The sequence below is a fragment of the Meriones unguiculatus genome, chromosome 19 (assembly GCF_030254825.1).
Source record: "Meriones unguiculatus strain TT.TT164.6M chromosome 19, Bangor_MerUng_6.1, whole genome shotgun sequence".
In the NCBI taxonomy this organism is placed as follows: Eukaryota; Metazoa; Chordata; class Mammalia; order Rodentia; family Muridae; genus Meriones; species Meriones unguiculatus.
Window position 1 is genome coordinate 12,719,996 of NC_083366.1, and position 144,179 is coordinate 12,864,174.

Here is a 144,179-nt window from a genome sequence, read left to right on the forward strand (position 1 = left end):
CATATTGTTCTATTCTAGGACTTTAAACCAAGACATATATGGACACTATCTTTGGCCTTGGGAAGGTGCTAGTCAGTGGTCTGAGTTGTCATGGCAGCACACATGCTTATTTGACATGCCTAAATTATGGGATATCAACCAAAAGACACCATCATAGATATTCAGGTTCTGGCTTTCTTTACAGGACCATTTGGACTTTCTGTCCATCTATAAAAACAGATAATTAAGATTGAATATAAAAATCAAATATATGTATACAAATACATGAATATTTACTTATTAATTTGCATGAGTAGATAACATACAATGGGAGGCACATACATACATAATGGAAGGCACTGTGTAATGGATATGTTTAGGCAATCCCTAATTTAATAGATACTCTTAATAGTTTTTCACAAAAGCATCTACTGATAACACAAACTCATGCCTCTTCCCTTGGGAAGATGCAGTTTCACAGGAATGGTCTAAACACAGCAATAGCAAGCTAGAAAAGGCAAAAGCAGGGCCTAGGAGATAGCTCACTGGGTTTAGTGCTTATTAGTAATCATTAGCTCAGATCTCCTAAACCATGCAAAAGATGCACATGGTGGCCCACCTGTGATCTTGGCACAAAGCACGAAGAGGCAAGAAATCCCCTAAATCAGCTGGATAGCTATGTTAGCCAAACTAGCTCCGAGTCAGTAAAAAACCCTAACTCAATTACATAAGTAAGGAACTGCAAAGAAAGACATGTCAACCTCTGGCATCCACATACATACACTCACAGGTACATGTGAACCTGTACATGCATGTGTGCCCATACATGAAAAAAATGTACACACAAATGCACATATACCACACACAGATACATATGTAAAAACGGGCTGAAATGGCTGGGGCCGTTTGCATGTCAGACAAGTCTCATTCTGGACACCCAAACTGCAGAGATGTTGTTAGAAGGGTTTGAGTGAGAACTACCGTCTTCTGTGGATTATGAGAAACGGAAGGATTCTATTGGACTCTTGAGCTAAAATGCAAAAAAAAAACACAAAACAACAAAGAAAAACGCAAAATTGTAATTTAGAGATGATTCTATGGACTTTTCTCTTAATCTAGAGCCTAAAATAATGTTATTCATTAATTTGCTAATTAAGTAATAAACTGCTTGACTATTTTCAACGGCAAGCATCAAGTAGTTATATCTTGTTCCCACCTCATTCTGCATCTTATTACAAATCTGAAATACCTTGACAATTTATGTTTTAGGATTAAGGCTTAAAGGTAGATCACTTGTATATAGCTGAGAACTCTCCCTACATTAGAAAAAACTGTCATGTCTAGCTGGCACATGGATACTCCAAAGCACCTTATTCGTTCACAGGTCATGTTGTTTACATATGGCCATTCATTGTTGTAAGGTTATACTCATGAGGGTGTAAAACTGAGTACAACCCCATTGCAATTCACACCTTCCTGGGATGAGTACTCTTAGGACCAGATTCTAGACTATCAGCTGCTCTTGTCATGACACAGCTCTGTTGAGTGTCTTCTATGACCTCTCCTTTCAAAATCAAAACATCCTGGATTATTAAACAGAACAATAAGACCACTACAATCTTCATCACTACCTTCCCACCAGACCAGTCTGTAGCTGCACAAGTTTGTCCCTGTGGAATCTTTCCTTCTTGATAGTCAGCTAATTTCACTTTCTTGAATCGACTCATTGTCTTTGGATGACTGCATTCATGTGACCTTAAAAGGGCATATTAGTTGCTTTTGAATTGCTGAAATCAAGATACCTGAGATTAACCTAAGGGAAAGAGTTATTCACTTTGGATCTTGGTTTCAGCAGAGAATAGCAGAAAAGGCATGGCAGAACAGCTCTGTTCATAGCAGTAAAAATGTACAACAGGAGCTGTTCGTATCTCATTGATCTAGGAGACAGAACACAGGGAAATATTGTGTTGGCTTTACCCTCTTGCCACCTTTATTATTTCTGGGTGCCTAAGCCCTGGATGGGGCCACCTAAGTTCTGGGCTGGTCTTCTCACTCAGCTAATTCTTTCTGAAAACACAACCAGACATGTTCCTTACCATATTCCTGGAGATTCCAAATCTAGCCAAGATGACAATGAAGATCAGCAATCACAGAAGAATGGGTCAAATCTCATCCTTGGTAATGTACCCTTCATTCTTTATCAGCAGGATGATAGGGATCAAACCCTATAGTCATGGGCAAGCATAAAAATCATATTCACGCTGGAGATTGCATCCTTTTACTGATAGTTAGGATCTGAGACTAGTTGTGTTATAGGCAAGTCTTTTGTAATGAGCTGGTTGCTACTTCCAGCCACCTATTCTCTAATTTGGTCACAACTGATCTGTCAAACTACTTTCTCAACTCATTTTCCTGTGTATTAAAAATTCTCAAGGCGATGATATATGGTGCTGCCTTAGAAGTCCTTCAAAGTGATTGATTGTTTGGCTAATGTACAAGATGGCACATCTCCTCATTTGAGAATGATCATAAACAAGAGTAGTTCCTAAATAACTACTTCAATAATTTTAAAGTAGGATCATGGCTTTAAAGGCTTCAGGGAAGGCCTTTGTACAGGATAAAAGTGAGTACATCGTCCTTAATCCTCCATCTGAAATCTGTAATGAGTTCAAATAACCTTGATGTGAAACTTCCTTTTTCTTATGTTGGAGAAGCCATCCTCATTTTGAGTTTTGTCTTACTTTATCTTAGATGATAGAAGATGGCTCATGGAAACTCCGCTGGAGAACCTTCACATTCTTTCTGGTTTTAAGTCTAGAACACCAATTGCCTATCATATGCCTTAAGTTGCTCTTAAATTCCACCCTATACCATGTGTTCCACCATCCAACTTACAGATGCTTGCGTTGCTGCATAACCCTACAACACAGTATGCAAACTGGTGTTTGTTGAGCTCTCACAAACTGGGCACCATTGTGATAATCTCTATTCATTCTCCAATATTTACAAATCTGTGATTTAGATATTCGTGTCATTCATGTTTTATGTAAAAAGAAGCTGAAGCTCAGAGCCACTAAAACAACCTTTACAGCCACATAACAAAGACTTCTGGGGTCCAAATTAAGAAGCATGCAATTCTCAAACCATAAGGATATACTGTTCTCTCATATATTTTCAAACAGACACTTTAAAGCTAGAAACTTAATATTTTTTTCAATCAAAGAGAGCATATGTTGTGAAACACAATTTGTAGACTCAAGTATTCAAGGTAAATAGCTGATCTAGTCCCAATTAAAAAAAATTAAAAAAAACTAGTTAGTATGCCTGCTTTTCTAGCTTTGACTTATTAATTTGATTTTTTTCTTATTATAAGAAATACTATTTCTTGGCAAGTATTTCTAGATTTGGAAGTCACTATCATGACTAACTAGTTGCTTGCCTGTAAGAGCCCAGGCAAGGGCCTTGCTGCCCGTGGGTGCTCCCTAAAGATTAATGCATGGCCCTGGATGTCTGTGTGGTGTCTTGCACTTAGATCTGCCCAGCTTTTCTGAAGCAGCACAGATGGAGCGGGAAAATGAAAATCACAGATCACCACCCCACCATGACCATGGGGCTCTGAATTGGTCCATGTCAGCCAAAGCATCTCAAAGGCTCAAATGCAGTGGTGGGGATGCCATGCTTTCTCTCTCTCTCTTCAGAAACAGTTGAGGGATGCTGCGAAATGAGACTCCTTTGCCATTTCCAAGACTAATATCAAAAATGAGAGAAAACTTGCTTCTTTGATGAGCACTAAGGAAAACTGAATATTTTTTAATTGACACATTTTCTATTATTATATACATATAAAGAGAATGAGTAATAAACCATATCAGATGGTTTATTCAAACTGTCAGAACAAGGGATGAAGCATGAGTAACTCTCCAGGGAAGCATCTGTGAACTGGAGCAGTAGAAAAGATAGTGAGCAGCCATACGTTAGTTTACTACCAAGTTATCTCTGAAAATCTTGAGGAAACAAAACCAATCCCCCCCTCCATCATGAATGATGGGGCATTTATTTCTTGAAGAGAGGAAGGAGGGCAATAACTCCAACTTACTTCACAAAAAAGACAAATTCTCATGTGTGTACTCACAAATGAGCCTTTGAGAAAGTCTGGAGTCAGCCTTGGAGATCTGCAAAGGGCGTTGTCATTCTGAACAAGCAGTAATGGTCATCTGAAACCTCAGCAGACATCTAGGATGTCAGTGCACTTGCCTGCAGTATCGAACTTTGCATTGTCATAAGAAGAAGTTGGTGAGAAAAAGCCCCCATTTATTGCCCTTTCAGGCTGGGTAGATGCACTAGTATTTTGGAGAATTTAACTCAGCAAGCTCACCGATGGCCCTGATTCTTTGCACAGCTCTGGGTCTTCCCGTTGTATAAGCAAGGTGAAGACCTATTTCTCAGGGCTGATCTTGTCTAATATTTCAGATTCTTATTGAAGGATTCTGTCATAAAATGAGTATCTCTAATGGGAAAAAGCTCTTTGTGTTCTGGAGTTTCGATGAACATTTATTTATCACTATTTTTTTTGAAAACTCTTTTTTATTTCCTCCCATCAGACTCCTCTTAGCAATGAGAAGGCTTTTATGAATTGAGATGTCTTGGAACATGAGAGAAGGGTCTGTTTTATTAGGACATTTCCTTCCATTGTGGGCATCACAGATTACCATTTTCTCACCCCAGAGAAAAAGATCTTTGAGAAACAGCCCAGAAGATGTGTTATGAGGACAGGTGCTTGCATTATGGTCTGGAGAGATTGTTCTCTGTGTCTGTTACTTAAAAAATACAGAAAACAGGTAGCTCACACAAACGAACATTTACAGAACATATATATCAACGGTATTGATGCAGATTCATAAAAATCTTTACCCTAAAATAGAAGTTAAGGTTTTGAGAGTTGGACCGGCTGTTCCTCATTACCAGGAGCTAGAGCCCTATCAGCACCCAGGCTGGTGGTGACAGAACAGGGGCAGCTATACTATGGGAAAGTTAGCCCAGTCCCTTAGTGTTGACTCCCTCAGAAAGACCTCAGGAGCCGCTGACTTTCCTCTTGAAGGAATCAAGGAATCTGTTTGTATGTCTGCTCACTTGACCTTACTTTGTTTTGAATTAGAGAAAAAGGGACTTAACTGCTGGGGTGGGAGACAGTGAGGAAGGGCTGCAGAATCTTGAAGGAGATGCCATGCTGTGGAGCCTATAGGTGAGACCAGCATCTGCTGACAGTCACCCAGGATGCATTACTTGCTTATCGTATTACTATTTGTTCCTGCTTCTCATTTCAGATTCTCACCCTGTTGTAACTGTGTTCCCTGCCATCATTCCGCACTGACAAGTAAATGTCATCCATGCTTGATTGGCATCTATTGCACCAGAATGTAGAAGTATGAATTAGAAATCGATTCTACTTATGCATTTAAAACCATTCGTATGTGTCAAATGTAGCCATTGGTGAGATAATTCTCCTAATACTCTGGTAGCCTTCTACTGAGATTCTAAATTCAGCTGGTCTCTTCTTCCAGCTCTTCCATTGTTAGGGGTGGTGGCTTTTCTTTGTCATGATTTCCCCGTCCCCCCCACCCCGTGCCCATCTGGGAATGCTGCTATGGCACCTACAGAACTCTGTGTCTTTGTGAAACCCAGCACTTTTGCAAACATCACTTGCTCTGTTGTGAGATCTTCGAAGACACTCTGACAGGTGATGCCTTCTCCTCAATGTTGTACCTTTAAGCAAATGCAATCTCCAGTCCGATGGCGGTATCTCCTGAAGGGCCGCCGCGATTGGAAGCGTGGAAGTTGAATGATGCTCTCACCCTTGTGTAGCACTTACAGAAAGAACCAGCCCTCTTCCTTTCGGGGGTGGACAAGTTCATTTAAACCAAGAAATGTCCTTTGGTTTTTAAATACACCTCACTGTTCTCAGGATAGCATCTTATTTCATTTAGGAGGCTGTGGAAGCAAATGCTGAGGTTAAAAAAAAATGCACATCTACTGTCTGGAAAATTGGAGAGGGGCCTCCTTATGTTAAAAGTGGCATTTTGAAAAACACCTGAAGAACTGATTGTGGATGAGCCAGGAGAGAAATGTTGTCACCAAACCTCCCTCCTTTCAACCTTCACTTCCACCTCCAACAAGAGCTGTTGGCACCAGGGAGGTAGATTTAGGTGTGACCCCTGAGTCCCGAGAGCTGCCGCGCAGCTGTCTCCCTCCCCTAGCACGTCCAGCTCGGGCGCTGCCATCCTCTGGGTTAGACAAGGGAGTATTCAGGATTTCGCTGTTCATCCCTTGCGAGGGGGGGGTGCGGGGGGAGAGAGGCCGAAAAAAAAAATCCCACATTGTCAGAGTAATGCCAAACTCCGTGTGAGTGGGATGAGCAGAGCAGATGCTGCAGAGAGGTGCCAAAGCGGCTCCCCTTCCTCTGTGCCTTGGGTTCCTATAAATTGCTCCGGCGCGCGTTTGTCAGCCTCCTCTTCTCCTGGCAGGTGGTACCCAGGCAGAATCCTGCGTTCAGCCTCTCTCGTTCGGCTCTCGCCGCCGCCGGCTAGCTCCTCTCTCTGGTCCTGAGCCTCCCTGAGCCGCGGATCCTGCGAACCGCCGCCGCTCCGCGCATCTCGGGAGCGCCGGACCCGAGCTCCCGTAGCCCACCGCGGGGCTTCGGGGTAAGCTTTTATTGGACTTGTCGTAGCTGCAGAGGAGGAAGCAAAAGAACGAAAAGCAAAAAAAGGCAAGGGACAGGCGAGCACAACCAGCGAAAGAAAAGAAGCAAGAAGCAAGGGGGAGGACAAAAGAGCAACTTCAGACGGAAAGTTGATGTGAACTGGCGCAGTCTGCAAAAAAGGAAAAAGTCGATCGCGGGCGGCGGCGGCATAAAAGTGCGAGCCGCCCCGGGCGAGCGCAGGAGGCAGCCGCGGGCTCTGCCCTCCGGGTGGCCGCGCCGGCACCCGCCGCAGCCACAGGTGCGAAGGGCTTGGCAGGAGGCGAGAGGGCGCCCTGAGCACCCCACCCCCAGCCCCCACCCTCGCTTGGGACTTCAGCTCAAGTCACTTGGTGCCCCAGCTCCCTCCCTAGCCGCCACCTCAGCGGGGGGAGCAGGAGCCGGCGAAGAGCGGCCGGCGCGCGCCCGCCCAAGGGAGTTGGGGTTCGAAAGGGGATTGTTTTCGGCTCTGAGGAGGTCCCCGCCCAACCTTCAAAATTTTGTCCAAAAGCAGACAAGAGGATCGGCCCGCGCTGAGCCGGCTCGTGGGCAGCAGGAGGCGCCTGATCGCTGCCGGGGCGCTGGGGGTGGTGATGGTGCTTCTGCTGGTCATCCTCATCCCGGTGCTGGTGAGCTCGGCCGGCACGTCGGCGCACTACGAGATGCTGGGCACCTGCCGCATGGTCTGCGACCCCTACGGGGGCACCAAGGCCCCCAGCACCGCCGCCACCCCGGACCGCGGCCTCATGCAGTCCCTGCCCACCTTCATCCAGGGTCCCAAGGGCGAGGCCGGCAGGCCGGGGAAGGCAGGCCCGCGAGGGCCCCCGGGAGAGCCGGGACCACCGGGCCCCGTGGGGCCCCCGGGTGAGAAGGGCGAACCGGGCCGCCAAGGCCTGCCGGGCCCGCCCGGCGCGCCCGGCCTGAATGCGGCCGGGGCCATCAGCGCGGCCACCTACAGCACGGTGCCCAAGATCGCCTTCTACGCCGGCCTCAAACGGCAGCACGAAGGCTACGAGGTGCTCAAGTTCGACGACGTGGTAACCAACCTCGGGAACCACTACGATCCCACCACGGGCAAGTTCACCTGCTCCATCCCCGGCATCTACTTCTTCACCTACCACGTCCTGATGCGCGGAGGGGACGGCACCAGCATGTGGGCAGATCTCTGCAAAAACAACCAGGTGAGCGCGGGCCGGCGGCGGGGAGGGCGGGGAGCGAGTGCGGGAAGGTGCTGGCGAGAGGGAGGAGACCCCGGAAATGAGGGTGGGAGCCGGCGGGGAAGGGCGCGGCAAGCCGCTCCGGGGCGACGGGGACGCTGTACATGCAGGGGAGGTGGGGGTCCCAAGCGGAGGAGGGCTCCCCGCAGTCCGGGAAGTAGTTCTAGGGTGTCAGACCCGTGCTCGGGGCGTGCACTCGTGAGCATGACCCTCCAGAGGTGAGAAACTGATGTCTTAGCCCCGGGGACAACTCGTGGACTAATGGAGTCCTGGAGCAGGGCAGGATCCCTGGCCCGTGGCATCCTCAGCAGTTTAGAAGGCTGCAGGAGCCCGAAATGGGCGTGTCAAGGCTTCAGACTCAGAGAAGATAGACCAGGACTCCGGGGATAAAGGAAGGACCCCCAGGAGTGAGTCTCAGACAGGGCGATCCCGGGCTCAGAAGCACTCTCCCGCGCGCGCGTAATGGCATGGCCCTTGAGAGGTCTTGGGTGGTGAAATTCAGAGTCACTTTACACTCCTGTAAGTTTCCAAAGGGAAATGAAAAAGTTGGGTTTATGCTGTAAAAGTACAGCAGCTCGCACCCAAACACGGAAATCCCCACGCCACGGTGGTTTGGAGTAGGAAAATGCACAAGGGGGTGGTCGGGAAGATGGCCTATCAGAGCTCAGCCCTTTCACCACCTCCAGGGCACCGCGGTACAGGCTCTTCCTAACCCTAGCCTTTTTGATCACAGCTGCCTTGCCTTGGCTTGGCTGCAAAATTTCCTCAGAGGAGCTCCCAACCAGCACCTGCTCTTCAGAGCTGGTAGGTAGTGCCGCAGGGGCCACTGGTCAGCACTGTCGGCCAAGGCTGCTTTGGCTTTGTTGCAGTCAGGTCAGTGCAAAGCCGAAGCATCTATGATCCTTTAGTCACAGGGGAAAAATACATTTCCAACCACCTAAAAGTGTAATGGGACCCTGGCGAGACCTTTGGGCTTGTAGCCTGCTGTGCTGTTCTGAGCCCTAAACTTTTCTTACTGACTGATAGGAAGAAAGACCCTGCCTGCAACCTTCAAGATTCCTCATTTCATGCAGCAGTTTTGACTAAGCAAAGGATGGTTTGCTCCAGGTCTTTGTTCCTGTGGAAACTCAGGTCTTAGCTAAACCCTGATTTTCTTTCTACAGTGCACCTTTAGGGCTGTTCTCTTCTTTTCCCTTTCTTTCTTTCTTTTTCTTTCTTTCTTTCTTTCTTTCTTTCTTTCTTTCTTTCTTTCTTTCTTTCTTTCTTCTTTTCTTTCTTTCTTCTTTTCTTTCTTTCTTCTGCCTCTCTCTCTCTCTCTCTCTCTCTCTCTCTTTCTTTCCCCCTCCCAATTTAGTGTCAGAATTCTTTCACAGGTAGAAGAGGGATGTCCTAAAGGCATGATGCACTTTTAAAAAGTCCCTTGCTGCTTCTTCTTTTTTTTCTACAAATCCCTTCAAGAACCTCCAGGACACTAGGAATGAGAAAAGGAAACATGGCCACCAGGAGGCACTGACAGGATTGTTTGTCACAGTTATTTTGCATGAAAATAATATTAAGAGAAATAAAAATTCTTCCTGGAATAGTGGGCTAGGTAGTTGCAGGTATGTGGCTACAAGGGGCATGGCTCAATATGCTAAAATAGAGGGGCTGTGCCTGGGTGACCAAAGGATTTGTGAACAGCCCCAAACAGCCCCAACAAGGCACCTCTTTATTTATACATTGTGTCTCTGTGACTCAAAGGTTATGTCTGTAAACACTACTATACTAAAGAGATATTTACAAAAATGTCTATTTCATCAACAAATATAGAATGGTAATTGTAAAAATATCTGGAGATTGCAAATGCAGGAAGCAGCTCAGCTGTTGAAGTAGCTCAGAGGTTGGTGGTCAGGTGGCAAAGCCTGTGCATATCCCAGTGAGTAGAAGAAAAGCATTTGGTACACAAGTTCTAAAATTAAAATGTTCATGTGTACTGCTTTTTAAACCCTTTCACTGGGGCAGATGCTGCTTCTTGTATCACTAGAGTATACAGAGTCTATGGGGATCAGGAAAGTAAGTGGGTGACACACTTGTAAAGTTCTTCACTGGCTGCTTTTCAAGTGGCTGCTTCAAAAAGTAGGTAACAAGTAATTCAGGAAAATATATGAACAGTGGTAAAAAACATCCTTCTGAGTTCAGTGTTCATCATCTTAGAAAATGACTATTGCAATATTACAGCTGAGGAGTTTTGTCTTTAGAATAGAAGAGTTTTGTAAAGTCTGGCTACAGCCCAGTGCCAAGTGGGAAATCTTGTAAAAATCTCTTTTTTATTAATTTTAAAATAAATACTTTATTCTTGATATTCAATTATAGTCTGAATGGTTGTTTCTTAGAGTCACAATTCCCCCTCTGAGATGACCTAATTTGTTTTTATAAGACAGAAATGCAGAGATCTATGTCAGAGTGAAGCTCTATGGATTAGGTGGATTTGAGAAGCACAGAAATTAAACAACAAGGGAAGAATGCAATTTTTCGCAGTAGGAGGGAACAGTGCCTCTGCATCAAAACCACATGAAGGCTATCTTATTTAGACTTTGTGCCAAATGTAAGGCCACAGATGGAACCATCAAAGGCCAATAAATTAACCTGATCTACCACTTAACCTTTTGTTTATGGTTCCACGGGAGTACAATGAAAATGAAATTACCAGAACATCAGCAGCAGTTAATTAAATTAGCAAATGCTGCTGTGAATATTTCATATAAGGATAATTCCTCAATAATAAGACAATGCTAAAACTATACTGCCTATTATATTCTTACAAACTTATTGTTCTCTATAAAGGACCACAGTTCTCAAAATCCCCATGAAATCATTAGCCTATACTTAATCATATCATTTGTTGAAAGCCCATCACAGTGCATATTAAAGGTAAAAATGGGGCTCAAATAGCTTTATATAGATACAGGAAAAATTCCTAATGCTTGTATACTTGTAGTTGAAAACCTGAAAAAATAGTTTCTGACCAGTTACTATACTGTCATTGTAGTAAGCCACCATAATAAAAACTAAATTGCCAGAAAATTAGTCATATAAAATAATTAGGGATAAGCTTTTCACTTACAGAAATTTATTAGTTATGGTAGCAATGGCCATAAACTACATGGGAACAAGTGAATACTGTGTGGTTTTATATTCATTTATCAGAGTGATGATGTGCCGTGCCAAATTAGTTCTCTCTCTAAAAGCAGAGAAATGCATACTAAAGACAAAGCAGAAAAATATATAGTTAACACACTAAGAAAAGATATTAAAGTGAATTTAGGCAGAAATAGGAATATTGGACCGAGAAAAAGATGCATTATACTCCCTGACATAATGCTGAAATCAGTGCACATTTAGGAATCTGAAAATAGCCCTCAGGGTGAACACATTACCTTCCTCAATAGTTTGATGGCTTCAAGGAAGAATTGCTGAAGTCAGTGGGATAGATATGAGAGCTTGAAATTCCAAGTCCCATTATACTCTTAGAGTGTGATGGGTAGACAGGCATATTGATACCATGGACACTGGCAGATGGTGGGCATTTAATTGGGAAAGTCCTGTACTACTGCATAGGTTAAAATGTTAGGAAATTGCTTTTTATTATAAAGCCCTCACACTGGTTTTATTCAACAAAGGAAATAAAAAGTGCTAAGGACAAGCTTCTAGTGTGTGGAATCACATTAATGCATTAGCAGGTTTCTGTGGTTTTACTTACTGAATTAAAAATGGTTAACACTTGGTTTTGTGGTTATGTTCTATAGAACAAAAACTGCATTGTATATTTTCAAAGGATTACAGTCTCTAAATCAAAGATTTCAATGAGCCTGGGTCCTAAAGGTTTCATGTAGAAAACAATGAAAATGGACAACATTCAAAGAACATATAAAAAATACCCCAAATGCTGAATATACTGTATTCTCTTTAATCAACATGATTAATCAATATGATTAATCAACATATTGCTCATATAGATGACTGTTAGTTTGTATTTTAATATTTCACATCCATTAAAAAATCCACATGTTCTAAAAGTCAAGCTTTAATGATAATATTCTCACTGTGTAGATTTTCTTCACTGAGAATTAATAACTAGATGAATGAAGGAAGGAAAGCCTTCAGCTTCTCCAAATTGAAGATTAATTCCTAGGAAATATTATGAAGTCCAACCGCATCATTATGTAACAGCTAAAATGGATCACCTCACTAGTGTATACATTTGAAGCAAAGCTTTTGAGTATAATCACAAAGCATATTGGTTTCGTGATATTAATGCCAGTTAGCATAGTGATAAGCAATTCTAAATCCTTTAAGCCCTTCTCTCCTTTTGCTATATGACACCCAGAAAGAAAAAAAAATGTTAAAATACTACTCAGATTACATTCCAAGTTCAGTGGTGTCAAAGAGCCTTCTCCTTTTATGACATTTCAGCATTAATGTGAGAACATATCTTCCCATGAAAATTTAATTTGAAAACCCATCATTTACATCTTGAAAGACATGCATGGAAATTCTTGACTTATGTCTCATTTCTTTCATTTTGCCAAGTGATAAAACCAGGCATATTATACCCCAAGTCATACATTATTGCATAGTGCAGGTTTACAAAACCACTAAATCATTTGCTATGTTATTCAGGGAAATATCATTATAGTGGAGCCGAAACAAGCCACAGCATAGAAGATGTGTTACTGAAATAAATCACACACAAGCCTGCCTTTTGAAAGATTATTCTATAGCAGAATCAAAACATGTCTAAATGAGGCTGAAGCCTGGTTTGAGGAGGGAGTATGACAGAGTGTCCATATGACATGATATGATAGGCAATTTGACTGTTTGCAAATGTTGATCAACTCACTAATGAGGCGAAGGCAGAACATAAGCAGATTATAGTCTGCTCTGGTCCTCAAAGCCAGACACACTGACAATCACATAAACAGGAAGAGCTATTCAACAGTACCACCCAGAAATCCTAGGAAATTGAGCGATCTCAGGTCACAAATTTAATTCCTTCTATAGCTTTTGTATCTGGTGAAATTAAATTGTTGATTTAAAGGCACATATAACTAAATGACAAGAGGGCACAGAAAAGTAAAAGGAAGTTTGGAAATGTGGGAGATATAAACAAAGATGTTTAAATGAGTTAAGCTGCTTCAGAAGTAGCCTGGATAAAAGGGGCTTTGCTTATATCAGATTTCCAAAGCTCTAAACCCAAAAGCTTTCTTTATTTTCCCTTCTATGTAGAAGCAGAAGGGTATTTCCCTGGGTCTTTTGACACTTGAGACATCAAATTTCTAATAATTATGATGAGCCATTGAAGTACATAGTTAGTTGGAATGTTGCTATTTGTCTTAAATTAAAATGCAAAACAATACTGCCATTTCCATTTCAAAATGTATCTGGATATGGAGATTCAAAGAATCAGAAAAAGCAGCAATCGAAGAGGAAATTAGATTGGCATGCTTTATTTACAAGGATAGAAAAGATTGCTGCAATGTCCCTTATTAAAGCAACATTTTTCTGTTTTATCTAGTAACATAGTTGGAATTGTTACAGAAATTCCTTCTATAGCCGGGACCAAAGGCAACATCAGTGTGCTACATTCTATGCTATGGCGGCAAGTCTGCAAAAGGCGTAACTTAAGGATTCTCTTTTACAACCTCTGATTCTTGTCTGTTTCACATAGGTGCGTGCTAGTGCAATTGCCCAAGATGCTGATCAGAATTACGACTATGCCAGTAACAGTGTGGTCCTTCACCTGGAACCAGGAGATGAAGTCTATATCAAATTAGATGGTGGGAAAGCACATGGAGGAAACAACAACAAATACAGCACGTTCTCCGGGTTTATTATTTATGCTGACTGATAACTGCAGAAACTGAGCTTGCTATGCTGAGTTTGAACGCTGGACTCGTGTGGCTAACGTCAGTGAATCAAGGATCCCGGGGTGCTCATTGCAGGGCATCTCAGCTGTATAAATGTGGGGAGATCAAATGCTACCTGACTCACATCTGTACCACTCAGACACATTATGTAAAAAAAAAAAAAAAAAAAAGTATTTAACGCAAGATAAGCAGATGTGTGATCCACTACCGCCAAAGCAAATACTCCTTATTGTTAGTGTCCATGTGAATGAAGTCCTATATAGACCACAAATTTTTATAGAAAAATCTAAGACACTGAATTATTTCTTCGATATCTATGATACTTTGGTGTACTGTGATCTTGCTGCTTTTATCCATGTGTCAGCTTTGGTTCTTGTGAGTTTAGCTGCTTATTAAGATACTTGGAGTCTATTTGTAGTGTGGGGAGGAGTCATTTTGCCCTGCAGGAGAAGGTCTAACTGAAGTAATGCTGCTTGTCCCCAAAGATATTGTTTGCCTTGTACTCTTGTTAACTTTAGAGCTAGACCTGGGAATGAGTCAACTTCAAGCCTTAACCTGAAATTTTCTGGATTTGTGGGATTTCCCAAGCCTGTGATCATTTTCACATTTTTTTTCTTTTCACGTGAATTTTCTTTTCTCTCTTTTCTGGTGATAGTCTTTGAACAAATAGAGATTGAACTTGTATCATAGGATCACCCTCTAAGTGTGAAAATGTGTAATTATGGATGGTATTTAGAAACCCCCCCACGTGTCCTTTTCGTCAACAGACTCACTTGAACAGCCAGAAAAAGTTACTCATTGGAAAAAAGTCAGATGGAGGTTTTGCCTTCCTCAAAACAAAAGATTGTTCATAACCTGAGGCACAAAAGTTTGATTCGAGCTAATGCATGCGTCGCCAAGGGGACACTAAGTAAGGCCTTCAAACAGATATCACAAATCTGTGTCCTGTGGTTATTTCGAAATTAACAGTTTCACATAGAACCAATGACAACAAAGTGTATATATTTTATATAAATATCTGCCCCACACTTATTTATATACATATATGTTAGATGAAATATTATATATACATGGTTTCAGGCCACTGGGCACAGTGGCTCTATAGCTCAAAAAACTAATTTAAAAACTATATATGTGTACACACAGAACCACGCACAAATTATTTGACTTATTTTAGATTTAAATATATTTTAGATGATACAAATATATAGAGTAGGAAAATAATAAAAGTTACTTCTCTTTAAGAGTCATCCAGAAAATGAAATCTCAGTAGGTTCAAATGCCCTATGTTCCCCATGTGTGAGTTAGTTGGGCCCATGGTTACTGCAGTCCATATGCAATCAATGCTTTAACTCCATTCTCTGGGAGACCACAGGACTTCAGGAAGGGAGCAGTTCTCCTTCACAGTGTTTATGAAACATGCCCATTTGAATAGTCAAGTCTTTCTTTTCTTTTGATAGTATAGTGCAAATCCATGCTCTCTAGTGAAAGCACACTGCCAAAAGCCTCCTCTTTAGTGAAAAGAGCGAAATGCATGCGAATATGTCCTACCAGCACACAAGTTCTCCTCTTACAATGAAAAATCTGTTCCCCTTTCAGTTGCCTTTAAACAAACACTCTTTGACAAGTAGATTTCAAAACCAGAGATTTTAAAAATCTGCTTGCTTTCCTGGGGAAGGACATTTGCATTTTTCCCTCTAAAGGAGTTGGGTTTGTTCTTTTGGCTCATTTTACTTTAGTACTTTTTGTTCTAATATACAGAGAGCTTGATCAGCTATGATCAACTGAAATAGCTTTAGTTTAGCAAGCTTTGACTTTCCAAGAGTTATGCATGGTGTTCCCACCTAAGGGTGGTGTGTGCCGTGTTGGAATGCCTTGGTCTGAGTAACTGTCATGATTTACATGATAAAAACACTTAGATCATGCAGTGAGAGTGGTGACTAATTCAGTTTGGCTCTTCTAATACGTAAGGTAACTCACAAATGAATTGCCACAGTTTTAATTTCTATTTAACAGCATATATTTATCAAAGATGGATTGGCAGCAAGGGATTAGGGATTTGTCTTAGGTACCAAATCACATAGTGAGGATTCAAAGGATCAACTTATAAGCAACACTGTACATCAATTAAGTGTTTTAACTAACATTTTGAAAAGGCTTTATTAGCACAGAACGTCATGGCTGGATCTCTTCTAAAGAGTTGTGTTTACAAACAGAATGTCATTTTCAATAGACCTGACCTTTTCTTTAGATAAATAAGCATTATTTTCTCTGTCTAGGCCTAAGGAAAAAAGAAATAAAAGGTAAATGAAATAAAGAGACTATATATAAGGCAAGATTTCTTTTTCTTTGCATTATAACATGAATTAATTAAATTGTGGCCTTTGTTATTATAACTGTAATGATTCATTAAACTATATTATGTAATATATTTTTCCTTTTATGATTGTGTTTTGTAATTCACTATTGCTATGGGTTCTTAGACAGACTTTGCAAAAACATAACACAACAGCAAAAATGAAGACCAGAAAGCCAACATCAGCAAAACCGATTTATTATAACTTTACACAGATAGGTGGAAACCACATACTTAATCTTCCAAAATATTTTTGTTATTGTGAACTGGTAATCTTATTGCAGTCTCCTTTGGGAAAAAAAAGTCTCAAAATTTAACTTCCCTTGTTGCAAAAGTGATTTTAAAATGCCACATTATTCATTAAGCATTAATTAAAGAACAGCAGGATAATTAGTAGGATCATCAATATTACAAGAAACATTAGAGTGCTCCAGAAGGGGGCAACTTAGCTAGGAACACTTTAATTTTTTTCAAGTAGTACAGATATGAGGAGGGGGGAAAAGACATCCAAAATGACTCTTAGGGGATATAGCTTTAAATTATTGTTTGGAAACACACTCTTCTATGTTTATTTTATTAAGGAAAGACAATAGGACTCACTTGAGCCTAGGGGCCCCCACTAGAGATTTCCCTGAGATAGTTATCTGGCTTTTCATAGGAGGGAAGTGATCAGTCATTGGTCCTGTGTAGCTTGGATTAATGCCCCCAATAGACTTGAAATCACCAAATATTCTTGGCAAATTTTCTCCTCTGGGTCTGGGTTCATGAACAGCCATCTTATTTAAAAGTCAGCCATTGCTTAGGGTTTTCTATGAGTATCTTATCAAGTACCCTCTCCGTTATACCTCTCAGGAGCATCTTAGGAACAATGTTGGTGAGTATATGCGAATAGCCATGACCTCCATACTTCATCAATCGGTGCTTCGTGTGTATGTCATGTGCCATGAGAATCCGATCTTCATAGCCCTCATCCACCAGGAAACGGACCCTGTAGAAAAGTATTAACTCATTATGTGCCAGAAGTTAATTGCTGGTGCTGCCTTTTACTCCTGAACATACTGCCTTTTCCTGTGGCATCTGTCCCAGGCTATTCCAAATGTACACTGTGGTGTGGAAATGCAGGTGTTACTTCATGCTAGAATGAATGAGATCCTCACTTTGTGCACACAGAAATTCCAACCCAGTCATAGGTTTGACAGTATCTGGCAATGCTGTGTTAAGGACAGCTTCCAGAGCTTAGGCTATTTGAATGAATGGCCACCATAGCTGTTCACTGATAATTTCGTTTGTCACTCCTCTTTAAAAAGGCTTTTGTTAGACTTAATTTTGAAATGACACTTTTTCTCTCTCTAAAGTCAATGGGAATTTGTGGTTAAAATATAGAAACAAAAGGAATCTTCATTTGAATAAAACACTTCAAGTAAAATCAGCTGGTTTTCAAGGGCAGGGCATGTGCATGGCATTATACAGTCAATGAAGATGGGCGGAAAAGTCCTCTGTATTCGAGCCATCTGTCCCTCTGAAGTCTACAGGAATTTCGACTTAGTAGTAGTTTCTGAGCAATAGATGAAACTGACCAAAAGTTTTTAGTCTATCTTCCTTGTCAACAAGGCTGCTAAAATAGCAAGCTGTTCCTTTAAATCCATAGTCAGTTGACTAAAAGACAGCTTCCTGGCTGTAAAAAAAATGTAATCCTCTTTGCCTAGTTAAGAGCTGTAATCTGCAGCATGAGTCACCTCATGACAGCCACCATCTGTATGTGTCTGCACTCTGGGCAGTGTCTGTCCCTGACCACAGTGGGCCTTTGATGTCAGAGATGCAACTTGCAAACAATGGCTTTTCTTTGGGATGCTTGTACAGTCTTGTGAGTATCAAGAGTACCAAAATGATGTAGGTGGATGGCTCATGCTCTTCCTCTGGGGGTTGACTATTTATCTGAAAGGTTCTTCTTTTGTTTAATAGGTAGATCAGAACATTTCTTTGAATTCTCAGGCAAAGATCATATTTAGTAACTACTGTAGCACTCATAGGACGCTACACACAAAAAATACAAGGCACAAAAGCGTGCCCTCTGAGAACCTTAAAATAAGTCACAATTAAATACCAGACTGATTTGAAGGTCAAAGGAATGTAAGTGCCAGAGAGAAGAGCCTGTCTGGGTGCTTGGTAAAGAAAGCAGCATCCAGCAGGCACACAAGGATGCCATGCCTGCTTTACAGCTGCATGGCACCCCCAACCTCATTTATGCCACTGAGGTTATCTGGCTTGTTAAAACTGGTCCAGAAGTCCTGATCTGTAGTTACTTTTGAACAAACTGTAATTCAGGAGATTAGCTAAGAGTGTTATACAACCATTTAGCATACAAAGGGAAAAGCCTGACAGAGTAGTGTGTGAAGCTGAGCCTCAGAATGATACTGATCAGAATGTAAAGTTACAGTAAGGGGAGCTTTTGGGATGCGCTTGCTGCCTGCTTGATTTTCCAGAGCAGGTCCCAAGGTCTTTCACCTTTCCTTACTGTCTGAGTACTGTGCTGCAGATGTAGCTCAGCAAACAGGGAGCACTCAGGCCTAGTGTACTGTAGGCCCAGCCTCAGTCTTCAGCACTGCCTAAGAAAGAGCAGTGGAGGCACACAAGTCTAATGTAATCCCACTCCAGAGGCTGAGGTCGGAGGATCTGGAGCAAAGGGGGACTTCAGGCTCCACCTTGTCCTCAGGCCACTCTGGGCCTACCTGGGCTACTTCAGATTTTTTTTTTTTCAAAACAATAAAAGAAAAGCTGGGTCATTCTTCTTCAAGCTCAGGATGTAGCTCAGTGGTAGAGCGGTTGCTTCTCTGAAAATTTTGATGTATCATTATTGCCATGACATACATACAAACAAATCCCTATAACACACCTCTGTCCCACCTTGTAACACAATGTTCTTAAATTGGAAAGTCATAGGAAAGAATAGGATAGATAGAAAGGTTGTAATTCAAAATGAGAATCCTATAAAATTGTAACACTACCCCAGAAAAGAAGAAGAGAAACTTGGAGTCCTTCTCTCTCTATTTTGGCTAAACTATGAATAAATTCATTTCCTGGGGCGGGGGAGGGCGGGAACAAGGAACTCTTAGACATCACCATGCAGTGAGGGCTCCAGAACTGTGCTATCTCCTGAGCTCAGCAATGTTCTAGCTCTGGAGACATCATCAGATGCTGGCCATGATTGGACATGCCTGCCCCAAGAGTTCGTCTCTCACGGTATGCTCACGGTATGGCACCATGCAGAAGAACAGGAGTTACAAAGAAGCCGCCAGAAGGGAGGAACCACTACAGATGACAAGACAAAAAACCACAGTAATTACAGCAATACAAATGAGTTCATGGTTTGCAAACAAATATTAGAGAGCGACTACAAAGTGTGAAAAGGCAGAGATATAATAAGATTTGAGAAATGGAGCATAAGATTGAAAACAGGTGTTAGACACAGAATTTCTGGTGCTGAGAACCAGAGGTAGGCAGAAGCTGTGTCTCTGTTCCTGCACGCGGGAGGCTGCACATTCCATAGCCGAGAAAAACTGTCGATGAACTGTGCAAAGCAAGTGCTCAACTTACAGGGACAGTGGGGGTTGGGAAGACCGCATGACTCCAAAGGCCCTTCAGTTGTTATCACTAGCTAGGTACAGTGAACAAATGCAGAGTCTTGATCCACAGACAAGTAAGCAAGAAATACACATGCACACACACAGCTTATACAGATATTTTTATATTAACACACATATATATTATTCAACATTTAATACATAAAGAATGCTTACATTTGGCACAATAAGAGATAACTTAAACAAGTTTTGTTCCTGAATTAATAGCCCAAAGAAAGACTAACTGGGAAGCCATCAACCATTTTCCCATTACCCTAGAGGCTTGGGAGCCTCACAGAAGGCATACTGGGCAGGAGACACACTGAGCTTTAGGAATGAAAAGCAGATCTGGAGGGGAAACTTCTCATTTCCAAACTGATTTTTAAAATATTGAGGATTTATTGAAGATCTATTTGGAAAACAATTGTGTGTGTGTGCCTGTGTGTGGATTTAGGCACAACTCATGCTTGCAGGGGCTTGTGGAGGCAAAAGAAGGCATCAGATCCCCTGGAACTGTAGTTATAGGTGGTTGTGAGTCCCTGAAGAGGGTGCTGGGGATCAAACCCAGAACTCTATATCAGGAGCACTGTTAACTGCCAAGCCATTGCTCTAGCCCAGTGTTTTGTTTTGCTTGTTGTAAGATAATGACTTTCTACAGCACATTATTTTAAAATCCAAGTTTTTGGACAAAGAAGGTTCACCTTGGAGTATGGCACAAGTTGGTAGGGCCTTAAGTAAACCTGTTTGTCCATACTAATTGTGTTCCTGATCACAGAAATTAAAATCATGAAACAAAATAAAAGAAACAACAGAGTCTGGGGAGATGGCCCAGCAGGCAGAGTGCTCAGATCTTCAACAGCCACATAAAGCAGGTAGGCAGCTATGGTGGCCCACTTGGAATGCCAGCCTTGGAAGGCAGAGGGAGGGGATCCCTGGAGCAAGCTGGCTAGCCAGACTAACTGAATCAGCAAGCTCTGCGATCAGCAAGAGACCTGCTCAGTGGAGAGCTATGAGGAAGATACTCATCCTACAGGCCAGGCATACACAAAGGGAACAAAAGGAGGAAATGAATTCTGCTTGCCAAAGAACTAGTTCAAGTACCAAAACCAAGAAAGACAGCTTTGTTGGCCAGGTGGAAGTAGTTTGCTTATATGGAATAATCTTCACTTTACACAACGAATTCCACCTAACGACGCTGAAGTGCAAGCAGATGCTACTGAGGTCACTGTAGACAAATGCCAATACATGGTAGTCTAGGGAAGCACAGAGAGATGAAGGTCGCCTTCCCGAGGATCAATCTTGAGCATGAATGACACAAACATGGGCTTGGGGTGTTCCCCGCAGCCCCACAGAGTGCATGTTCAGCTGCTGACACTGTCTCGGCTTGTGGGCACTGCTCCTCAAGTCTAGTTTTGCTTACTCCCATCCCACAACTTTTCTACTCAGATCCCATCTTTTTGTCCTTGCTATCACAGGCTCTCTGTCCCTGAAATCTTAATCTCCGGTTTCCCATACTGGTCTTATCACCTCTTTGCACTGTTTCCATTCGCCCCGCTCTACCATGTATACATACCCACTTCTTTAAAGTCACCAGCTTAACTTTTCTGTTATGATCTTCTTAAATATGTGAATGTTTCTTCAAATGTCTTACCTCCAGCTTTGACTCTCTGACCCTCATTCACTCCTTCCTCTGTTCTCCTGACTATCAATTGTATCTTTCCAATAAAAGTCCCAATCCTAAAGTTTCTTTGGTGTTCACATTTAGAGCATCTATCCACATTGCTTCACTGACACTATTAGCAATATTAAAAACATCTTTTAGTAAAACAGCCAGTAGACCTTGGGCACTGGTGCCAAGCATCAGATGGGTCTCAGAGATATGTGCCCAGCCCAGCAGCCATTCCTATTCTCAACGAGACCTGGCCTTGAATCTATTCCTTCTTTCTTGAGAAGTAATCATGTCTGCCTTGCAGAAGACTGGAAAGCACAAAGGTATACAGCCTCAGTTCTTGATCTTGTTAAGATGTTTATCTGCATCAACCTTGTCTGCTCCCATTTCTCCCAATGAAGGGAGAACTACTCTCAACTTTCTTTTTTTTAATTTTTTTTTAATATTAGTTACAGTTCCTTAACTTTGTATCCCTGCTGTATCCTGTTCCCTCTTTCCCTCCCAATACCACCCTCCCACCCTCATCTCCTCCCTGCCCCTTTCCAAGTCCACTGATAGGGGAGAACCTCCTCCCCTTTTATCTGATACTGTCAACTTACTTTCTAATCACTCCCCAAATCCTACCTATTTATCTCCTTAGGAGGCTGGATCAATATTATATTTCCAGTATTTTTGAGTGAACATTCATTTAACATTTCCATATTCGGTACCATACATTCATGTAAAAACTCTGCATATTGTATTTTATATCAATTCTATATCAATCTCTTAGAATTACCTTTATTTCTTGGGTCCATTCTCTCTGTCTCTGTCCCTCCCAACTTCTGATCGTTGCTTCATAAACTGTACAACTTTGGGAAAAGCTTCTCTGGATCACCTGTTTTCTTCCAGCATTGGCCCCACTTCCCTTTCCCTCCACTGATACGGCTGTGTGAGACACAACCTTCACATTCTCTGCTCTCTTCCTGAGCTCCTTCTCACTCCTCAAGCCTTGCACTGAGACCACACCTGCTGACAATGAAAGTCTCCTAACGTGAGATCCAGTGGTTGTCCTTCAGCCTTGATCCTTCCTGATAGCTGCTGCATAATGTAGGTGTTCAAGCCTTTGGCTTCAAGCCTGTCTTCTTACTGAGATCCATTAAATGTCTCCAATGGTATCAGCTTGAAAACATTTCTACCTGTCTATAAGATGCTGTTATTGACTCCATCTAGTCATTATCTATGCTCCCAGGTCTCTGTCCTCTTTCTTCTCTCAATGACCTTATCTATTCCCAATATTTGAACCATCTCATATAAACTGATTATGTTCCATTTTCTCTGAACTTCACACCCCAATGTTAGTTATTATATTAGGAATAACAATACTTATATACTCCTAAAATAAAGTCTTCTTCACTAATCTCAGGTATATTTTTCTTCTCAGATTTCCTATCTTGGTTTATTTAATCTTCAGTCTTCATGTCACCCTGTGACCAAGAACAAACAATGTGGCCATCTTTGACTCCATCAAAGAGTAATGCTGCCATGATTTACTTTATCACTCATTAGACAATTTGGAGAGGTTTTGATGAATGGTGTTTACATGTGGCATTTTATTATTTAAGTTGTAATTTAATGGATACAGTTAATAAAGCATTTTAAATATTAGTTGTAGAAAATCTTGGCTTTAGTGTGATCAACCCAAGGAAGGAAGAGTTGATTTCACTAAGGGTAAAAGGGGAAAATGGCTTTCATTCTGTTCTTGTCATGGCAAAGGTAGGATATTATCTGTTTCTTGTCAGCTGTCCATCTGCTCTGAACTTCTAAGGCTCTTCTAGCTTTAGCTTACTTATTATGATTCATTTTGTTCTTGAAATAATATATAGAGATTTTCTTCCTGGAACAGCTCAGATATATTTTTCTCTTGCCAAGGCTGCTTCAGCCTGCTTACTATTTTCCAAATCTTTGCTAATACTCACCCAGATATGACAAGCCAAAAGGACTGGCAGAAGAGAATGTGGTGAAAGACTCAGAATATTTACCTTCTAATTCTTTTGTTATCATCAGGCATATCAATATCTGGGCTGAATTGGTAATTAAGGATCTCCGTACCAAAGAGATCATATTCCAAGTAGCAGCCAAGTTGAGCAAACTCCAGTAGCTCCTTCTTATTAAATATAGACCTAGAGACAATAAGACAGACATATTGCTGTTATTAAAAGCATATTCTCTACATGTGTGCTGTGGAGTTTTATATATATACAAACTTTAGGGACTGGAGAGATGACTCAGTGGGTATCAGAAGCACTTGCGACCAAGTTTGATGACCTGAGTTCCATTCCCAGGATGCACATGGTTTAAGAAAAGAGCTGATTTCCACCAGGTGCCCTCTGAACTCTATTTGTACTCCAAGGAATGAGCATGCCCACACAGATACACAAACTAAATAAATAAATAAACCTATGGGTTGACCCTTATTATGTTCAGTTCATTACCATAAACATGGAATCCTACCTAGCCAAAAAAAGTTACCACTCTCAAGTCCTTAGAAATTCTACACTAAACTAATTTTTTGCTATTATCCAAGCAGAATTTTATAACTCTCCTACAGAATGGTTTTTAGAAAATGTTCCATATTCTTCTAAAAAATTTTTACTAGCATGTATTTTTATTCTGTAGGACTGCTATGAGCTATGGAAGCTATCACAGGTGTTTGGTATCAGGTCTCCCCAGACCAGTTAATACCAATCTGACCAAAACGGGAAGCTGCTGATGCATGGTGGCAGGACAGTGATTTTTCTGGAGAAATGGTCCTGAAATTAACTTCAAGGCCTCTGTGAGTATCATTCCATCGTTTTTTGAAGGGGTGATAGCCATAAAATCAATATGTTTAGGGGGCTGGGAAGATGAATCAGTCTGTGAAGTGCTTGCAACAGGAGGACGAGCACTTGGGTTCAGATCCCCAGCAGCACAGAAGGCCAAGTGCACATGTAGTGTGTCTGTAATCCCAGAACCTGGGCAGAGTGGGAAAACAGCAACAGTGGATCTTGGTGACTAGTCTGCTTACCTGAATGGATGTGGTCCAGTTCCAATAAAAAACCGTGTCTCAAAAAATAAGATGGATGTTACTTTTTCCCACTTTTTAACTCCACAAGGAGAGCAACAGAACCAGAAAATTTGAACACAGGGGTCTTCCCAGAGACTCATACTCCAACCAAGTACCATGCATAGAGATAACCTAGAACCCCTGCACAGATGTAGCCCATGGCAGTTCAGTGTCCAAGTGGGTTTCATAGTAATGGGAACAGGGACTGCCTCTGACATGATTTGATTGGCCTGCTCTTTAATCACCTCCCCCTGAGGGGGGAGCAGCCTTACCAGGCCACAGAAGATGACAATGCAGCCACTCCTGATGAGATCTGATAGACTAAGATCAGAAGGAAGGAGAGGAGGACCTCCCCAATCAGTGGACTTGGGGAGGGGCATGCGTGAAGAAGGGGGAGGGAGGGTGGGATTAGGAGGGGAGGAGGGAGGGGCTTATGAGGGATACAAAATGAATAAAGCATAATTAATAAAAGTTAAAAAATAATATGGAAAGCAATTGGGAAAAACACTGAGCTTCAGCCTCTGGCCTCCACATACACACGTCCATACATGCACTTGCACACACATGCGCACACAGTCATACGAACTTATACATACACCACACAACTATATTTGTTTGTGTTCTTTTATGATTAAGTTTAAAATAAAATTTGTTGTTAGTTATCAATATCTTATCAAATTAAAAGTCTTTCTATTTTAGGATACAACCACGTAAATAAAGAAAAAGGAGAAAATAAAGGCAAAGAATACAGACAGGGATTCGGACAGAGTAAAAGATATCTCAAGAAGTTTGGATTATAACAGCTAAAAATGGGATGCATTATATTACTCCCAAATAACTTTGTAGACATTCAATCACATGGAGAAATAGGAAAGAATAAATACATCCTGCCATAATACAGGGTGGAAAGTAATACAGGGAGAGAGACTATTAGGCAGGAAAAAGCCTAAAGAAAGGAAGAGATTGCTCAGGGCCCAAAACTGGCCTGCAGAAGAAATAAAAATGCACGATTATCTTTACCTTGTAGGTTCTTATGCATGCTGATGGTTTACCACTTTGGCAACTTCAGGACCCAAGGATCGGTGCATGACTGTATGCCTATGAATCTGCTGCTAAGCAATCAGAGGTATTTTCAAAGACTTTCTCCCAAACAATGGGACAACCAATTAAGCTTCCATGTGCCATGGGAGCAGGAGGTACTTGCTTCCTAAGATGCTTCTAGGGCATAGGCCTGACTGCTAGCATGGGGCAGGCTGGCTCCTTTCCCTTCCTTTCACCAGGTTCACACAACTGGAGCCCACCGCATGGGTTTAAAATGTGAGCCCCCACTGTGCTTAGGGCCATTAACACCACACCTTTCCCATCCCCTTACCATGGGGACAAGCTGGTGCTTCCCAAATCGCTAAGCTAGAAGAATACAGGCTTTTCTACAGTGGACGTATTCTGTTTGTCCCAAAGAACCATGCTTAAAAACAAAACATACACAACTAAAATAACACAAGGGAGAAGAAATTAAGTTTGGTATTCTCTCTTTTGAGTTGAATTTGCATTGTTAATTATGCAGTGTGGACAAGCTAGTGCATGGGTTGGCCAGAGGAAGAGGGAGGCATCCGCAGGTCAGATCAGACCTTAGTTTCTGTTCCTAGTACTCTCCCCGCCCCCCCCCCCCCTGCTTTTCTTGTGGCCTCAATGCCCTGAAACAAAGTTTTCTACACTGTAAGTGATGTCTTAAGGCGTACGCATAAACAACAACAATGAAAAACATAGTAAGTTATAAAGGTACAGGAAAATCTTTAGTCTTAGTTCCAACTGAAGTAAAAAAGTAGGGGCTGGGGAAGTAGCTCAGGTAGGGAAAGTGTTTGCTTAGCAAGCATGAGGCCCTGGGGCTGATCTCCAGCACCACATCAAACGCCATGCATCATGGCAGATGCTGGTAATCCAGTGCTAAGGGGGTGGATGAAGACAGACGTCTGGAGCTTGCCATTCAGCTAACCAAAGTCACAGTGAGACACATGTTCCAAAAAGCAAGGTGAACAGCCCCTGAGGAACAACACATAAGACTGACTTCTGGCCTCCACAGGCATGAACACACATGTAGACGATTACCCACATGTGTACTCTCCAGTACTTGTGCTGTTTTATAATCTCATTTAATGTTTTCCAAAATCCTACCAGTTCTTGATTTCACTGATGAACTGGAAAGGTGAAATCAAGGTAATGTGGTAAACTCAACTTAAAGTTGGAAGCCCTATGTTCATATACAATGCATACATATTCTGGTATCTAAGATGGCCACAGCTGACTTTATAAGCAGAGTCATTTTCTCCATCTTTAGAAACCTCCACAAGAACATTCAGATCTTACAGATATAAAGCTACTGTGTACAAGAGTCAAAACTCTGTCTTGCCTTGCACCTGGATGTTGCATATGCGTTTGATTGTATGTTGTTTGTGTATTTATTTATACTTTGATTCATACCAACTTCTCATGCTGTGGAAGTGATTTGTGTTGAACACAAACTATACATAAGAGAAATAGGTGGCTGAATGAATAAAAAGAAATAATTTAGATCTTTCTTATTCAGTGATTGGCTCTTCTTTTTTAGAAATCTATCAGAGCAACAGGAATTAATCTCCAATAAATAGTTTCTAAATCTTAACAACTTTGTGTAAAATGAATAAACTTGTTTCATTGTGAAAAAAAAGTTGGAAGCCATTCTCTTAGCTATCACACTGTACATCTTGTCCCATTGCTAATTATTTCACTCAATGAAAAACCTGAACTATATGGACTGATGCACATAGTATATGTCATTTTCCAGCTTGACATCTGATTCCTTCCCATACTATCCTGAAACTATGAGAGGAACAATGTGAACCAAAGAGGAGTGCGTAGGGAAAATCCAGAAAAGATTAGTTTGTGGAGTGCTTTAATTCCTGGGTGGGAATATAATTAATATGGTAAGTATAATGGGTAATATTAAGACTTTCCAGTTATTTTAGAGAAAATGAATGACATGCTCAGGGGAGGAAACAGAACAACTTTTGCCATGTCCCTTTCTTTGCATAAGTCTGGCATTGCTCTATGCTCCTTCTAAACGGTAAGGAGCACAAAGGCATCTTTCTTCACCTGGTCAGACAAGATGGCTGCCTGTGATCTACCACACGTATTGGCTGCCCCTCACAACCTTCTCTACCACAATTAACGTTAACTAGTTAATCTGCTATTTGATTCGAGGGCATGCTCCCCAAAGGTTCATGTGTTGGGGCTTCACCTCTGGTTTGTGCACTATTAGTAGGTAGAAGCCTAGAGAAGCAGACCACAGCAGGAGGCCTTCCCATCACAGACTGTCTTCTATTCCTTGTGGGGATGCTCTTGAAAAGAGTATATTGAGTTGTCAGTCCCTTCTTCTTCCTCTCCTACCGTGATCTTGGGTTTACAATCTTTGTCTTTCTAAGTGCTCCTACCATGGCATTCAGTATTCACAGAAGAGGAGATCAAGATAATATTTCCTCCTGATCATGGAATCTACATCCATAACTAAGATGCAAATTCTCCATTTTTTTTCTCTCTTCTTTTTAAAAATTTTCTTTTTTGAGACAGTGTCTTACTATGTAGCTCTGGCTCTCCTGGAGCTCAGTTCAGGCTAGCCTTGAACTCACAGAGATCTGCCTGCCTCTGCCTCCTGAGTACTGGGATTAAAGGTGTGCTACTACATCTGCCTAATCTAATTCTTTATAATTTGATTCTTTTCACATTCTTGCTGTCTGACTGCCATCACAAAATGAAGCAGAAAGAAAAAGATAAAAGTCTAGGGACAAGATATAGCCATTAGGAGATGTCCTAGCAATGTATCTCTTCCCACCAGGTACCACTTTCTGTCAGTTCATTCAACTGTGAACTTATCAATAGACTATGGATGAAGTTATTCTCCTGCTGACTCTATTCCTTTCCAACATCTCCAGCAGCTGGTGATCAAGACTTCAAAACATGAACCCTCTTAGAGAAACCCAAACAATAACATAGGCATTTATATATATAAATGTATATAATACACATATCTCCATTTTACAGATGGAAAAGGCAAATCTCAGGAGAGAAATACCCAGCTCTCACTGGTGTTGTGCAGAATCCAAGACTGCTCAGTGTTCAGGAGCCATGGCCTATCAGCCTCATCCATTCTGAGAACTCTGTTCACCAGAGAAGCTCTGTCAATGCCTTTGACTCTTAATGTGAAGATAAAGAGGCTCCTTGGCATTGACATCTAAAAGACTCACCCACCCACTGCTCCTTGAACATCACTTACCCATGAGAATCTGGTACTCAGTTGGATGGCTTCCAAAGACTGAAGTTGTGCTACCTCAGTTTTGTTTACACAAATGGTTTTCCTTTCACTTGGAGAAGGGTCAATCCCAAATGTCAATATGGTTTCTTGGAAAAATGGACTCTGCTTGAAGACTGTCGGGTGAGATCGCATCTCCTGCAGCCATCATTGACTGCAGAGGACAGCTTATAGAAGTGGAGGTGCTAACCCCAGCTGGGCCTCCTGATTCCACATCTTATATCCACGAATAACTCTATTCTTTTCTATTCTAATAATCTCAATATTTTAAGATAAGGGTTTAAATTTTTTCTTCTTTGTCCCAACTATGATATATAATAGAGCTTCTGGGTTTCCAATACGGCTTCATGGGTAAAGGCACTTGTCACCAAACCTGACAATCTGAATTCAATTCCATGTTGTAACTATGACCTCTTTGCACATATCATGGCATAGCAGATCTCCACACACACATACACACACACCTACACACACTAATATTTTCACAAATGTAATAAAATTGTTAAAAGGGCTCTTGAATTCAATAGTGAAGACAGTCTCATCTTTTGATAAATGAAACAACTTCCATGACATTTATGACGTATCTTGGGAATTGCAGCATGATGATCAGAATTTTTCAGTCAAGTATTGGTTTTTGTTACTCCTATGATATAATTTCATGTGCTGCACACTTACAACTTTTGCTCTTCAGCTAGTAAATTGATACTATATTACAAAAACATATCTATAGAAGGAACAGACATAAATTTAATAAAAACATATATTAAATAAAAAAATTGTCTCTTAAGAAGTAGCATCTGAAGTGATTTGTCTTCTTCAGAACATACTTACAATTTACCTAGTGTTTCAAGGCTGTAGCAACCATGTAGTGAACACTAATTCTGTTTTTCTTTTGTTCCCTTCATATTCTAGTCTTTGTCGTGTCCTGAGGGAATTTAATTTAATGTCAAAATTTACCCTGAATGAGGGTAGGGATGTCTGTATGAAATAGTAATTTGGGCAAAGTGTTGGGGATTTTTGTCTAGAAGAACTAAAGGCCAGCGAAAAGACTGATTCATGGGCATCGGCAAGATCACAACAGCACCTACTATTTGTCTGGAGCTTCCCAGGTCACAGAAGTCCCAAACACACTGTCATTTCACAATCCAAGTATGCTTTGTGAGTTAGTTTAACAAACATTTACTGCCAACTGTCTTGCAATACTCTTTATGTTGGGAATACAAATATGAATAAAAACCTTCAGCTGTTATCCAAAGTAACTTAAAGTCTGTGGAAGGAGACAGGTGTTTTAAATTAATAATTATAATTAAATGTTCCACAGTTTCTATAGTACAAATCAATACAAGGTATTATGAGAGAAGAGTGAACAAAAGGATTCACTTGATATGAGTCTTGAAGTATCCCATTTATATAACATTTGGTGGAGTTCAGGTGTTGTGTAAGAGATGCATAATCCAGAGGACTCAAGGAACCTACTGCTCTTGAATGTAAGTCAATAGCTTATCATAGGTGAAGTACATGAGAGAGAAACATCTGACCATCCATCCACTCACCCCCCCATCCATCCATCCATCCATCCACCCACCCATCCATCCACCAACCTATCCATTCATCCATCTACCCACCCATCCATCCAATATCTATCTATCCATCTACCCATCTACCCAGTAAAACAGTCTTTCATCTGTCCAATTAGTAAGAAATTGTTGGCCTCCTATTAGCATAACTCATAAGCTGGAAAACAAAGACAAATATCACACAGCCCTGTCCTTTGGGAAATTTAGTATCTATGAAGAAAAAGAGACACCTAAGCAAGTAATTATTTTACAGAAAAGTATCATGATAACAGTACTTCTAAGAATGAGGTCAGCAAATGGAAAAGAGCAAAAAGGCTTCTCGACTGGAACAAGACGTTACAGTAGACTGTCAGTTCGTGTGAGAGTCTGGAGGCACAGGACACCTGACACCGTTCTGGAGAATTAGGGGAGCTCATGTAGAGCAAGAGGTGGGCAACAGAGGACATGGTGTATGGGTTGTGTCTGAGCAGAGGGTACTCATGGAAGGGTTTTAAATCAGAGGACAGCAACACAGTCAGATTTGGATTTTGGAAGATGCATCTAGTTGAGACCATATTCAGGAGGGAGGCTAGAGGATCGAGTCCTTTTGGGAGACTCACTGTGGCTCAGGTGGCAAAAGAAGGCCTGACAAATTCAGGCTGCAAGCGAGGAGTGAACAAGAAGAGCCATTCTTGGAGAGCTTCGTGAGGTGGGTGGGAGGTAGCACGCTGGACTCCAAAGGGAGAAACACTGCCGCTAGTGTTCAGAGTGGTCGGAGTAAAGACAGTAGCAGGCAACAGGAATGAACCATGGGGGCCCTCGGGATGGTTGACAGTGATGGCAGATGTACTCAGGGCGGCTAATTAGCTGAATTAAGTGATTCCCAGAACACGGGAGGAGCAGGCTTTGCAGCACACAGGACACTGAAGATATAATTCTGCCACATGAAAATGTCATTACACAGAGTATGGCTCCTGCAAAGCATAGGCAAGCCTGGGCTCTCAGTAACTAGTCCAGTGCTCTCGCCTACTCAGCAGGCATTCAGATCCATGGGTTCCTGAGCCTAGAGACTGGGAACCCTCAAGAGAACGCTGTCTTGCTCATGCCAGCACAAGAGAAAGTAAAGACTGCATTTCCAAGAAAACATATACCCTTGAGCAAGTAAAAACCTAAAAGTTGGCACACACATGCAAAGATAGACATTCACATATACAGACAAGTTATTACAAACTGAATTTTGATGAATTCCCACTATAAAAACTAATTATCAAAAAAGTAATTCGTTTATTGCCCTGACACCTTGAATTTTAAAGCTTAAAACCAAGGAATATTTATACATATAGAGTACGTGGAATATTTAATTATTCTGTAAAAAATTCTAGTAGCTACTTTAAATTACCAAATTCAACTAGAAATATTCATTTAATAACATAACATGAATTTTTATATTTATGATATTTTAAACAAATATATAACTTATTATAATCCAATGTTAATATTCCAATAAATTAATACTGGGGCCAGGCCTGGTAGCTCATGTCTATAACTTCAGAGCGTTGAAGGATGAAGGCAGGAGAATCAAGACTATAAGGCCATTCTGGGCTACAGGGTTGATTTCAGGCGACTTTGGGTTGGCTACAATGTGAGATCTGTTTCAAAAAAATGAAAAAAAAATTCTGCTTAAAATAATTTTCAACCACTGTCCGCACGTATGTTCTATGCTGTTAAGGACAGGCTTACCTCAAAGAAAAGTCTGAAAGGCGTTTCATTTTGGGCAAGGTTCTGGGGACTGAACCCAGGGCCTCACAGGGGTCTGTGTTCTACAGCTGCCACCACTGTGATAGTGGATACTAGATGATGAATTTTAATTAATTAAAAGTAAATGTCAAAAATATGAGGAGCAAATACTGCCAACAGATTTTAAGATAAATTCCTATTCGCATTAAATGTTCACCAAGAATTTGAGTTTCATTTCAACTTATCACTTAGAATGGTCCATTAGATTAACATATTAGTTTATGGTTGTGCTTGAAGATGTTTAAAATAGCAAGGTACATGTTTTTGTGAGATTCTTTTTGGCATCTTAATATGGGCCAGCATTTTCAACGTTAGTGATGAGCTGGAATAAAGGCCAACTGTCTACACTTTAATAAGTATCTTCCACACTTCCCAGTTCTGACTGGCCACGTCCCCTATTTGATGACGTCATAGGAAGACATGATGGCACACTTAAATGTTGTGACTTGAGGTTTCAGTAAAAGGAACAGGGAAGGAAAAGAGCCTTGCTTAGATGAGATTGAAGCTAGACGGCGGCTTCACACTGCAAAGTGCAATCAAAACTTTACTTTAAAAACAACTCACAGTTAACAGACCCCAGGAAGAGCTTCTGACCATGAACTTCCCAGCTGCCACACAGCTCAAAAGAGGCTGTGTTTTTCATGCTCAGCAGGACATGGTTAAAGGGATGATGGTGTTGAGGAGAGTGAAGATAAATCTCGTAGACACAGCAATCCCATTTGTTAAAATGTCACCTTTTGTGTGAATGGTGTCAGAGTCATGACAAATTGCTTCAGGGGAAAAAAATAGTAGAGGAAGGTTTGGATGGGTAGAATGGACGAGCATGCAGCCAGGGCGCCTTTTGCCCTGATATTGGCAGATCTACAGACAGCAATTTAGAATACTCGAAAATATCAAATACCATTGTAATGTAATTGCACTTTACTGGACAAAATTTGTCCATAGAAGTTGAACTGCCTTTCAGTTTGTGAAAGGCGTGGCTGGGTTTCTTTCCTTCTCTCCTCTGGGTACCTTTTAAGTAGGCTCTACCTTGGAAGGAAATCTATGCCAAGCAATAGAAAGATGTTTGCATGGCACTTTTAGGGTTAAAAATGTTTTTCTTGTCTGGGGAGATGCCTCAGTGAGAAAGCACATTTGCTGTGCAAGGAAGAGGACCTGAGTTCAAATCCCCAGCGCCCATGTCAAAAGCTAGGCGTGGCAACACACTTATGTCCCTGGTGTGTGGGAGAGCAGACAGGATTGCTGAGATCCCCTAACCACCGTCTTAGGACCATCCTGCCTCAAGGGGTATAGTCCTCCACGCACACATGGGTGTCTGCACACACAGAGATAATGTCTCTTAGTCCCTTTGACACATGAATGAACAGTTTTGGAGGCTTAAATAACTTATTGAAAGTTACCCAGCAAGGGAATGGAACATGAAACCAGAGAACCCAATTTCATTTCCTCTCTCCAGTATCCAGCCTGCGCTGCATTAATGAATCTGTAGTCACTGCCATCACATAATTTTAACTTAAAATATATTCAAGGCCTGTATCAGTGAGGAATCTATGAAAACATATATTTAAATTGTACTACTGGAATCCACGTGTACACAAAAGCAGCAGAGATGCCATGTTAGAAAACACCTAGTTTGTCACGTATGTAATATACATACACATATTACACAATGAAAACAGAGGACACCTTAGCGAGCAGTAGTCATTATAGGAAAGAAAGTGTGACTGGTAATTATTTTCTATTAAAAATTCCCATGTGCCCATCCTTTGTTGCTTGTACCGATTTATTACTCTGGTTGGATCCAAGTCAAATTGACTGACACTGGTTTTCCCGTATGTTAGATAAATGACACACATGCTATACAATGCACACTCATTCTTCCCGATGCACTTTATAAACTGTTAAGAAACGGAGCTGTGTTATAGGATTCTAAACACTGCATACAACTCTAGGTGCACAGTGCTCCGATTATTTTTTTAAGGAATGCTGATGTAGTATTTAGCAATACAAAGATGTTTTGTTCAATTTCCACTTGGTAGACATTTGCTTGGAACTGTTTCTGAATGGCTTCAAATCAATTCATTAGAATTTATAGAAATTAAAATTGTGCAGCTCCACAGATCTTGCAGAATTATGTTTTAGTACTCTTTCAAAGAAAATCAAGGTTAAAAGTCACCATAATTATAATTAAATAATCACTTTGAAAGAATTGCAGCCCAATGTTTGATATATACATATGGTAATTAGCCACTCCAATATTTGTTGAATGAATGAAGCGATATTCCACTCTTTTCATTTAATTAACAGCACGGGAAAAAAAAGTGTCAGCTTTGTATCCTTCCAAGAGTTCAGCCAATTTGGCATGTGTGATCAAAGGCAAAGAGAACAAAATGGTTTTTGGCCCATTCCTGTGTTTTTCGTTCTGGTCTTTCAGATACCCTTGGGTCAGATTCCTTTACCTTCCCCAGGGAGCCGTTTTCAAAGGGAGTGATGTGCTCTCTTCCTACACTTAATTATCTTGCCCCTCATCAGACCCTGGGTGTCCATCAAAACTCTCTGGCTTGTTAAATAGATATCTAAGGGGATAAAAGATTTAGGTACAGCACCTGCCTGTCACCCTCCAGGAAGCTCAAAATTGGAATTGGTGAATAGTTCCTAAATATTTGTTATTTGGACCACTTTTATTTTATTTGTTTCCCACTGAGCTTTCTCTGGTAAAGAAATAACTTTATTGTACTTGCATGGTTTCAGCGACTCTAACATGGCATTAATGGCAAGGCCTGCTTGAAATCGGATGACAGAAAGAATAGCTGCAATTGGAGGCAGCAAGTCTTTAAAGCACTCAGAAGCCATGTTAGGCCCACCCCAAGGTGGTGGTGCCGATTGCCACCACATAGAAACTTGGTCTTAAGAGTTTTAAGAGGTGGTAAAATTACTATAAATGTTAAACGGTGCAAATCCTTTCCCATTCAAAGTCTAAACGAGAACACAAAGGCTGCTGTTATTTTCTAATGCGTGTTGACTTTGGGTGGCTATCACAGCCGCCCTTTGACGTCCCACAGGGTCAAATTCACAGCAGTCTGCCTGCTCTTCAACAGGCTCATGCGCCTTAAAGGAACCAGATGGCGAGGGGAGGGCTTGGAACACAGCAGCTTTATCTTATCAGGCTGTCGCCTGTTCAATGACCTTAAGCTAGTAACCAGTGGTCACATGACAACTGTGTGGTCTGGCGGTCTTCAAGGAGATGGTCATCCCTTAAGTCTTTCCTTTCAGAATCCCAACTGCCCCCTTTGTATGACTGTATAACAGGTTCTTCTTGTTGCAGTGTGGTGTGTGTGTGCTTGCCTGCCTGTCTGCCTGTCTCTCCATCCTCCTGTCTATCTGAGTAAAGTAAATCCTAATCGATTTCATAAACCTTCAGAAATATTTAACTGCTTCCATGGGGTTGTGAGCACACTAAACTATTTCTATATTTGTAGTCTACGCAGTGAAATCCTCATTTGACTTTACAGGTCGTCGAGGCTGAAGATCAGTCTGCTCACTTCAGAGCCCTTGTGTGATGAACTGAGTCAGAAGGCATGGCGGCCACCCTAAGCCAGTGCTTTCTGAACTTAACAGAGCACAGCTTCTATTGTACGCCCAGAAACATGGTGGGAGAAATGAAATGGTGTTACATTTGATTTGGGCGGTTTTAGAGCCTATGTTCAGGGAAGGCTCTGCTTTGTATGTGTTTCCCATTGTCTCCAGGCTATTTTGTGAGTTGTCACCATTACAAAGAGCTGAAGCCCCTGCTCTTTCAGTGCAGATCAGAGTGTATGCACTGCCCAGCAGAGCTCATACAGCCTGTGGAAAGCTGACCTAGTCAAACTCCAGCCTTGCCACTGGTCTGCTCTGAACAGTCACTTTAAATAGCTACCACTTCCTACATCTGCCTCCTGATTTCTTTCTTTCTTTCTTTCTTTCTTTCTTTCTTTCTTTCTTTCTTTCTTTCTTTCTTTCTTATTTTTTTCTGATACCTTATTTGGTTTGTTTTCAAAAGCCATTTTCCCTGGTTGCTTTTCCATAGAAATATTTCCATTGAGAAGCACTGGCTTCCCAAATGATCCACACCATGGGTGCAGAGTGGGTGACTGTTCAGCAATTGCCTCAGGATATTCGAGAATGCTCAGGGCGTGGGTGATGCCCGATCAACAGTTCCATTGGATCCTGAGCCATCTAAGAGGGAAATACTGAACTCATAGCCAATGGAAACCAGGTAATACATCTTATCATTTAGTAAAAAGTATATAAGGTATATGTGTGTATATGATGTATATATAGTGAAAACATATGTGTGTACCACTAGGAAATAAATACCAGTACTTTTTATATTGTTTGATATTTATAAGCCAGGAAATATTGTTGTGGTAATTCACAGATTTTTTCACAATTTACAATGAAAACTTATTTTCTATTTGTGCCAAGCATAATTTTCCTAACTTAATGTCTAAGTGTGGGATAGTACGATTCTGCTTTATGGAACATCTTGATCCAGTTTCAAGCCGTGTGGCAGACTAAACGTTCACAGAAAACCTTTCCAACAGAGACCATGTAAAACACTGAATAAAACTGAAGAGAAAAAATGTCTCAAGTTTGGTTGGGGCTGCTGGCAGAGACGAGACTTTTTCAGGTGCAGAAGCAACAAGGATGGTGAGAAAATGAACAGAAACGGCAGTCAAAGAAAGCAGTGTGTGACAGGCTTGAGAGCGAAGGAGACAGGGGTTGGGACTGAATGGGGAGGGAGAACAGTCCGGAGACACACAGGAAGCAGCCTCATTACCCAAAACTACATCCACCAGTGTCCAGGAACATAGAGGAAGGTTGAGGTGAAGAGTTCTCCGGGGTATATACTTGCCTCTAGTTCAACTGACGAAGCAGGGAAAGATGGGAGAGACATCTCGAGAATCTATGACCACAGCTTTGTCTGTAACAAGTGCAAGGTGAGATCTCTAGTGTCTGTGTGACTTTTGATGGGCTCTCCTGTCAAAAATGTAAACAGTCACGGAAAGCTGTGTGTTTCCACTCATTTGAACTGTTTGGTGTTCATATTCACGGTGAGGGAAAGTAGAATGGCCCCCACTCCAGTTTGGAGGAGAATGTGTCCTGAACTGGCTGCTTCAAATATTTAAGATGATAAATTCTGTGTTATGGGTATTCTATCATAATAAATGAAAAGTTAGTATCTTTACATTTAATTTAAAGTAGAATCAAGTAGACAGTGGCACCTAACTCCCTATCAGAAACAAGCAAAGCAAGCAAGCAAACAACAATAGCAAACAAACAAACAAACCCCAGCAAAACCAAAAAAGGGTTCAAGAATAGATGTGCATATCTGCAGTCTAATGTTTGGAAGGCTGAGGTGGAAGGGTCTGGAATTCTTAGGTCAGTCTGAGCTACATAGTGAGACTGTCTCAAAAACAAACAATCAAATAAATAAATAAATAAATAAATACTCATACTTAAAGGAGAGGAAAAACAATTCACCTGTCATAATAATTTCCAAGAAATGTGACATAGCTCACAGTAAAACATTCTAAAACACATGGAAACACGTCCATCTAGAGTGCATCAATAGCAAACTCCATCAATAAAAAGACAATGAATTGTGCTTATCACTTACAGTATAAATATTGTGTGCCTACTTTTTTTGGTGAGACAGTATCTTACTATGTAGCCCTAGATGGCCTGGAACTTGTTATGTAGACCAGGCTGATGATAAACACAGGGAAAGCCCCTTCTTCTGCTAGGATTCAAGGTGCACATCACTGTATCTGGCTTTATGCTTTTTTTCTTTACAAAAAAAAACACAAAAAAATGTGTTGAAGGAAATAAAAATTCTTAAATTTTATCACACAGATTTTAAAAGTAATGCGGTAGAAACTAATAAGAACACTTGACGTTAATGAAAACAAAATACAGAAAGATTCTGCCAGGAAGATGATAGTAAGTAGAAAGATAAAACTGAAGGAATCACAGCTCAAAGATAAAAGTGGATAAACTATGAGAGAGATGGTGAGTGACAGGAAGCACAGGTGGGGAGGTCCTGCAGACACTGGACTGAGCCATGGACAATACACATGAAGATAATGGAGAGATAATGGAGGAACGTTTCAGAAGTAATGGAAGATACATCTTAAACCAGGAATCTCAAGGACTTTTAAGTACACAATAAAAAAGAAAGCATTGAGTCAGGTTACAGCAAAATGCAGAATACTGAAAACAATGGCCCTAAAAGAGTTTAGCAAACAAACAAACAAATTAAAAAAAAAGACCAAGTATTCCAAGGAAAACAGCTAGTTTTAGCTGATTTATCAATAACACTGTATGATGGTTGAAAGTGGAAGATCACAGAAGGGCCTTAGGAAGGTACCTTGCAAATAGTCTCTTTTAAAAATGATTGATTCTATCATATGATCCATAAACAATAACAGAATAAGGATATTTTCAGAAAACAAAAGTTAACATTACAACACAGACATTTAGCACTGGAGGGATGGGTATGATCAAGTTGTGTCATAGATAGGTATGAAATTTTCAAAGAAGAAATAAAATTATTTACAAAGAGAAAGAATTATATTATAAATCTTGTAATCAAACACAGTTAATCTAAAGGATTAGAATTTACCATTAGCAACATTGTTACATGTTTGTATATCAGCAATAGCCAAGCAGGTAACAATGTTACAAACATGTTACATGTTTGTGTATTAAATGTTCGTATATTAGCAGTTGTCAAGCCTCTAATAAGACATATAGTGGGTTGTGTGACACACTCTAAAATCACATGTCTGTGTTTTAGCCCTAGGAATCTCTTAAAGTGACCTCACTCAAGAAAGGTTATATAGATATCCTTAAGGACCTTTACATAAAGTCATTCTATTACATGGGTGGGTCGTAAATTCAATAGCTAATGTCCTTATAGATGAAAGAGAGACAGAGAAACTCAAGGCCATGGGAAGCAGGGGCAGAAACTAGCCACACGGCCACAGGCTGAGGAACACTAATGTTGTCAGACAATGCAATAAGCAAGGTAAGGATTCTCCCTACAGCTCTGAGACCCCACACACACTTTGTTTTCAGACTTTCACCCTCAGAACCATTAGGGAATAGATTTCCGTCGTTTTAAGTTGCTTGGTGTGTTCCAATTGTTATAGCAACCAGAAATACTAATATGCTACAATGGAGATACCGTATTTATCATTATTTTAATAATTTCAGTTTCCAAAGTTCAGGTGTTGCAAACCAAAAACAAGTGGCAGAAACATAAGCACCTACACTTTTTGCTTCCTTTCAGGGTGAAATCATTTGTTTTCTCTGTATTTATATTTGTAGAGGCAGTCATGGCCCAATTGTTGCAAATACTCAACAAGTAGAGTTGGCTTGCCCAAGATGTAAGACAAAAAAAAAAAAAAAACCGGAGCAGAAAACAGTAGCTGTGCTGAAGAGCTATGGAGGATTAAGAAAGTACCTTTATGAAATGTCTCGAATAGAATGCAGCACACGAGAGGGATAACTGCTGCACTCACTGACTGTGTTTTCTGTTCGTCACAAGACTTTAAGTAGTGCCTTCCAGGAACGGTGGGTCTATGGTGGCAGAGTGTGTGATAACGGCATGCGGCCCCATGTCCAGTGCTCGGCGGCCACTCACTTCCCTGTGCGCTTAGCATGACATTCCCTCCCCACCCGTGCTTTTCCCAGCTGGTATAGCTTCCCACCTGCTTACACAGTGACCCACTTACCTGTCCAGGTGGGACATGACTGTTTTGGAGATGTCTGCGCCTGCTTCCTGCAATATACGGATGATCTGAAACGGTGCACATGGGCTCCGTCCAGGATGGATGATTACAGGACAGCCAAGCTGAGCCTGGGCATGAGCTGTGGCCTGGAGGACCTTTCTCTCACTGTCAGTCAAAGGCCAGGAGCACCCAATCTCTCCAATAACTCCACACTTGATACAGGTTCCATCAGCTCCATGGAGAACTTCATTAATAAGGACATCTGTAAGCTAAGGAGGAAAGACAATGTGTCTATTCTATAGATTATAAAATGCATCCAGGCAGACTAATACTATCCACAGGAATTTATTTAGGAATACATTCTTTTAAAACTGTGTTCAGAGCTAGGCAGGGAGGAGAGATCCTCACAACCATGAAGACCCAAGTTTCATCCCCAGAACTCACAGGAGAATGTTGGGCGTGGTGGTTTGTACCTGTGACCCCAGCACTTGGGAGACAGAGATAGATGGATCCCAGGGCCTCCCTGGCCAGCTGGTCTGGCATAATATCAGCAATCAGGTTCCAGCCAAAGAGAGACCCTGTCTCAAAGGAGATGTACAGTTTTCCCAAGGGTGAATCCTGCAGCTGTCACACATGCCCCCTGCCATGCACCTGCACATATGTATTAACAGTGCGCGCATGCGCACGTACACACATATACACACACACACACATACACACACACACACACACACACACAACTCAACATTCATATTGGCTAACGAACACAGCATTGAATCTTCTGACTAATTGCAAATTCAACAAGTTTTTCTAAGTATCTTATTGAGACTGAGAAACTCATAGCTTGAAAATGCTGCAGGGACAAAGAGAAAGACTGTACATTCAGATTAAAAAAAAGATCTTTATTTTAATCTGGGAATAGTAGCTATGGATGCTATTGAATCCATCAACTGTATCAGGTAATTCCTTAATCTCTCTCCTTCATTCAGCCTAGAAAATTCACAACACAACACACAATATCTACATTACTTGCTCATTTGTACAGGAACATCTGACAAGTAAATAATTTTTATCATTAGCTCAGTCTTCCATTAAGATAAATGTACATATTGAAAAGCTTACTGGAATATAATGCAGATGAAAATTTTAAAACAAGTCATTTTAATACTAACAGATATTTCACCGAGAGTTTTCCTGACACCCTGTACCTGTGAAACAAGTTTATGGGAAATACATAAGAACACATATGAAAACGCACGTAAACCGACACACATGTTTAACAAGAGAACACACATGTGTAACATGTGCCCCGCAACTTTTTTGTGTCCTCGAAAGCTTTGCTTCCTCCTGCCCATTCTCACTTAATGACACAGACCTTCCCCAACTCCGTTCTGTCTTGTAATAAGAGAAGAAGCTGTATTTGCAAATGTCCCAAGTCTGCCTGCCACTTCTCTCCCTACTGTGAATTTTCATTGCTGGTGATTATAAAATCCAAGGGGAGAGCAGAAGCAGCTTATGATGAGGAAACGAGGTTTAGAAACAGACTGAAGCAGAACCACTGAGCTCTGATAGGTTTGTGGAAACTAAGCAGTAACACATCCGAATTGTCAGTGACCAGTGCGTTGAGAGCTCCCTCCCTCAAGGCTTGAAAGATGCAGAAGCTGACTAATCTGGGTCCCAGTTGGCAGCTGTCTTCGTGAGCTAGCTCTTTTGTTTTTGTCACCTATCCAGCTACTTCTGAACCAATCCCATTTTAGGCTGTCCTGAATCTGAATACAACAAACAACATCATGTTTTTACCTGCTCCACCGACATGGCCCTGGTCTCTGCAGAGTGCGTTGCATCAACATAAAAGCCAGCTCCAGCTATGATATGGACTCCAGTCTGCTCTGCCAGCCACTTCAGTGTGTGCAGGGACCTGCTGAGCCCAGTGGTCGTGTTCTCCACCAAGGCTCCTCCTCCCTGAGCCTTGAAATACAACAGTTCTTCCTTTATGGCTTCTACCTCCTGATTCAACTGGAGGTTTTCTCGATGAGAATAAGGATTCTGGTGAATCCAAAATAAATTTTTCATCGTGATGGGTTCTCTAGAGGTAGCTTCATGGCATGGAGAAGGTGGGAAGTAAAAACTGTCAAAGGTCATTGTCAAATGCTCATGGGTCAGCGTGCGTCCCAGTTTGCTTGGTTCCACAGGGCCCAAAACAGTTTGTACTTTCCCACTTAAGGAAGACATTCCTGAGAGTGTCACAGGGATTTGCTCTAAGGAGGGAAAAGGGAAAGGGAATTAGAAAATTTAACGCAAACATGCCGTCTGTCTGTAGAGGGCGGGGTTGGGAACATGCCTGCCTAGAGAATCAATGAAACTAGAGATATGACCTCATTTATCATCTGCCCCTAAGTGGGATGTGTGGATAAGATGTCCCAAGTCACTTCCACAGGATCAATTTCAACCTTATTTATTGGGAAAATTTCTTCATATTCCATTCACATTTATATTTCACTTATTTCTGTCTCAGAGCTATGCTTTAACGATACTTCAAAAAAAATTTAAAAATTCTTTTGCATAATTGATAGCTTCCATTTAAGCCAGTCACGATTAAATATTATTTCATCACTTTTTACCCAAATCCAGAGGCTTCTATTCATGGTGCTACGGATTTGCTACCGTAGTGCATGAACTTCTGTGAAAGGCCTGCTGTGTCAGAAGCACAACACGAGATCTCTAACCTGTATGGCTCCATAGAGGATGGCCCCAAAAATAACTGGAGGAAGAAGAAATGCGTAACCAGGTTTATTAACGTCAAAAGTAAGAAGAAACGAATCCCTTCATGGGTTGATCATACATTGCACACAGAAAGTGACCCTTCAGTATACAAAAGCAACACTTCCTTGTTACAATGAGACTGATGATAGTGCTATCTGTGTTGCTTGGAGGCTAAGTGTCGACAGGGTACAACCCAGAATCACTTCGGAAAGGAGTCTCAGTGAGGGAATGTCTGCCCTGGGTTAGTCTGTGGCTAGATCTGTAGGTAGTTATCTTCATTACACTAACTGACATGGGAACACCCAACCTGTTACAGGTGGTACCATTCATCCCTAGGCAGGGGGCCCTGGACTCTCTCAGAGTGGAGAAACTGAGCTGTGCACATGCATGCAACCGATGTTTGAGTCCATTTCTCTTTTCTCTTGACTGTGGGTGATGTGACCAGCTGTCTCAGCTCCTGCCTCTGTGACGCTTTAGCGACAGATGAACTGTCAGGAGCTAACATGAACCTCTCCTCCACAAGTTGCTCTGTGTCAGGGTATTTTATCACAGCAGCAGAAATGAACCTAGAACACTGTTGCAACAGAAAGCAGCCACTGTCTCTAAAAAGCAAAGACCTGTGTTAGCCCCGACATAGTTTCCTTTTGGGCACAGATTACGTATCCGCCCAAGTTTCTCTCTGTGACAGCAAGGACTCCAGTTCAAGCACATCTGTGTTTAAAGTGCACCTCTGACAGAAGGGACTGAGGGAAGAAGATGACACTGAATGTGGGGAATAGACAACCCGCAGCTGGCAGCTCTGGCGCTCTGCCAGAAATGAAGCTCCTTCCAGAGGACCAGAGAGACATGTTCTCAGGACTAGAAGGACGGAGAACCAAGTAGCTTTTAAAGCTTTCGAGTGTTTCTACTGCGGACATTCTAAACTTAGCTTCTCTCGTGTCTTGGAAGCCTTCTCTGTGTGCAGGGATAGTGCATAAATGTGAGCCTGTGCTTGTGGAGGCCGAGGTCAACCTCAGGTGTCATTCTTCTGAAGCCGTTCACCAAAGCTGTTGGTGCTGTTTTGAGTTTTGTTGCTTTGTGTGTGTGTGTGTGTGTGTTACTGTTTTGGTTTTGGTTTGGTTTGAGACAAAACCTTTCCCTGGTCTGGAGCTCACAGAGAAAACTAGCTAGCCAGCTGCAGGGCTCTACCTGAGACTAATCCTGACAGTGGGATTACTAGCACCTACTAACTTGCCTCGCTATTTCGTGTGGGCTCTGGGGACGGAGCTCAGGTCTTCATGTCTCAAGGAAAGTGCCTTACCAACTGAAACATCATCTTCTTTCATTCTATGATTATCTGAGCATCCCATTTTTCATAAGTAAATACACATTGCCTAGGAATCAACCTGAGCAGGAATGTGATAAAAATACTCTCCATAAAAATAATGGTAAAAGCCAGGCACGGTAGTGCATGCTTGTAATCCCAGTACTCAGTGAAGCAGAGGCAGGTATATCTCTGTGAGTTCGAGGCCAGCCTGGTCTACAGAACAAATCCAGGATAGCCATGGCTACACAGAGAAATCCTGTCTCAGAAAATAAACAAACAGAACATGGAGGAAAGTGGCACACAGCCTCTAGTCAACAAAGAGTAGAATTACTATGTACTTTGACTGGATCACTTCTTTTTGCAGAAGAAAGGCTGTGGGTCTGGATGGGGGAGGGAGATGAACCGAGAGTAGCTGGGGGAGGGGAACCATAATCAATATATTCTATGAAAAAATATTTTTCAAAAACAGAAAAACAACTGTAAAAAAGTGCCTTGGAAAACAAAAATATGTCATGGGCACAGTACAGAAAACAAAGTCAGAGGGCAGGGGAAAAGGCTACAAATTATAGGTCAGTTTTTATCCAGCCACTTCAATGTTTGGGATAATTTGCTGAGAGTCATAAGTGGCTGATTTATACTTTTCACAGAGAACTTTGGGGTTATGACCAATGTGGCTACCGAACTGCATTTGACAATGCTCTTGTGCAAGCCACACTTTCAACATTAGACTGTATCTATACAGGCCATGAGGAACAAAATTGCTTCTGCTCAGAGGATCACCATACAATTGCCAGTGCCTGAACAGGCAGTATTTTTCATTGATGATCTCTCCGTTCGGAAGAGAGGAGGTGCATTGAAGGTGGTATGGTTATAGACTGGAATGTACTATTTGGCGCTTTATTCTTTGCTACTAAAAATAAACAGTATGTAGTTACACCTTTGGCTGATGAGATCACAGTACCATTAATAATAGAGCCGGTCCTCCACATGGGTTACTTTCCTGTTTCCTTCCTTCTGCCTGAGAGCATTACATGTGTAATGCTTTATCACCACATCTACTAGAAAAGTTCCAAGCTACACACTTAAATTGATGTGTATTTGAAAGAGTAACATGGTATGTTTCGAGCTTACAAACTGTGAGTCTTTGTGAAAAAAAATGATTTAAGAAATGTCATCCCTTCTGGGAGGTTCCTCTAATGCTCTCAAACAGAGCTGGCTGGCTCTTCTGTGCTCACATACAATGTAACACATACCCAGAGGATGAGAAAAGATTAAGGAACAAAATGCTTTAAGGGAGAATGCATCTTTGAATGCAGCAAGACACAGAAGTAGAATTCCTGGTCCCAGCGTGACTAGGGAGCCCTTTTCTGCCTGTGTTCTGTCCGGAAGTCCCTCTCAGTACATGGACAGAGGGCTCTCATGATCCTTCACCATAAGGACAAGCGCTTGCCAAGCCAGGGATGGCAAACAGAGGATGAGTGGCAGTGCACCTCTGTCCAGAGGTGAATGGCCAAAAACAAAAAAAGGAGGCTTCCAGCTTTCTCCAGAGCTTCCCACAGAAAGTTCAGCATTAGACACAACCTGCACTGAAAAAGGACAGCTGGAGCTCTAAACACATTTGACAAAAGCTGTGTTCCACATCAGCTGTGAAATCTGAACCACATGTGAAAGGATAGCCTGCAATTACTATAATAGCCCAGCCAGAGACAACAGCCTACGGTAGCTCATCTTCAGCATGGAGATCCAGAATCATGGAAGGGACAGGCTTCCAGGCATGTGTCTGAAGTATCACCTAGATTAGGTTAAGTGAGGTGAGACCATGCCCAGTCGTGGGCAGAAACATTCCATGGGCAAGGATACCAGGCGAAAACTAGCTCAGCTCCAGCATTCATTTCTGTCTGTTTCTCAGTTGCTCTTGTTGCATTCTTTGCCAAAGCAACAAGACAAACAAAATTAATACATAATCCTTTTTAAAAACGTGTTTTCATTCTATGAGGCCAGGTCTACGCTAGCGTGAACTCCCGGTGATCCTCCTGCCTTGGACTCCTAAGTCCCAGAAATAGAGGTATGAGCCACTATGTCTGCCAACCCTTCTAGTCTCGCTGGGCCTAGAATAAAAAGCGAGCAGAGTAAATAAATGAAAATAAGAGAGTAAGAGAACAAACGGAACAACACTGCTGTGTGACACAGCTCAAAACTGGAGACAGTAAGTGGGACTTGGTTATTTACAAATATATGCATATATTAGTTTTTATAAGATTTATAAAACATTTGCTTGATGACTGAAGATCTAATGGGGAGGAAGAAGTCTGGATAGTACTATGGTTTTCATTCAGTTTCCCAGGGGGTTTGACAGCTATTTTGGTCTGTTTACCTAAATTGAATATCCTTTGCAGTAACTCTGATGGCCAACGTATCAACCTAACTGGACTGCAATGCACTTAGGATATCGGTAAATCACACAACTGGGTGTGTCTGAGAGAAAGTTTCCAGAGATTACTAGATTGCAATGGCTGACCCAGTGAACACAGTGATACCAAAATCACAGCATTTCAGGGAGTTGGTAGAGGCGGGGGCCAACATGGAAGAAATGGGTTACTAGAAGCCAAAGCTTATCCTGTCCCCTCCTAACAACTCTTTCTCTCGGCTTCCAGGCCACAGTAAGACGAACAGTCTCCCCTTCCCTTTTCCCTCAGCCACGGTGATCCCCACTACCTTGGAGCCAAGTCGACAGTGCCCTGGGCTTTGTGGGTTGACCTCTCTGAAACAATGAATCACAAACAAATGCTTCCCCGTCCAGGTGATTTCTCTCATATTTTACCTCACTGGTGAGAGAAGTAACTGACAGAGTTGCCTCCACATTTTAGAGGAGAGAGGTCCTCTAGAAGTCTGGCTACTCTGTGACCAGGTGGGAACTCCTCAACTCACAGCCACTGCAGGCTGTCCGCATGGTGCTTTGCCCTGTTTCTGACACCAGGGTGCTAGCCCTAGAGCAGATGGAAGCCATCAGTACTTTAGCTCAGATATAATGGTCACATTGGCAAGCTGACTTTTTTACTGGAATAATTTAAAATTCCCTACCCCGACTTTTCCCACAACAGTGAAAGGTCCAGCACCTTTTATGAAACACTCTGCTGAATTTCACTCATTTTCCTTCATGAATAAACCCTTACTGATGAGGGAAAAGAGATAGAGCCAAGGCCATGTCCCTGGAGAGACCTGTAGGTTATTGCTATAGTGCAGGAAAAAAAAAAAAAAATCAGATGGTGGCTTGGTCTGAAATGGCACCAGTTGAGATGGCAAAAAAGCAAAAAAGCAGATGGAACTTTTTAACTGGACATTCTGGCACTAAAAAAAAATACCCTGCAAATAAATGGCCCAAATATATCAACATTTCTATTTTTTATGTGTTACATCACAGTACAGCAGTTTTCTATAAACACCGCACTTAAAGCTGACATCTGATTTGTGATAAAAATATTTTAACAACTATATAATATGTTTTTAAGCTTGTTTGAATACTTCCATCATGTACAGGTTCAAGTCTGTGACATGTCTTCTCTCACACAGCGAGGATGTGGCTGCTGGAGAACGGCGGCCTCGGAAGAGCATCTTGCACACAAGTAACACGATTCCTCTATACCAGGCATGCTCAAAATACCGCAAGAGCTAGCAGGCACTGTGATGCAAGCTTGCAGTCTCAGCGACTCAAGAGACTGAGGCAAGAGGATCCTAAGCTCCAGGCCTGCCTGCCTGGGCTGCAGTGTGAGCTAAAAGCCAGCTTGCTAAGTGTGACTGTGTCTCAAACTAACAACCAAACAGAGCTAGAGAGGTATCTCAATGGTAGAGCACTTGCTTAACATGCATAAGGATGAGGCCAGGGCATCATTTCCTGTACAGAGGTGCAGGAGAGAGGAAGAGAGGGAAAGAGATGTTATCAAACACACAAGTGCAAAAATGGAAGCCACTACATTCTTCAAACTGTGAGATAAATAGAAAAAAGTGGCTCAGAGCAAAAATGAACATCTCATGAAACAACTGGAAAAATTATTTCACTCACAAGCTTATTTTTGTTATTTTAGACTAAAAGACTTGACAGACAATGTGGAAATGTTATGAAAGCTGGAGACCATATCAGCGTGCATGGCTGAGGAGATGGTTGGGGGCTTCGCTGACTCTAGGTCCATCAAAATGGGCCACCTGGTCAACTCTTCATATCACACATTCTGTGACTGTATGTCACTTGTTGATTTTGTCACTGCCTTATTGTAACTGCCTTGTTGATGTTGTTAGCTTGCTGTTTAGTGAAACAACTGAAAATACTCTTGTTATGAGGAAAATAAGGTAAAAAGGAGGGAAGTAGTAGGGAGGCAATGGAAAAAGGAGAGAAGGAAGGGGGAAGAAATGGTATCTTAAGTCAAAATGAAATAAGCCTTATACCAGTGACATCCTAGAGCCTGGGGAGTATAATAGTCTGTCAAAACATTGTCTGGCAGGTTCATCCTATGTCCTTTCTTTCCGAAGGCTCCAACCTGGATACTGGAAGAATACTTGGGGAAATGTTTTGATTTCAATACCAAGGATAGTCCTGGAATCAAGATATACATCTGTCACCACATGGGCCAGTTACAACTTCATTCTTGTTGTGGAGCATGTTTCTTACTGGGAATTCAGGGTTTAGTTCAGTAGTAGAATGTTTACTCATCAAGCAGAAAGCCATAAGGCTTTAGTGTAGTTCCGTATCACTCTCTCTCTCTTTCTTTCTCTCTATCTCTCTCTCTCTCCCTCTCTCTCTCTCTCACAAACACCCACATGGAAAAAAGAAAAAAGAAGGAAGGAAGGAAGGAAGGAAGGAAGGAAGGAAGGAAGGAAGGAAGGAAGGAAGGAAGGAAGGGAAAGGAAAAAAGTAAAGAAAAAGAGCCTGTACTCTTAGCACTTGGGGAAGCAGAGGCAGGCACATCTCTGTGAGTTAGAGGCCAACCTGATCTACAAAATGAGTCTAGGACAGCCAAACGCTATACAGAGAAAACTTGTGTCAAAAAACAAAAGCAAAGCAACAACAAAACAAAACAAAAACAAACAAAAAAAAAAGAAAGAAGGAAGGAAGAAAATCTGTGCATTGAATTTAGTCCTCAGAATGTCACAGAAGTGTCTTTTGCAGCATCAGAAGTTGTGATACTTTGAGTAAATGTTAATGCTGGTTCTGAACTGTACTTAATCACTAAAGAATTTAAGTGTTTACATTTAATTCCTAGAAAATCACAAATTAGTGTCTGAAATTTGTAAGATATCTGCATTTCTTTCTCACTTTTTTTTTTTTGTTCTTCTTTCTTTCGTTTTACAAGACAGGATCCTAGCAGCCCAAGCTGGCTTGGAACTCACTATGAAGCCTAAGGTGATCTTGAACTCATGGAGATCTTCCTGTCTCAGTGTCCCAAGTGCTAGGATTACAGAAACGAGGCAGTACCTCCAAAATCTTCACACAAATTTCTTTAGAAATCTATCCTTGAAGGAATGAATGAAGCTGGAAGACTAGCAGGTTTCAGTCTATAGTTCTTGGCTGTTCCACTAAATAAAGGCATCACTTTGGGAGAGTGGCATAACTACTCTCAATCTGTTTTTCCAACTGTGAAAAATGAATTTTCAATGCAGTCCAAGCTTCAGGCTCTATTCTTTAAGGAAAATACTTTAAGATATATGTATTTACACACACACACACACACACACACACACACACACACACAGACAGAGACAGAGACAGAGACAGAGAGGAGAGAGAGTGTGTGTGTGTATGTAGGAGGATGGATTTCAGCTTCAGGCCCTTCAACATTTGAGAGAACTTTAGGAGAATGGGTCCTACCTCTGACATTTCTTCTCTGTGTTCTCGAAGAAAGCGTAAAAGCTTCTGATGAGTTCGTTTCCTTGCTTGAAAACTCATTCTCCTGAACTATGGCATAAGATCAAAAGGAAAAGACAAGCCAGAGAATACCCAAAAGCACTATTTAAATTATAAAGCACCATCGATATGTTTGGAATTATTACAAAATTTGAAATATTTCCTAAATATTTTCTTAGTATCTACAGCCAAATGGACCTGAACTTATTCTTTTTAAAAACTAACAATAGGGGGCTGAAGTTTATGAATCAAACCAAGGCTCTAATTTGCTTATAAATGAATTCCTGCACTTGAGACCCAGGATTGTTAAAAGTAGATTGACTACTTCGATTGACATCAGAGCTCATTAGGTTTTTGGAAATGCCCACCAAAGTGATTACAGCTGCAGGAGGTCCTCATTAGCTATGGGGAACAGCAACGAGAATGCCTTTTAAAATGAATGTGCATACTACAGCGTGTTAGTCTCCACAGATGGCCGTCAGTGAGTGTGCCTCCCAACGGCACCACTCCTGTGCAGCGCCCCTGCCACCCTGAGATGGCCTGCCGCTCACTGTAACCAAAACAATATGGTGGAAGTGATGGACTGACAGGATGGCAATCTGAAACCAAAATCTTCAGAAGCAGCCTCTTTCTTTGCGTTTTGTTATCTTGTAAGAAGTCTGTTTATGTTTGCATGTGAAGGGGGAATCCTGGGAGTGCTGCAGAGAGGAGGTTCCCATGCCCCTGTGAACTCAGCCTCGTTGGAGGTACCAGACAGTTGCATGACCAACGTGGATGCTTTTGTCCTACAAAGGTCCCGGATGACTGCAACTCCAGCTCCAAATGACTCAGCAGAGCACAGTAAACCTAGAGAGTTGTGGGGTATTAGAAAATAGCTATTGTTTGAAGCCTCTGCTTTAAGCTAGAGCTGTAGACTGAACTGTGAATTGTTCCCCAGGCCAAATTGATAAGTTGGAGTCCTCATCACTAGCTGTGGTATTACGATATGGTGAGGTTTGAAGAAGCAATCACATTTTTAAATGGTATCAGATACATAGTTTGCAAATACTTTCTCCTATTTTGAAAGTTTTCATTATGCTGATAGTTTCTTTTGCTATGATAAAAGCTTTTTAGCTGCATGTCATCTCACTTGTGAATTTCTGCTTTTGCTCTGTGCTTTTAGAATGTAATAATAATAATAAAAAATGTTCTCCTGTTTCAGGGTACTGAGGAAGCTCCCTTGTATTTTCTTTCAGTAATTTTAGGTCTTTACATCTCAAGTTGCTTTCTGAACATGGGGAAAGAGAGATCCACTCTGACTCCTCTATATTTGAGTGTCTGATTTTCACAGCACCACTGACTGAGGACTGTCCCTGCCCCAGTGCACATCCTTAGCAGCCTTGTTGAAGCTGAGCTGGCTGTGGGCACGTGGGTGTCCTTCCCGGCAGGCTCTCCGTGCGCGCTGATCTACGTGTGTGCTGTTATGCAAGGATACGCCACTGTAATTACTGTAGTCTGTACTGGATTAAGCCTCCTGTAGTGCCTCCTACTGTGTTCTGTTTTGCTCCGGATTGTTTGGGTTATTGTTCTTTTTGAAGAATTGTCCTTTTCTTTCTTTCTTTCTTTCTTTCTTTCTTTCTTTCTTTCTTTCTTTCTTCCTTCCTTCCTTCCTTCCTTCCTTCCTTTCTTTCTTTCTTTCTTTCTTTTTTAGCTCTGTGTAAAAAGACATGGATATTTTGAAAGGGAATGCACTGGGTGGACATACCATTTTGAGAAGTATGGACATATAAAAATATTGCTATAGTTTTTAAAAGAAATGCTATATTAACAACTTCCAAGGGGGCTACAATGTAACGCAGCGTCTTTTCTATTAGTAGCTGACCAAATGCTCCATTGATGGATAAGTAGGGCATTGACATGGGACTGATGTCACCAGATAATACTCCAAAACATGGTGGAAGAAAAGGTCGTGCAATTTCAGTTTAGTGGGAACATTCGAAAGAATAAAGGACAGACAAGTGAGAAGGCTCAGTGAGTGAAGACGATTGTTGCCAAGCCTCCTGGCCTGAGCTGATCCGTGGGACTTGTAAGGTACAATGAACAGCAGATTTCTAGAAGCTGTCCTGTGACTTTGGCTTGTGCATTGTGATGCCTATACACACTGCAAATAAATAAAACATATTGCTTAAGGTATACAGTTATTTAGAAGTCCATCATTTAAAGACCTTAACTTACATCTGCACCAGCAGTACCAAATGACTGTCAGGGATTTTCATGGATGGAAATCTTGTTTCAGGCATCAGAGAAAAGCTTTACATTTCAATGGTAACTTAGTCCTTGACAGTTGGCAAAAGTACTGACATTGTAGGGTTTCTTCAAAAGAGAAATTCCCTTGGAGGTCCGTTACAACAAATCTGCCATTTCGGTGAGTAGTTTATAAAAATTAATGCCACCACAATGAAGGTAGAAATGCCACAGTCCCTCTCTCTGCAGTAATGCTCAGAGGTAAAGTTTTCCTTAGATTTAAAGAAAAACACTTTGGCATTATTCACAGACTGAAATATGCTACCTCAATGCTAGGAATCTGCTTTAAGGAGAAGTTTAGGCACATGTAAAAAAAAAACATCAATATAGAAAGATTTTATTATGTTGTTATCTAGAATAGCACCAAGTTTCAGGGGTTGGAGAGATGGCACAGCGGTTAAGCGCAGTTTCCAGCGCCAGCCTACAGAGACTCACAGCTGCTTGTAACTTCCAGCTGTCTTCTGGTCTACCCAGGCATTGTATGAACATTATACACATATATCCAGGTACACACACACACACACACACACACAATAAAAATAAACATATTTTGTAAAAACAACAAAAATACCTTAGAAGAGAATGGTGAAATACTTATCGACACCTATATAAACAGTGAAAAATACTTAAAGAGTATTTTTACATATCTGTTTGCGTGTGAGTGTGTGTTTGTGTGTATGTGTCTGTGTGGGCACAAGTGTGTGAGCGCACACACCCGTGATATGTGCGTGTATATGTGCAGGCTCAAAGCTGCTGTCAGGAACCACTCTCCATTACTCTGCTACCTTATTTACTAAGACAAGGGCTTCAATCACACCCAGAGCTCACAGCGAGGACACAAGCTGACTCCCTCCACCTCTGTCTTCTGAGGCTGCCATGCCCACCCAGCATTTACACAGGTCTGGAGATCTGAATTCCACCCCTCATGCTTGTATAGCCAGTGCTTTAACCAATGAGCTGTCTCCACAGCCCGCACTTTCAAAGACTGTTCAATGACCTAGGAAGACGCTCATACTGTAATATATTAAAAAGCAAAACAAACTATACTAAGTGTGATAAATGTATGTGCAGCATATATATTTGCACAAGAGCTTAAAACTAGACATATTGAAATATTATGTTTATTGTAGGCTGGTAGAATATGCCAAGATAGTTCATATTTTTCTTATTACAACAATATTTCCCTAGCTCGTTTATGTTTAATTTTTTTATATTCATAATCGGTAAAAGAAAAAAGTGCAAAAAAGATCAACACCTAAAATAAAATCACATTGTAAAAATCAGTTTGATTCCTCTAACTTAAGCACCAAAAGCCGACAAAGATTATGTTCTCAAGAACCATTCTTTTCTGATGTTTGGTATTGTCTCTTATGTAATATTTCAGATCAAATCTCTATCTTTCCAGTGGCTTGGTTCAGTCTGATTAAATCCTGTGGTTTCATTGAGTATTCAGTAGGCTGACCTTGAAGTCACCTTGACATGAAAGTCCGGGACTCAGGATGGAAATTCTGGAGCCTGACCAAAAAAATTGGAAAAGATTCTATGCTTTGAATCCTTCTTTCTTTCTTTCTAAAGGACAAATAAGAAAAAATAATTTTATTGGTTATGAAAACTAGCTTTAGCTTGTTACACACACACTTTAATCAATTTCTGTCTCTAGTGCAGACCACCATCACTTTTCTGAGGATATATTTTAATCATCACAGTGTTTTGTTTTGTTTTGTTTTGTTTTGTTTTCTTATATCACAATCAACTCAGCCAAGAGTCAAGATTCTACTTGAATCCCCTCCTGTGTCAGGCTAAGAGTAGAAGTAGGAGCTCTCAAACATTTTTAAACAAAATTGTTATAAAAGAGCAAGTGTAAGTGAAAAGGAGAAATCAAACAAAAGAAATTGCAAGTTAAGACAAACCACATAATGACAGAACCAATGAGAGAGCAGCCTTTCCTAAGGATGCGGGGTCGGCAGCTCAGCAGAAAAGCAAAGAGATGATATAAAAACAGTTACTACAGATTTGATAAATTTATTTAGCATCTATTACGTGCTATTCTAGTCAGAGAATGGGAGATTTGACAAAATGCAAGAGGGGCGCCTCACCTGTCAGAGGCTCAGACAATAATAGTGTCTTATCCACTTTCTCTTCCATATTAACAGAGTTCCGTCCACATGCCAAATGTGCACAAGTCTGTACCTCTCATCTTAAACGTTTGCAAAAGCTTCTGGGTTGATGAGGAAACTGAAGCCAAAGAAATTTAAGGACTCTGCTAAGGGGCTGGCAAGCTGGATTACAGCATACTTTGAAGCATGTCACTATTAATGATGAAGAGCAGTTCACAGCAAGTTTGCTCTGAGTAACCAAGGGAGGCTAGCCTATGAGGAACACAGTCGCAGCCATACTGAAGGATCTCTCTGTGCCAAATGCAGCACACAGTCACTTAGACGGGACATCAGATTTTGTTCCAAAACAGTCAACACGTCTACATTTTCTCTGATACTGCAGCTACAATTCGTCCTTTCCTCCTAACTTGCTGCCACCATCCTAGTGGGAGCCACCATTATCTCACATCATACACGGACTAAGGCAAGAGCTTATAATGGCTTTCCCATATTTGCAACCCATCTTGCCAAGCTTTCTGGAATGCAGGCACAAACTGTTCTCTGTCTGAGCTCTCCTAACTTTAAAAATATGTCTTTCAAAATAGACTTACCTGTCCCTCATCTTTCTGTGTGTGTGTGCGTGCACACATGAGCACACTATATTAAAGCAATTGCAAAAAAAAAAAAAAAAAAAAGGCCAGAAGAGGTCATCAGATCCCCTAGACAGTTGTGATGCTTAATATAGGTGCTGGGAATTGACTTTGGTTCTCTGGTGCTCCTAACCAAAGTCCATCTCTCCAATTCCCAGATAAATCTTAACCTACAGTTTGACAGTTTTGGAAGATCATCCCCACCTCCACCCCATACCTATTCTCTGCTCCCCATCCCTAAATTCCTTCTGCTCTTGTCTGGATTCCACAAGTTCTTACCTGGCTCAGGTTTTATTGAACGGTTTTAGATGCTAGGGTAGCACCTTGACAATGTACTTTTGTTTTATTTCTTTATTAGACTTTAACCTCTGCAGGTAAGTCTATATCTTATCTGTCCTCAGCTCTCGTCAGTGTCTGGCACATAGGAGCAATTTTTATCTATATGCTTTTGTTATAGACCAAGCTGTAGTCTATAAATGACTTACATAAAGAAAACATAATGAAGAAAGGAAATTTTAGTAAAGCAAAAACAAGACAATTATAAATAGACATAGGCTTAGGATCAGAAAAGAATATTTTAAGCTGATTTAGGTGGCTGTGCTCATAGTCCTAACACTTGGGATGGTGAGGAAAGAGGATTGTATTGAGTTTGTGGCCAGCCTTGGCAGTCTGAGCTCTACCTAGAGCAGAGACCCTATCTCAAAGCAAAACAAGACAAAACAAAACAGAAGCACTAACTAAGCAAAAACTCTAACATGGATAGCCCACGGACATTAAAAACTGTTACTAAAAGGTTATGCTTTTTTTCTAGAATGAGTGTCTAATATAATTATGACAGTAGAGAATTCTCAGGTAACAGATTCTTTTTGTTGAGAATTATACCATTTTCCTAAATCATAACGTTGAAAATTACTTAAAAGCATGGAAAATGTTTTCTTTCAGTTCCTGGGTGACAGATTTTAAAACCATGTTTGTTTCTTCAATTTGCCTGTATCTTCACACTCTAGGCTCTTGGAAGACAGTGAACACAACTTTCTAGCTTATTCTGCTTTGCCCCACACAATACTATATAGGGATACATGACTTTTGTACACTTAAAAATAACAGTAAGTGACTTCATCTCAAGTAACTCAGTGGAAATCAACTGGAAGGCAGAAAAGCACAAAAACCCAAGTAAAGTGACAGCGGTGGTGCCTGGCCAGAGCGATGATTTCACAAGAACATGGGACAGTGACTTTTATGTTTCATGTGTGCATGTGGGTGGGGGTGGGAATGTGCACAGGTTGATGCTGCTGACCTTTTGCCATCACTTTGCAATTTAGCTTTTGAGACAGGGTCTCTCCCTGAAGCTGAGGCTTACTGATTAGGCCCATTTGGCTGTCCAGTAAGCTTCGGTAAAGATCTGTCTGTCTCAATCCACCCTGTACTATGATTACATGTCTGTGCTACCATGCCTGGAAGCTTCATGTGGGTGTTTAGATTTGAACTTGGGACCTTGTTTTTACTGACTGAGTCATCTCCCAAATGCCCCTAGATTCATGTTTTTGAATGTATTGAGCCTAGACCACCCACACTTTTATCCTTTTAAGGCAGTTTAATTTTGAAAGTCTTCTTTGAATCACAGATTCAATCGCACCTCTGTGTATTAAAAGATACTCCCTAAGAACTCTTCCCACATCCTTTAATTTGAAGATGAGATTAAAAAGGCTTGAGATTTGCTACTCTGTTTAGCTAATGTAGAGTTCAACAGAGAACCAGTGGCAGCTGCATGGTTTTAGATAGTCAGGCTGAGCCTGTTTGGTGAAAAAAAAGAAAACAACAGCGCAGTTAGAGGAAAGTTCTAAGAGACACAGCAGGGAGCATCAGAGACCTCGCCAGCCTTCTGCCAGCCTTTGTCCTCTCGATCTGTTAGCGTGGCTGCTTCCCACCTGGACAACTGTGTGACAAACATCACGACATGGCTGATGAAAGGGAGAGTGAGACTTGAGCCAGCCTTACTTTGGTAACTACTAGTAGTCCCTTTCTGCTCTTGTAGCTGCAGGTACCAGCGCTGAATTATGACTGCAACTGACTACTAATAAGCAAAGAATATGCAAATAAGCACTCAATAAGCAAAGAACTGGTCTTTAGTCCTGCATTTCCCACCCTTCAGTTCCATTCCAGTGGAATGTATTTTAGGCATATGTTCTCTTTTGTACTGTGTTGTCTTTGTAGGCTTACCATGAGACTTCGCTAATCTGAAGACAGTAGGAAATCTTGCTATAATTTATAACAGCTACCTTGACACCTAAGTTCAGAGAATCTAGAAAGACAACTTGAGGAAGCCAAGATTTCCAGGCACTAACATTTTTTTTTACATGGATACACTTAAACTCAATGGAGCAGTTGTTTGCTGAGGCTCTCTCATGACTAATGAAGATATTAAGGAACACGAAAATGAAACGGGGATAACATTGCCACTACGAAGCCACAGAACCTATGACAAAGTCCTGTCACGTGGTGAAAACCAAAGAGAAGTTAGTTGATTGCTTATATTAATAAGACATTCTTAAAATGATGCAGTATGGTGATGTCAGGAAAAAGATATAGGGCAAATTCCCTGTTGGGCATATGGAGACAATCACCAACATGAGGGGCACTAAGAAGGCTTCCTGGAGTAGGAGAAGAAGCCTGGCATGAGCAAGAAAACGCATATTAGAACTTGCAAGCAGCCTGGAAATCCTCATGCATAGGCTGCATGACTGGTTCATTATGAAAAAAACTGACACACGGGCCTGGCCGAAGATGAGCCCTGCGTTAGCATGGTAATCTAATGGGAAGTAAAGGGTACGGACTGCATGCTGGAGAGAGGAAGGCAGCAGTGACAAGTTAGGAAAGGAAACTAAAGGATTTGCCTTGTACCTCAGGAATAACATTTCAGGGTACATGCCAGCTTGGACAGGCACCCTCTTTTTTTTTTCCTGTAATATGGAAGTGTTGAAATGATTATCATATGAGAACAAACTGTTAAGTCTTGAAAGCTGATTCAAACAAGCATTACTTGGATACTTAACTGATCTTTGAAATATGTCACTTAGTGATGATAAAAGTTAAATCATTTAGAATGGCCAGAAGGTTCCCAGTAGTTCAACTCTGAACTCTTAAAGGCCAGTCACTGTACAAATGAATGTATTTTCGTAAAACTGTATATTAGAGCTCTCTATATAGCTAGTTTCATTGCCTTCAAGAGATTACTGAGCATCAAAACAGTTATTTACATAATAATTTCAGGTGGTTCCCTGAAGAGCTTAAGGCACTCTGCACACTTTAATTAAGTCTCCTAATGTACAGGACAAGCAGGCAAGGGATGAAGGTGAGTCATGGAAGTGGACCCAACAGTGGAAGACTGGACCACAGAATGTGCTTTGAGATGAAATCCACTTATTATTACTCCCATTTCAGCAATGAGGAAATGGAGTTCCTGTTCAAACAAGGGTGAGAAGCTGCAGTCCATTTTCACTAAAGGCAGAACACTTCACTGTGGGCTCTGGAAGCATCCCCAGGGAGACCTTCAAAAATAGTATCACCAGCATGACTTGTGAGGTTTGTCTCCTGAGAGTCGACCAACACTTATTAATAAAGACCCAAAATGTGAGCCAAAGAAAATATACATCATTTTGTTCTTGAAAAAAAGACACAGGACATGAATCCCAACATGTCGCTCACAACCTATCAGCTTTGGTTAACTGCTTATGGGAAGTGTCCTAAGTATCCCCTTTCACTGTGACAAAATAACAGACACAAGGGATTACAGGAGTGGAAATTCATTCTGACCCCTGATTTCAGAGGACTCCTGCCAGGGTTTCTTGGTCCCGTGTGCTTGGGTAGATCATCATGATGGCAGAAGCACGTGGCAGAGAGTGTTCTTCAGCAGACTGCATTAAAGCAGGTGGGAGCATGATGAGGCAGAGCAAACTGTAACTTCAAGCTGTTTCTTCCCAGCAGGTTTCATGGCCTACATTTTACTGCCACCCCTTAGCACCATTATAGTATGAATCCAGCAAGGGATTAACCTACTCACTATTTCAAAGCCCTTAAATGTACCATCTCCTTAAGGGCTCACACAGACACTCCAACAGTGTGCTCTACCCATCACCTATACGATCCTTAATCTAGTCAAGATGTTGACCAAGATGAACCAAGCTCAAGTAGCTTCTGTGACTTCATTTGTCTAGAGAAGCTCTTACCCTCCCTCTATCTCATCTAAATTTCATCTCCCGAGAGATGAGTGGGTACTCCGAAGTCATAAGGGGTGTATTAGGAGTAGGGTTGATTATATTGCAGATACAGTACAGATTATAGGACTAGACATTCAAAAGACTATGGCATGGTTTGGCTATGGTTTAAATAGATACTTCTAGGGTTCATGGATTGGGAGCCTGGTCCTCCTTATGGCAATGTGAGATGTAGTGTGGCCATTAAAAGCCTAGTGAAAATAATTGGCTCATTGTGGATACTGCCCTTGGGAGTAAGTGAGTTCTCTTGGAATCTAGGTTAGTTTGTATATGGTGGTTGTGTCAATGACTAAGCCTGGCTCCTTCCTAGTCTCTCTGGAATTCTCTATCACTAGGGATCTTTCCCTGTTACAATGATGCCATGATGCCATCCATGATGATGTGACAGTCATGAGGACCCACACCCAAACCAAACGGATACTGATATCATACTACTGGGCCTCTAAACTACAAGGTCTGTAGATTTATTTTCTGTATAATTCATCCACTTTCAGACTTTTTGCTATAGCAACAGAAAAATGGATTATTGCAGACTAGAAAACTGAACATGTCCTTATTTTTACTTCTTCCCCTGCTATACCGGTGTAGACCCTAACTCAGGTTCTGAAGAGCAAACTTATGTGCAACTGTCAGGCACAACCTTGTTAAATCAATTCAACGTCTTATAAAGAAAATTAAGAACCCTCCCTGCTTTATCAGACCCAGAGTATTCACTCAGTCCAATGCTCCCCTAATGTCCCAAGAGAAGATTGTGGTTTTCAGGGAAATAGAGAGCTCAGTTAAAAAAAAAGAAGAAGAAGAAAAATCAGAAGAAGACAAATGCTTTTATTTAGTGAATAGATACACAGATATATTCACATATACTATCAAGGTCTTTAAAAGAAACAGAGATACAAGCAATGAAACTCTATGGCAACATTTTTACATCAAATGGACACAGCATCCTAGAGAATGACTGGCTTCTACTGAATTATCACAACAATGAAACTGTAAAATACAAAACTTGGTTAGGAATTTGTGGAACCACAGGCTTAAGCAAACTTTGTTGAGAAGTGCTATTAATAGGTTTAGGAAAAACATCACTGACAGAATCTGCTCCGACGAGAATGGAGTGTCTCATACAGGAACAGATTTGGGGGAAAGACTAGTATTTGATGTACTGAAAGGGTTTGTTTTATCAAGAGAGAGAAAGAAAAGGAATGGGGTTGGATGGATGGAGAGGTGGAAGAAACCTGGGAGGAGTTGGGTGAAGAGAAACCACATCAGAGTATATGGAATAAAAACAATTTCAATTTCAAAAGGGAAAGTAAAAGCGAGGTAACAACAGCTTGTTTCTCCTCATGAAGGGTGATTTACTGCAAGGTGTCAAGGGCAGATCTGTAGTAACCAGTATGCCACGGAGACATAAGCTTCTATCATTGAAGTGGATGGAAAAACGCTCCTAAGGAATTTTCAGTTCTCTACAGAAAAAGCCTTACATAACTGGAAAAAGTTCCCAGCGTCAAATAAAAGCAAATATGTAAATATAAGAGAACTTAATCATCTATATGTATTCCCCATAAACATAAAAGACACCATGTCTCCTAGAAAGGTTTCTCTAGTGGATGGCCCAGCAGTTAAGAATGCTTCCTGAAAAACCAGAGAAAACCAGAGTTTGGGTCCCAGCACCTGAGTCTGGTGGCTTCACCTGTAACTTCAGTTCAGGGGATCTAACACCCTCTTCTGGCCTCCCTGGGCACTGTATGAATATGGCATGTGTACACACACACACACACACACACACACACACACAGGAATCTTTAAAAGAAAGGTTTGTTGTGCAAAATATTTTATTTTGTGGGTCTCTATTACTGCTTCCTAAGATATTGCAGACTCATGTATTTATTTATTATTATTACTAAACACAACTATTTAGCTATATTCTTTTTTTTCCTTTGAAATCTATAGTGCTTTATTCTCCCTATCATCTCACTTGTTTGTCAAGCATGTTTCTTTCCTTTTTTTCTTTTACACTTTATTCACTTTGTATCCCCCCATAAGCCCCTCCCTCCTCCCCTCCCGATCCTACCCTCCTTCTCCCTTCTTCATGCATGCCCCTCCCCAAATCCACTGATAGGGGAGTCCTCCTCTCCTTCCTTCTGATCTTAGTCTATCAGATCACATCCGGAGTGGCTGCATTGTAATCTTCTGTGGCCTGGTAAGACTGCTCTCCACTCAGGGAGAGGTGATCAAAGAGCAGGCCTATCAGATTGTGTCGGAGGCAGTCCCTGTTCCCATTACTATGTAACCCACTTAGACACTAAACTGCCATGGATTACATCTGCACAGGGGTTCTAGGTTATCTCCATGCCTGGTACTTGGTTGGAGTATGGGTCTCTGGGAAGACCCCTGTATTCAAATTTTCTAGTTCTGTTGTTCTCCTTGTGGGGTTCCTGTCCTCTTCATAACCTACTATTTCCCACTTCTGACATAAGATTCCATATACTCTGCCCAACAGTTGGCCATAAAGTCTCAGAGTCTGCTTTGATATTCTGCAGGGCAGAGTCTTTCAGAGGCCCTCTGTGGCAGGTTCCTAGGTTGTTTCCTGCTTTCTTCTTATGTCCATCCTCTTTGCCTTTAGCTCTATTCTTAAACAATTGTTAAACTCATGGTGAAGTGCTGTCTCTTGAAAATAGAATAATAAACTGCTGCTGAGCAATACGGTATTGCGCTGGTTTGGGAGGGAGGAAGAAAGAAATGTATGAAGGCCTAATACTAATGTAAATTTGGTAATGCAAGATTAGCCCTTCCTCCTTATATCCGTGCATCTTATTTTGCAGTGTATAGTGTATATAAAAGACAGACGAGTCCAAGTATGCAGCACCCAGTCTTCCTAGACGAAGAGGCTGCTGGTGTGGGACAAAGTAGAGTTAGTGAAAAGACATGTTTTTAAATTGTGTTAAAGTTTGTAGGAAAAAAAAAGCACTTAGGAAGTGAAATTGTTAATATTCCCAGAAAAACATGAACTACGTAACCTGACCCCTGGGTTGAGGGAAATGAAAGAAGGTCTAAGACCAGAGCGTTGCTACTTAGAAGCAGTTTCTGACTAAGCTTTTGTCTTGTGTGCAGTTTATCCACTGCACTGTACATATACCGAGGAAACATGCCTGTTAGAAGCATGTAGTCCTTACATTTTTAAGTACATAATAGACTTCGGTAATGTATGGCTTTAATTCTAAGCTGAGGCAGGCGGATCTGAGTTCCAGGCCAGCCAGGGCTACATAGGCTTTGTCTCAAAGCAGTGAGAAAATGTGGAGAATGGACTGGTAGGGCGGCTCAGATGTGAAGGCGCTTGCCACCAAGCTGGTGACCTGAGTTTGATCTCCAGGATATAATGATGGGAGAAAACTGATCCACAAATCTTTTAGCTTAAACAATTGTTAAACAGAAAGTTCCTTTAATTATAGCTTAAAATACACTTTGTCAAAATTACCAAAATACCGAAGGATTATAATTTTAATCTCTTTTTTGGGATTTGATTAATGTCTGTAACTTTAAGAATTTTACTAAGTTTCTTGAATAAAAAAAAAATAAAGTCATTTTAAGTCAAATCACAAATCCGCTGCCAAAACATGTCAGAGGCTGAAATGCCATCCAAGCAAAGTATGGTTTTGAATTTAGATCAATGACTTTAAAGTAACAAAAATATTGGATATTTTTATTAAATATTAAAAAGTGTGTTTACAATGATCATGTTTAAATTTCAATCAAAGTTAAATGTTATATGCCAAGAGTTTAAGCTGAAAGGGACTATATGTTTGTGTTGCAGATGTGAAAACTGAATTCTTGTTCTTTCAAGGGTCCACTAATCTATACCAGAGCTGAATCTCTCAACCTCGCAGCCTCAGGATCTTTTTATTAAGTCCTGGGAACATATGTTGTGACCATCATAATGAGTTCCCACGATCTTCTTTAACATGCAATTGCTACTCCAAAGCAAATATCATTTATTGTTCTAGAAACACTGCTACAACATCCAATCCCAGCTGCACGGCTCTCGGGGTGCCATGAAGCAGTCACTGGATTGCAGTGTTTTCCTTTTCCTAATTATAAAAACAAGGACTTTAGCAATTTAGACCCACCTATTTAATTTGGTTGTTGCAAGAAGCAATAATAAAAATAACCCTAAAGCATACAGCATAGCTAAATGCAAACTAAATGCTTAATAACAAACACCCTTCTCAACTATATTTAAACTAGGAGGCAATAACCAGTTGGACTCATAATGAGGCATGAGTAGCGAGGAGCCTCTCCTTGTCCTTGCAACACCGAAGCGAGACGTTAGGGCTGCGAATCTAAGACGCTCTGGAGCTCCTAAATGTTTCTCCTTTTCCATAATCCAGTTTTGTGTTTACCTAAGCCATGTAACAATTATGGCTTGAGGCCAAATTAGAAGTCAGCCTCTTCACTTCTACCATAGATTCCTAAGCCAGAGGCAGTGCTAAATAAGTGCCTTTGTTGTTGCGGATACACCCTGAAGAATCCGCCCTGTCCCTCTCGTAACAGAGAAGAAGCGTCGCCAAGAATCGTTCACTAATAGTAAAAGATGGCTTCCCAGGTGACATGCGAAATTGTCTAGCTTGAGCTGACCTTTAAAAAAACAAGCAAAAAACCCCTTATCGACTAGATTCTCTTGGATAAGAAATAGATTCCACAACAGGAAAAGGTGGGAAGAATCGATACTTTGAAAAGTGTTATAAATGCAAAATTTTCAACAAAGGTGAATATATTAGGCACAGAAAACCAGATTGTGAGGGAAGGGCATGTCTAGCATGTGAAAATCCCTGCGTTCAATCTTCAGCAAATCTCTAGGGATAAAAGAAAAAAAAAAGATTAAGCAGTTTAAAAAAACAAAAAACAACAAAAAACCTTCCTTTTCTCCTTTGTTCTTATCTGTTTCAAACACGGATTACTTTGTGGCTGGAGATGTCCTACCTACCATGCAAGACATCTGGATTCAATTCCCAGGACTAAAAAACAAGTGAGTGCATATAAACAAACAAACAAACAAACACGGATTACTTTTGAGTTCACGAACACATGCATATATGCACACATGCAATTTTTTGTAAAAAAATAATTTGCTACAGTCTCTCCTGCTTGGCAAAGTATGATATCCACAGGAGAAATGAAACGGGAGAGTTAGGAATGTGAGTTGGTGGCAGTGACAGCATGGGGACTGGGGCCAGTATTCTGGATTCTTGGTCCCAGTTCTTGACCGTGCTTTCTGAAAGAAGCCAGTCCACGCAGTTAGTGCTAAACAGCAGTGCTGAAAATGGCTTCTAACCATTTTTCTAAGCTTACAATCAACACTTGTTTTTTTTTTAAACCTGAAGTTTTCCTTTCTGAATTGTATGTCTCCATCTCAAATTTAAACAAGCATTGCTCTCAGTGTTTAATTACAATTTAATGGAAATAGTACTTGCATTCCAATTAGCTTTTAGTTTTCACATCACGAATGTGCATCCAAGTTATTGTGTCATTATAATCTCATGTTATAATGGCTTCATAATGCAAGTCCCTGCAGGGTTGAATTAGTAGTTTCCTATGGTAATCGGCCATCACTATAATATCATAATCACATAAGCACAGGCCCCGCATGCTCCGCTGCAATCATTCTGACATTGTGAGAGCATTTTAATAGTATTAGCATAGATTCTCTAGAGAAATCATCTCATTGTCACTGCATTGTCACACAAGATTAATTGTGATGGAGCCGAGTCATGGTGATATAAGAGCTGGAAAAGGGAAGCGTGACACCCAGCATCATGGAGTCCACCTTCTCCAAAAGGCAGTGCATTCTGCAACAGGTCATGAGACAAGCCTTGACTAACTAGTTGTCTCTTCCTAAGATGTTAAAGTTCGGGTTTGCTTGTGAGGCCTCAAGCAACAGTAACAAACTGGGTCAGTACCTTTCTATATATGAGGAGTTTGCAGTTTAAGCAGGTTTGCAGAGAATGCTGCAAACTCGTGAGAAATAACGTACTCTGGAGTAGTTGGCCATACCTAGGGGCTGAGATGTACAGAAGAATGTATTGTTGTTGCTTACAACATTGAGGATGGAGCCAGCACTATGCTACACCTCCAACTAGAAAGAATGGCTAATAACTAGGAAAAGAGTTGAGTGTGACAAGGATAACCATTGTGGCAAAAACAGAATGTGTTTTATGAACATCTGGATGGTCTCTTGTATTCATTCATTCACTCATCCTGGGAAGAGAAAAAAATTCTAGCAGAGCCCAGAGCCCCAGTGCACGTAAGCACAGGCCAGAAGCAGTGCTGTGGGCGGAAGGCTCAGGCTGGAGGTACACCCCCACATTTAACAATATGGAAAGGGGCTTAGGACCTTTAAGAGTGGGGGTCTTGGGGGAGTGACTGGGTCAGGTGGCTGAGCTGAGGGGATGGATTGCAACTCCCTGGGGTAGGTTAGTTTCTAAGAGAATGGGTTGTTTAAAGGGGGTGAGCTAGGGCTGGAGAGATGGCTCAATGGTGAATACTCACTAGTCTTACAGAGGGCTCAGGTTTGGTTCCCAGCACCCACATGGAAGCCCACAACTGACAGTGATTCCTATTTCAAGAGTCTCTAATGCCCTCTACTAATCCCTCCTTCATTCTTTACTTTTCTAATACACACACACACACACACACACACACACACACACACACACACACCTGGGAAAACAGCCAGGCCCTCTCTAGACTGTGCACCTATGCTATTTGGGATTTCTAGTTACCAGGCCAAATAAATGATTTTATCTTTATCTTCCTTCAGTGTTTTCCATGCAGAGAATGGAAGCTGCATTGTTCTGGACTGCTAAGCGAAGAAAGAACAGAGCTTTCCTCATGTAGCTTCAGATCAAGCACCAGGAAAAATAAAGTCTCATGGAGAAAAATGCTGCCCATCCCCCCACTAGTCTCCTTGGTTTCCATAGTTGAAACCACAGTGCAAAATTACTGTCATTGTGTCAATGACAAATGGCACACATATCAGGGACTGGCAGGATATTGTGTTCATTGGAGGGGCCTCTAATCTCCTAGTATTCTCGGGGGATCCCATAGGAGAATTGCAAACAGATTCTCATAACTCATGAAGAATCTTCCCTGCTAGATGTGGAAGTGAGAACGACGTCACAGCAGCACTTAGCACCATGCCTGGCCCAAAGCAGGCATTCTATAAATGTTTATGGATGGATGAATACATTAACTCGACTGGAAAGAGAGTGTGGCTTTCAGAGCCGCTGTGGGTCTGAAAACACAGGGAACAGATTTGAGATCTGTAGTCTCTGGTGACATTAACAGTATGAGTTACCAACTGGCAGTGCTTCTCAGATTATTGCTTGTCTTCTTGGTCCTGGAACAGTAAAGCATTCTGAGGGATGGTGGTGGCAGCATTCTGAGGGACAGTGGTGGCTAATCTTCCCTTTCTGGGACTGTGTACACCCGGAAGACCTCAGAATTACTCCAAGGCTCTAGTTTCCAAAAAAAAGCAATAACGCTTTTTTAATTGGAACACAGAAAGGATAAAGCTATATTCTCTAAGTACTCAAAGCTACTTTTACCAACAAGCTGTGGAGCAATATAAACCGATTACATAAACAGAATTAGCTGTCCTCCCTTTGAAGTTATTTTTAACTTCATAGGTAAAGTCTTTTTAGCCCTTGCCACTCCAGTTTGCTTTGGGTCTTGTTTAGGCTTCCTATGAAATTAAATCTCATTTCCTGGCTTATTCTTTCCACTAAATTCATCTCATGAATTTCCCATGATGTACTGGTTTAAAAATGTGCTTTTATCACACTTGGCGATCAGTTTTTATCATTTTCTCTGTTACTAGATATGACCACAGGTTAACAAATCAATAATTTTGGGGACTAGTGAGATGGCTAAGTAGGTAAAGGTGCTTGCCACCCAGCCTGAGGACCTGAATTTGACTCCCAGGATGACGGGGCAGAACTAGCTGTTGAATCCTGTTCTCTGATATCCATATGCAAGTCATGTCATGGTTACACCCAGATATACATACATAAGAAATAAATAAGTGTAACAAGAATTTAGGATTTTTTTTAAAACCATGTATATTTGATATAAGAATAGAAATCATATTTATACATGTATCTTGCCATTTAAAAAAATATTAGATTCTTCTCTCTTATTCAAGAATCCTGAAAGAAATAGAAATAATTCCTGTTTTTTTTTCTTTTCTTTTCTTTTTTTTTTTTTAGGTAAATTTCCCAATTCAATGTTGTAGTATATAACACATATTAAAGGATAGTTATAAAGTATTTTGAATGTTGCCAAAAGCTACTTTCAACTTACTATACTTAATCAATGTTTTAGTTAGGGTTTCCATCCCTGTGATGAAATACCATGACCAAAGCAACTTGGGGAGGAAAGAGTTTATTTGGCTTGCTCTTCCACATCTCTGTTCATCATCAAAGGAGGTCAGGACAGATACTCAAAACAGGGAAGAAACCTGGAGGCGGGAACTGATGCAGAGGCCATGGAGGGGTGCTGCTTACTGGCTTATTCCTCATAGCTTGCTCAGCCTGCTCTTACAGAACCCAGGACCATAAGCCCATGGATGGCACCGTCCACAATGCATCCATCACTAATTAAGAAAATTTCGGACAGGCATCCCTACATCCCTATCTTGTTGGAAACATTTTCTTTTCTTTTCTTTTCTTTTCTTTTCTTTTCTTTTCTTTTCTTTTCTTTTCTTTTCTTTTCTTTTCTTTTCTTTTCTTTTCTTTTTTCTTTTCTTTTCTTTTCTTTTCTTTTCTTTCCTTTTATTTTATTTTATTTTATTTTATTTGAGGCTCCCTCCTCTCCAGTGCCTCTAGTTTGAGTCAAGTTGAAATAAAACTAGTCAGCAAAACCAATCAATATGGGAAAATGGACAGATTGGAAAAATGATGGTTTTTCTGAATACATCACAATTTTCTCAAGAGGAATAAAAGCTAGAACTTTACCAACACCATAAATATTACAAAGGACGTTACTGTGCTTAAACCTTGCCCTTGGGCAAACAAATCTATGGTTCTCAGTTTCCTCACTAACAAACTGTAAAAGTTAAACGGGTGATCCCTAAAGTGTCTTCCAGGTCCAAGTTCTAGGGTGGCTTCTGAAGAGGTGGTATGTATGTGGCTTCTACAGTGTCTCAGCAAAAGCTCAATATTTGGATGTTATGAGAATGGCAATTGGTGTGGTGGCCCACGCTTTTAATCCCAGCATTCAGGAGGCGGGGAAGCCTACAGATTTCTGAATTTGAAGTCATCCTGATTCATACAGAGTTTTAGGTGTGTCGCTTATGTAGTGAGGAGAGAGAGAGAGGAGAGAGAGAGACAATGAATAGACATACATGAAGCACACAACTGACACCTTCTCTACAAAGACTATGAAGCTGCTGATGCCTTTCCCTAAAATTCTCCTTTTACAGTATGTAGTTTCTTTCAAGGTACTATAAACCACACATTACTAATAACAGATGAATGAAATCAAATGGCTTTACAAACCAGAAATTACAGACTGTTAAGTATTTGTTATCCTTTCTGCTGCTCATAAGAGGAAACAGAAGTACAGCATACATGATGACGGCCTCATTAGCCCTCAAATAAGAAATTCCAATGACGAAATTCAACACTATTATTTCCCAAGTGACTGAGAAAGTGATCCATGATCTACCTACATACATGTATATGTACATACAGTCTAACAGCAATTTCTAATCATTATAGTAGAAACACAGAAGCTATTCTGAAGAGATGGTGCCAATCAAACAACCAATAAATGTTTTATTATTTACTGGACAGTGATGTACAGTTTTAAAAAATCAATACAGTAATCCACTTGGGTATTGTTAATGTTTTATGAATGTTTGACATAATTCTCCTTGCGGGTTTGAATTGATATAACATGGTTATTTTAAAATGTTTCAATCAAGTGTTTATTTTATTCTGTTCCAGAATAATATATAATAAACACATTTGTGTTGCAATTATATATATAAATATATTACCTATATATATATATATATATATAGGTAATCCTGAAGTTGAAAAGTGAATTGGCTGAAGATAGCATATGGGAATAACAAATTCTCTTGAAGATTATTGGACAACAACCCAAGTTTCATTTCACAAACTTACATTGTTTGTGAGAACTAAAAGACTGTCAACATGGCTACAACATCTTATAGGGTTCCTTCTCAAGCTTGTTTCAGAAGTAACTACTAACATAGCCCTCACTTATCAGAAATATAATCTTGACTTTTAGCTAGGCTGAGAAATTATCCAATTTCAACTCTCAGATCTGTTTATTGATCCTATAATTGTGGACATTATTTTAAATGATGGTTGTTTAAAGACATAAATATGATATATGGTTTAAAGAATATGGATTAAGACATTATTGTCAGACAGAGTACAGTTACTTATTAAGCCTTGTAATATTTATAGACAAAAACTCCAAAGTTTTGTCCATCATTCACTGTACAGAAACAACATGTAAGAATTCTTCACAATGTCTGCGGGTGGGAGTCTAGCACGGCGGTAGCCAGAGTCCTGGACTTGATCCCCAGCATTAAAAAGAAAATCAAACAAAACACAAAAGTGCTGTGAAGCTATTGCATTAAAAACAATAAATAATATAAATGTATTTTGGCTAGTGTGCTACAAAGAAAACTGTAATAAAATGGAAACATTCTTACACACGCACACCTTACAATGCCATTATATTGTATTGTATTTTTCAATAATACATTGCAAAATTCTATATATTCTTTAACCATACTATAGAAAGAACAAGAGGTAGCATAGCCTCATGAAGATCCCTACTACAACAAAATTGAGGATGTTCTTATATATGGCACAAGTCTAACAAGAGAAATTTCATAAACCAACAGAAATCCATACTTCAAGAAGAGCAATTTACAGCTGGAACTGTTACTCTGAGATATTTTCCTCTGTCTACCCCAAATACACTTATAAACAAGAAGTGAAAAGATCCTGTTGAGAAGAAATGAGAGAGGAAGATGGGCAACACTGAGCAAAAGGGCCTTCCCCTTCCGCCTCATCACCTCCACACCAATATCACAGCAGAGTCTCAGTGCTGTCAGTATTTGACATAGAAAATACTATGCTACTAAAGAACTGAGTTGCTACAAGATATCTAATACAGAGGAGAAAGAAGACCATCCTTGAAAATGTGCTTGACTGAGTAATAATGAATCAAGTTCGGAGCAGCACGGAAATCAATGGAAACCTACAAACCTACATCAGGCATGAGAAATGTGAGTCTAGTGAGGGCCCGCGGAGTTTCTAGCCTTCCTTGTGGGAAAACTCGGACACACTGTCAATGATAGAAGGGAACTGCGCTCCAGAAAACGAGCCCTCTGCAGAACGCCTCTTGCCGAATTTGAGCCCCTAAGACTGTTCTTGCTACAGCAGAGAGCAGTTTTCAGACTCAGCGTTGGGCAGGATGTTCAACGGTTAGTGTGGTGGTGAATGACCAGGCTCCCACATGAAGGACCGAAGCAAACTAGACTCTAGGAAGCTAGTAGGAAGTACAGAATTGTGGAAGTAACAGACACAGCATATGCTAGCAAATAAACAGATGCATTTAGCTAGGAAAGGCAGTCTCGGAGCCTTCTAGCATAAGGGCTTCAGCAGAACTTTCCGGGTGGAGCAACCCATAGTTTGTATTCAGTACAATCTTGCCACCTGACCAGAGGCAAAGAAAAGGGGGAGGAGCCTATCCTGGCTTCTGGTTGAGACTACAGTCGGTTTCTATTGGAGACAACATGCCAGTATACACTTGAAGCATTTGGTCACCTTGAGTCTCCGTCTAGAAGCGGGGGGGGGGGGGGGGGGGGTTATGCTGATAGCTGATATGCTGGTGTTCAGTCTGCCCACTCCTTTTCCTCTTCTTAGCCAGTCCAGGGCGCCAGCCCTGAGACGGGAATGCCCACACTCACAGTGGGTCCTCCTCATTTACACCTCTTCAGAAATTCCCTCAGAGAAAAACCTACATGTGTGTCTACTAGCTCATCCCAAATTCAACCAGGTTGAAAATGAAAATTGACAATCACAGAACTAAAACCTCTCTTCTTACCTAAGAATTATCTAACATATGTGTCATCTCATTCAGGCTTGTAAGCATCACATCTTGTATTGTCAGAGCCCTACAGATATCATCCGTTTCCTCTTTTTGTTTTTGTATTTATTTACTTATTTACTTTTGGCACAACCTGGCCTAAAACTTACTATGCAGTCAACAACACATTTTGATTATAGAAAATTCTTGTATATAAAATGCTTGCAAATTACTAAGGAAATATTTGAATGGTTACAGTTCAGATAATAAGGCATAAAGTTGACTGTGTATATATTAAGCTGCCTAATAAATTCTGCCTAATTCACTGAGTGATGCTGCTTCACTTTCACTTTTTTAATGTTAGGTCACAGGCATAAAGTTTCTTTTCAAATAATATTCAAGAGAAGTTCTTGAATAAAGAAGACTCCAGGGACTTGCATTCATCACTTAGCAGCTCACATTTGATAAAGAAAATTACTCCAAAAGTGGCCATTCAAGAAACCATTACCATAGTACACTGGAATTATGCTGTCCCTGGCTAGCCACACATTTGAATTTGTAACCCACAGTGCCTCAGAACAAGGCTGCTTGGCCAAAGGGTCTTATGAAGGAATTTTGTTAAAAAGGAATTTTGTTAAATGAGGTTGCCAAGGTAGCGCTTACCCAACTGGACTGGGTGTTTCCGTAAGAAGAGGAGATTAGAACAGACACACAAAGGGGGAGGGGGCAAAGTACAGACAGAGGAAAAAGATGGCCATCTGCCAGCCAAACAGTGGGGTCTCGGGAGAAAACAACCCGGCTGTCCCTTGGATCTTGAATTCCCAATCTCTTGACTGTGATAGGAAACCATTTCTGTTATTAAGCCACACCATTTGTGGTGTTTTGTTATGGTAGACCAAAGAAACAAATGTAGTCCAGTAATGGGGGCCATCTGATCTAAGCTACAGAAATGCCCGTTAACTATAGCCCCGGGTTCAGGGTACTATAAACAGAGTGATGAATCTCTAAGAAAAGGCCAGACATGCGTCCTTCAGCCTAACACAGTGTGACAGGTGTTGATGATTTCAGGTGACTGCTGACAGCATGGTCTTAGACAATGAAACCAGGAGGCTACTGAGAAAGGTAAACAGACATCATGCATGGTGTCTAGCAGTGGTATGATGGGGACTAGTGCTGACCTGAGGTGGGGACCATAGGCTTCCAGAGGACAAGACTGGATTTAACCTTTCAGATATGTGAATTGTGTCATGGACAGGACTTGTAGCAGGGGTAAGCAAAAGATGGGTTTGAGAGTTCATGAAAATGTTTAGAATATTTTAAAGATCAATATATGCATAGTTTGGTTAATGGTCAGCCACAGCAGAGTAGAAATCTTAGTTGATTCTCAATAATACTGACGATTTTGTGAAGGCATGGGCTTTTAATTACACAAAAGAGCATGAAATTAACAATAATATTTACCAATATTCTATTCAAAATGCTCCTCAAACACCAAATAATTACCCAATTAAGCCACTGTAGGATAAGCTGTTCTTACTGCAGAGTTAGTGAAAAAGACTAATAATTATTATTTTAACAGTTTCTGTGAAGACAGTGTTTGCTGTGTAAAACTAAGCACACCTCACACTATCTTAATAAGGAGGGAGAAGAAGAACAAAAGGCTGGTTATCTACATCAACTCTGTAGAAAACAGAGTTGCCTCAGAACTAAGAGCCATGGCCTGCAAGCAGAGAATTTAATATGGAAAGCAGAGATCAAAATTGGCAGAAGACTACTTATGAATATTGTCAATACTGACTAATATCATGCACTGACAATAGAGAATCTTTGGTCATGCCCTGAACAACACAATCCATCATACCAGTGCTTGGGGCAGTCACGTCCAAGCAATTTATCATCATCATATCACTCGGTTGAGTACAAGAAGGGGGGAATGTTGATGTTTGACCTCCAGGGAGGCTGGATTTATAGCTGGCGCCCCTCAGAATGCAGCCCAGCTCTGCCCAAAGCTAAATGTTCTTGCTTCACTTCTGTTTAAGTCACAATCAAGAGACCACAATGTCTACAGGATTCAGGGAGCAAAGCCCAGATCTGATGCTCTCATATCCAAGTAAGATAGTCAGAAAATCATACTTTAAATGCCCTTTAAAGCTGAATGAAAAAAAATATTAGTCAATGGTAAGTATACATGATTCATTTCAAATGTCCTTTGGTGACAAATCAGTTTTGAAAATGCATCCACTGATAACTGCATTTGGGAAGAAATGTTTCTTCACAACTCATCCATGATCATTCTTCCATATTGGAAAACTTGGCAGCATGCTAAACATTATAGACACACACACACATATATATATATATATATATATATTTCCCCAAATAAAAATGGGAGCCTTGACTTCCACCCTTTCTGAGTATTGAGTCTGTACGTCTTTTTACTTCAACCCTTGCTGTGCTTGCAGGATATAACTAAGCATCTAAATGGTCTTCTCTCCAGTTTTGGCTAAAATCGTGAAGCTGACCAGGGTACTGTGGGAACCAGTGCACCTGTCAGCCCCACAACAACGAATGAACATCAGTCATAAGAAAAGTCTCGTACAGCCAGCCCCTTCCACGAGGCTCTCTGGGTATCTGGTAAATTAGAGACAGAAATGGGGCTCAGAGCTCCTAGAGTCTGCAAGGCCAGACTGTCTAGATGAGGATGCACCAGCAAATTCTCCAACCTCAGAGACTAAAGGCAACAAAAGTGAATTTCTAGGCAATTTCAAGTAGCTAACATTATGTGATAGTTCACGTTAATTGTCAACTTGACAAGAATCTAGAATTGCTTAGAAGAGAAGGCTCCATGTACACTTGTGATTAATTATCTTGATTTAATTAGTTATTGGCCATACCTGTATGGGAGATTATTTTAATCCCATTTCCGTGGCTGGGATGCGGCCTGAGTACTAGCATTCATGAGGTTCTGTTTCCTGACTGTGCTTACAGTGTGACCAGCTGCTCCAAGCTCCTGCTTCTATGACTTCCTCACCATGATACAAAGTATCCTAAAGCATGAGCAGAAAGAGAAAGTCAAAAAGGAAGCCAAAAGCCTTCCTTAAATTGGTTTTTTCCAAGGTGTCTCATCACAACAATAAAATTAAGTAATTCTTAGAGGGTAACATGGAGCTCAATTCATCTCTTTCCTCTTAATCTTGCTCTGTGAGGGTTTTCCCAGAGAGGAGTGACGGATGGAAAAGCCTTCCCTGAGTGTAGGCAGCAAAATCTCATGAGTTAGGGCCCTAGAATGGATAAAAGGAAGAAAGGGGAAGGCCAGCTGAACACCAACATTCATTTCTTCTTCCTGATGGTGACCACAACATGACCAGTTACTCCATGTTCCTACTGCAATGCCTTCTCTGTGGTGACAGACTGCACCCTTAAACTGTGAGCCAAAAAAAAAAAAAAAGTCTCAACTTTAAATGCTTCTTGTCAGGTATTTGATCAGAGAGACAAGAAAACAATAAAACCTACACATTCCAGGCTTAATACAAAACCACAGAACTTCTCCTCTATCTTTTCCCCAAATGGTCCTGCTTTTCCAGTCATTATTGGCCTGGACTGTTAGGAAACATGCACCTGATCCCAACATGGACATCTACTCAGTTTTCAAGGTAGTAAACTGAGACTCGTCTTTGATTTTCCCCCTTTACTTCCACAACCACATCAATAACAAGTTCAGTGAAATCAAGATTTAAAGTACTCAACAAATGTACTCATTCAGTAAATCCTTAAGAACCCAATTTGCATTTGCCCTGAGGAAATAGCAGTTAAGGCAACAACAATAAAGGCACCTGGCTAGCTGTGGTGACACAGACCTGAAATCCCAACACACAGAAAACTCAGGAAGGAGACTCAAGACGTGGTGAAGTACCAAACATCAGGGGCTCTCTCACACATACTTCAGTTCTCAAGAACAAGACATTTGGTAAAGAGGGCCTAAATAACAAGATTATAAATAAAAATAGTGTGCTATATGGGAATTAGTAATACGGAGGGAAAGAAAAAATGAATACTAAGTCGAATGAGGGCACTGAAGGGTTATCGTAAGCAAACATCAGGAAGTTGTATTTTTATGTGACTTTGACAACTTTGCTTTCTCGGCCTCCACTGCCACTGACTTCACCAGACCCATCCTCAGTTTGTATTTGGAGTTCATCACACCCACCTTCATGTCACTCCCCTGTGATGTGAAGCACACTGAAAGCCACAGTTCTTTTCAAATGGCATAAATCCCTACAAACACTGTTCCCACCCAGATCCCCAACTTCATCTGGAAATAGACACTGAACCCTTCCAGAAGTTCCTAGAAAACATCAAATTCTTCCATGCCTCCCAGCCCTTGTAGGTTCCAGAAAAAGCCCTTCTTATCTTCTCATATCATCCATCACCAAATCCAAAGTACACCCTCTCCATTGCTATCCACCCCAGCCCCCTACTTACAGGCTCTATCTACATATTCATCTGTTTGTTGGCTCCTTCACTCCCAAAAAGAATATGAACGCAAGAATCTGGTGTCTCAATTTGTCCTTTCTTGTTATAGTCTCTCTGTGTATTCGGGCACAGAGTACATATTTATTGATTGAATAGAGTAACCCTTCCTGGCCATCCTGTAATTTCAACACCAGATATGACCAAAATATCATTAACTAAAAGCAGTATCTTACTTTAATAAATCCATAGATTATTAGGTTGAGTAGAGAGACCAATGGTCTATGTGCCTAGGAAAGACAAGCAACTTGTACAAAGTTCTGTGACTACAGAGCTGGAACCAGACAGACTCATCATACGTCCAAGTTCCTCAAACCAGCAGCCACAACCTCTCTCTTTAAAATAGTGTGCCTCTGAGTTTCAGCTCTAGTCTCTTTTAAATTTTCTATTTTGTAACAGGGTCTTACTCTGTAGCTCAGGCTGGATTGGGACTTGAAATCCTCTTGCCCTAACATCCTTAGTAGCTGGTGCAAGTGTACCAAGGCAGGCCACCAGAGGTGATTCTTTTGCTGTATCTCACTGATATCATGGTGTATGTGTTGGAGGTGAGACAGGCCTATAATTTATGAAGTAGAGATAGTCTAAGGGAAAATACAATCATGGGCTTTGGAGTCAGAAAAACAGAACAACCCATCCCCCAATGCCTTCCAGCAGTGTGGCTTGAAGGTTCTCTACCTGAGCTTGCTCATCCAAGACACTATGACACTACCTGGCAACTGTGTGTGTGACAGATTAGAGTACAGAGTTCAGGCTCCATCCGGCAGCTGACTTTCACTAAACGTCAAACAGCAAGTACTTGGACATCCCTAGGATTCAGAGTCCAGGAACAGAAACAAAATCCTTTATTCCAAAACTGCATATAAACTTTGATAACTCTAGAGTAACATCCAGCCTCCACAAATGAAAACTTAATTTATTACAGTGTGCACTGTGGCTGGATTTTCTTCCTTCCTTCCTTCCTTCCTTCCTTCCTTCCTTCCTTCCTTCCTTCCATCCATCCCTTCCTTTTTCTTTCTTAGTTTGACGGGAGTTGGTTATTATAGAATGGCACCCGGCCTCAAGGATAACTGCCGAACATACATTTATCTATTTAAACAAAAAGAAATGGGCCAAGTGGGTGACTAGTCTTGGGACTCTTCCTACTCCTTCCCTGTGGCAATGAATGCAGGGTCCTTCAGGACGAAAATTAAACGATTGTCAGTCTCCCCAATGTCCGCAGAGCTTTGAAGATGTCCTCCCTGGCAGATATCACTATACCCAAGGCACCTTTTCAGCCACCACTCAGTGTCAAGGCTGCACAAACTTTGCTCAGAGATCTAAGGAGACGCACTTAACTGTTGGAATAGAGCCATGAAAAGTAAAGGCTCCGGGCTGAGGCTTCTGATGTCAAAGCTAGTTAAAAACAAACAAACAAAAAACAAAAAACCCGAGCTGGGTACAGAGGCCTCTACCTTCCATCCTTCCATTTCCCCTCTCTCCCACGCACCGCTGTCCCAACAGGTCCCTAGGGCTCTGTAGTCAAACAGAGCAGAGCAAGTAAAGCACGGGGACGCAGCCAGGGTCGTGAGCTTTCAAGTCAGACTTTCGGAGACTTGAATCTCAGATCTCTGCGAGCCCAGCCAGCTCCCCAAAGGCCAGAGCTCCAGAAGCCAGGCAACCTCTCGGTAACCTTCGGAAAAATGCAGTGGGGCCACCGTGCAGCGTTCCCTTGCGCAGGAGGAGCCCGGAGTCACAGGCCTAGATCCCCCACCTTTCCTACCGGGCCCACAGCTCCTTCACCAGCTCCCAGGCTTTCTTCCTCCTGCCTTGCGCCGCCTTCTCCCCTGACTTGAGCTATTTCTGCTTCCCCCTCCGTTTCAGTTGTCTTCCCCCGCCCTCCCACCCCCAACCCGCCTCCTAGCCCCACTTCCGACCCTCCCACATTGGCTTTTTCTGTAGCCTTTCCCCTAAGTCACGCCCCACCCCGGCCCAGAGCCTCTCCTATGGAGCCTAGGCTAGTCCTGAGACCACGCCCATTAGGTTTCTGCTCAGCAAGTCAGGCTTATAGGTCCGGGCTGGGCTCCCACCAGCTAAAGAGCCTACTCTTACTCTTGTGCAAGCCACAGGGTTGCCGCTAAGGAGTGTCTCTCAGAGGCTAGGCTAGGAGCCCACCCACTCTGCATCCTAATTGCCCCATTTCTCTTTGGCCCAGCTGATGTGAGATCCTTAAGGGGAAAGGAAGCTGCAGGATTTTCCCCAGGCCTCAGTTCTCTATAAAACATCCTGGAAAGACCGACTCCTTGAGTCATAATTTTATGTGTGCTGAAATCGAGCCTATTAGAGCACTGGCAATTTGATATCACGCTGCGTTTTGGATCCCTACACTTAACACAGAGAGCTCTGATTTTGTATTCCTTGCTGCGTTTTTTTGTTTGTTTTTTATCTTTGTTTTTGTTTTCCTGGACTTGCTTGCTGCATGTAAACTTAAAGTGCTGTGGTAGAACAGTTGAGGCAGCCCTGGTACTTGATGTCAGTAAAAAGGTCTTAGTAAATACGCAAAGTCTGCAGAACAAGGTGCTAGGAGCCGCTGCCTCAATACAGTGCAATACCTTTCTGCACTGAACTACCAGTTCATTTTCATCTGAAATCTGAGGAAAAGAGGAAGGCCTTAGAGCACTCATTTCTGAGGAACTCAGAAGTTTGGTGCTAACAATTGATGGCTGATGAAGGCAGTTCTGTTCTGCTTTAAAGGCAGTGTGTTTTGTGCTTAATTTTTAAAATGGTTTTTACTTGTTTAAAATTTGTTGCATTTTATTTATTTATTTATTTATTTATTTGTGTGTGTGTGTGAAAACGATTTTCTTTTTTTCCTTTTTGTCTTTGTTAATTTTCTTTCTTTTTTAATTAAAATTTTATTTTTTATATTATTTATTTATTTATTCTCTTTTTATCCCACCTGCAGCCCCTTCCCTCACTCACTCCCCACTCCCAATCCCACCCTCCCTTCCTCATCTCCTCCTATTCTCCTCTCCAAGTCTATTGATAGTCCATCTGACCCTAGTCTATCAGGTCTCATCAGGCCTGGCTGCATTGTCCTCCTCTGTGGCCTGGCAAGGCTTCTCCCCACTCAGGGAAGAGAGGAGGGAGAAGTGGTGGCCACTGAGTTCTTGTCAGAGACAGTCTCTGTTCCCCTTACTAGGGGAACCTCTTAGATACTGAGCTACCATGGCCTACATCTGTGCAGGAGTTCTAGGTTATCTCCATGCATGGTCCTTGGTTGGAGTATCAGTCCCAGAAAAGACTCCTGTGCCCAGATGTTTTGGTTCTGTTGATCTCCTTGTGGAGCTCCTGTCCTCTGCAGGTCTCCCCCTTCTTTTATAAGATTCCCTGCACTCTGCCCAAAGTTTGGTTATGAGTTTCAGCATCTACTTTGATACACTGCTGGAGTCTTTCAGAGGCCCTCTGTGGTAGGCTCCTGTCCTGTCCTGTTCCCTGTTTTCTCCTTCTTCCAGTATCCATCGGGGAAAACTATTTTCACCAGATTTCCTTTCACTATATGGATCCTGGGATGAAATTCACGTCACCTGACTGGGCAAGTCACCTCTATCTGCTAAGTCATTTTGCAGGCCCTTGTACTCAATTTTTAAACAACGTATATATGACCTATTTTAAAAATCTGATTACACACAAGAAAAGAGACTTAGAATATGTTCTTCAAGTTCAAGGCCAGGACTAAAATCCAGTTTAGTTTTTATCAACCATGCTATCATATCTTCTTAGGTGCCCCTGATTGGAGGGCAGAAAATAAGGTTATTCAAGTCAGAAGGCAAGAAAGAAGAAAATGTTACACAAACTCTCTTTTCTTTCCTCATTTACTTTTCTTTTTAAGCAGTGTTACAGTTTGAGAAGCCCTTGAGAAAGGGGTTAGTAAGGGACAGATATCAAGAACAATGTGGCCGGGTTAATCCTAGAAAGACAAATGAGAATAAATGTAGGGCCTCGAAATAAGAGACAAAAATAAATGTAGAAGTTAGGAAGTGCAGAATACCCACCTATGAGTTAGTCTCTGCCATGAGTACTGGGAGACTTGAATATTGCTGGCATGAGTGGGGCTCCCACTGTGACTGTATAATGAATAGATGGATTGAGGGAGGCTTCTGGAGTGATTTCAGTGCTGGCTACCACTTTTCATTGCTTGCACTGTAACCACGAAGCCATACTAGTGTGTACCTGACAATGGCTGTTAAAGAGAGGCCTAAGAGTCCATTATTTATAATATTATGTATTTTAGCATTCATGCTGCCAGAGATGAAATTATGCGCAAGGTTCATGTTAAAAACTGACTTCAGGTTTTCTTTGTGGAAGTTACTAAATTCTCTGATGCCCACATTAAACCCATTGGGCAGTATTCATGATAGATTTCACATGAGGACTCCTCTGTGGCTTTTACCTTAAAAAGACAGTGTTAAAGAAAAATGGCCATAAGACTCTATTTGTCTTGGAGGGAAACAGAAATTTCAAATTAATATGTAAAATATTTATCTGTATTTAAATACTTCCCCAGCAAAAGCAAGACCATGGACAGCAGTGAAACACTTCAACAGGTTGTGTCTGGCTTTATATGGTATCTTGTTGCATCTTTGTTTATTTTTCTTTTTTTTAATTTTTTTATTTAACTTTTATTAATTACACTTTATTCCTTTTGTATCCCCCCATAAGCCCCTCCCTCCTCCCCTCCCAGTCCCACCCTCCCCCCCTTTCTGCATGCATGCCTCTCCCCAAGTCCACTGATAGGGGAGGTCCTCCTCTCCTTCTTTCTGATTTTTTTTTTTTTTTTTGTTCTTCTCAATGCAGTTTATTCAGGAACCTTGAACAATCTTCTGACCCTGGGGAAAGCCAGCATCTTAAATAGCCTCTGGGTAGCCAACCCCAGCGTGCCTCATGGGCAATGCAGATAGGTCCACATACACGGAAGGAAGCCAGATCCTCAGCCTTAGCCAAATATGGAATTGTTCGTGACAGAGAGCACTCACCATAGGAAAGGTGGAAGGCGGAAACCAGCTCCATCTTTAAGGCGTGGCATTACACAGCTCTCTACAGTTCCCCCTTTTTGTTTTAGACGCATCAGGCAAGAGTAGAGGTCTGATCTCTGATATTAGAAATAAATTGAGACTTTGTACCGATGTTCATTTAGGTGTCATCCACCCAAAGAGCATCAGACCTGTCCAATACCTTTCTCAGAGGCGGGACCTGGGGCATCAACCCGCATGCAATCAGACATGCTTTTCTCTGGGTCGAAAGCGGCTGACCCTGAGTGCAGTGCTTAGCCTCACATCCTGAGCGTAACATTTTAGCTTTTTATGATAGCCAACCATGCTTGGGGAGACTGTCCTGCTTCAATGGCTGTAAACGGCCTGAACGATCATGGCTGCATTACGCTGTGAGACTCTAATCTTGTGGATACACCACAGGCAAACCAAGGAGACCAACACCAGAAGGCCTGCTAACGCTCCCATGCCCGCCCATTCCTTCAGATGATTCATGGCTGCAGCAATCCATGATGATAATCCTGTGGCTAGTCCTGCGTCCACTCTGGTAGAATCTGCCATAACAATGGCCACTCCCAGCTGCTCCATCATAGTATCGAATTCTTCAGTCCAATTACCTAAAATATAGCTAGACAATGCAGCCACTTTTGATGTGAACTGATGGACTAAGATCAGAAAGGAGAGGAGAACCTCCCCTATCAGTGGACTTGGGGAGTGGCATGCATGTAGAAAGGAGAGGGAGGGTGGGATCGGGAGGGGAGGAGGGAGGGGCTTATGGGGGGATGCAGAATGAATAAAGTGTAATTGATGAAAAATTAAAAAAAAGAAAAGATAATTTAAGAACCTTAAATGACTTTCAAAAGTGGAGGAAAACATGGAGTTAGTCAATTTACATGGAGCACGTCTCGCCCCTGGGGGCAATGGTCTCCTGAACCTACCCAGACCTCGGACACCACCACTGCTAGTTCTAGAACTGATGCAGGATGTTCCAACGAGGGGGTTAAGGCTTCTCATAATATTTCCTATAAGCCCACACCTGTTTGTTTATATCCCCCATTTTTATTCATTGTTAGCCAGATAGAGCCAAGTAATTGTGGTAATGATACTTGCTTTTTTGCCCAATGCCAGAATGCTAGTGAATTTAGGTATGCCCTGGTTACTCACATGCCTCGTTGGGTGCCTGTGCCCATTGATGCCCCTCACACTATGACTCTCTTCAGACAGAAAAGGGATCTTGGAATTACAGCCGCCATTGTTACTGCCATCTCATTGGCGGCTGTTGGAGCTACCACCGCGGCATTAGCCATGAGTCATACTATGCAGACTGCTCAGACCCTAAATAATCTTTTAGCCAATGTAGCTCATGCCTTAGATGTACAAAAAGAAATTAATGCTCAACTAAAAGGAGGCTTGATGGTGTTCAATCAGAGGATTGACCTCCTGCAGGAGCAAATTGATACCCTATGGCAAATCGCTCAACTTGGCTGTCAATGGAAGTAATCTTGTTGCATCTTATAAGTGATTTTTACGCTATTGCTAGTTAATTAACAAGTACCATTGAACTTCAAAAATAAGTAAAATGGAGGCTGGAGAGATGGCTCACTTATTGCTATGCAGAGGACCCCAGTTCAGGTTTCAGGACCCATGTTGGGCAACTCACAACCCCCTCTATCTCCAGTGCCAGAGGCTTCAACATCATCCTCTGGTTTCTGCAGGAACTCATGTACAAACCCATACACAGACATATACATGTAACTAAAAGTAACAAATATTTATTTATTATGATTTCACATGTAATTATTGTATTTACATTATTTCTCCTCGCTTGTCCTCCCTACAGCCTCCCCCGTGTATTTCCCCTTTTCTTCTCAAATTCATGGCTTTTGTTTCTTTAATTATGTTTGTCACAGACACACATAAATTTATAGACACAACCTGTTGAGTTCACTTAGTGTCACTCGTGTGTATATGTGTTTAGGGATGACCACTTAGGTTGCATCACTGTTGGGGAGCTCCTACCTGGAAAAAGACCCCGCTCTTCCTCTCTCAGCATCCATTAATTGTCTGTAACACTTCCTCTGTGGGTGGAGCCTTGTGAGCTTTCTCTCACCAATGTTGGCATGCCAGTTGGTACCCTCATTTTCAGGTCTTGTTTAGGCAGCCATGTTGTTGAAATTTCATGGGTGCAACTTTCCTGTCATGTGTAGAAGACATTATGTCTCATACCTTTTTAGAAAATATAAAACTAAGGGACAGAGCCTTTTTGCTGACCTCAGAATCTATTAGCTTTGTGTATAACATAACAAGAACGACAGGAAAGGAAGAGCTGTGATGGTTAACACTAAACCTGGCATCAAGCTTATGCTCCACTTCACTGTTTAGTCTCTGTCCTGCTCCCCACCCCCCAGGAACTTTGCTTGGGAATATTTTTGAATCCTTGGGTAACAATGGTCATGATCAAATACTGAAGTTGAACATCTCGTTATTAAGGATCCAAAGATTTCTGAATCAACCTCCCAGTTAAGGATTTAGTTCAAACACATTCTCATTTCTGCAGCATTTGCTTTCCACTCTTACAGGGTCTTTGATTTTCAGCAGTACCTGTACTCAGAGAGGCTAAATTGGCAGAGAGAGGATAAAAATCAAGCCCAGACCTCCATAGCCCCTTGCTGTTTGGGTTAAAATGCAAGAAATACCCAGGTTTTTCACAATCCTAGGTGAGTCATTTTAAATATGTACACAAACAGTTTATAGAAACACTCTAGAAGACAAAACCTAGAGAAATTCAGAGAAACATCCATTTGGTAACTATGAGAACACAACCAATGCCATCAGTGCTGTAAATGCTGCTACCCCAGGCTTAACTGTTAATTAGACGTTAGCATTAACAGGAGACTTGAGAAGTTAATAGTTTCAGTTTTGATCAGAGTGTAGAGAACCATTCCTATCATTTCTAGGACTAGAGACCAGTGCATAAAAGGACCAGACCCAAACGCTCAGCATGTCATTTTCCTGTTAAATTCCTATCTTTTATATAACCTCCCCCAAAGTAACTATATTCAACATATTTTATCTTCCTGTTTAACAATGAAGGAAGGCTTGTGTGTACAGGCCCTGAATTTAATCACTAGCCCTTCAAATAATAAGAATCATAATAATGAAATAAAGGGGAAATCATTTTGGCTATTAAAAATTAAATTGAAAACATATAATCTTCAAGTTGAGTGAAAGTTTTACTGAGCAGATGTCTATAGGTAATTATATAATCTTTCTTAGGGATCAGTGACCAGGCACATCAATCTTGGCTGTAATTCCAGCACTCAGGAGGCAGAGGCAGGGAGAATCACAAGTGATTTTGAGGTAAACCAGAGCTGCCTTTGAAAATCAAACCACACCTTGTTGTGAAAAAGCTTCTCAAAAAAGAAAGAAAAGAAGCAAAATTGCCATATGATCCAGCAATTTCTCTTTTTGGTCTATAGATTTACTGGCTGGTTTTGTGCATTAACTTGACACAAACTAGAGTCATCAGAGAGGACTGGCCTCCGTTGAGGAAATGCCCCCATGAAATCCAGACGTAAGGCATTTTCTCAATTGACGATCAATAGGGCAGGGCCTAGCCTATGGTGGGTGGTCCCATCCCCGGGCTGGAGGTCTGGGTTCTGTAAGAGAACAGGCTGAGCAAGCCAGGAGGAGCAAGCCAGTAAGCAACACTCCTCTATGGCCTTTGCATCAGCTCCTGCCTCCAGATTCCTGCCCTGTTTGAGTTCCTGTTTTGACCTCTTTACCAACAAACAGTGCTGTGGAAATGTAAGCCAAATAAACCCTTTTCTCCCCAACTTGCTTTCTGGTCAAGGTGTTTCATCATAGAAATTCTAACTAAGACAATATTCAAGAGGTGAAATAGGGCCTGACCCAGATATTTATACATTTGTGTTCATAGCATAATTTTCCACAATCTCTAAAAGAAGAAAGTAACTGTACTGTCCACTGACAAGTGGACAGATAAGCAAACTGGTGTGTGCACATAGTAGATAGCAAACTATTGTGTACACATAGTGGAATATTATTTACCCTTAGATTAAACCTTGAACCATAAGATATTATTCAAGATGAAATAAACTAGACTCACAGAAACAGATGTATTATTTTTCATGCTTGATTTACACGGAATAGGAACAGAAGGTTGGATGCTTGCTGCAAGGTGATAGGAGAAAAGGAACAGGGGAGAAGAAATTACTTACTGGGTGTAGAATTTCAGTTTGGACAATGAGAAACTTAGAGAGATGAATAATGATGATAACTGCTCAGAAACATGAATATTCTTAACAACACTGAACTATACACTTTAAAAAGCTGAAATGTTAAAATGTCATTTTGTTTTAGCAAGAATATTTGACCTTCAACAGCTGTTTGCAGATAACCCATAAAAGCATGAATTGGAATATCTCCCTCTCTTGTCCCTCTACTGTTGTCCAATGGAAGGTCTTCCTTTGGGGTGGAAAGATAGTTCAGCTTGGAGCATGCAGTGTTTTTATAAAAGACCTGAGTTCTGTACCCAGCATGCACACGGAAGCTTATAACTCTCTTCCAGGGGACTTGATGCCCTTTTCTGGTCTCTGAGGGCAATGTATGCTTCTGATATACATAAATACACATAGGCAGACACTTATACACATAAAAAATTTTAAATATTTATTTTCAGGATCATAATTTTGTTTCCTTATTTATGGTCTTATTATTTTAAAATATGTTTGTTAATTAAATTAAATGAATATGGATTACTTTTGGTCTGAAAACTCTTTTTGGAGTTTCTATGAATGATGCAGTTTTATTAGGTGACTGCATGACCCACTACCCATTTCCCCCTTTTCCTTACATTTAGGTACTCCATTGTAACTAAGTCTGTATTGCTTACTTAGTCAGGATTATTAAGAGTAATAATGGGATATAAGAAAATTAACTGTAGCTAAAATAACTGAAGAGTTTATTCTGATTTACAGGGTAGAAAAAAGGGGAGAGTCAGAACCTCTCATTTGGAAAGAATCTCATGGAAAGTTCTCCTTCTTCTTTTCTTCTTTCTTTCTCTTGTGTGCTAGCCAGAGCCTCTATGTTTGGACTTTTCCATCTTTTTGCAAATGCTTTCCTCCCACCTTTCAGCTGCTTGTCTGCCATGTGGCTAACCTCTAGGTTAGCTCAAACAGCTGGACCTTTTTCTCTCTCCATCTTCCTCCTCCAGGCAGCTTCAGAGATTTATCACTTGTCTGTCCTGGGGTTTTTCCTTCAAATTTTAATAAAATTGTCTTATAATTTTCTTTTGAATCTTTTCTTAATTTTCTTTATTAATGAGATTAAAACCCCCAATTTCCCCCATAATGTGTTTTAACTCTTCTGGGACTCTCCAAAATTCCTGATAATATTATAAAATGGAAGTACTGTTAATTCTTTTGGGACAATTTCTGGTTGTCTCTAAGATACATTCTTCTTTTCTATTATAATGGTAATACAATGGTGCTCATGGTCACTCCATTAAAGATTCCATTTCCCAGCCTTTGTATAGTTAGGCTTGACCATGTCACATAAAGAGGAAGATTTAATATGTGCTCCAGCTCATGGAGATGATGAGAACCTCAGAAGCTGCCTTGGGGCCATAGAGAAACTTTGCGTGTTGAAGATGGACAAGACCTTGTACCTTTAGAGATTGTAGTGTGAATTAAACAATAAACTGTGTGCAAGCAACTTGTCTGGAATCTTCAGAATCATACCCTGAAGTTTGGTGGATGGACACAGTAATTACAGTTTAAATTTTGAGAAGTTGGAATGATCAAGCAGAGTTGCATAAGCAATGCCATGCAAGTAGCAGCAGACAGAAGCCCAGGGTCTAAAGGGTCATGACACCTAGACCAGGCACAAAGAAAAGTACAGATTCTGGACCAAGAGTGCAGGAGAAAAGATTTAGGAATATTGGCCAACACAGTTTCAATGCAGTGGCATCTACATAATAACAATAATAGCAACAAAAATAACTATTATGTATTTGCTGTCTGTGTGCCACTCTCTACCCTTAAAACCATAGCCTTTGTGGGTGTGGTACAAATACTATTTTAAAAAGACTCATATTTTACAGATTCTCAAGAATGTGTGTGTGTGTGTGTGTGTGTGTGTCTGTGTGTGTCTGTGTGTGTGCGTGTGTGCTTAAAATCCCATAATTAAATTGAGGTTCAAATCTAGGATTTGTTGAAGCTACAATTAAAACCCAGAGAGCTAGTCAGCAATTCCAGTGATGAGCACAGCAGAGGGCTCAATAAAAGTATGTTATTACTTAGACAAGGAGAGACTATCTGATAGAGAAGACCAGAAACAAGTAAGAGTTAACGAGACACAGCGAGTGGGGGATGTGCAGAGCAAGCAGGGGGAGAAGGTGAGGAGGTGGGAGAGGTCCACCAGTGAGCAAGGCTGACTCACATTAAAGAAGTGAGCAGTCAAGTAGCCAAGCAGTTTAGAATCCCAAGTATTCTTCTTCCTCTTCAGTAGTGTAGAGAAGAATCTGGAGGCTTCAAAAGCAAAGATGCTGGAAAGGCAAGCTAACACTTTCCTTGATTGTCCCTGAATTGGTCATTTTTAGAGCCAGAAGACAGAAAAAAAATTAGTATCTGGTCTCATGGCAGTAGGCAAAGGGCATCTCTTGGATTTAAAACAAAACAAAACAAACAACAACAACAAAACAAAAACAGCTGCCAAGAAACAAGCAAACTCTACAGGGCTTTCAGCTCAAGGAGCCTAGAGTCTCAGGGAAAGATCTTGACCTGGGAGAAACAGTGACCTCAGAAGTCACTTTGTAATTAAGAGTGAACTTAGCATGCCAGGAACCAGAGTGCTAGGAAAACTGGAAGATTGTAACATTATTTTTCTGAAGGTTCTTCAAACAGATCTTTCCCTATTGTGATAGTTACATAGTAATTTAATATGAGGATGGTTTGGAAATTTTCATAAAATTCTTATTTTAACATAAAACATATAAATATGTGAATGCTTTGACAGTCAACCATATCTGAATATGAGACATCCTGTTTTTTAAATGATGCAGAAGAATATACCAAAAATCTAGTAAATGCATTGTAAAGCCCAGTAATAACATGAAATGAAACTTCTGCTAATTTTCCTGATACCATTGATGTCCTTGGCCTGACTTCTTTTGTTTTCAACCCCCATCCTACTCTACCTGCCATAGGAGGTGATAACTCTCTTGAACTTGTGCTAATTGTTTTATTTTATTTTTTATAATGTTTGGAGACATCTCTTTATTCCTGTCACCTTGTGCTTGTAGGGTCCCAGGTAGGAGAAAAAATTGCCAGTAAAAACCAAACTAGTAGCATGACACCCAGTGTATATTCTTCAGCACCATCTTGCTCATACTTAACTTCTCTTTAAAATCAGCTAATGGGGCTAGGGAGATTACTCAGGGGGTAAGATTGGTTGGCCTGTCAGTATAGGGACCTGGCTTGACATTGTCAGGTGTGCCCAGGAAACACGCTCTATGAGCCCTCCACTGTGAGAGACACAGACAGGAGGATTTGGGGTCTGCTAACCACTAGCTGTCATAGTCTGGTTTCTATCACTGTAGTAAAAATCATAGCTAAAATTAGCTTGGGGAGGGGGTTTGTTTTATCTTGCAGCTTACACTCCATTGTGAAGGGAAGGCAGGGCAGGAATTCAAGGCAGGAACCTGGAGGCAGGGTCTAAAGCAGAGGCTGTGGAGGAACACTGCTCACTGGCTTGCTCCTCCTGGCTTGTTCAGTTTGCTTTCTTATATACCCTAGGGACCCCTGCCTAGTGATGGCCTTACCATAAGATGGGCCCATCCACATCAACCCTCAATCCAGAAAATGCCCCGCAGGCTAATCTGATTCCAACTTTTTTTTTTCAGTTGGGGTTCCTTCTTCTCAAATGACTTTATTTTAGGTCAAGCTGAGAACAAACAAACAACAACAAAACTTAAACACTATACCAACCTACTTGCAAGATCAGTAAGAGACCCTATCTCTAGAGAGCAATTAAAAGGGTCATTAAGCCAGATACCTGTCCTCTGGTCTTCTAAGTGCACAGATGCTCGTGTGTGTGTGTGTGTGTGTGTGTGTGTGTGTGTGTGTGTGTGTGTGCTTCACTCACATACACAACAGCTAAGGTTAATATTTTTCATACACATAAAAAATAAGGCAGAGATGAGGTTGTCACTTGGCCTTTAGGACTTATTAAGCCCGAGCAATGTGAGGAATGTCAGGAGAACCGGGTCCTCCTCCGTCTGAGTAGGCCTTGAGTTCTCCCAAGGAAAAGTGTTGACCTCAGTCACAAGTACTAGAGACCTGATGGAGCCAATTAAATTCCATGATAAGAAGCCAATTACATTTCATTTGACTTTGTCAGACAGTGAAATGGGAATGAAGTTGATAAAGGGACCACTAAGGAAGTTCTGGCTTTGTCTCCCTCTCCTAATTAAGTGATATATAGTCACTCGTAAGTGGTTATTAGACAGATAATTTTGGATAAACATACTAAAATCTATACTCCTAAAGAAGCTAAACAAGAAAGACTCTGGGGAAGACATTCAGTACTCATTCAGAAGGGCAAATGCAATAGACATCGGAAGCAGGAGAAGACAGGGAACAGGACAAGAGCCTATCGCAGATAGCCTCTGAAAGACTCTACCGATGGAGGTATCAAAGCAGAGGCTGAGACTCATAGCCAAACTTTGGGCAGAGTTTAGGGAATCTAATGAAAGAACAGGAAGATAGAAAGACCTGGAGGGTACAGGAGCTCCACAAGGAGAGCATTAGAACAAAAAATATTGGGCCCTTGGGGCCCTGCAGAGAATGATACTCCAACCAAGAACCATGCATGGAGAGGACCTAAAACCCCTGCTCAGAGGAAGCCCATAGACTCAGTCCCCAAGTGGGTTCCCCAGTAAAGGGAGCAGGGGCTGTCTCTGACATGAACTCAGTGGCTGGTTCTCTGATCACTTCCCCCTGGGTGGTGCAGCCTTATCATGGCACAGAGGAAGACAATGCAGCCAATCCTGATGAGACCTGATAGGCTAAGGTCAGATATAAGGGGAGGAGGACCTCTTCTATCAGTGGACTAGGGGAGGGGCATAGGAGGAGAAGAGGGAGGAAAGGAGGGATTGGGAAGAGGTGAGGGAGGGAGCCACAGCTGGGATACAAAGTGAGTAAATTGTAATAAATAATTAATAAAAGGTTTAAAAGAGTAAATAAAGACAATGTTAAATAACTCGTTTACTGTTCTGAATGGATCAGGGTTTTAACATCTAGGGTCTGAAAGCCATGTCTACTCTGATTTTGCAGCTGAATATGGCACATCTTTGTTTGCCTCTGACTGTGTGTTCTAGATTCAGACCCCCGGTACGAACACTGGCAGAGTTCTCAGAGTGAAGGTGATGGTGACTGCTCTGTGTCGGCTCCCACAGGACATGCTGTGCTTTGTGCTGAAGCAGTCATGTGCTAGACAGTCGCCAGCACAGACCTCGAGCTGACAGGCAGGATGCACAGAAGTTTCTTTGCCTTGCTTAAGCTAAGCATAGGCTCCTGCTTCTTGCTGCATGGAGACCTTACATGTCTGTTCATTGCTCATGCCTGACCTTGTGGTCATACCAGCCCTGAGAAATTCTTGTTTTAGATTCATGATCCTCAGAAGACCTTATCTAGAGATGCCTTCCTCACCAGCAGGGGCAAAGACAGGAAGGCAAAAGGGACAGAAGGTTGAAAACACAACATTTGGGGTGAACAGGGCTTATTAGGAAGGGCAAGCTTCTTCTACTCCCATCATTAACTGGAGTAATAAAGACACTACCCACTTCCTGAACACCGGGCAACTTCAGTATTTTACCATGGTAAGATTTCACAAAGACCCCTCAGAAAAAGGGTTATTGCTCCTTTTGGCGAGGGTAGACTGTTGGAAATGGTCATTTCCCCAAGTTTTCTTTCTTTTTATTTTTTCTTACTTGCCTTCTTTCCTCTTTCAGACAACAGGACAAGCTGACTTTTCAGCATAAAAAAGATGTCTGTCAGCACCCGGAGAACATGGAGTAAGTGTAAAAGGACAGCAGCTGTGTCAGCCTGTGCTTAAACCCAAGCCCAGACACCAGCAGCTTCAGTAAGTTTAAAAAGAGAGAGAGAGAGTAAAGCTGCAAGCTGTCATGTTAATTAACACTTGATAAGGTACAAATATTTTAGCACATCATCCAAGGGGCAGATTGTGCCTTTTGACAGGTAGTAGAAACTTCTTGTGAAAATATTTCACTGAATGTGAGTGTTAGGGTGGAAAACATGACTGTAGGTGGGAAGAAGGAAAACAAAACAAAAATTTGATTAAAGTGAGAGCCATTGGCCCTTCAGTCAGAAAGGGATGCGATTCCAAGCCGTACAGCTACGTAAGAGCCTTCGCTGGATCACGGGGCCGACACGACGCACCGCGTGTCTAAGCAAACCCGTCACCACTCCAACTATGGTGAGAGAGGATGCTTGGAGTGTTCTTAGCGTCAAGTGAACCCCTAAGTGCTTAAAACCAACACATCTGATTTCAAAATCACAGCGGGGTTTGTACATGCGCATTCAGTCCTGGCTGAAGCTTTCAGTAACATTATTAATACTGAACATCCTCTTCTGGGTTCCCCATGTATGTGCAAGAGGGTGCACACCCAAGGATGTACACACACGCAGCACACAAATGTGTGCACACACTCACCCACTCACACACATTTGGAGAGTCCTGGTGTGTTGAGTGTTAAATACGGTATTCTTCAGCATCTCCACTATTTCACTCCTTGAAATTACGCTCACTCATATTTGACTTAATAAAAAAAAATATTTTTATGGAACTCTCCATGAATTAGTGAGGGCTTTAAGGGCTCGCTGAAATAACAATTAGTGGATTTCTTTTCCTGGCTAGGCTGTTCACAGGAAAAAGATTTTCACGAACAAAAATTACCTTTACTGCCTCTCGCTTTTCATGCTCTTCACCTCCATTTTAGATTTTTGGTGACATTCAAGCACTCTCTTGGTAATCTCTATTATATGCTTTCTCCTCACTGTAAGACTTATTTTAAATTTTAAAAATGACGTATATGGGTGGTTTGCCTACAGGTCTGTCTGTGCACCTAACAGGTATTGGGTTCCCTGCCACTATAGTTGCAGGTGGTTGTGAGCCACCATAAGGCTCCTGGACACTGAACCAGGTCCTCTGGAAAGGCGGCCAGCTCCTCATACTGAGCCATTACTCCAGCCCCGCTGTGAGATGCCCTGTAACTTACTGAATAGTGCTGCTCTTGTGCTCACTTGTCCAACTTTGCTCTTTGCCAGTCCTCTGCACATCCATGTGCCCTTCAATGTTCATTCAGACCCAAACAAACAAACAAACAAACAGAAAACCCTGTTGCTTCAGTTTATGTTCTTTAAAGCAAGTTATTTTGATAAAAAGAAAGAAAGGAAGAGGAAGAAAATCCACACTCACATACTCATGCACAGTCATGAACTTGCTCTGTGACATTTGCACCTGCTCCCCTCCATGATCACACATACTCTTATGCCAGGATATTTGCAATTTTTAATGCTATGAATATTTGCATTCCAGCATTGAAAGTTTCTTCACAATGTAACCAAACAGATATACTGATGGGCATTTTTAGATGTGTTAGGACACAAGAGACTCTTTTGAGAGATTTAGTCCTTTTATAAAAGAAAACACAGACTTCTAGCTCACCCCTTTGCACCATTTGAAGACACAGTCAGTGTCATGCACAAGCATCCACCAGCTAGGGAGTTCAAACACATGAACCTTTGAGAAGCACTTCAGATGAAAACTACAAAAAAGAAAAGAAAGGAAAAGAAAAAAGTAGATGCCTTTCACAAAGGTACTCATTAATAAGGATTGAAATAAACAGGGTTCTCTCCCTAACCAGAAGTTTATTTTTAACAATTACCAAGGATGTTCAGAAGGACTTTGTGCCTGCTGGTGGAGGATTATCCAGAGGAATAATATCCCTTAAGAAGAAGGTGCCAAATTTCCAAACCTTCGCTTCTAGAACGCCGAGTCCATAGTGCTCTTTAACTAACTGTGCTATCCTCAGTCATTTAGAAATATACTTTTGATGGATTGTGAAGTGGGACAGAAACAGCCATGGAATGAAGGGTTTTTACAGGAACACTGAAAATCCCATGGGAAATTCTTTTCATCTATCTAAAACTATTCAGGAGAAAGAGAAATTTTCTAGCTATTCTGAGCTTTAACCTAAGTAATGCTGTCATTAAGCCTTACAAATTAGGTTAGGCCTGTTTGTCGCGCCCGTGTTGTCCAAGGATGGTTAAGGGACTTGTCTGTGTGAACTGTAATGAATCTAAGCAGCAAAGCATCCATTAACATTGATAAACATCCAGGGTGACTAGTCAGGAGAACAGAGGACGAAGACAATAGAGAAGCAGAGGGAAACCACTCAGTGGCAGGAATGCAGCACCTGTTTGGAGCAGGCACCCCTGCCAGGGATGCTTTTGAGACAAGATGCCTTCCTATCTCTGAGGCTCTTAAACCTAGGCTGAAGGAAGTCCGGGTCCTGTTTTTTAAAAGGACATACATGCACATTGGGACACTTTTGATATTTGGCATCTGGCACCTACTGCTGGCGTAGTGTGATATAATCCTAAGCATCTGTTTCAGAGACAAACACATTCAAACCCCAGAAAAACAGCTCTCCATCTCTCTTGCTCTGTGTATTTGAAAAAAAAAAAAAAAAAAAAAAAAAAAAAAAGGTGACAAGAGCTAATGCTCTGAGTATCTGTTGGAAGCATCCTTGCCAACCCAAGAGATGGACAGTGCTTCCAAGCACAGAATTTTAGCAGCAACCGGATAAATAAAAAGAGAAAAATTGACTTTATTTATCCATCTCAGATATTATCCATCAATGTTTTTTTTTGTTTGTTTTTGTTTGTTTTTTTTTTCACAGAGAAATTGGCTTTGTATCCTGACTTTCCTCGTCAGTGCTGAGCATGCCTTTTGATGCTTGGCTTTGTATCCTGACTTTAAAGGGTCTGCACTATGTGGCTTCATATGATATTTGCTAGAGTAGGATATGAAAATATGGAAAATTTTGTTTTATGAATTCATTGTTTTTGTGTTTTTATATGTATCGTTCTACTTAGTAGTTATTGCTTCTAGAGTCTGGATGTTCTTATTCCTTCCAATTCCAATCAAGATTTTATATACTGGCAGACAAATGATGCATATTAGCAATGCCTAGCTGCAAGGGAGGCTTTAAAGTTAAGTATTTGGAATTTTAACTTCAGGATTAAGAGGTAGACTTTGATTTACACCAATATCTAGTGGCTGAATATTGCCCAAATGTAAGAAAAAGTCTAGCTGCTGGGTAGCCAAAAACAAGTCAAAGTAAGATCACAAGACAATTCTTCTGTAGTCATCTACATTTTGGTTTTTAAATATAATCGTGAGTTATTGTGAGCTATTGGTTTGTACTTGAATTATTTTCTTCTAACACTCTCATCACAAGACTTGAGTTTGTTACCTTTGAAAGCTCAATATTTTACATTCTGTGATGCTTTTGTTATTTTCTATCCTCTGTACATTTGTTGGTCATATCATTTCCTTGTTGTTTAGGGGGTAAAAATTTCTTACTATTTTGTTAAGACTTTTTAGTTTATTACTATGTGTGTGTGTTAATGTGTAAGTCTGTGTGGATATACGCACATAAGGGCAGGCTCCCACGGAGGACAGAAGAGTTGGGCCCCCCTGGAGCTGGTGGTTATGAACTACCAGATGGAGATTCTAGGAACAAATTTGGGTCCTGCGAGAGAGGTGCAAGTACTCTTAGCCCCCGAGCCATCTCTCTACTCCCTTCTTTTCAAAATTCTTTTATTTTCCTTTCCCCTTTTCACTCCCACTTCTATCTTGCTCTTTCACCCCTACTCTCCCTGGTCCTCTCTCTAGCCTTTACTTTCTCTCCTCTTTATTTATTTGTTGAGACAAGCTCTAATTTTGAATTCATTATGTAGATCAGGCTGCTTCCGAGCTCTCATTATTCCTTCCTCAGTTTTAAAAGTGCCCGAATACAAGCAGGTACAAGAATACTTTGAAATTTTTAAAATTAAAACCCTACTAATGGCTTCTAAGACTAGTCTTGGGCACCAGTCTCCCAACACAATGTACAAGGTCTTTTTATTTTCTGTTCGTTTTCCCCAAGGAGGTGACTGAATGACCAGTTCCTCTCGTTCACATAGTTGTTAAAGGGGTGGATGCTAGATTACTTCTCAGGAGGTCTGGTTTCCAACTCTGCATTTCTAGGAGATTCTTGAATAAACCTAGGCTGGAGAGATCTACTTTTTCTTTCTTTACCTTGCTTTTACAACTAGTTTCTTTCAGAGAAAATAGGAGAGAGCAAGCATTGGAAATCTACAACTATGAGAATAAATTAGCTAATTAAAAGAATAAAAATTTACCATGCAATAAAGATTCTTGTGGGTTTTTCCCCCTAAGACTTGGGACCTGTAGCAACTTTGAAGTGAGCTAGACATGCTGCTCTCTAAGTCGTTTTGGAGAAATAAAGAAGGTTCCAGAGAGTGTGAGAGTGTGAGCGCTTTTTTCCCTCGAGGCCCTGTGAAATGGAGGCTTGACTTGCTTACCACACACATGGTAAGCAAGTGAACAAAACTATCTCCATATTCCCGTTCAATACTGATAATCAACACCTCATTGGGTTTCCTAGTGGGAGCATGAAATGAAATCACAAGCTAAAGTAAAAACAAATGAAGTTAGGGATTTTCTAGACAACAATGAAGATATAGCCAATCTCTCTTATTCAAAATATACTTTTTTAAATAAATTTGTCTTTTCAAATAAAATACACTATTTTTATTATTTTGAGAATTTCAGACATGCATAAAGTGTTTTTGATCATATCATCCCCTATTCCTCCCTCTCACTCCTCTGAGATGAACACTCCCTCCCAGCTTCATGTGTTCTTTCTTTTCGTTATTTTATTTTATTTTATTTTAATCACAGGTCATTCACTTGTATCCCAGCCATAGCACCCTTCCTCCTTCCCTCCCATTCCTACCCTCATTTCCTTATCTCTTCCCTGCCCTCTTCCAAGTCCACTGATGGGGAGGTCCTCCTCCCCTTCCATCTGACCCTAGCCTATCAGGTATCTTCAGGACTGGCTGCAATGTGCTTATCTGTGGCCTAGCAAGGCTGCTCCTCCCTCAGGGGGAGGGGGAGAGCAATGAGCCAGTCACTGAGTTCATGTCAGAAATAATCCTTGTCCTCCATACTAGGGAACCTACTTGGATACTGAGCTACCATGGGCTACATCAGAGCAGGAGTTTTAGATTATAACCATACATGGTCATTTGTTGGAGAAAAAGTCTCATAGAAGATCCCTGTGCCCTGATATATTTGGACCTTGTGGACTCCTGTTCCCTCTAGGTCATACTAACTCCCCCTTCTTTCTTATGATTCCCTGTACTCTGCTGAAGGTTTGGTTATTAGTTATTAGTTTGGTTAGCATCTGCTTTGATACAATGCTAGGTAGAGTCTTTCAGATGCCCTCTGTGGTAGGCTCCTGTCCTGTTACTTGTTTTCTCCTACTTCCAATATCGATCCCCTTTGTCTTTCTAGGTAAGGACTGATCACCTTACCCCTGGTCCTCTATATTGTTTATCATCTTTAGGTGTACAGATTTTAGTATGTTTAGCCTATCTTATAGGTTGAATACTCATTTATAAGTGAGTATATTCCATGTATATACCATGTGTGTCTTTCTGCTCCTGTGATACCTTACTCAGGATGATCTTTTCTAGATCCCACCATTTACCTGCAAATTTCATGATTTCCTTGTTTTTAATTGCTGAGTAGTATTCCATTATATAAAAATACCACAATTTCTGTATCCTTTCCTCCATTGATGGACATCTGGGTTGTTTCCAGGTCTGGCTATTACAAATAAAGCTGTTACACACATGGTTGAGCAAATGTCCTTGTTGTGTACTTGAGCATCTTTTGGATATATGCCTAGGAGTGGTGTAGCTGGATCTTGAGCAAGCACTATTCCTAATTGTCTGAGAAAGCTCCAGATTGATTTCCAAAGTGGTTGTACAAGTTTACATTCCCACCAGCAATGGAGGAGGGTTCCCCTTTCTCCACAACCTCTCCAGCATGTGTTGTTACTTGAGTTTTGATCTTAGCCATTCTGATGGGTATAAGGTGAAATCTCAGAGTCATTTTGATTTGTATCTCTCTGATGGCTAAGGATGTTGAGCATCTCTTTAGGTGTTTCTCTGCCACTCTATATTCTTTTACAGAGAATTCTCTGTTTATCTTTGTACCCCATTTTTAAATTGGATTAATTACATTTTAACTTCTTTAGTTCTTTATATATAACGGGTATCAACCCTCTGTCAGATGTAGGGTTGGTGAAGATCCTTTCCCAGTCTATAAGCCGTCGTTTTGTTCTGACAACAGTGTCCTTTTCTTTGTAGAAGCTTTTCGGTTTCCTAAGGTCCCATTTATTGATTGTTGATCTTAGACCCTGTGCTGATGGTGTTCTATTCAGGAAGTTGTCTCCTGTGCCAAAGAGTTTTAGGTTCTTCCCCACTTTTTCTTCTAACTGATTTAGTGTGTCTGGTTTTATATTGAGGTCTTTAATCCACTTGGAGTTTAGTTTTGTGTGTGGTGATGAATATGGATCTATTTTCGTTTTTCTGTAGGTAGACATCCAGTTGGACCGACACCATTTGTTGAAGATGCTGTCTTTCTCCATTGAATGGTTTTGGCTTCTTTGTCAAAAAGTCAAGTATTCATAGGTGTGTAGCTTTATTTCTGGGTCTTCTATTCGGTTCCATTGATCCACCTTTCTGTTTCTATGCCAATACCATGCAGTTTTTATTGCTATTGCTCTGTAGTACAGCTTAAGATCAGGGATGGAGATACCTCTAGAAGATCTGTTGTTGTATAGGATAGTTTTGGAAATTCTGGGTTTTTTCTTTCTCCATATGAAGTTGAGAATTTTTCTTTCAAGGTCTGCAAAGAATTGTGTTGGTATTTTGATGGAATTTGCATTGAATGGCAGGATGGCCATTTTCACTGTTAATCCTACCGATCCATGAGCATGGGAGATCTTTCCATCTTCTGATGTCTTCTTCAATCTCTTTCTTCAGAGACTTGAAGTTTTTTTCAAACAGGTCTTTCACCTCTTGGTTAGAGTCACCCCAAGGTATTTTATGTTGTTTGTAGCTATTGTGAAAGTTGTTGTTTCCCTGATTTCTTTCTCGGCTCTTTTGTCTTGGGTATACAGGAGAGCTTCTGATTTTTTTTTGAGTTAATTTTGTATCCTGCCACTTTACTGAAGGTGTTTATCAGCTGAAGGAGTTCTCTTGTTGAGTTTTTGGGGTCACTCATGTATACTATAATATCACCTGCAAATAATGAAACTTTGACTTCTTCCTTTCCGATTTCTATTCCCTTGATCTCCCTTACTTGTCTTATTGCTCTAGCTAGGACCTCAAGTACTATGTTGAAGAGATATAGCTTGTCCCTGATTTCAGTGGGATTGACTTAAGTTTCTCTCCTTTGAGTTTGATGTTGGCTATAGGCTTACTGTATATTGCCTTTACTATGTATATGTATGTTCCTTGTGTCCCTGATCTCTCCAAGACTTTAAACATGAATGGGTGTTGGATTTTGTCAAATGCTTTTTCAGCATCTAAGGAGATGATCATATGGTTTTTCTCCTTCAGTTTGTTTATGTGGTGGATTGCATTGATGGATTTCCATATATTGAACCACACTTGCATGCCTGGGATGAAGCCTACTTGGTCATGGTGGATGATATCTTTTATGTGTTCTTGGATTCGGTTTGCAAGTATTTTATTGAGTATCTTTGCATCAATGTTCATAAGAGAGATAGGTCTGAAGTTCTCTTTTTTTGTTGGATCTTTGTGTGGTTTAGGTATCAAGGTGACTGTGGCTTCATAGAATGAATTTGGTAATGTTCCTTCTGTTTCTATTTTGTGGAATAATTTGGAGAGAATTGGAGTTAGCACTTCTTTGAAGGTCTGGTAGAATTCTGCACTGAAACCATCTGGCCCTGGGCTTTTTTGGAAGAAAGGCTGTTGATGGCTGCTTCAATTTCCTTGGGGGATATAGGGCTTTTCAATCTTTTTACCTGGTCTTGACTTAATTTTGGTAGATGGAATCTATCAAGAAAATTGTCCATTTCTTTTAGTTTTTCAAACTTTGTGGTATATAGGCTTTTGTAGTACGACCTAATGATTGTTTGGATTTCCTCATTGTCTATAGTTATGTCCCCCTTTTCATTTCTGATTTGCTGATTTGGATAGTTTCTCTCTGCCTTTTAGTTAGTTTGGCTAAGGGTTTGTCTATCTTGTTAATTTTCTCAAAGAACCAGCTCTTGGTTTCATTGATTCTTTGAATTGTTTTATTTGCTTCTAATTGGTTGATTTCAGCACTAAGTTTGATTATTTCCAGCTGTCTGCTCCTCTTGGGTGTTTCTGCTTCTTTTTTTCCTAGGGCTTTCAGTTGTGCCATTAAGTTGTTTCTATGAGATGTTACAAATTTCTTCTTGAAGGCACTTAGTGCTATGAGTTTTCCTATAAGTACTGCTTTCATTGTGTCCCATAAATTTGGGTATGTTGTGCTTCATTTTCATTGAATTCTAGGAAGTCTTTAATTTCTTTCTTTATTTCATCCTTAACCCTGCTGTCATTGAGAAGTAAGTTGTTAAGTTTCCATGTGCATGTTGGCTTTTTGTTATTTCCATTGTTGTTGAGGTCTGGCTTTAGTCCATGGTGGTCAGATAGTATACAGGGGATTATTTCAATCTTCTTGTATCTGTTGTGGCTTGCTTTGTGACCAACTATATTGTCTATTTTGGAGAACGTTCCATGAGGTGCTGAAAAAAATGTAGGCTCTTTTGAGTTTGGGTGAAAAGTCCTGTAGACATCTACTATGTACATTTGAATTAGGATGTTTGTAAGTTCCTTTATTTCCCTGTTTGGCTTCTGTCTAGATTTTCTGTCCCTTGGTGATAGTGGGGTGTTGAAGTCTCCCACTATGTAGGTTTTGGAGTCAATGTGTGATTTAAGCTTTAATAATGTTTCATTTACGAATGTAGGTGCTCTTGTATTTGGGGCATAGATGTTCAGAATTGTGATGTCTTCTTGGTGGATTTTTCCTTTGATGAGAAAGTAATGCCCCTCTATGTCTTTTTTGATTAGTTTTGGTTGAAAGAGTATTTTATTAGATATTAGGATAGCCACTCCTGCTTGTCTTTTGGGTCCATTTGCTTGAAAAACTGTTTTCCAGCCTTTTTCTCTGAGGTTGTGTTTATCTTTGTTGCGTAGGTGTGTTTCTTGGATGCAGTAGAATGTTGGATCCTGTTTCTGCACCCATTCTGTTAGTCTGTGTTTTTTTTATTGGAGAGTTGAGTCCATTGATGTTGATAGATAATAGTGACCATTAAATGTTATTTCCTATTATTGTGGAGTTGGTGGTGTTACTGTGATTCATTGCTTGTTTTCTTTTGATTTTTGTTGGGAAATTATCTATAACCTATGTTTTCTTGAGTGCAGTTGTTTTTGTTGGATTGGAATTTTCCTTCTAGTATCTTCTGTAGGGCTGGTTTGCTGTTCAAATATTGCTTAAATTTAGTTTTGTCGTGGAATATATTTTTTCTCCATCTATGTTGATTGAAAGCTTTGCTGGGTATAGTAGTCTAGGTTGGCATCTTTGGTCCTTTAGAGTCTAAATGATATCTCCCCAGGCCCTTCTGGCTTTCATAGTTTCTGATGAGAAGTCCAGTGTGATTCTTATAGGTCTACCTTTATAGGTTACTTGGCCTTTTTCCCTTGCTGCTTTTAGTGTCTTTTCTTTGTTCTGTAGATTGTTTTGACTATGATGTGGCATGAGGAGTTTCTTTTCTGGTCTAATCTATTTGGTGTTCTGTAGGCCTCTTGTACATTTGTGGACATCTCTTTCTTTAGGTTGGGAAAATTTTCTTCTATGATTTTCTTGAAAATATTTTCTGGACCTTGGAGCCTGGAATTTTCTTTCATCAATTCCTATTATTCTTAGATTTTGCCTTTTCATGGCGTCCTTGATTTCTTGTATGTTTTGTGTTTGGTATTTTTCCGATTTTACTTTTTCTTTGAGAGAGTATCAATTTCCTCTTGCCCCTTTTCCATCACTCATTTCCTGCTCTCTAGCTCCTCCCCTCTTTCTTTTCCTCTGGTTCCTCCCAGCTCAGCATTGTATCTAGTTGCTTTATTTTGGCCTGTTTATACAAGAGTTGAGACAGGATGTTTAGAATGAGTATCACAATACAATAACTGGATTGAAACTAATGAGTGTGTGTGTGGGGGGAGAAATCAGCATTTGAATGAACAAGGGTAAGGTGTATACATTTTACAAGAACATTATACCAACAGTTGGGAAAATTTTCTTCTATTATTTTCTTTAAGATATTTTCTGGATCTTGGAGCCTGGAATCCTCTTCTTCATTAATTCCTATTATTTCTTAGATTTTGCTTTTTCATGGTGTCCTTGATTTCTTGGATGTTTTATGTTTAGGATTTTTCTGATTTTACTTTTTCTTTAAGAGAAGTATCAATTTCTGTGAGTATATCTTCAGCACCAGAGATTCTCTCTTCCATCTCTTGTATTCTATTAGTGATGCTTACCTTTGTGGTTCCTTCTCTTTCCTCTAAGTTCTCCAGCTCCAGGGTTTTCTCAGTTTGTGTTTTCTTTATTGATTCTAATTCTGTTTTCATGCAAAATTTCCTTCATCTATTTGAATGTGAATTCCTGTGTCTCCAACATGGTCTCTATTTTTTTGCTTGTTTCCTCTCTATGTGCCACTACTTGTGCCTCCAATTGTTTGGCTATATTTGCCTGTGTTTCTTTGAGAGCTTCGTTCATTTCCTTTTTCTTTGCCTTTACTTGGGAGGCCAATACTTTGAGAGATTTGTTTGTTTCCTCTTTAACTGTTTGTATCTGTATGGCTGTTTCTCTGAGAGATTTGTTTGTTTCCTCTTTATGTGCCTCTAATAACTGGATAAGCATAGCTAAAGTCATTTTCTTGTTTTTCCGATGAGTGGGAGTATCCATTAATTTGGGGATTGCTGGTGAAGCCATTATGTCTTGATTTATGTTGGATGTGTTCTTTTGCTGTCCCCTGGCCATTTGTTTATCTGTAACATTCACTGTTTGTTCATGGATTCTACAGACCAGACTGGTCTTTCTCCAGTGTCTGGAGAATTCTTCAAGAAAATGAGAGAGGTCCAGTGGTTTCAGCATGTGTGTTGGTGTTTTAGCTGTACCTGTGGGAGAAAAGTCTGCAGGCACAGAAGGGCTAAGGCAGGGTAGCGTGTGAGTACATGGAAGTGTGCCCTGAGAGAAAGGGTGTTAGAGAATGTAGAGGCCTTCAGCATGAGAGAGGGGTGCCTTGCAGGCTCTTGGTGGGGCAGGAGCTCAGTGGCAGGGTGCTCGGCTGGGTGGGAGCTCCTCAGACATGTGCTCCACTGGATGGTGTTCAGTGGACAGCTACAGCTGCCCGCCAGCCATGAGCCAGAAGCCCTGCCTCTATTGTCTTGGTCCCCAGGCAGTGAGTTTTGTGCTCAGCTCACTGGCGCTGTTTGTAGGCTCCCCTGAGGAGGAGGGAGACCCAAACAAGGAAGTGCCCCTCTCTGTTCTCAGAGAGGACCGGGCCTGATCTGAATCTATAAGTGTTCTCCATTTCTGTGGTGTCCCCTCTCTTTCAGAAAGCCAAAATGTCTAAATTCTGGCTTCAATTGCCCCTCCACTCACCAATTTTGGACTTTCAGATCCTCTGCTCTCCAAAATGCACTGTGCTGACCGCCGCCATCTTGGGTTGCCATGTTCTTTCTTTATATATCCCACTGATTGCAATTAATTGTTCTTTCTTAAAATAGAAATGTAACAACACAGGCTAGAAAGATGACTCGCTATGAAAAGCACTGGCTGTGATGTCCAAAGACTTGAGTTCAAAACCTAGAACCCACATAAAGTTTCAAGAAGACACATACACAAACACATGTGTTTAAAACAGTAAACACACTACATAACAGTGATGAAGAAAAAAACTATACACATCATAGTTGATGCATGTCAGGAAACATGCTATTATGAAATAGGAAACAGAACTACTATGAAATAGTATTTGTGAAAGAAAATCAAATTGCAGAAGAATTCAAATAGTGGTTCCATTGATAACAACTGAAATATGCACCATTACATGCACCAAACTACAGGAAAAATCAAGAGAATAATGACCAACATTCAGGGCAGTGCTTTCTTCTGTGGAGGAGAAGTGTGCTATTTTGCAGTTATCTTCAGTGGTACCCAAAACTCTTTTGTATCCTGGATGGTGGATACAAGGTTTACAATCTTCTTGTAATTTATTATATCATAGATGTGTTATAAATATTCCTTCACTTTCATTCAGTTTTTTGTGTATATCCATACACTTAGTGTTGGTGTGCACACATGTGCATTGGGTGTGTGGAGGTCAGACGTTGACCTTGGGGTGTGTATGGGGATGTGGGAACCTTTCCTCAATTACCATCCACATTTATTTTACTGTCTTTTGTTTTTTTGACAAAGTCTCATGTAGTCCAGGCTGACCTCAAGCTCATTATGTAGCTGAAGTTGGCTCTGAAATTCAGATAATCTTGCTCTGTCTTCCAAATGTTCGGGTTATAGGTCTAGTGCTCAGAACCTTTCTTTTTGAATCTGAAGTTGATCAGTTCAGCTAGACTAGTTGGCCAATGACCTTAAGGAATCCATTTGTGCCTCCCTCCTCAGCACTCTGCTTACAGGCACATGTTGCCACGGCTGATTCTGTAAGGATTTTGGAGCTCCAAGCTCAGGCCTTCATGCTTTCATAGCAAGTCCCTTACTGACCCAGCCATCTCCCCAGACCTTTATTGAGTCTTTAACAGATGCTTCATGAGAAACATGAAGAGAAACTCCTACTTTAGTAGTTTTTCCTTTACAAAACAAAACAACATGAACAGGCAAAGGTAAGAGAATATCTTCAAATATGCACTGAATACCTTTCCTAAAGCAAACCAGAATTGTGTAAAAACCAGTTGTGGAAGGCACGCACCCATGGAAATAATGAGTGTTAGTGCTGGATTGTCACAGTGCCATTTTTAAGAACTATTAGTTCCTGTATTTGAATGACACAAATTCTTTTATAATATTAGAAACAAAGGCTCATTTGTTCTCCTTTCTCTGATCATGAATTCAATTGTTCAGTTAAAAAAAATAATTTCCTGGGTTAGTGCACGGTAGTGAATGGCTGTTATCCTGGCATTCAAGAGGTGGAGACAGGACGATGCAAATCTGAGGCCAGTTGTAGGCTAGATAACAAGTTTAAGGCCAGTCACTCAGTGTTTTATAACATGACTTTATTTCAAAAGTCCAAAGGCTAGGACGTAGCTCAGTGGCAGAGCACCTGCTTAAACAGATATGGCCTTGAATTCAATCTTTAGTGTTAAAAAATAATGAAACCATTATCTACATGCTGCTTTGTGAAAACTTTTTCAAAAGAACTCCAGATGGTGTAAAAATTGAGCCTGGCTTTCATGGTGACAGTGTCGAAACTGGCAGTCTCCTGCCAGTGGCTTGGTAGTTTTGAGGTTTTATAAAATGATTCCTATACTGAAGTTGGCCAGTCAGTGAAGCCCATGGGAGAAAAAATTCCAGGAATGTGGGGAAATCAACATTTAAAAACAAATAACCCAACCTGGGGCAGAATGCAGGGAATCATATGAAAGAAGGGGGAGTTAGTAAGACCTGGAGAGGATAGGAGCTCCACAAGGACCAAAATTTCTGAGACTGATTCTCCAACCAAGGACCATGCATGGATATAACCTAGAATCCCTGCTCATACATAGCCCATGGCAGCTCAGTATCCAAGTGGGTACCCTAGTAAGGGGAACAGGGATTATCTCTGACATAAACTCAGTGGCAGGCTCTTTGACCCCCTCTTCCCCCAAAGGAGGAGCAGCCTTGCTAGTCCACAGAGTTGGACATTGCAACCAGTCCTGAAGAGACCTGATAAACTAGTGTCAGATGGAAGGGGAGGAAGACCTCCCCTATCAGTGGACCTAGAGAGGGGCAGGAAGGAGATGAGGGAGGGTTGAATTGGGAGGGAATGAGGGAGAGGGCTACAGCTGGGATACAAAGTAAATAAACTGTAATTAATATAAAAATTTTAATAAAAAAAAGCAAATAAAGTCGTGATCACTGGGATTTTTAGAAGTTGCACATCTTGCTCTGACTCTAAGGGGATTCACCATTAACAATGGTACCATGCTTGCTCGTATACACACATACAAAAACTCTCTTCTTCACCAAAGCTCTTCCATGGTTGACAGTCTGGGGTCACACAACTCTGCGTATGTGGCATGACCAAGTTCCTTTGTTACACATAAAACTTCTCCAAGATTTTGTAAAGTAAATGAATTTCATATCTCATACAAGTATATAAAAAAGGAAATTAACCTCCCTAAAATTCAGTATTTAACACTAATAATTAAAAGTACAACACTGAAATAGAAATCATTTATTTGGTTTTGGGACGCGCACTATAAACTTTGGACTGTGTCTTACTTCTGAGTGTTACAGAAACGCCTTTAAAACACAAGTGCATCATGGCTACGTGTCCTAGAAAATGCAAATAAAACCATATCCTTCATTATGTCTTGTTACTATGGAGCAGTTACAGTTTGTTTTTAAATCGATTCTTTATTTTTATTTTAAATTATTATTTTTTATTAATTACAGTTTATTCACTTTGTATCCCAGCTGTACCCTTCATCTTCCCCTCCCAATCCCACCTTCCCTCTTCCCTACCTGTATCCTTCTCCCAGTCCACTGATAGGGGAGGTCTTCCTCCCCTTCCCTCTGATCCTAGTCTATCAAGTCTCATCAGGAGTGGCTGCATTGTCTTCCTCTGTGGCCTGGTAAGGCTGCTCCCCCCCTCAGGGGGGAGGTGATCAAAGAGCAGGCCAATAATGTCAGAGACAGTCCCTGTTCCCATTACTAGGGAACCCACTTGGATACTGAACTGCCATAGGCAACATCTGTGCAGGGGTTCCAGGCTATCTCCATGACTGGTCCTTGGCTGGAGTATCAGTCTCAGAAAAGATCCCTGTGCCCAGACTTTTTGGATCTGTTGCTCTCCTTGTGGAGCTTCTGTCTTCTCCAGCTCTTATTATCTCCCACTTCTTTCAAAAGATTCCCTTCACCCTGCCCAGAGTTTGGCTATGAGTCTCAGCATCTTCAGTATTTACAGTTTTTATTTGTGCCGTAATCTGTTTTCAAAAATGGAATAGACAATTCAGCAAAAATGAAAATTATAATTCTGAACAGTTAAAGAAAGGGTGGCATTTGAAAACTGAAGGCATAGGACTTCTCTATTGAGATGAAAAGTACATTGAGCCATTTGCCATATTTTTATAGGGACAAGATCTCTTTTGTAGGTGTTTGCAAACAGAGTGACACAAGTAGATGTTAATGTACGTGACACCTAAAAATGAAAATATTTATCTATTTATATGTGGGAAACATAAAGAGATGCAGAGGACAGGAGTGAGAAAGAGCTATGTCCAGAGTACTAACCAGAAAAGCACCAGCAGAGGAAGTCACTGCCAGATAACGATTTGCTGAAACTGAGACAAAAGTGAGGAAGCCCTTATGACTAGAGAAGAATAATACTGCCAGGTAAGAGCCAAGCCTCATGCCAAGGCAAATCAAAGAGCTCAGCAGCCAACATGATGCAAAGCAGCCAACAGTTCTCACACTAACCCATTCTGAAGCTTGGAGAAACTGTTTATGTGAGCATGCAGACTCCCAGAGAAAGATCCTATTAAGTCAAACTAAATTGTACCAAGTGCCTTAAAGAGATGCCTGTCTGCTTTAATTTTTCCAACTCTCCTCATGGAAGCTTGGTCTAATAGCACTTGTACAGGGCTATTAGAGATGCACAGGAGAGAAAAATGCACTTGCCAGCTACTTTATAATTTTGATGCCATACAATAATATTTTTCATGACCACTGTGACAGTAAAAGCATATATTGGCCTACTACCTCAAGCCTCAGTTAAATAACAAATTTTATACTTACACTGTGTTTAAAGGGCATGCTGTCTAGGGTGCTTATCAAAATTTACCTTCCTACTTTAAGTGGGCTATTGTAGACATAAAGAATCTCACTCTGTAAATAAAATTAACAATACTATGCATAGCTTGGAAAATCTAATTATTTAAACTAGTTGGGTTCCTAACATTTCTTCTCCTTTAACGATAGAGGCCTTCCATGTAGTGAAAATATTTTTCCAAGCATCTTTTTCTTTTCATGTGCTACAATAATGAGTGTAACAGAAAGGTCAGATTTCATCAATAGTATGTTTTGATTCTGAAATGTTGAGCCAATCAGTAAAACAATGAACAGGTAAAATCTAATGGAAATGGAGAGCTCTTTTACAAACAGATAAACAATTAAAAATTAGCAAGAAAATCAATGACCTAAAAATAGTTGGCCAGGGAAATACAATGAAACAGGGTTGATTATCAATTTACTTCTTGATTAATTTGCAGTATGTTGTCTTAACTACAGAGCCATATCTTCAACCCTCACTGTACTCTTTAAGCTGCCTGCAGATACCCAGGTAGTCTGAGCACACTTGTGTTCTGTGTAACTTTCCTGACCAGTCCTTACTTCTTAGTGTGATGATCTGATTCTTATTCTAGTTCACCAAATACTCTCAAAACAGACCTTCTTTTTAACCTTAAATTGTAGGCAACATGCTCTAGTTTTTCATGAGATTAGTCTCTCTTGACCTCAGTGAATTAGCAATATTGCCTTAGTGTAATTATGTTTATTCTATCTAAAATATCCTATAGACTTAAAAATTTTGAGTAAAGGTGAAGCTGGAGAGATGGATCAGCAAGTAATAGCACCTGTCACTACTAGAGGACCTGAGTTTGATTCTCAGTGCTCATGTCTGGCAGTACTCAACCGCTTGTCCCTCCAGTTTCAGGGGATCCAACACCCCCTGCCCTCTGCATATGCCTGTACACATACATACGCACACCATTTCCCATTTCCTGGCACACACACTAATACCATTGAGTTAGGCTTCAACTTGTGGATTTTGGGAGGGACACCAAAGCTCAGACAATGGTGTTGGAGTTGTCAGCCATATGCTTAAGAAAACAGAAGTGATTTGTACAAGGATCATCGAAGAGGACACAATGACCAGAGTCACTAGCCGGGGAGAGGGTGGGTTGGCCTGCCAGAAGTCAAGTCATGAGATACTAGAAAAGTTGGTGGTGTTGCCAGCAAAGCAGAGAGCAGTTTGATGCTCAGTGGAAAGTGTGTGTGTGTGGGGGGGGGGGGCTTGGTGATTCACAACTGGGGTTGATTTTTCATATCCCTTTCCCTGGAAACAGTTGACAAGTTAGAGACATCTTTATGACATCTTTATCGTAATGTGTGTGGGAAGTGACATCAAGTTGCTAGCTGGTAAGGCTTTGGAAATGGCTATGAACACCCCACTATGTGTATGGCTATGAACACCCCACTATGTGCAAAGATAGTTCCTCCTCTCAACAAGGCACCATCAAATCCCAAACATCAATTGTGATGTGTTTCAGATCCTCTGGTCAAGGGCAACACCAAGTTATGAAGTGAGAGTCAGTTGGCCCATTTCACTACATTGATATTTCATTGTGGGATCGGGAACTTTATTTTTATAGATTCTTAACAAGTGTGTGTGAGAGAAAGAAAGGGAGAGAGAAAATAGAAAGAAAGAAAGAATATGTATGTATGAAGGTATGTGTGTGTGAAACTGGGTATGTGTAAGAGTGTATGTGTGTGTGCATGAAGTTGTGTGCTTGTGTCTGTGTACATATGCTATAGTACTCCAGTGAGTGTGTGGAGTTCACCAGACAATTCTGTAGAGTCCATTCTCTTTCCACCTTCCTCTAGGCTTTGGCAGCAAGCGCTTCACTGAGCCTTCACTCATCCCCCACTAAAGTATTTTTAATGGGTTACATACTTTGACGCAAATACAACAGTTTCCAGCTTATTCATTTTTGATGGGTCGACAGCTAATTAAGTGATAGACCTGGGCTTCTCAGTAGTCTGCCCTCCCTCAGTCTTCCCTGACTTGGCTATAACTAACTACCCACTTAAGATAGCCAGTTACTTTCCGAGAGAGTAGCATCTTCACACTTTATGGGTTTTTACTTAAACAGGGGCCTTATGAAAACAGCGACAACCACCTTGCAATCTCTAGAAGCGCTTTTGTGTTCTGTCAGATCCCATAAAAACCTAGGGTGCTATCGGACCTTCTGACAGAGACGACTCACAGTGAGGTATCACGGTGGCCCATCTCAGCATGAGGACAGCTGCGCTCCACTCTCTGGAGGCTTCTTTTCAAAGCACCACAATGAGATCATTCCTTTTGCCTCCAAGATGGAATCTCAGCTCTGGTGCGGCATTAGCAGCTCATATATTCATCAGGCATTTTTTTCTGCTTTGGAAGATAAGGTTTCTTCTGTGTCGGGTGTGAAAAGGGGCTTTAGCGCTATCTCTCTGGCTTATTCTCCTGCGTCTTTCCCTTTACATGTTCATATTATCCGCAGCAGTCCTCTCCCCCTTCTTTCTTTTTAGCATGTCTTTAAAGCTGAGCAGACCCTGATGGAAATGATCAGAGAGGATTGTGCAGAAATATTGCTCCTACAACAGGCTTTCATTTTCCCTCCTGACAGACGGAAAAAGAGCCCGGTGTGTCTTCTTGCAGTCCCCACCACTGCAAGAATGCTTACTGCTCTTCTTTATCACGACCCCCAGCTCTGGGATGCTGCTTGAAAGACAAGTCAGGAATAAACTATTTTTTTTTCCATTTCAGTTATTGATAGGCCATTCAGTGATAAGGATTATTGATTGCGATCTTGGTTAGAGAATGCAGCTGAAGAGCGGAAGGGAGCGGTCCTCTGCTACATTGCTCATTTTAACTCAGATGAAGTTTGCACAAAGCAGAGCCATTCAGAGCATCCCACCAGGGGCCTCTGTGTTCTGTGCAGGAAAGATTAAGCACTTTCCCTCTGGCCTTTCTTACCTACACGCAAGGAACTCAGTGTTCCTAGCCTGGATCATCAGAATACCGACTATTTGACAAATGGCTATTAAACACTAGTTAATAACCAGAAAGTTGAGGTCTAAAAACAAACTTTTTATATTTAATGTACTCCGACTCTTTCTGATCACAATCTATTGTCGTCATCATCATCATCATCAATTTCAAAGCCAGATGCTGTGAGTGATGTTTGAAAAATTAAAGGTCAAATGGAAGCTGACTGCATCTCCCATTTCTAGCTATCCCCACTATTGTAATGGATATGCAGAGCCCAAACCTGTCAGTTTAATTCGCTTTTTCATTCAACTTTGATAAAAGCCCTCATTCTACAGCCGTCCTTACTTACCTCCTCACAAGATCTGCAGCAATTGATATAAGGCACTCTCTCTTCATATGCAGCCTCCTCTTTGTTTGATTTCCTTTCATGTGTGTGTTCAGGCACATATGGATACAAGTGTGTCTGCAGGTAAGGTATGCATGTATGGACGTAAAAGAATAACCTGGAGTGCCTTTGCTCTGGGGCTGAACAAGGTTTATTTTCCCTCTGGACTAGGGTCTCTCTTTGACCTGGAACTCTTCAAATACATTAGGCTGAGTAGCCAGTGAGCCCCAAGGGTCTGGCTGTCTCCACTTCCCCAGCACTATCTCTGGCGTTTTAAATGTGGGTTGTGTGGATCGAACTCAGGTCCTTGTGCTTGCAAGGCGAGCACTTTATTGACTGAGCTATCACTGGAGTCCTGCTTAATTTTTGTCGCAATGTTTCAACTTTGTTCTGGTATTTATTGAACACCAGCTGCCCTCTAGGCTTAAAGACTATGCTTCCAGAAAGAAGAAACAGTGACTAGTTCTCATCTTATGGCTAAAGGGCTAAAAGTTGGACAGTTAACACTCACCTCAGTACCCGGAGTCGCCCAGGAAACGAATGACTGGTACCTCTCTGAACCTGATGATTTGATTTTGGGCTTAGTGTTATGTGTCATATCTGACAGGCTGACTTATCGCTCTCCACCACAGAAATGAATCAGTATCTGCTGAACATCTTGCTCTTTAAACAGTCCTCATCATGATTGCCATGGGGATCCAGAAATAGTTTCTGCCTTCATGGATATTTGAAAGTCCTCACTCTACCCATTCTGGTAACTGCCTAGCTCTTTCATTTGTTAGCAAAACAGAGCTGAGTCTTGAATTTCTCAGAGAGACCAAAGAATACAGGAAACAGTCATGAAAATTGGAATCAAAATAAAAATTTTGGGAAAGTGTAAATCTTTAAAAAGCAAGGTAAACATATAAATTAAGGATAATTTCATTTATTTATACATTCATACTTGCCTTTCTATAAGTGGGACATGGACCCTTGATTCGATTCTGGATTCTTTATTTCTCCCATTACCGAGAAGCAGGGGGTAGGTTTGTTGTGTTCTTTCTAAGATACCTTGTGTCCTCACAAGTGATCCAAACACTGATTTTCAGACTCCATCACTAGGCTCCTAGTTAACACATTTTTCTTTATAACATTTTTTTTTGTTTTTCATGATGCTTATATGAAATGACTGGTTTTCCTTTTTTACTTTTTTTAATTATGGCTATCTTATCAGATCGTCCAATCATTCAATTTGTGTCACTTATAATTCAAAGTAGTTACCTGAAATTTGCAGTTTTAAGTATGTATGTGCGTTTTTGTTTTTTGTTTTTTTTCTTTTGTACATTTGTTTTCTAAACTCTTTGATACAATATTTTGGGGACATTCAGACTACCACAATACAAATCATAAGAGAGGTTTTCTTTTGTGATGCCAATTTTCAAGCATTTAAATTTTGCTTTTGGTTATGCCTTTTTCTGACTTTTAAGCCTGTAATTATTTTTATTTGTAACAACTATACTTTTATTTTTCTATATCCTCTAACACCCGAATTTTTGTCTTCTTCTCCTCCTCCACAGCTACACTCATACATGAACTATATTAGCAGGAAGGCCACCTTGATGAATAGAGCGGGGCAGGGGTTCTGACAATTCCTCGTTGTATTTTTCCTGAATAATTAAAAACAAAACCAATCCAAATCTACAGCGTGTTCATCTATTATTATTATTATTATTATTATTTAGTTTTTAAAACATGTCTCTTGTGCTGCATCAGTAGCCAGAACATGTGTTGGTTTAAAAAACGCAACACCACACCCCTTAGTTTTCTGGAAAAGAAACCACAATAACTTGAAGTTGAGGAGGTACGTACTGCCTCACGCATGCACACGTATTCTCACTGCGAAATCCCCCATGTGCCTTCTCTGGCACATCTACAGTACCGAGTGCAAAATTACAGTGAAGGTGGGCTCAAGGCCCCATAACTCCACCCCAATCCAAAACTAGTCATCCCTATTGGGACTGGCCAAGACAAGAAAAGATAGTTCTAGCTCCTCAAGGAAGAGACAGATTTAAAAATAAATAAATAAACAAGTAAATCCACTGTTTCTCTTTTCCAAGATGGCAGACATGGCTTTCTACAAAGTCAGTGTTTGCTTAACTCACTAACAGTGCTGTTATTTGTTGGCTGTGGCGGGATTTTCAATGTGGTATGCTTTCAAACTTCATACACTTATTCCCTTATTCCCATTCAACATCTGTACATTCTATTCACTTCCGAGTTTTTCAGAGGTTGGAGATCTCCAGTGGGGGTACTCGGGTCATCATCACAATGGCAGCAGACTAAGCGTGGTTCTCTGGCTTCCTCAGCTCATTCATTGCACATAGCAAGGGTCTTTGCTTTGTTAGTCTTCCATTTCCATCCTTGAGCTAATACGTCATGGATCACTGGACTAGCTTCTCCTACTTAACACCTATTGCTTTTTAACATTTGTTTGCTTTTCATGATGCTTACATGAAATGACTTATTTATGTTTTGGCCTTTGCATAGACCTTCATTTTGTTTAGAGAAAATTGAAGGTTTCTATTGCTAAAAACAAGAAAGATAAATTGATAGTTAGATATATTAAATAAAAGCATTATGCTAAGCTGAATATGGGAACAGCAAAACATAAAAAGTACCATCATAATATATTCTCTTTCCCTTAATTTGACACTAAACTGCTTGCTTTCCTTCATCCACAGTCAACATAGGCTCACCAGAAGGTTGGTAGTTAAGAAACAAGCTGTTAAATATTAAAGCCGTAACCATGTAATTGAATGTTTGGGGTATGGCTGTGTTCTAAATATACGCTATGAAGAAACTGTTCTGCAGAGATATTTAATTACTGACATCTAATCACATTACTGCTGTTTCTTTAACCAGGCAAAAATACAAAGTACTGGAAAGAAAACAATTTCATTTCAAACAGCAACATTTTATTAATCTCAGCAATAAAAGCAAACTCAAATCTTCAAATGAAATCATCTTGTTTTTTTTTAAAGATAGTTCTACTCAGCTTGATAACCCTTGTGTACTGTTGAGAAATATGGTCATACTTAAGGTAGTAAAACATTCTCACAAATAATGCACACTATAAAAGTTAATTATACTCATTTATTACACCAAAATAAAATCTGAACTCTGAAATGTGCAAGGATAATTTCACAGTCAGCTGTGGAGCATGACTGTAGATGTTCAGGACCATCACATTTTTAACATCATCCACAATTTGGAAAGACGTCAAGATAGAAATTATATAATGGCATTATCTTTTACTGTATCCCACCCCAACAAATTCAAAACCTTACCTCATCTCATCATGACATTGTGCCATGAGCTGAATGGAGAAGACATTGGTGTAATCATTTTACATATGGGGAAACTGAAAGTTCGTAAATACACAACTTGAGTTTATACAGCAAGTTAGTGAGTAAAATGAGATAGGATACAATACTCTCACTTCAGTTCCTGAAAATCAGAAGCCATGTTAAATGCCACTAGGTTTAGAATAGTAGGATCAATATTACTTTTTTTTTAAAAAAAGTGAATGGGGTCCTAGTGAATGATTTGGCAAAAAACAAAGTAGGAGGTGAACTTTCTGGGAAGAAGAAAGGGGGTGTAATAGAGGGTAATGGTTCCTGAATATGACCAAAATGCATTACATACATGTGTAAAATTATCAAAGAATAAATAATAGTCATTTAAAAAATGATTTGAATGGACACAGAAATAGTGATACATTTACACAATGGAATATTACTCGGCAATTAAAAACAAGGAAATCATGAAATATGCAGGCAAATAGTGGGATCTAGAAAAGATCATCCTGAGTGAGGTATCCCAGAAGCAGAAAGTATATACTCACTTATAAGTCAATACTAGACCTATGAGATAGGATAAACATACTACAATCTGTACACCTAAAGAAACAAGAAGGAGGACCCAGGGTAAGATGGGAAATCCTCACTTAGAAAGACAAATGGGATGGACATTGGAAGTAGAAGAAAACAAGAAACAGGACAGGAGCCTATACCGCAGAGGGCCTCTGAAAGTATCAAAGCAGATGCTGAGACTCATAACCAAACCTTGGGTAAAGTGCAGGGAATCATATGAATGAAGGGGAAGTTAGTAAGACCTGGAGAGGACAGGAGCTACACAAGGATCAACTATATCTGGGCACAGGGGTCTTTTCTGAGACTGATTCTCTAACTAAAGGCCATGCATGGCTATAACCTAGAACTCCTGCTCAGACGTAGCCGATCGCAGCTCAGTATCCAAGTGGGTACCCTAATAAGGCGAACAGGGGCTGTCTCTGACATGAACTCAGTGGCTGGCTCTTTGACCTCCCTCCCATGAGGGTGGAGCAGCCTTGCTAGGCCACAGAGGAGGACATTGCAGCCAGTCCTAAAGAGACCTGATGCTAGAGTCAGATGAAATGGGAGGATGACCTCCCCTATCAGTGGACTTAGAGAGGGGCAGGGAGGAAATGAGGGATGAAAGGAGGGATTGGGAATGAGGGAGGGGACTACAGCTGGTGTACAAAATAAATAAACTGTATATAAAAAATAAAAATTTATTTTAAAAATAAAATACAAAATGACTTGAGCAATAAATATTTGCTGTCTGTTCAAATATACTAAATATTATAGCTTTATGTGAATACCTCAAAATAGTGGTGAGAAAAATAGCAAGCTAATTGCCCTCTGGGGAAGGAAAGGCTCATGGGTCCTCCTTTATTCATGATGGAATATCGACAGACCCAATCTTGTGCAGATCTTGGGAAGATAACCACAGCAACAGTGAGCTACGTCATGACCAGAAGAGATTTTGTTAAAAACCTCCCTGTTCTTACACTTACATTCTTTCCATCCCACCTTCCTCAGCGTTCCCTGAGGCTTAGAGGAGCTGTTTCAGATGTCCCAACGGGAGCAGCACACTCCACTATCATTTATCCTCAAAACCAACACTTGTTGAGGAGGAATGTCACTTTTCTCAGGGGTGCTGACATGTGTAAATCGCCCTTTCTTTGCTGAATAACATTGTACCATACTCTGGAAAATAACCCTACTCAATTTTAATTGGTGGGCTGCCCACAGAAAAAGATGTGGAAGTAGGGGGAGGACTTGGGGAGGAGAAAGCCAAGGGCAGGGGTTGAGGAAAGGGAATGCGGTGAAAATGACTAAATGTAATTACATGAATATATTTAAACCACTGGTATGGTGGCACTCAGGAGGCAGAGGCAAAGGCAGAGGCAGAGGCAGAGAGATTTCTGTGAGTTAAAAGGCAGCCTGGTCTCCATAGTGAGTTCCAGGCTAGCCAGTGTTACACAGTGAGACCCTATCCAAAAAAAAAAAAAAAAAAGTGAAATTGAAATTGTCAGACAATTAAAGAAAACAGTCTCAAGTTGGGCCAGTCATTGGTTTGCTGTTTCCTGAATCTCTGCTCTATCTTTATCCCTACACCCACACTTCTTGTAGGCAGGACAAATTTTGGGCGGAAGATTTTATGGGTGGGTTGGTGTCCCCCTCCCTCCACTGGAAGTCCCACCTGGCTAAAGAAGGCGGCAACTTCAGGCTCCATTTCCCCTGCTGCTAGAAGTCTCTGCTACAGTCACTGCAATAGACTGGTGGGAACCTCCCCTGTCCTCAAGATACCCCTCCCACACACAAACTGGAGTTCTGTTTTCTCTCCAGTCCCCTGCTCTCCCCACATCTGATCTGGTCCCTATCCCATTACCCTCTCGACCCCCTCTTCCATCCAAATCCCTCCCTCTATCTACTGTTGGGGGACTGAGGCAGGAGAATTGCAAGTTCTAGGCCAGCCTTGAACTATCACACAAAGCCAAAAAATCAACTAAGCAACAAAAGACTTCCACATGACAAAGTCATTCTTGTCAACGCGTAATTTTTATCAGCAATTCTGCTTCCTGTTTTTTTTTTTTTTTCCTCTTCTTCATTTTATTTTCTCTTACAAACCATTAATGTCTACCAGGGAGAACCAAGCGACTACTTTCTCTCTAGTATCTATAAATACATTCAGACAAGGCAAGTAGGAAGCAGAGGTGACACACCATGAGCGCTTAAATAATTTTCTGAAGGTGCCACTATTCTGTACTGACAAGACAATTTGGTCCATATTCGTGATGAAAGGGTTAGGAAATAGGAAGCTTGATCATAGCATAGGAAATTTACATATCATTGTGTTATCTGAGCTATGAAGATATTTAAAGGAAACAAATGAGCAGCAGTATAACTTCATGACTAGGGAATTAAAACACTGATCAGCTCACTAATTGACAGGTTAGGGATGGCTAACGAACTGTACATTCAAAATTGGCAGGAGAGCCAACTCAGAATCTAGTTTTCAGGTAATTAATCCAACCACCTTTAAGAAAACACAATCATTTTGCATATCTAGACTAAAAATAGGCAGGTATTCTCTTTCTCAGTAAAGGGTCAGATTAGCAATTTGAGCAGGCTTTAGCATGCACAGCCTCGGTTGCAGCTGTTCAGCTCCTTCGTTACGTAACACAATGGCAGGCACAGTCAAACACACGAATAGAGGCAGCTGCTTTCAATAAAGCTTTATTTCTAAAAACAAGAAGCCAAGAGACAACTTCTCACCTACATGGGTTGGATTTCGTTGTTTTGTGATGATCTATGAATCATCAAACAAATTGTTTTAGTATATGTATATATATATATGTAAATTTTTATTCATCATATTTTCTTGTAGAAGAATAATGTACAATTAAATGTTCCTTGCTCTTTTTTCTTTCTTGCTAGTCACAAAAGCGTGATGATTTGAGATATTTAGAGAAATTTATTATTTCATGTTTTTTCTTGAGCAGGGCTTCCTTGAAAAATTCTAACAAGGGATTAGGCAGTAAGTCAATGTAGTGGTTGATCAATGCTTTTCATAGAGATGATACAACCTACCTTCCAACTGCTCCGATGTCATAGGTAGAAAGGGGCGGCAGAGCACCTCTCTTCTCTCCCTGGAGTCTAGGGGCTTGAGCTTGCGTGTATGTGCCCGTGTCCATTTTGAGCGTCTCTTTCACGGAGCTTGCAGAAGGAATGGAGGGAAATGCACCAAGTCATGTGGTCTTGGCCTGGAGGATGGCTGATTTAACTACCCATTTCAGACCAACACTGGGCACTCGCCCAAAGTGGGAACACAGCCACGTGCCTAGACAGCACTTCAGAGCTGACCTACCCAGGAAGCTGACCACTGGCCCTCATTCAGGAAAGACAAACATGGAGGTTACTTTTAGATGAAAGTGTCACTTGAGGTTGACATCAGGTGTCCTCCATTGCTTGCTGCTTGTGTTTTGAGCCTGGGTCTTTGAATCTGCAGCTCACCATTTCAGCTAGGCCAACAGGCCAGCAAGTGACTCCCCAGTGACCCCATGTTTTAGCCATCCCAGCACTGGAATGACAGGTGTCCATTGCTGTGCCTGGCTTCTATGTGGATGCTGGGGAGCTGAGCAAAGGTCCTCAGATCTGTGTAATGGCCAAGTTATCTTAACAGCCCCAAACCCATTTTTGGAGACAGGGATGTTTTTTTCTGTGACCAGTGACTGAAAGTTCATTGTGATCATCCTGTCGCAGCCTCTTCAGTGCACTATCAGGCCTAGCTTTATCAACTATTTTTTTAAGTACCGTTTTCTGTACTTTTCCATTAAGCACATCCTGCCCAAGAAAGGGAATCTGAATTTTTGGGGGTCAGATGTGTAGAGATCTGCTTTCAGACAGGTATGCCACTGCTCACTGTCATTTCTATTTTTGACAATAGTAGATCAAAAGAAAAGTATAATTTTCATTTGAGAAAAAAAAAATCACTCTTGTTATGTTGTTCCAAGAATGTACTTCAGAGGGACCTGACTCCATGGGAGTACTTCTCACTGGGACCAGCTTTGTTACAGGAAGACATATCAAAATTGAAGGATACACACACAGATAACAGCGTTCTCCTCGGTCTTAGACTCAGTTTTTCTTTGTAAAATTGGGCTTCAGCTTCCCAAGGTCTAGTCCAAAATTTGTGTTGCATGTGAGCAGAAGCTATTAGAAGGTGCAAATCACACCTAGTCTTCATTGTTGCCTCTCCCAGTATCTTACATGGTCTAGAATACGAGACAGTTAATGATGAAGAAATAGAATAAGATCCAAGGAACAAATGGATTGCCTGCCTTAGACAGGGAGACTTGGAAGCAAGGCAAGCATAGAAACATCAATGATATTTTAAGTTCTGTTTTTTTTTTTTATATTGCTGTACTTTACACTTTTTCCAAATTGCATTAGATTTCTTTAATCTATTTTTTAACTTCTATTTTGTAAGGGAAAGTCCCCCTTTTTCCTAGGGATTGGTGAAGTAAAACCCCCTCAGATTCATAAGTAAGTTAGGAGGTATTTCACCAGGAATTCAACACAGTTCTGGTAAAGTATTGAGATTCTCATCCTTTTGCCCACCCAAGCCTGCTTTGAGAGAGGCTATAATATTGCAGAACTTGTAATATGATTCAGTCATTCTTATAAATATAAATTATTTATCACTTACTTCCCATTTTATGGGCTTCATGGTATTTGAATTATATATTACCCAGCATCTCTTGCTCCCTTCTCTACTTCTCACAGTATTGAGACCCTCTGCTAAAGGGACAAATTGGCAAATTCAGCACAGGCATGACAGGCTTTCAAACAGATAGATGAAGTGATTGCATAATTCAATCCTAACCACTTACTGAACTGAAGCCTTTTTGAAAGAGAAAATCACAGCAACATTTTTCCCTTCAAAGATATATGCAAGGTGGGATTAATCTATAGCTTAGGTACTGGTTTGACTGGATGGCAAGAATGCAGCAACCTTCACCATGATGGAAGCACTATATGAGCTATTGCGGTTTTAGTTTTCTATAACAGCATGATAAAGAATCCTCAGCAAGTTCAAATCAGAGAAAATCTGGGAAGAGGTCCCCTGGCAGATATCTGGGCATCTAATTCCAGGGAGAGAAATATGAGTGTTTTAGGAAACCAAAGATCAATGTGTGGTGACTTGCTGAGGTTATCAACACAAACACCCATACAGTTGACCTCCAGAGCCCAGCAACGCATCCATTGAGGTGAGCAGAACTAAATAGAAACTAAGCATAAAAGCACACAGAAACTAAGAGCTTATCTGATTACTGATGGCCCCTGGAGGTAGAGTCATTCACTGCTAAAGATTCTTTGGTGCAATAAAGCCAAAAATGGCTTGGAAAAATATGAATACAAACTTAAGGGATAGCATGACAGGGATTCAGCAAAGGGTTCACATTTCTCCTAAAGTGGGACCATCAGAAACAGGGTTCAAGATGGTCGAAGCGGACACTGGACACAGCAGCTGCAAGAATCAGGCAGTTGAATTTGTAATTGGGTAGACAGTATGGCCTCGTGTCTACACTGATAGAATGAGCAATACATTAATTAGAAGGGAGGTTCTGGCCAAAAGACAAGAAAGATGAAATAATCAATATGTCAAGGGGTACTTGTTTGCCTTGATGGATGGAACATCTGGTAAGTGGTGACCCTGGAAAGCAATCAATATTGATGGAGTTAGATGGTCATTTGGGGGCACTTAAAGAGGGGGATGGGGCAGAAAGGTGCCGCCCTCTGAATGAATAGACTGCAGAGCTTTGGGGAAAGCCAGTGAAATCTTAACGTGGAATAAATTTCACTGATAAGCAGTCTTGGGATATATTTAGGCTCAGTCGCATTCATTCTAAGAAGTCCTTCTTGGCACAGTTATGTTTTCTTTTTACTCCCCAGTTTTTTTCTCCCTTTATGCTCCGCTCTTACAGCAGGCGACCAGGATCTCTCATCATGGCTCCCTTCTAGGATAAAAACTGTTTAAAGGTGAGGATTCGGTGCAGTCCTCCACCTGCTGTACCTCCAGGAGTTACACTGGAATCTGCTTGTTTGCCCTCACACATATCTGCTCAGATTTTACACGATCCTATTCACTTTTTTTCCTCTCCTAGTTGCTTTCTGCTTATTCTCTTGTTTCAATTTGGTGTCTGAATCCTGAGCTGGATAGGGTGAAAAAAGATGGAGACAGTTCTGTGGTATTAAAAGCATCTCAGGTCTATCTATTCTAGCCTCTACTCTCAAAGAAAGATTTCATCTAGTAGCAGGATTAGTTGCACCATCATTTAATTTCTGCTTGATAACCCATCCACCCCGATTTCCCCTCCTCCAGAAATTCACTTCCACCCAGGATTCTCAGTTGTATTTCTGTAATGACTTAAGTATTCCTTCAACTACCTATCCTTATATTTAACATAATAAGCTTCATAACCTTCACATGTCAATAATCTTACTAAGAAACTCAGAGCAAGCCTACAGACCATCCATTATTAAAGGAAGGCCAACCCTTTCTCTCCAAACAAAGCAAGGTAGTTTCAAGATTTCTTACTTACAAATCCATTTTGTATCACTGGCAATTTAAGTTTATGGCTTCTTAAAATGTTATGCTCAGAAATGGTTCTGTTAAAAAACAAAATATTGAATGTGGCAGGATTAGCTCATTCCAAAAACCAACGGAGAAATGTGTAAGTGAGAAAGAGGAGTATTAAATAAATGGTGTATCAGTGTTTGCTAAGGTAAAACTCATGTTGGTGACATGTTCTTCACTGTCCTGAGAATCCCCTGTGAGTCAAATCTATCCTATGATCTAACTCATGATATCCTAACTTGCAACACACCTAAATGTGGTTCCACGTTTCAGATTAAAATTTATATGTGTACATTTCTAGAGATTGATTCCTGTGTTTCTGCCTGGCATAAGGTATGTTTTAAGATAGTTTAAACATTAAATAAACCATAAGCAACTTTATGTGGTAATCTCTTTATAGTTAAAGCCAGATTCAATCATTTAATCTATTAACTTAGCTTCCTGAAAATAATACTATTTATGGGGGAATTACTTTCCTTTTTAATCACCAAACAAGGCATATGTAGTATTTATGGGAGTTAAAGTTCATACAAATTAAGATTTGCTTAATAAAAAGGAATAAAAAAGGTATTAGGTGCAGGGCCTTGGAAGAGATTCACTCAAGATTCAACCCGAAAGGTTAAGCTTCAACCGGATCTTTGACAACTCTGAAAGACAAGTGTAAACTACCTGTGGCATGTTGAAGAGTCAGGGACTCCTCCAAGTTTCAACGCTTTTATGGGACTGTAACAAAAGTAGTTAGCATCTTCAAAGGGCACATGTCCTTGCTTAGCTCTGAGATGCTTTCGGTTGCTGTGAAAGACGTATAATCTGTGCAGAGATATGTAAGTAGTTCCAGGCTTCCTTAGTCTCCCCAGAACTCAATAAAACACAACTATCACATCAAAGAAGCTGCTGCTATGTATGCCAAACAGCACCAGCTGTAAGCAAAGCACAGTTCTGTACCCTTAACTGAGTACAAGCCAACACAAAATAACACAAAGGAAGAAAGAGGTGGGTTTTAGTTTTCAAAATATAAAGCATGATCTATCCTACACAGCATAACATCACTGAATTATTTAATTGCAGTCTATTTAAGGTGTTAGTTAGAAAGAGTTGGAAGGACCTATTAACACTCAATACAAAAAAAAATGTGACAGAACAGTAAGAGAAGAGACAATTCTAGCTTCTAATTGTGAAGTCATTCTGTGTTTAGGTTCAGTGCAGCAGTTTCCAACAAGCTCATTAAAGTCCTGCAAGCCACCATCTTTCTACCCTGAGCTGATTGCGTGGAGCCCCCCTGAGAAGTGGTTTGACTATTAGCCCGCATCTCTCCTGCCTTATGGGGCCATATGTCAACCTCTGACCTCGCAAGAGTAGGAAGTTTCAATGAGGCATTAGAAAATATTTTGCTCTCTGGATGATCCATAGAAGAGCGTTCCTAGATTATTTTCAGTGACAAAGGAAAGGAAATCTGTGAATGTGCCCTGAAGCCCTTTGTACTCAGAGTCATGAAGGGAAGTGTGTGTTATCCCTTATGATAATAATGTGAATGCATGCCTTCATGATCTCTGCTCCAGTGCTTTTCATTGAGAACTCTCAAACGTCACAGCGCAGTAACGAAAAGGATGCTTGGTCCTGTGTGGCACGGGTTTAGGTTTTATTATAGTGATTAAACAAAATAAACAAAGAAATTTCTCCTGTCTATATATTTTAAGTTAGTGTTTCTTTGCAGAGAGATACTTCAAATAAAAGTCAACAACCTACTTGTGGCCAGTATAACAGACAAACATTTAAATTAATATAGTTTGCTCTTTAGTAGTTACGATCTCCACAAGGTATTGTAAAATATAACCTCATAATGAAAAGGTGAGATTTGGAGTCTTGTTGCTTTTTGTAGCACACACACACACACACACACACACACACACACACACACACACACGTATATATTTTGTAGGATCAGCTTGCCTGATTTTCCTCCTATTGTATTGTCAGTGGAGTTGCTGACTGATTGCTATCCAGTTGTATTTCTAGCACTATCCATCAGGACCCTTTCCTGGGTCTCCATGCATCTCACACAGTGCTGACCCAGACCACGGCAGCTGAAGCAGCCGGGCGGCCGCAGAAGCTGGCATGTCTTCCCAGCTCAGTTTCCAACCATATGTCTCTCTCCACACTTTGGCATGGGCCCTACAGCGTGTGTGGGAACAGCCTAATCGGCAGCCGCAGCCTACTCCAAGGAGGCAGCTCTTGAGATAATCAGATTTTTTTTTTTTTGCAAGGCTCTGTGGATTTTACCTTGTCCCTCTCTAGAACCAGAGCCTCTGATTATTACCATGGTGATCAATTTGTCTCCTGGGAAGTAGCCAGAGACCATCACACTGATTCTATGCAGGTCATTAGGTAATGCTGAGACTCTTGGAAAGAATTGCATTTTTGTATGAAAAGAATCCCCATGGATGACCAAAGCTAGGCTTAATTGGTCTGTGTAGTTAATACTGATGGAGAGGTGACAAAGGGTCTAGAGAAATAGTCACCCAGGGGAACTGAGTGATGGGCTAGTCATATTTCTTCCATTGCCCCTTGTTTCCTTTTTTAGGTATTTATCAGGAAGAAGATGAATCTCTGTGTTTTAGGGATAGAAGATATAGGTTATTTTCAAGTAATGGATTTGTAGAAAACAAATAGTTGGGAAGTTTTTAGAATGCAGCATACATTTAGGTCTTCATCGCCAGACATCTGAAAAGTAACTGTTGTTTCACAGAGACCAATTACTAAGCATCAGCTTAGCTGGAGACTATTTCCAGGACCTCCTTCCCCAGTTCTAGCTTAGAATTTTCCATAGGCAAATCAACCAGCCTTGGAATCTTTTCTGAACCTTAGGAACCTAAGTCTTAGTTTGCTGGCATTTGCTAATCTGCACTGTTCAGAACCAGGAAGTCTTTGTTGAGTCCAAGCTTTGTAGGCTTCTACTTTGGTCTATAATGTTGGCTGTTGGGTGAATACTCAGATCATTAATGAGAGTTTATGTGGTTTGTCCAACTGATTAATTTCTCCAACATTAAGTGTAGGCAATGCTGTGCTGTATCTATAAACCCTGAAACAAAAGTGGCCAAGGTATCTACCTCTGAGGTCATTAGAGGAGAAGGCAAACTATGGTAAGATTCCTTCTTAGATCAAACACATGGTTACAGGGTTGGGTTTCTTTCGTTGGCTGTTTCTTTCTGTTTGGATGTTGACTGCAGTTCATCCAGCATTCAAATGCTGCCCTCCCTTCTGTGATTTCTATGCTTAGAAAATAGGAATTCCAAGAAAGCATCTTATTCTGGAATATTCTAATACAAAAGCCACAAACCCCTCTCTGCTTTCTCAAACACAGATTTTCAGAATCAAACTCAATCTTATTTCTTTGGAAATATCCAGGGCTCTTTGTTATTGACCAACATCTTCCCATAAACTCTTTCAGTATATGCAAAGGGTATTATGAAACTAGTAAGGATCTAGCCCAGATCCCTCTACTTCTGCTTATTTTCCACTCATCTCTAGCAATATACTCATATCCTCTCTTGCTCCCAGCATGCCTTTCAAGAGAAGAGATTGAACTTTTCTTTATGATAAGTCAGTTAAACTCTATAGCCTCTTTCCTTCATGCTACCTCCAATATTAACACCTCAGTTTATTCGTCAAGATGTATTTGTTGGATATCTGCTAAGGGATAGTATGAGGGCCCTTTCTGATTATTGTTCTCATTCATATTCCTATACTTGATGATCTTCCTGACAAAACTTGTGCACGCAATGTGTGAGGGAATGATGCGGTAGGAAGAAAGTAGAAATATAAAATTATTGCAAAACCAAGAAAACAGGCAGAACATACCAATCATGTGAGCTTAATATGTCCTGGGTGCTTCTGGAAGGTGATGGTGATGTTTTATGACAACTGATTAGCACGTCACGCTTGCTTGGAATGTGATTGAGGAACTACCTTATTTCAGTTGATGTCTTCAAAATCTTTCAACCTTTGAATTACTGCATCCTGTAGTAATTTCTTATTCTATATTACATCTGTAAGGTTTTTATTCTTTTTAAAGGTCAAACTTTCTTCACTTCCCTCCTTTTTTTCCTTTTCAAATGCAATTTCTGTTTTATATTCTTTTCCCCGTAGCTTCAGTGATTCCCGAGAAGGGGTTTTGTCACAATTTAACAACATTCTTCAACCACTTCTCTACATTCTGGTTGTCATAGCATTCTCTTTTGGTGCTGAAACTGTAAGAAGCCAAGAAAGAAAACTGTTGACTCATTAATCATTTGCTTGGTGTCTACGTCAGTTGGACCTGGAGTGGCTAATCATGAGACATGATGTCTCTTTGTACAGAGCAATGATATGGACAGTGGTCACAAATGAGTCATCTATAAATGAAAAACTTCTGTGGATCATTATTTACTTTTCAGATAAAGGTTAACCACTGGGTCTAGATTAAGCCATTGTTGAGTGACAGTCCATAAAGTAACTCTGCAGATCAAATGGTTAATCAATCTAGAAAATATGAGTTTAAGGTGGTTCTGGACCTCTGTACTATTCAGTCCATTTCTGTTCTTTTTGCATAGCTTTTTGTCTATTTCTTTTCTAGAGAATTCTGTGATGTAGCAAAGTTTCAAATGACATTGAAAATTTCATTAAACTGCATTTAAGTCTTTTTTACATCTTATGAGTCTCTACCTTATGAAAATTTCATCACTTTTTAAAGTTAATCCCATTAATCTTCCAAGTCATCCCTTGATCTTCATAGGAGATAAGAACTAATGTTATGAGTTCTCTGTGAAGAAATACATTTGTATCTGTTTAAACTTCTTGGTAACTTCTAATGAAATGTGCTTAAATGTTATAACATTGAGAATATCTCATGTCTTTTTTAAAAAGTATATCACTGTCAAGGCCATATTAGGTTTCAATGGGTTTAAACATTCTACGTAAAAAAAAAATACTGAAAGAATAGCTTGATTAGATAGAGTTGAGTTAGAAATGGAGTTAATAGAGGGCATGATAGCTTCAGGGGTACAGTTGTGTACAACAATCAAAAGAGGGGCAAGATGGTGATAATGGGACCTGATGTCCAACAGACATGGCCAGATGGGTTGACCATGTTAGTTCCCAGCCGTGTGACCTTGGACAGGTGAGTCAATGGCTTAGAATTTTCTGTGTTAAATCCAAGGAGGTGGAAATGTGTTCCAGTCTTCAGTGTACTCTGTAGAATAAACAAGTTGAACATTTTAACCACAGGCTTAACTCACAGTATGCGCTAAGTGTTTCTGTCTTTTGATGGGATATTGCTGACTTTCTGCTTCTGCTTATGTTTAGAAACTAGATAAGCGGCATTTGATTGTTCAGAGGGCATGAAGGTCAGGGATGGAGATGTACTCAGGGTGTTCCTGTGCATGGAAAAAACTAAGACAGCACAAAGCAGGCCTGAAATATAAAGGAAGCAATATTTTTCCTAGCTTAGTGAAACTTAAGTCAAGTCTTGATTAGCCTTGCATGGAGAAGCTGTAGAGTAAATTAGAAGAGTTTGTCTTTCTCAAGTCAGGAAATGTCGCCAGGGCCAGTATTAGTAAAAAATCAATAACAGTTCAAAAAGATATATTAGTTTTTATTTAACTCAGCCTATAATAATAAATATAATTAAACATCATCTTGTAAGTTTAAATGTGAGAATCTGAGATTTAAAAGAGATATTCTGTTTAGAAAACAGACAAATAAATGAGCTAAAATATAAAACTCATTAACAAAAACCATGTCTGTAAATCTTTGAAATCATGGGTAGATGTATTGAGAGATAGTATCAAAATGATAATTATAAGCAAAAAACAGACAATCTGGACTTACCAAATTAAAAATCTTTGGAGCACCAGTGATGCTCTATAATAAGTGAAATGACAGTCCACAAATGGTAAAAGGAAAAAAGAAGATATTTTGGTCAGCTGGTCAATTGTTTGAAACGGGGTGTCGTAAATTGGGGCAGCATTTCTTAGCTGACGAAATGGTCCTGAAGTTCAGAGACAGCATTTGTGAAAGTGTACTACCATCTGGAGAGCTATCCCAGAAACTCAAATTCAGATAGGATTTTAAAAATGAGATATTCATTAAATAATAAAAGAACACTTTTCTCAAAATCCAGCTTTGGGGTTTGGTTTTAGCATGCTTTTAGGTTGGCACAGGGACTGTTGGGTATTCCTGATTACTGCCCATGAGACTGAGGGTTGTGATGCTTACATGGGCTGCAGAACAGGCTAGTTACACTCTCAAAAGACAGTTGCCAGTGGCTTCTGAACAGCCACTGACAATGGATTTGGTTTCCACATTGGTCCTGAGAGGTTCCCAGAGTGTTTCCAACTGCTTTTACATTCACATGACTCCAAGTGGGTTTGGCTTTTATTTTCTTTTGTGTGAGCCTTCACTTAGTTCCCATGTCTGCCCTGAGCCAGATCTGTGGTCAGTGTGTGCTGAGCATTGAGAGCAGTCCTTCACAACGCTGCCTAAGGGGCCGTTCATTTATTTTATGAATATATTTGAGATTCAATTTTATTTTTAAGACTCAAATATTTTAAATTTTCAAAAACTAAATTGTTTTTGAACAATTTTGCTTAAATTTTAAATTGAATTAAATTAAAATTTAGGATATGAAATTAATTATGTAATTTTTATTTTAATTCATGATTCTATTACTTGATATTTTAAAGTATATGAAAAATATTTAAAATTTTACATTTCCATGAATTCATAGCTGAGATGAAGACATCAAGTTTTAGGCATGATAAAAAATGTAGTAATTACTAAATTGAAAATTCCTGAAGTGACATCTGTTATTAATGATTACAAAAATTATGTAACTATCCTCAGTGTAATATAATTACTATTTTTGTGGCAAGGAAATAAAAGTTAACTTTAAAAATTACATACAATCATTATTCTACTGCTCATTAAATATCATTAGTGTATATATATATAAATGATTTTGATATATACATTAGTAATTGATAATTAAACTCACCCACATATTGAGTTTAGTGATTTGTGCTTAACTGAAAGGCATTGATTTTATACACTTTTATGGCTTTCTATTTTAAAAGTATGCAAACCAAGATCAGAAACTCACTTAGCTCATAATTTGTAGCTGGCTTTTTAATGTAGAAGTGCTTACATAAATATTACTTGTCTGCACTTGTCTTTAAGCTTTGCTCCACAGACGTTAGCTGCAAGTCTAGACAAAGGTAGAATTAGACAACCGTAAGATACAATTTCATAGCTGTGGTGAATCTGGAAACAATGTCATAGGAACATGCTTCCTGGCATGATGGATGTCTCCTCTGTCCTGACTTGAGAACTGAGCCAGGCTTTTATAAATAATTCTACGCTCACACTAGTCTCACACTAGGCTCCTTGATTCAAGAGTTTCCCTCTGTATTTCTCACAGCCCTTGTCTAGAGAGGCATGAATTCTTGTAGGAAAACAAAACAAAACAAAACAAAAAACAACTATCAAATACCAATGTATAAAAAGGGAATTAAAAGTGAAATTATTAATAATCTTATTTTTTATTATTATCATTTATTCATTCTGTATCCTGGCTGTGGCCTCCTCCCTCATCTTCTCTCAATCCCACCCTCCCTCTTCTCCTCCTATGCCCCTCTTCTAGTCCACTAACAGGGGAGTCCTCCTTCCTTTCTATTTGACTGTAGCCTATCAGGTCTCATCAGGACTGGTTGCATTGTCTTCCTCTGTGGCCTGGCAAGGCTGCACCTCCCAGGGGGAGGTGATCAGAGAGACTGCCACTGAGTTTGCCAGAGAAAGCCCCTGCTCCATAATATAGGATAAACATGCTAAAATCTATACACCTAAAGAAGCTAAACAACGAGGAAGACCCTAGGGAAGATGCTCAATACTCTATCAGAAGGACAAATGTGATGGATGTCGGAAGCAGGAGAAGACAGGCAACAGGACAGGAGCCTACCACAGAGGGCCTCTGAAAGACTCTGGTGATGGAGATATTAAAGCAGAGGTTGAGACTCATAGCCAAAATTTGGGCAGAGTGCAGGGAATCTAATGAAAGAAAGGGGAGATAGAAAGACCTGGAGGGGACAGGAGCTCCACAAAGAGACCAACAGAGCCATATTCTTCTTTTTTAAAAAGTCAGACTGAAATCTTACTTAGGAAAAATCATAACCATTCTAAAGATGTCATTTACTTAGCATTGTGCTTCTGTTTTACATGAGATTTTCATTCAGGAATGCACCCGCCTACTTCTGTGATATTTACATGGGAAAAGACAGTTCTCCATGGGTCATACACCAAAATGCTCTCTCCTTCCCAGCTCCTCCCTGGGCCAGCTCCTTGTCATCTTTGCAACCACCTAGTTCTATTCTAGAATTTTATAAAAAGGGAAACATAGTGCTTGGACATTTGTTCTCCCTCTGACTGGAGCATTTTTGAGACGTGATTTCATCATTTGTCTATCATTCTTCTCAATGTCATCAGTGTCCCAGTGTATATATACACCAACACAATTTGCTTTTCCATTTATATACAAGGGATATGTGAGTTAGTTCTACGTTTTGTTATTATGAATAAAGAAGATTAATGACTGTCCCTCCATATATGTACATAGATCACATATATTCATTTTTCTTGGTAAATAATCTAAGAGGGGAATTGTTGGATAAGGAACATCTATATTTAGTTTATTAACTAAATTCACTATAATATTGAACTTGTAAGATGCAGTTTGAACAAGAATGGCCCCCATAGGCTCATAGATTTGAATACTTGGTCACTGGGAGTGGGCTTTGAGGTTTCAGGCATCCAAGCCAGGGGCAGCGGCTCTCTTGCCTTCTTGCTGCCCACAGATCCAGATGTGAACTCCCAGCTTCTCCAGCACTATGTCTGCCTGCATGCTATCAGGTTCCCCACCACGCTGAAAATGGACTGACACTCTGAGACTGTGAGCCAGCCCCAATTAAATGTTTTTCTGATTAGGAGTTGTTTTGGCCATGGTGTCTCTTCACAGTAATAGAGCATTGGATAAGATTTAAGCCATGAATATATGCATTACATTATCTATGCTTTAATTCCATCCAATAAAGTTTTACAGGTTTTAGTATATAAATTTTTATATAGCTGTCCTTGAATTTATCTGTGATTTATATTTGTTGATGCTATTGTATATGGAATACTTTTTGAAACAAGGCATTTGAGTTTATTAAGTAGTGGAAATGCACACTTTAGAGTTAGGTACGGAGATTTAGATAGACAAAAAGACTTCTTTAGGATCTTCATAGTGGCTTTTGTGTCTGTGTGTCTGCATGTATATGATCCTGTGGCCCTTGAAATTACATAATTATATTAGTTAAAGATTATGATGTCAAACAAAGTTTATAGACTAAGAAAAGCTTAGAAATTAAGTAAAACCTAAAACTTTTAAAAAATCTGAGCTGATTTACCTTTAAAGAATCTTCTTCAAAATTAAGAAGATTTTTTTAAAAAAAATCTTAACTGTCTGAGTAATTTGCTTGTAGGTATATATGTGCACCATGAGCATGCCCAGTGCCTGCTGATGCCAGAAGAGGGCATCAGCATCTCTGAGTCTTACTGAGTTACCGACAACTGTGACCCTCCATGTAGGTACTGGGAACCCAGGCCCTCTGCAAGAGCAGCAAATACTCTCAACAATTCACTGGGTTATCTCTCCAGACCCGTAAAGAATTTTTATTTGTAAACAAAATGGTGAGGTGGTTTTATGAGGCACCATATTTAGATTAAGGATGAGAGAGGCGTGGTAATACAGTTGAATTCAAGGCCACCAACACTGATAGTACCTGCTCAGACTTCATCGTCTGTAAGGTCTTGAGGACAAACACTGTCTCTGCTGACTTTGCAGGTGTTAAAGTTTCTGATGTGGTCCTGGGAGGGAAAGTACTTTCTATTCCCACAGTCCTTCCTTTTTTTTTTTTTTTTTTTCTGATTGTCTATTCTACCTCAGATTATTTGCCAGCTTTCTGGTTACAGCTTTTCTTGCTTAGAAGTTATCTTGTGTGCATGGATGTTTTCCTTGCATGTACATCTGTGTGCCTGATGTTTGAAGAGGGCCTTTGGATCCCTGGAACTGGAGTTCCAGAAATTTGTGAGCCGCCTTCATGGAGTAATTTTTAAAACTCTAATTTTCTAATTTTCTGCTGATCTTTAGAACTATAACTACTTTTTTATAGCTGACCTTACAACAAACAACCTTGATAATTTTATAATTGCTTCTAATTCGTTCATGCAAAACATCTTATTCTTTGCTCTTTAATTCTTGATTTTGCTCTTCTCTTATCTATGCTGGTTAGAACTATACGATATTTAATATAATTTCTAATGATATATTTGTCTTTTTCTCAACTCGGGGAAAGACTGAATATTTTACAATTAAATATTGAATTCCAGTGAGCCATAAGATTGAAAATATACCACATATTTTGCTGTTTCTTTGTTAACATGAATGAACAAGGGATTTCTATTAACACCCTTTGGGGAATTTATTTAAATGATTGTCTCACAATTTCTTAGTAGATTCTTATCTGCAGGTTAATTTAATTCTTGAAGGACCTACTATTGAGATCCAGAGAGATAGCTCAGTTGGTAAAGCACTTGTCACACTAGCAAGGACCTGAGTTCAATGCTCAGCTCCACTTAATAATAATAGAAAAAAACAAGGTGCACCGTTGATCATCTGTACCCCCAGTGCTAAAGAGATGGAGATATGAAGATCCCTAAGACATGTGGGGAGCCAGTCTAGCTGGATCACTGAGATTCAGGGTCAGTGAAAGATCCTGGTTCAAAAAACAGGATGGATACTGATTGAATCAGACAGTCTATGGCATACATACCCAAGCCACATGCATACACCTGCACTTATCCTTCACATGCAAACATACAAAGCATTTATGTACATATGCATGCATGCACATATACACACAAGTACTTGATATTTTATGTTTTACTTTGGATAATTATTTAACTTCATAATGACATATTTATTTGCATATTTCTCAAACTTTGAAGAAAATGCATTACTGTACTGAATTTAAAAATAGAATGAATATGTTTATTCAATTACTATCTAATGATTTTTATGAAAGTTGGTTAAAATATTTCATTTTACATGCTACTTATAAATATTCTAAAACATGTTTTAAACCTTATACCTATTTATTTTTCAATCTATTATAATACCTATGAGTTGTTTTCTTTCTTGTGAAATTATATCACAAATAATTTTACACCTAATTCTAGAACAAATAAAGTTAACAAAATAATAAAATGTGAAGTGTATATGATCCAACTCGGTGCTATATGATTGATAAAAATGTTTAGAAAACCTCGTGTGCATGGTTATTTATTCTCAAAGTATGACATTTTTTCTGACTTTCAGGATCAATGTCATATTTGTAATCAGAGGGTTACACTGTTTAGAGAACAGGCCTTAGTTGGAGACTAGGTCCCACGAGGTGTGACGGCAGTCACACATGTGAGGGAAACCAAACTGGAGTAACAGAGAAACACAAATGTAATTCTCTTAAATTAGAGACCTTTGGATTCTCACAGAGACTTGCAAAACTGAGCTGGTCTTCTACTATAACCCAACTGTTGCAAAGTGTGAAAACGTAACTCTTCCTTGGGCCAGCCTAAGGATGTGTTTGCCCTCTGGGCAGGTAACAGCCTTCCAGAAAGCCTTCCCTACAATTGGACTATGTTAGGGAAAAAGTTGCCAACATTTCCAGCAGCTGGGGAATGAAAGCCACTTAAAACAAACAAACAAACAAACAAACACACAAACAAACGATCTGGGTAGAACACTATAATGTTCTTCAAACCCTAGTGCTGAAGAAGACAAGTGTGCAGGGAGTGGCTTAGTAATGGAGAATTTACATAGGGTGCTTTGGTTGATTTCCAGCATTGCAAGAACCAAAACATGAACCAAATAACTTACTTCTTGGTTAATCTGTCTTTTTTGATAGTGTTTGGACACTGTCTGTAAAATGCCTTATAAGACAGCATCAATGGTAGTATGGATAGTTAGAACACTTCCAAAGGTGTTTTATAGCTGCAGTTCTGTCCATTTGTGGTTCTTTTTACAGTAGTGAGTACAATCCTATAGGGTTGTCATCCTGACTTCCTCGTCTATTAAGTCTAAAGAAAAGCATATCTTCAAGTGCCATGTAGGAAATCACAGACTTTAGGTGATGCTTTTCTTCTGTGGTATTGCTGAAGAATTTTCCAACTATCATGCAGGTTATTTATTTTAGGTATTTCAAAACTAAATCCCTTAAAAGGACTTAAAACATGACTACTTTATTTTAGTACCTTGGTGATGGCTGATTTGAAGTACTTCTGGATATCCAAATTAGTCTCAAGTTGAGTTGACTTTCCCTACATCAGACAGAAACTAAAAGGTAATAGACACCTACAAGATTTTGGTCTTATGAAGAACATCACACATCAATGACAGTTTTGGAAAAGACCCCTGTGCCCAGGCTTTTTGGATTTGATGCTGTCCTTGTGGTGCTCCTGTCCTCTCCAGGTCTTACTATCTCCCACTTTTTTCATAAGATTCCCTGCACTCTGCCCAAAGTTTGGCTATGAGTCTCAGCATCTGCCTCGATACCCTGCAGGGTAGAGTCTCTCAGAGGCCCTCTGTGGTAGGCTCCTATCCTGTTCCCTATTTTCTCCCTCTTCAGTTGTCCATCCTCTTTGTCTTTCTGAATGGGGATTGAGCATCTTAGCCAGAGTCCTCCTTCCTGGTTAGCTTCCTTAGGTGTACAGATTTTAGTATGTTTCTTCTATATTATGTGTCTAATGTCCACTTATGAGTGAGTATATACCCTCTGTGTCTTTCTAATTCTGAGATACCTCACTCAGGATGATCTTTTCCAGTTCTCACCATTTGCCTGCAAATATCACGATTTCCTTGTTTTTTTATTACTGAATAATATTCCATGTGTAGATGTACCACGATTTCTGTATCCATTCCTTAACTGAGGGGCATCTGGGTTGTTTCCAGCTTCTTGCTATTACAAATAAAGCTGCTACAAACATGGTTGATCAAATGTCCTTGTTTTTACTTGAGCATATTTTGGATATATGCCTAGGAGTGGTATAGCTGGATCTTGAGGTAGCAGTATTCCTAGTTGTCTGAGAAAGCACCAGATTGGTTTCCAAAGTGGTTGTATAAGTTTACATTCTCACCAGTAGTGGAGGAGGGTTCCCCTTTCTCCACATCCTCTCCAACATGTGTTGTCCCTTGAGTTATGGAACCCATGCGCAGAAGTAGCCTATGGCAGTTCAGTATCCAAGTAGCCCCCATAGTAATGGGGACAGAAATGTCTCTGACATGAACTGATTGGCCTGCTTTTTGATCATCTCCCCCTGAGGGGGGAGCAGCCTTACCAGGCCACAGAAGAAGACAATGCAGCCACTCCTGATGAGTCCTGATTGACTAAGATCAGAGGGAAGGGGAGGAGGACCTCCCTTTTCAGTGGAGTGGGAGAGGGACCTGGGTGGGGAAGCGGGAGGGTGGGATTGGGAGGGGAGGACGGAGGAAGGTACAGGGGCAGTACAAAGTGAATAAACTGTAATTAATAAAAATAATTTAAAAAAGGAAGAGTCTTTACTGGAAGATCAGATAGACTTTGTAAGGTGATAGTAATCCTGTTCAGTGCATGATCCCCACTGCATCCCAGACAGTAATATAAAAGAGGAGAAAATTGAAGTAACACACACTAACACATTTCTAATTTCTAGAAAATCATCCACTAAACATCCCCCTTCTGGATTGCACTCTGCTTTGAGCAATCTTTTTCTAGTCTTCTTGACATAGTGATCTTTTTTTTTTCCAATGTGGCAGAAATGACATCTTTTTTTTTTCCCTGTGATATAAATTATCAATTCATAAATGGTGGTTATCTGGGATTGAATGGCAAGCGAACTAAGCTTTATTCTTTCTTGTCCCCCATGGCTCACACTTGGAGAACATCCTATATGTCAAAGTGTCGAGGACACTGGGCTGAGTGCAGTGGGGACTCCATCGGGATTAAACAGCAGTGATGAGTCCAAACCCCCAAACTCCATTCCACTGCGCCGCCTTCTCGTCTTGCCCCTGAAATGACTTCACGTGATTTCCTTTTGTATGCAATGTCGTTAATAGCTAGATTCTGTCAAAATCAATTTGCGAATGAATAAACACCCCCAATAAACAGCACACTTTCAAAGCACATGTTCTTTGGATTGATCTAACATTATCCCATAAGTCCTGCCAATATCATTTCATGTTAACTTCTGTCATGTGTAAATGCATTTACAGGCTAATGGAGCAGTTTGTAATTTCACTAAACCTACACGTTTCTCAGATACATAGCATACAGCGGATAAATAAGATGTCCAAAATGGTATCTACATTGAATGTTCATGAAGGGTTCCTTCTCTTACTGCCCTCACTTGCAGAAGCTATCCTGGGAGATGAATGTGCCAGGATAAGTTATCTGAGGCTCATAAAATCTTTTCCAGAGATTGAAATAAAGTCAGTGCTTGCAGAAGACAAATCAATTGTGACATTTCTGAATAGAGTGCGATGCATTTAATTAGCACAAGACATACTGGCAAATGCTGAATTACCCAATAAATCACTGGATGCTGGAACCCATACAGAGCGGGAATCAGCTGTCTCGTGAGATGTACAGCAAGTGATAATAGGGAGATCTGGCCATTTGTATTGTCACTTTGACCCATTCTCTGCTATTATTTTTTTCCTATTTTGACATTTGCACACAGAGCTCTTTTAATTATTTTAAACCATCAGAGATCTCTGTCCCTGTCCATTTAAAGAATATTCAACAAATACTTGCATATGTTGAGGACATTCAGTTATTTTGATGCAATATGGCATGTGGGGTCCTCTGTAGAGGGGGAGTCAGTGCAGATTAAAATCCTCAGCACAAACCTACCGAAAAAGTGACTAATAGGGTCATGGTCCATTGAAAATATTGAAGGTGTTACTTTAGTCATTTCTGAATCTCACAATGCTATCAGTTCGAGCAGAAAAATGGCCCACTTTAATGTTTGACACTTTAATTTTTTTTTTAACCTAGAACTCAAATGCTACTTCAGACTATCTGTGAAATGCTGGAGCTAAAGAGCACTCAGGCTTAAATTCAATGTTTTGGCTTTTGAAAATCTGGGGGAAAAATTGAAAATGAATTCCAAATGAGTCTTGCTGGCTTTGGAGGACAAAGTAGAGCATTTCCTCCCATGAGGGCTGTTTTATAGGTAAATTGGCGATTCCACTAGCGATTCTTCCACTGAGTCACTTCCCATAATATGAGTGCTAAGGCCTCTCACACCAAAAGCACAGGACCATATGGACGACTTCTGCAGCACACCTCTCTACAGCCTTTGGCACCATGTTAAGTGACATTCAGTGGTAGACGGGGGTAGGTATGTGGTGCATAGATACACCCCTGACTGCAAATGTGAAGGATGCAATGTGAGGAATCCAAAGCATTTTGATTCCTAACTCTTGGGTCTGTCAAGCCGCAGTCTGATTTTCATTAGGAGTTGAAACTCAGGAAATGTTATCTCTGCATGTCTGCAGGCACAAGCTCTCAGCTGTGTCCAGCGGTTCTTTCTCATCACAAAGATCAGAGTCACCTGGGAATTCTTTCCAAATTATGCGAAGTCTCAGTCCTTCTTGGGCTTTCCTTCTCCAAGAAGATGCATAGGGAATGGGAATGCAAGCATAAAATAAAACAGTGCCATAATGGACATCCAATGCCATCTGCAGAGACTCTTGAGGCCAGCAGCAGCTCTGCACCTTTCTTCCTTGTTGGCTCCTTACTGAGCCGAGCTAGAAGAAGGCGTGTACCACAGCTCAGGGGGCTGGACATTCATTAGACTGGTTATGTCCATTTCCTTTCCTTTGCTAGTGGCTGGTTGAGACAGAAGAAATAACAGTGTTCTAGCCACTGAGGCACATTTGGAAGCATGCTGGACACTTTCTGGGACATTTTACGGCTTTTAAATAGAGGCAAACAAAGAGAAATGTCCTTTTCTGTATCCAAATACATTTACATGAGGTCATTTTTAGCAATAAAAAGATAGGCTTGAGGATGAAAGTCCACCAGCACTCAAAGGATGAAAGGGCTTATGTTCATGACCAACCATCCAGTTTTGTCTGGTACACAGAGGTTCCTATGGTCTACAATTTGCATATCAAAACTAAGAAAGTCTCAGTTGGTCACCTTAGAAAAGAGTGGACTATTGGGTCATGTAAATATCCTAAGTTAAGAAATTCTACAAAGCCCATCCCTTGGAGTCCAATATACATGATGAACACCACCATAATCTACTCAACTTGAAGATGAGTTTTATTTAATGAATCTTAGCATCATTAATAAGCAATATGGAAAGAGTCATATTCTAAGTGAAACTGAACAAAGTGGGAAGTGCTGTTATAAGAAGATTCATCCTCTCTCAAATGCCTTTCCTCCACATCTTTTCATGTGTTGGCATGTGTGCAGTTTACATATGCGTGTATGTATGTTGGTATTTGTGTATGCACACATGTGCAGGTGGGAGTTTGAGGTTAATGTCAGCAATCTATCTCCATTGTTTTTCCTCCTTACTCGTTGAAGCAGGGTCTTGGTCTTAAGCCCAGAGTGCAATGATATGGTTTGTCTGACTATTCAGCAAGATTCCTGGAGAACTGTATCCACCTTCTAAGGCTGAAATTCAAAACACACTGCCAGGACCACCTGGGATTCTGGGGATCTGAACTTAGACCTTGTTGCTTGAGTGACAAACACTTGAATCATTGAGCCATTGTACCAGTTCCAAAGGTTCTCTCCTTAATCTTGAACCTTTCTTTTATACTCATTAACCAAGTAGGCATTTATTAAAATTAAATTTACTTTACTAGGACTTGATAATCATTCAAAATCAAGCATATAATTTTTATGCCTTTCTATTTTAAACTGAATTCCTTGAACTAATGGAGGCTATAAAACAGATCAAGCATGTGCTGGCATGTAAATATCTTTTACAATAATAGTAAGTGCTAAGAGAGCAGATAAGAAAGTGAAAAGCATAACAAAGCCTACATAGTTTAGTGCTGGGAAAGTTTCACTGCTCTCAGTTGTCTGCAGATGTAGCACTCATTCTGTGCTTCCTGGAATTCAGAGAGAATATCTTGCGTGTTGTATGGATGCATTGTCTGTCAATTTAAAAAAACTATGGCCTATAGGAAAGGGTAGAGTAGAAGACAGGACATCAGGAGGACAGAAGGGATTCTGGGATAGAGCCAGGTAGGAGATAATTCTGGGAAGATGTGAGGAGGACACATACATGGTACCTAAGCAGAGGTAACTAGCCATGTGGCAGAATGTAGATTAATATAAATGGATTATTTTAAGTTACGAGCTAGTTAGAGCAGAGCCAGCTATATGGCTAAGATATTTGTAAATATAATTTGAGTCTCATGAGTCACCATTCTGGAGTTTTGGGTCCTGAAGAAAAAAATATATATACCCTACTACATTGGAAGAAGGTTGTATTGGAAGTCTGTCTCAAGGTTGAAGCCAAGCATTAGACTGTGTTCTTCAATGTGTGTCTTTCTTGACTCTGTCACAAATACCATTGGGTCTTAGTGGAGTGGTTGTTGAGTACCACTCTTGAACATGACTAATTATATATTCTCTGTTCTTATATACATAAGAGCAGCATAACTTTACACCAAAACTATCACTTAATTGGGAGGAGGAAAAAAGGTTTAAAGATTAATAGGACTTGCTTTGCAGTCATGAGGATAGAAGTTTGGATCCCAGCACCCATATAAGAAACTGGATGTGTTCCCCCAAAATGCCAATAGCTCTGTGTGGAGGTAGGCTGAGAGCAGACAGTAGGGTTTCTGTGACTAGCTGGGTTATATCCTGAGATGAAAATTGTGGGTTCAAAAAGATATCCTCCTCAGAGGAAAAGGTGGAAAAGGAGGAGGATACCCTTAAGGGCCAAAGAAATACTGGTGATAGCATTGCTTGCATGCTGGGGTACCATGCTGATTTTTGTGGCCCCAGGTCAGAGCTGGATGGTGGTAGGTTTCAACGGAGGTGATGAATCAAATGAAACTGGTGGGGTTTGTGCTGGTGGTCATTGATGATGGTCACCTGGAGAATTGCTGTGGACTTAAGATCTTGTGATTGGTGGGAGAATCTATAATGTACTATGTAAGTTACATAACTCCAGTGGACAGGTCTCTCTCAGGAAAAGGAAAGATGTTTGAAAGAAATCTCTACCAAGCCTTTCTATGGGTCCATATTTTCTAATTCTCAAGCCAAATAAGCCAAACAAGAAACATAGTATTCTAGATTCCTTTCTATGGCTGTGATAAAACATTCTGACCAAGCCAACTTAGGAAGGAAACATGTTTTAGAATGCTTATCCAGGTCATAGTCCATCAGTGATGGAAGTTAAGGAAGGAACTGAAGTAGACATGAAGCAGAAAACATGGAGTAACTTTGGTTTCTGGCTCAATCGCAGGTTCACTCTCAGCTTGTTGTTGGTGGTTTTTTTTTTTAATAACTCTGTCATAAGCTTTATAATACTAGTACTTTCACCAAATCTGTGAGATTCACTGTACTCTTCAACTATGTGAAACACTGAGGAGCTTGATTATACTGTCTCAGATGACACTTTTTTTTTTTTTACATTTGCTTTTTTTTTTTTCAATGCAGTTTATTCAGGAACCTTGAACAATCTTCTGACCCTGGGGAAAGCCAGCCCACAGCTTAAATAGCCTCTGGGTAGCCAACCCCAGCGTGCCACGTGGGCAATGCAGATAGGTCCACATACATGGAAGCAAGCCAGAGCCTCAGCCTTAGCCAAATGTGGAGTTGTTTGTGACAGAGAGCACTCACCATCAGGAAGGTGGAAGGCGGAAACCAGCTCCATCTTTAAGGTGTGGCATTACGCAGCTCTCTACAGTTCCCCCTTTTTGTTTTAGACGCATCAGGCAAGAGTAGAGGTCTGATCTCTGATATTAGAAATAAATTGGGACTTTGTACCGATGTTCATTTAGGTGGGTCATCCACCCAAAGAGCATCATACCCGTCTGATACCTTTTTCTCAGAGGCGGGACCTGGGGCATCAACCCGCATGCAATCAGACATGCTCTTCTCTGGGTCGAAAGCGGCTGACCCTGAGTGCAGTGCTTAGCCTCGCATCCTGAGCATAACATTTTAGCTCCCATGCTTGGGGAAACTGTCCTGCTTCAATGGCTGTAAAGGCCTGAATGATCATGGCTGCATTACGCTGTTGTGAGACTCTAATCTTGCATATACACCACAGGCAAACCAAGGAGACCAATACCAGAAGGCCTGCTAACACTCCCATGCCCGCCCATTCCTTCAGATGATTCATGGCTGCAGCAATCCATGATGATAATCCTGTGGCTAGTCCTGCATCCACTCTGGTAGAGTTTACTGTGATAATGGCCACTCTCAGCTGCTCCATCGTAGTATCGAATTCTACAGTCCAATTACCTAAAATATAGCTAGACAATTGTTTAGACAGAATTGCAGCACAGGAAAAATTCTCATGTTGTATGCTAGTGACACAAAGTCCAGCATACTTTCATTGACAGCCAAGTTGAGCGATTTGCCATAGGGTATCAATTTGCTCCTGCATGAGGTCAATCCTCTGATTGAACACCATCAAGCATCAAGTTGAGCATTAATTCCTTTTGTACATCTAAGGCATGAGCTACATTGGCTAAAAGATTATTCAGGGTCTGAGCAGTCTGCCCAGTATGACTCATGGCTAATGCCCTGGTGGTAGCTCCAACAGCCGCCAATGAGATGTCAGTAACAATGGCGGCTGTAGTTCCAAGATCCCTTTTCTGTCTGAAGAGAGTCATAGTGTGAGGGGCATCAACGGGCACAGGCACCCAACGAGGCATGTGAGTAACCAGGGCATACCTAAATTCACTAGCATTCCAGCATTGGGCAAAAAAGCAAGTATCATCACCACAATTACTTGGCTCTATCTGGCTAATAATGAATAAAAATGGGGGATATAAACAAACAGGTGTGGGCTTATAGGAAATATTATGAGAAGCCTTAACCCCCTCGTTGGAACATCCTGCATCAGTTCTAGAACTAGCAGTGGTGGTGTCCGAGGTCTGAGTAGGTTCAGGAGACCATTGCCCCCAGGGGTGAGACATGCTCCATGTAAATTGACTAACTCCATGTTTTCCTCCACTTTTGAAAGTCATTTAAGGTTCTTAAATAATTTTTCCCTTTTTTTTTTTAATTTTTCATCATGTTGCTGTTTTTTTGTTTGTTTTGTTTTTATACATACAGCCAGGGTCCACCTGCTTATAGACGGTGTTGCCATAGTTGTCAGGTCCCTGCTGCACTGGTTAATAATGAAGGCATTTTCTCATAGACCAACATGATCTGGACAACTCTACAATTGAGGCTTTTCTACAGGTGATTCTAATCAATGGGGAGTTTATAGTCAGTGCTAAATAGAATATTGATCAGGAAATCTATTTCCCACAATGTATGATTTTTACATGTTACTGACTTGTAACTTTGTAATAAACAAATTCATGACTTTTAGTTGTTAAGTAATTTTTTTTTCTTGCAAAATTTTCCCCCAGTAAAAAGACATGATTACAAACTCTTGGAGAAATCCATTTGTTATTCATTTCATTTTTCCAAAGAAGCTTCACTTTGTGCCTTCAAATCTCCAATTCTCCTTAAGAATGAACTGCTTCAAGCATCTACCTCATCATAAGTCTCTGTATGACAATGTCTCTGTAAGACAATGAAATTTAAGAATCAAATACCAAATCAAACGTCAATTAAGGGAAAATTCATGAAGATATATTAGATCATTTGTAATATCTTCTATAGGAAAAGGAATTCTAAATTTTCTTATACAAGTGATGTCTGGGCAGATGGTTAGCTGGCTCAGTAGTTAAGATCATTTGCTACTTTTTCAGAGGACCCAAGATCTTTGCAACTAAGTCAAAGAATCTTACAACATCCTACAACTTTAACTTCACGAGATCTGATGTCTTCTTGTGGCTACAAAGGGCAGTACATTCACATGTGCAAACTTCAAACAGACAGACATACATATATATAGACATAAAAAAACATAACATAATTAAAATAAATAGGAATTGTATCCAATTTTTCTCTGTATCTCATAATATATTAGAACACAGATGTCAAGATCTTGTGGGCTTTAAATTCAAACTGTCATGATGCCACTTGCTCGTATGACACATATCAGATTGTTTAAACACTCAAACTTTCAGGTTTTGCACGTCACCATAGTATCATCTACACAGGTTTGCTTTAAATTAGATGGTGTGCTGGTGGGAGGAGGAGATGGCTCAGCAGATGAATGTGGTTGCCACTATCCCTGGCAGTCTGAGTTTCGTCTCAGGAACCCAGGTGGTAAAAGGAGAAAACCAACTCTTTCAAGTTGTTCTGACATTCATATGTAGTCTATGGCACACACCCCTCCTTGCAGTAAAATGAAAAGAAATAAATATGGAAGAATAGTTTAGATGATGCAAGATCAGCAGAGCTAATAACCGGCATCATAACTATTAGCAGTAATGGAGACAATGTTATTTCTGCATAAGTGAACATTATCCTTGTGAACTGAGACATTCACTACCCTGCTAATATCCTGTCAAAAGCTTTCTTTGCTTAATGGTTTATGTATGAAGAGTGTTTTGCATGCATGAATGGTAACACACAATGTATGTTTAGCACCCTTCAAGTCCAGAAAACAGCATCAGATCCACAGTAACTGGAATTACAAAAGGTAACAGCAGACAGTGTTAACAACTGAGCCTTCTACCCTACTTAGTGTCATTAAATGCTTTTTAAAAATTGTTCCCCGATTTTCAGGCAAAACATTTTGTTATTACCTTTGAGTACCTATTACTTATTTACTCACTCAGTTTTCTTTCTGTACTTGGAAACAATTCTCCCTTAAAGACACCTGGGCTATATATATATATATATATATATATGGAAATATTTGCATATATATGCAAATAAAAACAGAATCCTTTGCCAGCACAACAATTCACTATCAGTGCCAATACCAGATAGCTAAGGAAAGAAAACCAATCATGCTTCCCTCACCTTGGTTAATTTTAAAAGAAAGGGTAAGCTATGTGTTAGTTTCCCAGAGTGGCTATCTCTATTACTTTGGCACATTGGTTATAAGCACAACCATCAAACCCAGTTTCTCTTTTATATGGCAGCTGGAGATTGAATCCAGGTCCCCATGCCCACAAGGCAAATACTTTACCCACTAAGCCAACTTCCCAGACGTCTTCCATCATCTTTAAATGGCCTTGTTCCTCTGTAATTCCTTTGTGTTTCTGTTTATTTGCAAATCTCATACTACTTCTAAAGATGATAATCATTGGGATTAGGGCTGCCCTACTCCTCTATGGTTTCATCTAGAATGTCTTTAGTTATAGTATGTGTTTCAAATATCTGAGGGAACAATAGAAAGCTTGTCTTACAGACGTACAAGTAAAAGCTGATTGGGGGGAACAAAATGAGAACTAGTTTCACTTTCCTGAAATACTGGTCATAAAATTCATCATTTGTATTTGTTTTCCTCTTTCAGCCATATGCTCACAGAGTATGGTAGCTATGAACTAAGGCAGCTATGAGGTCATCATCATGTATGTGCTCTGTCATTGGAAGCATCCACATGCTGCACCTGACTGTTCTGAGATTGGCAGTGGGATGTAATGAAGGACTCTCTACTGGGTTTTAAATTCTGGTCCTGCCACTTGATTTGAGTATCCTAGATAAGGTCAAGTTGTCTAGTGCTACTATTTTGAATGTATAATATGATCTAACATGGTTTAAGGGTGTGGACTTGGCTTCATTGGCTGGTAACATCCATCTGCTGGAGAAGAGAGCATGGGAAGAGAAGAG

General features: G+C 40.5%; 2 protein-coding genes across 4 annotated transcripts; one reads left to right on the forward strand and one right to left on the reverse strand.

The window, feature by feature from the left end:
• The first annotated feature begins 7,288 nt into the window (after nucleotides 1–7,288).
• C1ql3 (complement C1q like 3) lies at nucleotides 7,289–14,013 on the forward strand. Its single transcript, XM_021648490.2, has 2 exons — nucleotides 7,289–7,893; nucleotides 13,637–14,013. Exons 1-2 carry the CDS (start codon nucleotides 7,306–7,308, stop codon nucleotides 13,814–13,816), a joined length of 768 nt encoding a protein of 255 aa, XP_021504165.1. The 5' UTR covers nucleotides 7,289–7,305; the 3' UTR covers nucleotides 13,817–14,013.
• A 2,360-nt stretch (nucleotides 14,014–16,373) lies between these two features.
• On the reverse strand, nucleotides 16,374–77,828 carry Pter (phosphotriesterase related). Of its 3 annotated transcripts, XM_021648486.2 has the most exons (6): nucleotides 77,719–77,828; nucleotides 74,324–74,476; nucleotides 41,836–42,293; nucleotides 40,039–40,304; nucleotides 23,502–23,642; nucleotides 16,374–17,179 (listed from the first exon to the last, which is right to left on the reverse strand). In XM_021648486.2, exons 2-6 carry the CDS (start codon nucleotides 74,382–74,384, stop codon nucleotides 16,969–16,971), a joined length of 1,137 nt encoding a protein of 378 aa, XP_021504161.1. In that variant the 5' UTR covers nucleotides 74,385–74,476; nucleotides 77,719–77,828; the 3' UTR covers nucleotides 16,374–16,968. The 3 variants fall into 3 exon arrangements, with proteins under 3 accessions (XP_021504161.1, XP_021504163.1, XP_021504164.1); XM_021648488.2 differs by lacking the exon at nucleotides 74,324–74,476 and having other exon boundaries at nucleotides 77,719–77,824; XM_021648489.2 differs by lacking the exon at nucleotides 74,324–74,476 and having other exon boundaries at nucleotides 77,710–77,820.
• Nucleotides 77,829–144,179: the final 66,351 nt, after the last annotated feature.

Coding starts and splice junctions, on each gene's coding strand:
- Pter (XM_021648486.2), bottom strand. CDS start 74,384: ATGCTAGTACTCAGGCCGCATCCCAGCCACGGAAATGGGATTAAAATA. Junction 23,643..40,038: donor GTCATGTCCCACCTGGACAG/GTAAGTGGGTCA, acceptor TATTGTCTCTAG/GTCTATATTTAATAAGAAGG. Junction 17,180..23,501: donor GATAACAAAAGAATTAGAAG/GTAAATATTCTG, acceptor ACTTTTCTACAG/GGTCCGTTTCCTGGTGGATG.
- C1ql3 (XM_021648490.2), top strand. CDS start 7,306: ATGGTGCTTCTGCTGGTCATCCTCATCCCGGTGCTGGTGAGCTCGGCC. Junction 7,894..13,636: donor ATCTCTGCAAAAACAACCAG/GTGAGCGCGGGC, acceptor TGTTTCACATAG/GTGCGTGCTAGTGCAATTGC.